This window comes from Anguilla rostrata, chromosome 8 (assembly GCF_018555375.3).
Source record: "Anguilla rostrata isolate EN2019 chromosome 8, ASM1855537v3, whole genome shotgun sequence".
NCBI lineage: Eukaryota > Metazoa > Chordata > Actinopteri > Anguilliformes > Anguillidae > Anguilla > Anguilla rostrata.
Window position 1 is genome coordinate 36,291,235 of NC_057940.1, and position 142,984 is coordinate 36,434,218.

Here is a 142,984-nt window from a genome sequence, read left to right on the forward strand (position 1 = left end):
TACGAACTGCTCATGTGCGGTGGAGATTGCGATTCAAAAGGGAACAACACAGACCAACAGCAACCCTGTGGTCACAGATAATTACGCATGTGCATGCAAGCACATGCGCGCTTACCAGCATGCATGTGCACAAAGCGTGTGAGAAGATGGAGAAAGCTCTGAATTATTATCCATATTATTTAACAATTCTTTAAACTTAAATAGACTTAAATTGCGAAATATGTTCCTATTAATAGGTGTGACTCAACAGAGCCTTTGTACAGTAGCAGAGACAGAGTCCATGCTAAGACAGGGCCAATAGAATGTATTCTTATGGCACGTGCACTGACTGACCAGGCCAGACCCCACAGTAAATACATGGCGTACAAAGGAAGTTATATGGAACCCAGCATGCCAAAATAAAGTGAGGACTATGGCAACATACTGAAAGGCATACTGGGGAACCCAGGGGGAAGTCTGTTTCAGTCGCTGTCCTTGCTGTTGTTGGACTTCCTTTTAGCATTATTTTTTTCTGCATCATTGAGAGTTTTGCAGGCTTATTATTGCCGTTCTTAAAGTAAATTTACACAGCAATTAAAATCCCTCACAAGGAGGTACTGGGGGTCACTGCTGAACAGAGGACAGCGAGGGGAGCTATAGTCATCTAATTTTTTTTACTAGGTTTCTCATTTGCTTAGCTGCTCATAATAAGTTATACTTGAAAAGGCTAACGTTGGCAGCAGTCATCATTTGCAGAGGTCCACTGAACACAAACAACAAATCATTCATAAGGTTGCTAGCTGTTATAATCAGTAGATATGAGCAGTTTGGCTCTGTATATATATATTTTTTTAAATGACATGATTGTTTATGAATGCCATCACTGCACAGTACACAATATCTGTCTGTGTCTTACCTGTAAATATACTGTTCTAAACTGCATTCTTTGGTGGTTGAGTTGAATTATATGAACAGCAGCATATGTTTCTATTTAACTCTTCTGCCGAATGTAGTACAGTGCTTATATAAAATAAACCAATGTCGTCCATAGTGCATCTCTTTTACATCATAACGCTGGTTCACACTAACATACTAAACACTGGCGATGTAGCTGTTATGGAGGCAATAAATAAAGCGGCAAAAACTGCTAGAGAAAGACATTTAGGCAGTAGTAATAAAAAGACGAAATGAGACAAAAGTTCATCGTGATGCTACGTCGAGGGGATGGGGGGATGGGGAAACAGACGCTCGCGCACTCACGTGCAGACGCACACAATCTCACCTTTCATATCGCAACAGTCTTTGCCTCGCTGATCACCTTTGATGGGGAGCTGCAGAAGGGACTTTAGGCTGGCCATGGAATTCAAATGCCCACCGCTCGGTGAACCATTCATCGAGTTGCCATTTCCGAATTGAGGGCTTGCTCCAGCAGGGAGGTCTGGGGTTAGAAGTTGTGAGAGTGGCCTGGACATCACTGGACGGCCGCTGATTCCTGGCGCGCTAGAGTTGGTTGATGAGGGATGGGGCAGCTGACCCAACGAATCCCCAGTTTATCGATCAGACAGCGGATACTTTGTATATTGGTTTACAACGTTAGTATATTACGGAAGACAACTCGACATTGACATCCATGTACGCATACCAATGTACAAAGTCTAATATTATTGTTTTACTTATGGTTACCACCCCCCTACCGCGACATTAGTTTGCCAAGTTGGTAGCGCAACTGGACGTATATTTATACGTATAGCTATATATTTTTCTATCTATGTTACATTAATTCAATATAGTACGTCTTCCGATGTGTGGACGTTGTGTTAATCGGTATTGCTATTTCTCAGGCTAATTGTCAATATAAAATATTGATATTTAAGTCTTCAAGTGTTCCGCAAGCAATTTGGTATTTAATTTCGTCTTCGTGTGTAGTATCCTCGCTCTGCATTAGACAGTTATCTTGAAAAAACGCAGCAGCTTGATTTTTGCGATACTGATCCAGTCCTTGAGTCACTTGCACTATTCGTTTATTTGTTGTTTCCAATCAAATTACGTTGATTTTCTTCCCGACTTGGATTTATATATCCCATTAAAAATAAAAATATCGGACAACGACGGATGTCCATGGAGAACCAACGAGGTGAGACAGCCTTCAACTGAGACAGAGAGACAGGCTTATTGTCGTCCTCGGATTTAATATTTTAATGTGAAAACTTGAAAGAAATGCAGGTTATTCTTTAGCGATGATAAAATTAAAATTGCATGAGTCCTTTCTGATAAAAGGTAAATAGATAAAATATTTTTCGTCCAAAAAATAAAATTGTGAGCCATGCAATCAACTGCAATGGTTTTTCTTCCGCTTCTCTCCCGCTCTCTGTCTCTGAAGACCAAGAAGCAGTTTGTGCTAGAGCCGAGGCGATAGTCAGCTGGAAAGAACACGGGTGACTCTCGTGACGTCACCTCTCACGGGGAATGGCGCTGGGGGAGGTGTTGATAAATATTCATTATACACACACCTCTCTATGCCACACCTACAAAGTAGTTCCACACACCACGCCTAAAACAATTTAGCCAATGACGGAAGGAGAAACTTACCACGCTGTGGCTTCACTCTGGCTTTGTAATTAACCAGTTGTGCGCCGAGTTATTTCAGATACTCCGCTTGTGTCCAAACACGTGGGTGAGTTGCACTGTCTGGCAAATGGGGGCAGTTCTATATAAGGGGAATAAATAATAATAAATAATTGAATCTGCAAAGAAAAGCATATTTTTAGTAAAGACTTTGTCTTCTCTCTCTCTCTCTCTCTCTCTCTCTCTCTCTCTCTCTCTATATATATATATATATATATATATATATATTCGATCCACATCCATTGTGATAAAATCCAATTTCTTGTCATTTCAACTGAATGAATAAATTCATTTGTAATCGATGAGTTCTGCTGAAGGGGTATGGTTAATATGGACACAGGGCAAGAAATCCATGTCATAACATCTCGTCAAAATCCACTATAAATAACAATAATCAAATAATATTGTAGAAGATATTTTGTATATCTATATTTTAGCACAAACCCACCTCCAAATACAAAGTGTATCCACAAAGAATCTCCAGCAGCAAAACACGATAATATATCAAATCCTGAACACTTTTTTAACAGTTTAATCAATCACTAACAATCCTGACTGATATCAATTGAAACAGTTGGATTGTCAGGGCTGAGATGAGAAACACTGTTTAATATCAAATGGATACGTACTGTATTTGCAATGTACTTGTATTATAACCCCCATACTTAGTGACTTAAAACCATTACCAATAAGAAGTGTTTGCACTGCACAACATGCTTTCATACCAGGCTGAATTCAAGCAATGTCATTAAAATGAAACTACATATCTTCATTGTTTGTTGCTATTATTATGAACCCAACTACGATTACCATATCATCATTCATTCACAGTTCCCCTTTAATCTGCCAGAAACGTGAGGGCTTGCTTCTTTTGGCCAACAGGAATGAGTTCGCCGTCGCTTTAACTTCAACTCCTGTTCCACAAAAGCGCACATGGCCCTGGCACGCGCAGGAGCTGCCCACCTGCAGGCTAGCCTCGCTGTGATTGGTTCAAAGTAGGTCAGTCGCTGCCCTTTGCAGAATTCTATTGGATAAAACTAGGTCAATCGCTCCGCCCATAGCTTTCCCCATGCAAAGCCCACGTGAGACACACGCGAAGCAAAACAGTCGAGGGAGGAGAGAAATTGTGGATTAGTATTTTGCTTGGCTAGATCCAGACATCAGCTGGCATTTGATTTTGCATGTTTAAAATTTGATTAAAGTATTTTTAGTTGAGAATCGTGTGATTGATCAAAACATTTGCTATTCCAATAAATACATTTATGTAAACATACTTATTGTATCGGACTTGTATTAACTTCCATTGTATGTTAGAAAAAAAAAAAAAAAAAAAAAAAAACCCGGGGCATACAAAATAAAAAGTGAGATTGTCTAAATGAGCATTATATATCTTTACAAGGTGAAAATAGTTGCTGCTGCTACTGCATCTGCTTGAAGAAGGAATTCAAAATAACTGCTTCTTATTTACTATATAAAACTCCATATTGCATTGATTTCAACACGTTTCAATACATAGGTATAGACTCTTGCCACACTCAGGCACATTGTGGAGATTTAAAATCCACAGACACATTTCACTTTAAAGTAAACAAAGAGTATGTCTGTGGCTACTCACATTTACAGTGGATGAGTACAGTGCATTTCAGAGCTGTTTCTGTTGCAATACTTCAAAATTACACGTGTAATGCTATTTTGTATATTTGAGACACATATTTACAAAAAAAGGAGTTATGTTTATATAAATGCTGAACTGAAACAAATGTTTCACTTCAGGCTGTTTCAGTGATACAATACAAAGTTATAACATCATTTGAATTAATATCTCAAATGTATGTGGACAATCGCAAGAATATTTGGAACAGTTTAAAATTGATTTCCTTTAAAATACTTAGAAGAGGGTACTCAAATCAAATTCATTATAAAAAAATATGTTTTATTTTATTGTTTGACCAGTCCTCAAATATGAGTACAATCATTTTGAGAACTCTGCTGATGACACGTGCGCAGTGTTCTCGAATGCACTGAGCCGCTAAGACGCAGTCACATCAAATAAGACTGCACAAGTGAACTCGAGTGTCTCTCACACACGGTACATCGTGAGTGAGTCTCACTCATGTGCTGCGCACGAGTCCGGCACAATCAGCTTGAGTGAGTTGTGAAGACTACATTTGGCCTCCTACTTCCACCTTGTGGCAATATGACAGTCCTGCAGGTAGATATTACTTGCGCACGGTACTAAATAGCAGCAACGACCATCGCAGCTAAAACAGACATGAACTCTGAAATGAATTCAAATCTATATGAACTCATGAAGCATATTGAACAACAAAATAAGAGTCAATAGATATGTTTAGAAGGGTTCCTTTTAGTGCATTTACTCTGGAGCAGACCAGTTATTTTGCCGTGGTGATGAGTGGAATAAAATTAGTACATGCTTATATTTTATGGATGATTTAACATGCAATGCTACACAGAATGAGTTGGGGGATTCAGTAGTACAGTTCCATTTAACAGGGCTCTGCTCTCAAAGTGTGGGATCATCACACTTTTATACAGGTCAAGTGTAAAAATAAACAACAGCACACCGTTAGGTTACACCAAGTGTAATTTAAGGAATCTTTAGTGCAATGAAAAAAGCAAATACATGAGTGAAATCAAAAGTTCTAATTTTATAACCATTTTGTGATGGGCTATTTTAGCTTTACAGTATGGTTGATTTTTTATTTATTTATTTATTTTTTTGCTTAAACTAAAAAGCAGACTTAAAAAAGCCCATACAAATATAAATTAGTGCTTTGTGATGTTCTTTTTTTGCTCCTCTCTAGTCATTTGTATCACTTTTAATTTCCCTAATTTACATAGCTTTACATTATCTTTCATTTGTCAGGTGGAAAAAAAGATGAAGGTAGAAGGGATCCCCTCAGAAGCCAGTACAATGAAAATACCCCTTATTGAGTTTTAATTACACATTGGAATTACAGATTCTATGCATAAATAAAATATAAGTAAAGGATAAAGTAAATAAACTATAAATGATGTTGAAACATGTTTCTGGTGGTTGTTTGTATTCAGTCTTGCCAAAAGTACAAACGAATGACCTGTTAGCATTTGACTTAAATTTGAATATCATTTTCAAATTAAGAGAAAGAGGCAATATCAATGCAAATGCAAAGATGCTCATGTTAGAGAACTATGCATTAATTAAGTTACATGGAGGGCATCACTTGCTTCTTGATGAAGGTGATCAATGTTGAAACAAAAAAATGACCAATTATCACAATTAAAAGGTCAATATATCATTTTTCATGCCTTCTTTGTATGTGACATCCTAAGGGACAGGGTTATGGCCATATAAAGATTAGTGATTACCCTGGGATTAGTCTAACTAATTTGATTCTTGGACACCCTGTTATGGATATGACAATGAAATTAACTGTGAATGGGCCAGTAGCCAGAATAACACATTTGGTGAGTACTGTTGCTACCGTATGATCTCTCCCCTCATTTACCTTGCATTATAACATTTAGCCTACATGTTGAAACAGTTGAAAAAATGTCTGTTGCAGCATCACATTATTTGTTGTAGGGTAATTAACTATTTCTAATCTACCAGCAGACAACACACATCTAGTAGTGCAACACTACATTTCCTCAACAGCATACAACAGTCAGCAGCCAATGTTTGCATCCTGAGAGGTTTATGAACATGGAGCTAAATGCGATTCATATGGGGGCCAGGTTTATGGCTAGGTCAGTTGGCCCTGTGCTAGCTATCAACATCAGCACACAGTTGCATGCACCTAATAAGACCAAAACAAGTCAGTCAAGAGTCTACATCAAAGTGAATCCAAAAATAGTGCATATGAAAAAAGCATTTTTGTTGAGGGAGAGGGTGAGGATCACGTCACAAGGAAAGACATGGTGCCGTACCAAACTTACCAGTGTGGCTCCTGGGGACACACGGACATAATTAAGTGAAAAAATGACTGGTAGAAAAATGATTAAACTGACCTCGGGATTTTAAAACTGCTGGCAAAAATCTCACTGAAATGGTGAAATGCCAAAATGGTCCATGACTGGTCCTACTGAGCAGCACATTAGGCTAGTGTTAAATTAAACTGTTCTCAGCACTCTGCTATCCTCTCACTGAGCACTCAACCACTCAACATATCCCGTGGAGGCAATGCTGCTGAAATTGCGAGTGACTCATGACCCAAGAGAAAGCTATTTATCAGCCCATTTTTTCACTTGACATCAGAACACAGCAGGGAGGGCGGTTCATGTCAAAGTACAGAAGTAAAAAAAATAGGTGAGCAGCAAAAAACCTTTTTGCATAAATTTATCTGACTTACTGTTTTGTGTTATATGTTATGGGCTATACATATAGGGTATATGCCATCCCTCTAATACAAGTGAATCTTAGTCTCATCTGTCCACAAGACCATTTAGCAGACACTCCTATACTTTTTACATTTATCAATTCATACAGCTGGATATGTACTGATGTAAGGTTAAGTACCTTGCTCAAGGGTACAATGGCAGCGTCCCACACAGGAATCGAACCAGTGACCTTATGGTTACAAGACCCATTATACTACACTGCCACCCAACAGCAGACTATATCCAGAGCTCTGGTACTTCTTAAGGGACAGTATCCAGGCCATCCTGTTTTAGCAGCTAGCTAGTGGTTTTCATCTTACAGTGTAGCCTCTGTGTTCTGTTTGTGAAGTCTTCTGCAGACAGTAGGCACTGGCACACCCAGGCCTCCTGAAGGGTGTTTCTGATCTGTTGGACCGTTGTTTGAGGGTTTTTAAAACACAAATAGCATGCCCCTCCAAACAGTGAGTCATGTGTCTGCCACTCAATACATAAAGCATGCAGACATGGTGAAGAGGTTTATTTGTTGTGCAACCAAACATTAGAATGGGTAATAGGCTATGTGTGATCTAAGTGACTTTGACCATGGTATGATTGTTGATGGCGGTTGCACAATCTCAGAAATAGCTGCCATCTTGGGGTTTTCACGTATTACAGTCTCTAGTTTACAGAGAATGGCGTGATAAAGACATTCAGTCAGTGGCAGTTCTCTGGGCAAGAACGCCATTTCAATGAGAGAAGTCAGATGAGAATGGGCAAACTCAGAGCTAACAGGCCACAAATGCTCAAATAACAGCTGCTTACGACCGGGGTGATGCAGAAAGACATCTTTGAAATCACAACCTTGAAGCGATTGAGCTACAGCAGCAGAAGACCACACCAGCTTCCACACCAGCAAAAAACAGGATGGTGAGTCAAGAGCGGTCACAAAACAGGATGACTGAAGATCGGAAAAATGGAACCCATCCTATCTTGTGTCAATAGTGCAGGTTAGCGAAGGTGGTGTAATGGTGTGAGCGATGTTTTCTTGGCACTCATTCAGCCTTTTAATACCAATTGACTACCATTTAAATGCCACAGCATGCCAAAGAATTGTTGCTGACCATGTGCATCCCTACATGGCCACAGTCAACCCCTTTTCAAATGGATACTTCCAGCAGAACAATGCATCATAGTCACAAAATCATAAAGTACTCCTCATATCAAGCTGGTTCCAAGAACATGACAGTGACTCCAGTTTCCTCCAATCCCCAGATCTCATTCCAAAAAAGCACCTTTTCAATGAGGAGGAACAACAGGTTTGCAGCATGAATATGTGGCCGAGAAATCTGCAGGAACAGCATGATTCCCTAAGGAATGTTTCCGGCACCTGGTTAAATCTGTTACAAAGAATTCAAGTGGTTCTGGAGGGGAAAGGGGCTCCTACCCATTATTACATAGGTGTACCTAAAAGTGGCTTTATACATTTAGTCAATCCAAAAGGATGTAATGTAGAAATCTTTGCCAATAGTGTTATTGCATCGGAAGCTCACCTTACAGGTAAAACCTTTATACTTTTAGTGACCGACTCTATAAGCCTCTTTTTCTATTTGACATCCCATCGATTTTATGTAATTAGCAGACACTCTAATGACCTACTTATTTTTCTTTTTAAAATAAAGAAAAGGCATATAGTTACATATTTACTGGAGCAATTTGAGTGTAAAAAGGTTTTAAGTAAAAATTCCATTTGTACACACAACCTGTATTAATCTAAAAACTGAATGCTAAAAAGAGCCTAATTTATACAGGATGTACATCGTTTGAATTTCAGAACCACTGGTTTCATTTCCCAATTTACGCTGGAATTTCTTGTATTTTACTACATTTTATTAATCGGCTTGTCACTGTGATCTTTTTTGAGGCAGTCAATCCAGTATGACACAAAAATAGAACAAATCAACACCCTGGTAATTTCACTATCACTCCTTAGAAAGGCATGAAGTTTCAGCAAGTCACACACCTTCTGTAAAATGCTCTATCACCATTTATCTTCCTATATAAATATATGGGTGTAGCATCAGTACCTCACCTGGCAATTAGCAAGACAAGAGAGAAGTTCAGTGCAATTTTAAGGACTTGCTGATGAAGTTGCAGAATGATTTACAAAAGTGTGCCCCTTATCAAACTCCCAAACGAAAAAAAATTGTTTACTGTGCTGATGTTATAAAGGTTGTGATAAAGACACCGTTTCCTTGGATCTTTGTGTATTTAAGGGGGAAAGTGCAATGGTTCGAGGAGACTCATCAATATGGTCTCCTGCGCATCATATGCATATAACCATTCAACTACGCACATATTTTGCCCCATTGTATATTGCCATTATAAAACATACTGTACAATACACAACATTCATTTTGTCCTGGCATTCCTCTTTGACTCTTACTGCTGCACACCTAGCAGTTCTGCATATCTGCACCCTGCAGTTACTCGCCTATACACTAGTGTCATATCAAGATACAAAATTGTATCTATGCAGGCTACACAAGCCAGAGGCACGTCCGTGTCTACCAAGAAAGATAGCGATCCATATACAGCCACACGACTGCCGGAAAGCAGTCTCCTCCATCTATGCAGAACTATTAGCACAGAGGAAAGGTTAAAACATTACTTTGAAATCAGATAACTGAAGTATCACTTAAATTAATCTTGTTCCAGTAGCACTGGGTAAGACTACGTGTGTTCCTTCACCACTCAAGATACTTCCACTGTTTGGTGTATCTGAGGGGTTTCTTACAAAGTGAACACCTGCATAAAAGCCCAAGTTTGCCATCTCAATGTCCATAATGTTAATATACCTCAGACTAACAAATTAATGTTAGCCCAATGAAGTGACTGGCATGAAATTGTGGGTAAAATGGCATCAAATGTCCTGCAGATTGCTTAAATCATACAGTATTGTGCAACAGTCAGAGACCCTTTTTCATTTACTTTCCAGTGAAAATGACCATTAAGTGAAAGTTACTTTTCAATAATGCAAAATTACACAAAACTCTTCACAATTATGTATAATATTAAATCTTTAGTATTTAGTGTGTCCAACCTTTGTCTTGTTACAGCTTCCATTCTTTTTGGGAGATTTGCATTGAGTTTTCAAAAGAAATCTGCAGGAATGTTTTTCCATGCTTCGTGCAAACAGCTTCAAAGTTCAGTCCCAGAATTTGTTTGCATTTTCTGCTTTTCTTAATCCAATTAATCCCAAACACATTCAGTGATGTTGAGGTCTGCACTCTGGGGTGGCCAGTCCATTGGCCTGTGCTTGGGGTCATTATCTTGCTGTAGAACTTGCTCCAAATCAAACATTGTTCCGAGGATATTGCACATACCAATGGATATGCTACAATTTGTTTGTATTCATTAGCATTCACGATGCCTTCACAATCAAAACCAAATCTCACAAACTTGCACTGATCCTCCACAATGCTTGACTGTGGGTTGTAGACATGGTTGCAAGTCTTTCATTGCATCAGGGCTTTCACACAGCCTTCTCTTACTTCCAAAAATCTCAAATTTTAACTCAGTGGCCCATAAAACCTTACTGCCCAGTTTCGGTGTACTAGTGCAAATATTATTTCCTTTTCTCAGTATCAGCTTTTTGATAGCTACCCATAGCATTGAGTTGTGTTCTCAAAGTGGAAGGATTGACAGAAACACCTGTGGATTTTTTTCAGATCTGAAGCAAGAGTGGAGCCTGATTTTTTCCCAATCTCTCAAAGATAAAATCTCAGTACTGTCTTTGTAATTGTGATAATGTTGATGGTCCACCAGTTCTAGCACTGCTGTTAGAAGTCTTATTTTCTCTGTATCTTTCAATAATCTTTTGAACTCGTTTTGAAAGTCCTGTTTTTTCACTTATTTTCCTTTGACTTTCACATTCCTTTTATTATCTTATATCTAGTTTAATCAGAAATATTTAGCCATTTTAGAGGCACACAAAAAATCTGCAAGGCAGCTAAAGTGTGTTTGGGCAGTTATGACATTAGTAACTTTTTTCGAATGTTAGTCACATTTGAAGGCAAAGTGTTCTAACTTAATGTCATTGTAACAACTTTTATTGGGAGGACACAGCTGTGACTTGTTTGCTGATAGGGAGGATTGAAGACTTAAAGTGGCAGTAGGGTGTACAAAAGAAAGCGTGGACAAATATTGATAGATCTGATCTGTAATGGTGGAGGATTTTCTTTAGTTGTCTGATAAATATGTTTCCTGCATTATTATCTGATACTGAAATAAATGACTAGCACTAAATGGCTGATTTGACTGGAAATTTAATCAAAGAAAGAATTGTCTCTGACTTTTGCACAGTACTGTTTTTTTTTTTTTAAGGATCCCCAGTTTGGCCTAGACTCCGACAAAGCTGAAGAGAGCAGGTCCGAGGTGGAGGCCACAAACATAGTCACAATTACGCCAAGAGACTAATAGCAGTGTGGGACACAACACTTTACCCATGTCTGTGCTTTCTAGGGAGCTGATGAATAACTGCCAGGGATGTCCAAAACAAGTGGCAAAATTTATGATCAAAATTTAAGATCCAGGTAGCTGACTTTTGGAAATCTGCAATTAAGAGAGGTAGGTAACACACTGTTGTAGCTGAATAGACCTCACTGAATTGTGTTGATGCTTTATAAAGGGCAGTGTAATTCAGATTTTGGTGTAGAGATGCGCACCCTCATGAAAGTTGTGCCTCATTTTGACAGATGGGAAGCACTGACACAATCTCTTGCAAGCTATAGTTCACGTACGAACACAAAAGACTTCTGTCATGTGACAGTTGTGTCATGGCTTTGAATTCCCGAACCTCACCTTGGGTAGCCCCAGCCAGATCCATGTATTTGATGTGCTCCAGCTCAAGCACACCTGATGCAACTATTCAAGGGCTTGATCAGTTGCATCAGGTGCACTTCAGGTGGAACACATCAAATACACGGATCTGGCTGGGGGTTCCCAAGCAGTGGTTTGGGAAGCACTGGCCTAGATTAGGCAGAGCCATAAAATCTTGATAGCGGAAGCATTTTGCCCAGGCACTGAACTACAGTGGTGACTGGAACATGCTGGAAGAAGCAATGGTGTCTATTAAGGCTCAAAAGAAAAAGGTTTGAAAACACACTGGAATACATAACCCCTGAACCATAAATACAAAGGGATTTACCTCTGTAGTGCTTTTACTACCATCATTTTAATGGGGATTTCTACCATTGGACATGTGAAAGATTTTTACTGATTTGCAACTTGTTTTTAACATGTTTTCAGTCATTGCATCATAATGATTGACAAAACATTTACACACTTAACATACTGGAAACAAAAAGGATACAATTACATTAGATGGTCTAATTATTACTATAATGCAACATTTTCATCACTAAATTCCACCATACACTCTTTAAGCATTTTTAACAATCCCTTTGGTAGGACACATTTTAAAAGGTTAAAACCGTAAGGATTATAAAGTCTGGAGAAACATTATTTCATTATTTCGACAGAGGCTCTTAATTTCCCAATGAAAAAACTCCTTAAGCCTCCTCACTCCTAGTTTCAAGCCACACCACTGCATTTGAACCATTGTAGTGGGCTAGGCCCATTTTAGTTTTTGTTTCAATTTCCTTAAAGGAAAATCCCAAGGTCCAAAGAGAAATCTGGCAGATGCTGGCATTTTAGGTATATATGAAAGGCTACAATACTGCAAATGTACCACTCAAAGCGTTTTCATTCAGTTTAGAATACCACCTGATACTGTTTACACGTTTCTGTACACGCGAGTGGAAAACAAAACTGACGTACGTGAGGCAGAAATCAATGCATCAGGTGTAAAACACCTGACACTCAGTATTTGATGTTGTTCAATGAGCGTTACGTTTAGTAAATACACAAGATATTTGCCTGTGTAAGATCGAAACAAAAAAGCCATGTGAAACAAAATTTGACAGCTAATTGGATCATTTACTGTAGGTAATTGCATTTTCTTTTTATATAACTTTAATTTTCTATTATAACAAGTGGGATAGTATTTTGTAACCTTAAAAAGAAATGCCGGCATTTGTCAAGAACATTTGTAAGATAAGCAATGTACAGAAGTCCCTTTTATACTAAAAGTTCCTTTTTATGTACAAATAAAATGATGCATAGTAAAATTATGTTGTGTTTTTTTATTGAAAGAAAAAGATTGGGAAATGAATATGAACAGGTTGGTAGCAGAGTAAAGGTCAGGATGGGTATTTTAAGAAGATAATGGGCCTACATTTTGTGTCGGACAGAAGATAACCACATTAATTACATTTTTCATTCACCACCACTTCGTTCCCATTTTCCTCCCACCCACCATATAGTGATAACAATGAACAGAAATACTTAGAATATAAATCAAAATAGAAAAACAAAATATAATACGAATTGTACAGTACAGTTCATTTGTTCCCATCTGTCTTCAAATATCAGTTGCTCTTTACGAACATTGATCTGTCTATGAAATCAAGTTCCACTGTTACATGATTTGCTTTGCTTTATGTGTAAAGTGTACAGAAAAACCACACCATAGTGACCAAACTGTTTTTTTTTTTTTACTGTCACTCAGTACAATTTGACTTGTGTTTTGGAATTTTGTTTTGTACTAAAAATTAATTACTCTGCTCTTCCAGTTGGATTTATGAATTATAGTTAGGTTCACCATGAGTGACTAATTTACTGTAATGCACTGTGAACACATCTAATAGGTACTGACAAACTGACTCTGTCCAAGCTACGTTCAGGTCCAGGCAAAACACCTGTACAAATAAAAACTGCCCAGCACAACTCCACAGGGAACATCAACTACATATAGTATACATAACAGAGACAGACTTAACTGTGAAACTGTTGAATTAAGGGATAAAAAATAAACTGGCATAAAACAACAGTATAATTAGGGTTACTCTAATGATATTTGTGTGCATCTATTATCCTGGCACAGTGTCAGTCAACATAAAATGAGTATATTTAAAGGATTATGGTGCTGTTAAAAAGTCACAAGTTTTAAAATCTTCATACCCCTTCTTGTGAAGCCATGTATGAAATTCATGTCTAAAGAGGCATTTCTTTGGGGGTTAGTTTTGATCATATAAAGTGTATGTATTTATTACACACACAAACATGACCCTCCTTAAAAAGCAAGCTCCCTTTTGCCATACAGCTGAGAGCACAGATGGAGAGGGAAACAGTTGGGGTTGTAACACATTTCAGCTCTAAATGTCCTCTCCCCCAACATTAAAAAAAAATCTCATCCTCCATTTTTGAACTTTCAATTCTCTTTCATTCTCAATCTTAGAAAAATACCTAGATCTTAGTGTTACCACTGTTGTCCTCTTCATGCATCTCTTTCTTTACTTCAGTGTCCTCTTAGCTGCAGTTTTCGATTTGACTCCCCAGTCACCACTATGTCCTCGAACACCTTGGCAAACAGCCTTATGTCTCTCCAGGAGGGTTCCATTCCAGAAACGAGAGGGGCATCGTGTGCAAGAGAAAGACCCTTGAGCAAGATGGAAACCCCGATGCCTGAGGGCCGCTAGGAACTTCCGAAAACGTTTTCTGCAGAGGAAGCACTCCATACGGGATTGGCGGCAGCTGGATGTTTGACGGTGTCTAGCAGCACGGTGGACCAAGAACGCAGCCTTACGGGGAAAAGCTGTACAGGGACACAATGGACAAAGGAACTGTTTTTGCGAGACTTCCAAAGATGACAGGTGTCCAACTCTTAGCCCTCCATGACGTGTTCTTCCTCCTTTAACCCTCAGGAGCTCAGCTAGTCTTCTCTTCTTTTTAAACAACTGTAGGCGAATTCTTACTTTCCTCTTCTGCATTCTATTCTGTTCATTCTTTCCCTCTCTTGCCAACAATGGTTTTATTGAAGATTCTCCTCCGGTGTTCTGATATCCATAATTTTTCTTCTTGCGTTTCCTGTTGTTTCCCTGTGAGTGGAGGTCTTGTGGCGACCGCATCTCAACTGGCTGCTGCTGTTGAGAGTGGGGGTACTGTTGGGACAGTGGCTGATGCATAGCAGATGAAGCGAGATTGAGGACATTGCTCGGACCAGTTGGATATACAGGCGCCCCTTTTATTCCTGTAGGTTGCTGGTGATGAGATGGGGCAGTATGAGAGGAATGTGTTTGAAGGGCATGGGAGTGAGGAGGGGCACTGGAAGTTGATGAGTGGGTACTGCCAGGTTCTGGGAGGTAGAATAGAGGGGAATAACCAGATTGAGGTTGAGGATGCTGTGTTGGGGAGACATTGCTATGTTGCCCCCCCTGGGCGACACCAGGTGGTCCAAGCTGAAGAAGGGAATTTGTGGCTTGCTCACTCTCTGATCCAGTTACTCCAGGGCTTCCCCCAACTTGACCAGCACTGTCACCTCCTGGCTGGTGTGTTTGTCCTGTCCGAGACAGTCCATGTTGGGAAAGTCTGTGTCTTGTCAAGCTATTAGCATATGCGAAGGCCTTTCCACAAACCTCACAGCAGAAAAGTTTGTCCCCACCTTCATGGACAGCTTGCTGATGAGCCGTCAAGTGAAAGTGATGACGGAAAGACTTCCAGCAAATGGCACAAGTGTACAGTCTGGGAGGGGGCTGGGTGTTAGAACCTGGAGTCTTGTCCTGAGAATAATAGCAAGAATCAGAATTTCCTTGTTCACTGTCTTGGTTTGCACTCACTCCAGTGACTGCCCCAGAGCTACTACCAACTGCTGATGTTGTGCCTGCTTCACTAAATTCTCCTTTCTGGTGTAGTTTTCCATGTCTCTTCAGGCTCTGGGCATAACCAAACTCCTTCCCACATAATTCACATTTGTAGTTTTTCTCCCCAGAATGAACTGTGCGATGTTTTGTAAGGTGGAATGGTTCTCGGAAATCTTTTCCACAAACATCGCAATGGTATGGCTTCTCCCCAGTGTGAACGCGGTCATGTCTGCGAAGAGTCTCACGTCGACTGAAGCCACGACCACAAACACTACACAGAAACGGTCGTTCTCTACCTTCTCCACCAGTTCCTGCCCCACTTTGAGTATGCCGTCTACGTTTGACTTCTCCACTTGCTCCACCTCCAGTCTTGGGCTCTTTCTTTGGACGGGGCTTACGAGGCCGCTTGGGTTTCACATTTGGTGCCTGCTGGTTTTTCGGTTGTTGGTTTTCATTAGTTAGTGTCATTCCAGTGCCACCCATGCATTCCCCATTTCCGCCTTGTCCTTTGTAAGATTTATTCATACCAGATGTTGATGAAGGTCCTCCGGGGGAGGCCCCCGCTGATCCAAAGCCAAGCCCACCTAGCAACCCCCCAATAATGTCCCTTCTTTCCTCTCCTCGACTTCCGCCACTGTTAAGCTCTCCAGGCATACAGGAGGCAGCGGCAGCTGCTGCAATAGCAGACATGGCACTGCTAACAGAGCTGGTAACATCATCTTCAGAGTCTTCCAAAAGAGAAGAGAGGGGAAGATGAGGCTGCTGTTGTTGGTGTTGCTGCTGTTGTTGAGTTTGACTCTGAGGATGTGGATGCAGTGTAGGGGCTAAAGGTGCCTTCCTGAGTGCTGGGCCTGCCATTCCATTTCCACAGGGTGGATCACTAGGATAACAAGGGTTTGTTTGTGACCGGTGCTGCTTATAGTCCGTCCGGTAGTCATCACCTCGATATGGTGCTTGGTAACAATTCCTTGAAAAATCCTGTCCATACTTTCCTTCTGTTTTACCCCCACTGTTTGCATTCACTCCTCTTCCCTGCTGAAACAGACCCTGACAAGCTAATGAAGCCTTATCCTCCTCTTCTTCAGTTCCTCCCATTACACAGCCTACAACCCCTCCACCTTCAACTTTTCCATAAGTTACACCACCACCACCAAGGGGTGCCCCTTGGTACTCTCCAACACCACTTCCACCTGCTACCATTCCGGTTCCACCTACCACCCCAACCTTTTGACTTTTCTGTCCATCAGTTTCAGAGCTGTTACTACTATTGTTTCTCTTGGATCGTGATCTCCTTCCAGGTTTGCCACATGTTCCTGAGGCTGCATGGTTGAGCAAAGAGGTACTCTCCCGAAAACAGCGGCCACAAGCTGGACAGCGATAGGGCTTGTCTTCATGAATCTTCTCATGCCGAGTTAGCGATTCTCTGCGGTTGAAAGAGCGCTGGCAGACAGGGCAGGCGAAAGGACGCGCCCCTGAGTGAATGACTCCATGCTGGAGGAGATGCCCCCTTTTCTTAAATCCCTTTCCACATTCAGGGCAACAGTGGGTCTTCTCAGGGCTGGGGCAAGATGATGAAGTGGGGGCAGGATTTGACTGTTGTTGCTGGGTGCCTAAAGAGGGATCTTGCTGAGGTTGTGAGTGATGATGGTTGGACTGAGAAGCCAACTCTTGAGTGGAGTGGGGGAGGCTGGGGTTGTGATTAGGATTGAGATTGGTGGCATTGTTACTAACGCTTCCACCACCAGAAGACAAACCATGGCTGCGCAAGTGCCTTCGGAGGCTGGAGAGATGAGTGAAGGTTTTGCCACACTCTCCACAGTGGTAAAGAGGCTCTGGTTCAGGCTGAGTAGGAGTGGGTGCCAGTGAGCCTTGACTTTCAGTTTTAGAGTGCTGTGAGCAATTTGTGACAAGGACTGAGGCTGAGGTACAGGATGGAGCAGTAGAAGAGGAGGAAGATACTGTTGAGGAAGAGGAAGTTTGTGCTGTAGAAGAAAGGAGGGAAGATGGGTCTCCACCAAGACTTCCTATACCAACACGCCCACCTCCGCTAACAAGACTTGAACTTCCTTCAATGCTATGTCCTCCAGAGTTGCTGCTGGGGTTTGTATCTCCACTACTGTGGCAGTTGCTACTGCTACTGCTGATGTTGTCAGACTTCCTCTGTGGCAGGTAGCCAAGCATAGCTTTCTTTCTCCTTCCTCCTCCAGTTCCGGACACACCTCCACTTTCTTTCCCTTCATCCTTAGAAAGAGAGAGATGGAGTGGCAGAGGGAGGGGCAAACCAGTTTCTTGTTGCATCAAAGATGCTATCTGATTAGAAGAGAGAACTGGAATACCTTGAAAGTCAAAGCTGCCTAAGGGGGGTGGTTGAGGCGCTGAGTGAAGAGGATGGTGAGGGTGAGGGTGGGACAAAGCATGGGGTGGCAATTGTTGCTGTTGTTGTTGAGGAGTAAGATGTCCATGACTGTGAGAGGAATGGAGAGGAGGCGGTGCGATGCCTGCATTGGAATCTCCACCTTGACCCAAACTAAGATGGTTGTGGGTACCTTGCTGAACTAAAAACTGCTCCAAACTGGCATTCGGTGGCACTCCAGAGAGAAAATACTGATTGGCTGCCAGCATACAACTGAACTGCTGGTGTAGGCTCCGAGCATCTGACTGAGCACCGGCAAGTTGTTGTCCAAGGGAAGCCACAGTGCTGCTACTGATAGGGTTGTTGGAGGTGGAAGCTGAGGTTGAAGGAGAAGGTGAGGAAGATGGCTGTCCTGGAGAGGCTTGGGGGACTGAAAGACCTGGGTGTAGAGGAGGTGGTGGTGGTGGCGAAGTCACCACTCCACTACTGCTTCCCGATGAAAAGTGCTCAAAACGTCCTAACCCAGGGTGTAGCTGCTCCTGAGCTAAAGCTGCCTCTGCTGGGTGAAATGGGCGTAAGAACTGTGGGTACCCTGTTGCAGAACCTCCACTTCCACCTCCGCTACCACCACTTAAACTCATTTTGCTAGATTTACGTGAACTCTGCGAAGAGGACTGAGTTGGCTGTGGTACAGGTGCAGGCGGGGCACTCATTTTGGCAAATATGGAGGATGAATCAGCAAAAGCATTGCTTCTAGATCCTTGTAATGCTCCCAGGCCAAGCCCAGACAGAAGTGGTCCTGATGATTCACCTGGTGGCGGCTGCTGCTGCAGCTGTTGCTGGTGTTGAAGTTGAGCATGTTGCTGATGTTGCAGCTGCCTCTCCAATCCAAGACCCTTAAACTGGTGGGCTTGATGCCCGCTCAGCATCTCTAAAATGTCCATCGAGTATTTTCCAAACTGGAACATCTCCCACTCGCTGGCAGGAGGTGGTGCTGCCCCCCCTCCTCCAGCCCCAGAAGTGGAGACAATAATCCCCCCACCACTCACAGAGGAACTTCGGCTTGAGGCACCAGAGCTTGAATTTCCACTGCTCCGGGAACTGCTTGCTCCTCTGCTGCTGCTACTAGTACCACTGCTGCTTGTCCCAGTAGCTCTGCTACTGTCCCCCCCTCCTGCTGATGATCGGCCGCTGCCCCCACTCTCCATCCAAGAGGAGACACTGTGGAGAATTTTTAGGGAGGTGTCCTTTTTTCCCCAAGGATATGATTCCTTATCAAGTTTGTGTACTCTTATTTGGAAGACAGAAAATATGAACAATCGGTTATCTTACTGTTGAAGCTATTTCTCTTCTGAATTCAGGCAATAAAAACGATAGGATTTGTTTTGCGCTGTGTACAATGTCTTTTTTGTTTTGTAGTTCAATAATTTGATTTACTCAGTGGAAAATTTCTGTTTGACCTCATTATATATTCTGTGATTCTGACTTTGTTCTTCCATGCCTCCATTACAGTCTATCGATTGTCAGAAGCTGACTTAATGAGGTTACAAATGATGGTATTGCAGGTAAAGGTCCCTCAGCAAAAAGCTGCAGTTTTCATTTCTGTTCGGATGACTCCTAATTCCTTGTTGTATGCTTTTTTATGGTGTCCACAACTGAGACAACTGGCCTTACTCCATGTGACATATCCAACAGTGGTATTTGTAATCCCTCTGGAAACTTCCACCATAGACACTCTGAGATGGGAATGCTGCTTCGACAGAATCCGTTTTTACTGAATAAAGTTAATAAAGTTAAAGGGTTCTGTCCTCAGTTTTTCTAAGCACTAGAACTGTATATATCTCCTAATGCTTTATATCCTCCCACTTCTGGAAAAGGGAGAACTTTCAGTTCCTTTCTTTCCCCTGCCTCTTACCATGCTTCTTCCTCTTGAAGACACTGAGGGAAAATGGAGATAAGGGTCAATTTCCTTTTGGATGGACATAATTGTCTTAAGTGTCAGTTGTCTTACACTAAACATTACAGTAGTTCAGTAGAGCTCCTGAATAAAGTAACATAACGTTCATCAGTAAAATCACCACCAATGTACTAAATAAAAATAAAAATGTCCCTCAAACACTTAATGATTTGGTATTGATTATGGCATTAAAAATATTTGCAAAATAAATATTTTAAAATAAACTAACTGGTCTTCACCAGTTGGCTAAATCAGACAATATCTAGCACAATAGCCAGTATTCACACAAAAAATTGTTCATAAAAGGACATTTCAACAAACCTGTTGGAACACACTGCACATTATAGAAATCTATAAAAATGAATAAAGAAATGAGGCCTTCAGCACAATCATACAAGACAACCAAGACCGACCTGTGATCTGACAGAAGAAATGTTCGTATTAAATTCCTTGTCTGGTATCCTGTTGTCACTGGATGCTGTAATGGGGTAAACAAGAGGGTTACATCATCACCATACTGTCCAATTACCATAAATCTGAGTCAGTATTTTCAAGAGGAAAAAAAAATTTCACCAAACTGTTTTTTTTGGCGGGGGATGGTAACAATCTTTGTGAGAAGTAGGCCTGAATATTTTCCGCAACTTGGATGGGCAGAATCGCGTAACTTAATTCAATTCATATTGCAATAATTTGAATTCGTAATGTTTACACGTAATTATCGCATTTAAAAATGTAATTTGAATTGCAGAACTTGAACTTGTATTTCGCATAGGCCTACTGAAATTGAATGTAATGGTTTGAAATTAAATTTGGTCTTCCATGCATTCTATTTTCACTTTTAATTTCAAGCTTTAAAAAATTCTAATCTGAATGCTTTTAAATTTAGTTCTTACAATTCCATTTACATTTTTTCCCAACACACATCCAGGTACTTAGAAAAAGCATGTTTTTACCACCATGGAAATTACGGTACAACTTGATCATCCTGCACCGACGCTTGATTATCAATAATGAATGTTAAATCTTGATCATTCATTAATATTTGGACCAACGCTTTCTTATAAGTAACACTGCGGATGTCTTTTCTCTATCGAAACTTATCAATAACTGTTTTATCATTCATTAATTTTGTAGTGATGCTTGCTTACCAATAACTAACCTAAGCCTTACAGTTTGACAATTCATTAGTATTTGTACCTGCTAACGATTCAATCAGTTTGACAAATTTTCTCTCAAGTTTAAACAGCTTGGGCAATTTACTGAAGTAACATTAAAACAATAATGGTAGCCATCTAGCCAACTCATCTAGCCTACCTTCATTTATTGCTAGCAAGCTAAGTGATAAAGAGAACCAACTCACTAGGCTACATATTAGCTGACGGCATTATTACCGATATTATAACTAGTGTTTTATCCTTGGTTAAACAGCGTCTCGCCTCAAACTTCAAAATCCACAGGCAAAGGAGAAGTCCACCAGGATTTCCAAAATTTTACCTCTGCAATTTGTCGAAACTGCTCGGAAAGATGAAGCTCATCCATAATTTGGCGGCAGGGACTGGCAGATTTTCATATTCAATAAATGACTAGGCTACTTTTTTTACCAGCACTGTAGATTGGTGTTTGGACAATTTAATGCAAACAGTATTATCTCCTTAAAAAAGTGGTCATTTTTTTGGGCCACTGGAAATGTACTGGGGTAAGTAGAAGACTGACCTAGTGATTTGATTGGGCTAGTAGAAAAAATCCTTAACGTTGAGCCCTGCAATGCTTCACATTATCAACAAATGATAAAAATGCAGCTTTTCAATACCTTTTGAAAAATATCATAGTTTTTAACCAAACAATCAGATATTGTGTACCAAACAGGGATGTTAACAGTCAATTGATTAACCATTAATCGTTAATAAGACCTTTGATCGATTAGCCTAATTTTATTTATTAAACAGTTAAATTTCAATAAACTATTTCAATGAATAACCTAATGCTGGTGTTTAGATTTTAGATAGGCTAAGACCGACGTTTCTCTTGTCTTTAGACACAAATCCCCTCGACTGGTGGAAAGGTGAAACACTATTTGTCAATTCCTGGAACATCGATGCCATCTGAGCACGTATCCTCATCTGCCAGTCTCACCCTCAGCAGACTGCGTACCAGACTGACCCCAAAGCATGCAGACATGCTCATGTCCCTTAACAAATATTCCTTAACAAAAATGCTTAGGTATTAAGTTAGGTAATGGCATACTGGCTATGTTGTTCGTGTTTCAGCTATATGCTACAGACTTCAGGAATATAGCCTATTAGCAGTCTTTTGTTGGTGTTCTCACAGCACTGCATTCTATTTAATGCCTTTCCTAGTTAAGTTTGCTGCACATCAAGAGGTCAACTTTACAAAGCTGGAAACTTGCTATTATTTTGTCAAATGAACAGCCTACCATTTGTACTTTAGAACACGATTTACACTTTCAGACAGATTGATGTGCTCTTTTCATTATAATACTGCGTTAGCAGCTACCAGAGTTGTCAGAAAGACAAAAAAACTAAAGCGGTTCATTTGATTAGGCCTATAGCACAGTTAAACATTACTAAACAGAATAAGCAATATCTTTTGTCACCATCGCAGTAGCAGTTCAGCAATCCTATAGTAAAAATGTCAGCAGTCTCTCCTCCAGCACAGATTGTATAGTCTATGATACGTGTTTGTATAAGTTTGTTTCTTGCGTTATGGCCTTAATACATAATGTAAATCTTATTTTAATGATTATTAGAGCATGTCGAAAACGTCTCTGATACACATGACCCATTGAATGTTAGGCCTATTTTGTATAGGCCATATACTGTAGCAAATTTTTAGCTCATCAGTTCATCATTATTAATTGTTCAACGGATACGGATGGTCGATGAAAAGAAGTGCTTGAAATGTGCAACCCTAGTACCAAATGCAACAAGCAATGATGATGTTATCCATCCTTGGTAGGCCTGTCTTGGGACATACCAAAACAATTGTGCCCAAGGGTTTTTTTTCTCCCATAGTTGCAAGTTTTTGATAAGCTACTGTTGACAGACAGGATATCTCCATGGGATTAAGTGTGAAAAATTGTCACTGAAATTTTAATTTGCTTGGGTCAGAACAACAGATCACTACAGACACTCCTGCTGATGGCAATATGAAGGGTGAAGCATTACAGGGAACATACTTTTATGCTTTGTTCCTGCCTCGTTTGTTCCTGTCTCCCCTACAAATGGAGATAATGACATCATGGTCATGTCACAGGGATGCGGATCCAAAGATGCACCTGAGAGACGACGTACGCCATTGCTGAGACGATGCAGGCCATCGCTGAGCAACTGGTCTAAAAGATGCCTGTTGTGAGGACGCTGGGACCGTCACGGAGCAGCGTTCTTGGAAAGATGCCGAAACATATATTGATTATGTGCATCTTTTTATGTTAGCCTTAGTCTTGGGCTACAGCTCGGAATTGCCTACTGCCTACAGTCCACGTTGTCTGTTGTCTGCAATCTGCTCATCTTGACAACACCATCTTGGCTTACAAACTATTCTATAACATGTTAAGTCGCTAATAGTAGCTTTCTTGCAAGGAACTGAAGGACAGACTTTTAGACCAGAGGATCATATGCTTAGAACACCTTTTGGACAAATAGATCCAACTCCCTGCTTTACTGTATAATAAATGGCGTCTTGCCAGATTATTCCAGGTTATTTACTCTTTTGCGTGGATGCTTTGATAATTTGTTCCAGTCACAGAGGTTGACCCTGGTGGTTTCACTCCAAAATTCTGATTAGGTCAGATCAGATGGATGCCCTTTTCACATAGCTAGCTACTGCCAGTGGTAGCTGTGGAGAGTTATCTGGTTTGTATGTTCTTGACATTGCAACTCTTTCAAAGTCGGTGAGAGAACACCGTTGAATGGCAGAACATGGCCTAATGCAAGTCGAAGATTTTAGGGAAATAGACCATCGTTCTGATAGATGTCTGAACTGCGCATTATCACACACCACCCCTACGTTTGCTGACTTCCTACTCTCCCACTCGGGGCTTGATTGCTTGAAGAAATACAGAAATGAATATGGAAATAAATATAGAAATAAATTAATCAATAAATAAATAAATATGGAAATGAATATATACAGAAATAAATTAGTTAAAAAAAATGGATAAATACAAAAAAATACAAACAGAAATAAATGAATCAAGAAAAAATACCTAAATAAATATACAGAAATCAATGAAGAAATAAATAGGCCTATATAAATACCAATTTATGTCAGATTTTATCAACTAATTAATTTATCTCAGAACATTCACTTATTTATTTTTTTTTTTTACATTTTCTAGCATGGTATATTTATATTTGTTTATTTATTCATTTATCCATTTATTTATTTTTAATTTTGGCATTTGTAGTCCTCCATATACGACACCATCAATTAGAAACAATTGTGGTTGAGAGTGCTACAAAGTGCTACAAATATCAATCAAGGGTGTGAGGTGGCAGTTTAATCATGAACAGCCTATCGAGAACTTCAGAGAGCACAATACTAAGTATTTCAAAATACCAAATTTTTCATAACTTTCACAAGTGAATAAACCCTTGGACATACATCTACAGTTCGAGTGCTTTCAGAATGTTTTGGTTAAAAATAGCTACTACATGTGCCCATCTATGAAATGATAAAATGCCATCTTGAGCGCTAATAAAAATCTGTCCCGCCTGACTTCCTGGTCTACCTTGCCAAAGGCATTTATGATGTACCGTCTAGAAATGGGAGTCAGAACTAAATCGAATAAACAACTGGTACAAAGCATCCACAATGTAACTACTGTAGCTAATTCCTTTTAGCTACAGTTGATAACATACTGCTATTCTGATTTTTAAAAAGCCAATTTCTGTTTCTGACAAATTATTTAAAAGGTGTTTAACTACATGACATAACAAAACCCGAACGATACTCCAGAATCGTTTTTATGCAGGCCGGTTTGAGAGCTTTACACCCAGTAGTCCACGAGACTTATTGCAAATATAAGCTAAAATCGAACAACTAACTAACTTTACAGCTCTGGTAATGACAAAAAAAGTACTAGCACTAACGTTACTCAAATAACTTCTGGTTCTATAACTCGATTGCAGGCGATAGTAATGTAATCGTGCATCCCCCCCCCAACCCCCCAAAACAGAAGGCAAGAGAAGAATGCCATTTCCACTCCAGCTTATCTTTCAGCAAGAAGTTTCATAACATCAAATGCAGATCGTGGTTAGCTGTAGTTCGTCAACCTGACAATAAAATACTTCCACTGATGGATGGTGGATAGGATAGATAACAATCTAAATCGTCAATGTTGCTCTATATAGAGCCGCCTGGATTTGAAATCCTACAACGATTCATACCAAGTTGAACAGAGTAACAGTTGAAATTAACGAAATTAAATTCTACAAACTGACTCGTACAAAATCAGCCCATTGCGAAAATAGTAATACCGTATTAGCCACTATCTTACCTGTTGGTGTAGATGGGTGTCGGCAAACCAAAACCGATGTAATCGAACGTTACATATTTGAATGTCATCGAAGTAGTAAGGGAGCAAGGGAGAGGGGACGACACTGATTTCGCGTTATCACATCTCTCAATAACCAACATGCTCCCTAGTATTTCAGCGCTATACGAAAATCGGACAATATGAGGTCAGCGGCGTGGTATTCCGCATCAGTTTACTTACTGAAGCTTGCGAATAATGATAGCTTGTTAGCTATGGTTTTGTGCTACTCTGAAACAAAGGAGCGCTAACGTTGACACATCGAAAATTAGGTATCGTGCAAGCAAAAATAAATAGCAATCTATGTAGCCTCCCGGCTAGCTAGTTGCCTGCTAGTTATTTGTTGGTAGATATAGCTAGCTAGTTAGCTATACAATATAGCCAGTTACGGAGGCCATCGGTAAATGGTTTAGACAACTAGCTACCTACCACGCTCCCCACTTAGCAAAAGCCCGCTCTTGAGAATCGACGGGTGGGGAAATCCTAAAATTAAAAGTAAAACTACAAACTGGTAACTAACTAAATAACATTATATTTTTACCAAAAAGCGAAAAATAGCATCGATGGCCTCCCCATCCGCCCGTCTGTACTGTTTCCGAACCGTTAGCTAGCTACCTAGCATAACAAACAAAAATCCGCTGGATCGAGCTAATGTTAGATAGCACGCAAATGTGACCTATGCTTTTGCTGGCAAAATGTTGAGAGCTTTTTCTATCGATTTCGACGTGAATATAAGTTATCTAACTCTGTTAGTTAGTATTGGTGGTGTTTTTGTTTATTTTTTGGTTTCGTGTCGGCCCAATATTTGCCTCCCCCATGAAGATTTTAGGTGCCCCCGTCTTCGAATGTGTTCGCTTGACTTCAGTCATTTCCGGATTGTAAAATGGTTCCGGGTTATGCTAATTAACTATACTTTCCAGTGTTCATACAAAATTCCATGTCATGTAACTTTAAAAATGCACTAACTTAATCTAGTGTCAAAGAAATGTGTACCACGTGTTTTCTGATATTGAGGGAGCGGTTTATTCTGTCGAGGCCTACTTGGTCTTTTAATGTAGCCTATCTGTTAGGATACTCTTTTTTAATCAAATGCGGTGTTCAGGTTTTTATTTATTTATTTGTTGGGGAGAGGGCAGCGCACATACTAAAATATTCACTGTCCGACTTCAAATGGTGGCCTTGTTTTGAAATGTGTATCACCGAATTTATTAAATGCTCCTTTTAATTATTTAAGGATATATGACCTTACTAGTTGTGCGTGTGTGCGCTCGAGCTCTTAACTTTTGTTTCATTCAGCATTATTTTTTTATTTTACTCGGTATACTCTGGATATACACACATTTGTTTCGTCACATCGTCACAACTATCAGTTCTGCTACCGCATCTTTGTGAAAAGGTTGAATTATATTTTTGTTAAAATAGCCCGCACTGTAATTCCATTAATAAGTATAAAAAGTTTAATTCTGTCCAGATAAGCCAAAGGTTTATCCTAATGAATCCTATAATGTATAGGCCTATATTTTTGTCAATGCATTCAATTCAATTTGCATTACAGGCGCGAGCACAACATTTTGTATTGCCAAAGCATACACTTTTAAAGAAAACATAGGCCTACATCTAACACAGAACAATACATACATCAAAAACTAGAAACAAATGACAGTAACCATACAAGAAAAAAACCTTTCTCTGATTGACAATTTAAAAATAATACGAAATAAAGTAGGCTACATTTAAAAATAAGTTGTAGTGACTATAATAATGCCGATGATAATGACAAATAGGATATAATTATAATTATATACTGGATTGAATAAGTAAATATATGTGTGCGTGTATTCATCTATCAAAAAGTAATTCGCTTTGTTCGGCTATAGCATAACAGGAATTAGTTCAAAATTCCTTTTTATATATATACTATAAATAAGTATGACCAAATTTAACAATATAAAGGACTGTTGATTATGCGATTTAAAGTTCAAATGCTGTTGTTACAATTGTGGGTAAAAATAGGCAATTGTGACGAATACCCATTTTGAGGCCATTTTATTACATCTTAGCAGCTTCACAGCATTTCGCCAACCGTGCCCTTCAAAATGGCGGACACTGAGCGGCTTCACCAAAGGCATTCTCTACCCTCCAATCAATTCGTCTCCCGTTTCACTCGCGGTGGGACTTCTGGCGATAGAGAGAATACTTTCCCGAGGTTTCGACTGCAGATGATGTGCACGTAGCCTACTGTAAATAATGTGCTCTAATCGGAATGTAGATACAAATATAAACAATATTTCGTGTTTTACATGTAGCGTCTGTATAGATCCCGAGTATAAGCACAGGGAAATGTCATTTCACAGGATTGCCGCAAGCACAAGTTAATTGCAAAAATGTAGCTACTTCTCGTCCGCTATGAGGTAACGCTAGGCTATTAAGAAATGTCACATTTTGAAGCGTCCGACATTGTGAAGTGTTCTAATCAAATGACGCCTTAGCATTCAGCTGTGTACTGCATGCTTTACTATGTGATCCGTTTATTGTAGGACTGCGTCTAACAGTAGGCTACACTGCAAACAAACCGTCCTATTCATGAATAACCAAGAGTAGGCACAATTGTGAAAATGTTTAAAAAGGAAGATTTTATTTAATTATTTTTTGGCCACCTCGCACCCCTCTAAAAATCTTTTTTGGAAGGAAAACCGGTAACTAGCAACACACTGTTGAAAACAGAAAATATATCCGTAACTAGACATGGAGTTGTATTTAAAATGGCATGTTATATGTTTTTAATATTCTCTGTTTTCAGTTTTGAATAGTCGCATTGCGAGTGAGATCAAAGTAGGCCTATATGCTACTTCTGACAGCTATAACTATAGATATTTAAGCAAAATTGTTATTGTTTCTACTCTGTATGACATTAATCCAATTTCGAAAAGTAATGATAATTATATATCATATTTATTACATGCTTTTCGTTGTGTAGACAGTCTCAAAGTGTTGCATAAAAGCATTAAAAAGGATTTTTTTGAAATGATGATAAAGAGAATCAAAGGATAAAAACAATCAAAACAGTAAAATAAACTGGAACAAGTGGTTTGTTAAGTAGCCAGTTTTGTACGTCTTAATTTCTTATTATCTGCAATGTAAATAGCTGCTTTCGTTATTTAATTGCTTTATGTTCAGAAATACTACCTTTCAATGGTCTGTTAAGCCATATACATCAGCAGTACTTCAACAGGCCTTGGCAGAAAATTCACACTGAGTCTCTGAAAAAGTAGTGAGCTTAAAAATTAGGCTAAGTGGCACACACTTGTTACATTGGGCTGAATCCCTTGCATTTAGTCGCAAAGCTTGCTCTAGTGAGTTAAGACATCTTCAGATTTTTATGACTTATGCTTCTTCTCTTGTGTTGTACATAGCTACACTCTCAGGGGTGTGGAAGGCATTCAGGTGAGTGTCCAGGAAAGTGCTGGGCATGCCATTCAATTACCTTGTGAGACCTCCCTACAGTACAGGGCCCACTGCAGCAGCAGTCACCCATTTGAGAATTAGCTTGTCATGACACAATAACAGTTACAGGCATAGGGTTTATTGTGATTCCTAAATGGGAACATCCAGTAACCTACTGTTTATATTTTGTCACCTCAAACTCAATTGCACGTAAATACATGTGTGTTCCGAGGGTGCCAGAATAATTTTAGAACTGGGAAGTCCAAGCATGGAGGGGGGTGGGGTTGTTTGATGATACGATTTGTTCAGAAGTATGTCTTATTTAAAGCTAGCTAGCTAGGTACACAGCCTTGTTAGCTACCTTCATAGCTAATACAGCTACATGCAGGCTAACAAATGAAGTAATGTACCTGTAACTTTTACATAGACATGCACAAAACTATGTACTGACATTTAAATCATGTGATAGCATTTTATCCAATAAAGGTTCGAATGGAAACAGAAGGTAACCGGTTTTACAAGGGCAACAGATTTTGTACATATGTATTATTCATGTGATTAACTTAACCGTTGCCATTGCCGATGACCACCTGAACGCAAACACCTAAGGTGTGTTCCAACCGCTTATTTGTTACCCTTCTTGTTTCCTTTCCTTGCCTCCTTTCCTAGTATGGAAGGCCAAACAGTTCAAAAATATGTGAAGTTGACGTCTGGAATTACGTGTTGTCAATGTGGGTGCGTTCAATTTGCTTATTTTTTTACGTCCTTTGTCTCCAAGGTCCTTGACTGACCCGGATATCAATCAAGGTGCCCCATCTTTGAGGACATTCCAACCTGTTATATGCTCATTCAAGGAGCTAGGAGGCTCCCAAATAATTTTTGAGCATGGAAACAGAAGTGTATCCTTAGCGGAAGTTTTTTTTTGGAAAGCGTGACTTGTAATGACGCACCTCTCCCCGTCTGCCACGTCTGTAATTGATGTGGCTTCAAACTGACGCTTGAAAGAGCAAGAACGTTGTAATTGCCTTATACACATTTCCTTGATTTCTCCATCCTTGCATACTTTTCTTACTTCCTTTCCTTGCGCCCTCCAAAGGGTGGAGCTAGGAGCAAGGAAAGGAAGCAAGGAGATAAAATAAGCGAAAGGGAATGAGCCGATGTTGGCAACACACGATTGCAGACATCAATTTGATGTGTTTTTTTACTGGTTCGGCCTTCCATACTGAAAGACTGACAAGGAGAAAAAATGAGCAGTTGGAACGCACCCCCAGTATATATAACTTTTTGCATCTTGGGCAATTTGCCTTTAGCTTTCTGTAGTTCTTTTTTAACCTTAGCATGCACATTGCAATATTCAGCCTTATTACTCTCAGTGCTGTCGTTTTTATATATGCCTACCGTAAGGCCCTTTTCATGTTTCCCTATGATCTTAATCCAGATATCCTCACCAGGCACGAGCTGATCAGTTTCTGGAATTTCCTGCACATTAAAATTTTCTTTTACATAGAGGGCTGGATCTATCCTTCCTAATGAGTTTGTACTCCTCTATATTATATTCATCCCCATCCTTCTCCCCAAGCCATGTCTCTGTAATGTCAACTATGTTGTAGCCCCCACTATTTATAGCAGCCTCAAATTCCAAAAAATAATTTTTTATACTTCTTTTTGTGCAATCGGACTATGATGTCTACCCCCTAATAATTGAGTCCCCCAATATCACCAACTCCATTTTCCGGGTGCCCAGTGGCTCATCAGTCATCCCACTTTCAAGGCTTAAGGGCCAGGTCCAATTCCTGCAAGGGCTGGAATCGGTTGGACTCCACTCTGGAGATGCTGCCCCTTTGTGGTGTGCATGCTCTTTTTTGCGCTTGCTCCCTACTGTCACCCAACTTTCTCTCCCTACCTGCTCTGGAATCTGCCCTTTCCCAGCTGTGGCGTGTGGGGCGGCAGTGTAGTATAATGTGTAAGGAGCTGGTCTTGTAACCTAAAGTCATAGGTTCGTTTCCCAGGTTGGATACTGCCGTTGTACCCTTAAGCAAGGTACTTAACCTGCAGTGCTACAGTATATATCCAGCTGTGTAAATGGATGCTTCACTTCAAATCACTAATACACTGTTTTACCCCAGCCTAATTACAGTAGAGCCTGACCTCAGTTTAATCCTTCATTCCAGGAACTGGCTAGTTCTTAATCCGATGAACTTTAAGACTGTGGACATAACACGCATAACATAAATGGTCTTATAATAAATAAATTGTCTACTGAATTCAATTGCTAACTCTATTCTGAAATGAATACTGTAAAATACACTATTTGTCGATCATTCATAAACGATACACCCTAGATCCCTTTTTGTTTTGTTTTTTTTTTTAGCTGTAGACTTGTTTGTATGCCTACTTTATAATGAAACGTTTTAATCCATGCCATTATTTCAACATTTCTGAAATGATATCATTTTATCAGAAAAAAATTGGGGGAAAAAAATGGTGCTGCCCTTTAACATTTGAAAAATGCTTTCTGCATTCTACTCTGGCCCCACCCCAACTGTGATATCTGAGTACCTCTTTGGAGATACTACTGCATGTAGATGTCAATCAAGTTATCTTGTCGGAAAATTGTTGCCGCCCACAGATGTGATGGTTTACTTTTTAATATGATGGAACACTTTGGTGCAGTGGGTACCACTGCCTTACAGCAAAAAGGTCCTGGGCCTTTCCATGTGGAGTTTGCATGTTCTCCTCGTGTATACTTAGGTATCCTCCGGGTACTTCGGTTACCTCCCACAGTCCAAAGACATGTAGGCTAATTGGAGACTCTTAATTGCCCATAGGTATGATTGGGTCAGTAAATAGTGAGTGAATGGTGCGTGTGCCCTGCGATAGATTGGCGGCCTGTCCAGGGAGTAGTCCAGCCTCTCATTCAATGCATGCTGGGATAGGTTCCAGCACCCCCCTGCCCAGGATGAGTGGGTATAGATAATGGATGGATGGAACACTGCCAGCACCTGATTGGCTATTGGTGTGGGTCCAACGCTTTTCAAACTGCTGAAACATGGCAGCCTGTTCAAAAAACTCTTATATTCCACCTAAATGGTACACTAAAATATTCACTAAAAAACATTGGAGGTGTGAAATAATAATGTAATTGCTGAATCTTGGTTCATATATGATCTGCAACTATTTGTTTGTTCCGAGTTTCACAAGCCTACGCTGTACAAATAATGTGCATATAGAATACTTTATGTAAATCTGATGGACACACCTACTCCACCCACCCCAGCATGCATTTCTCAGAATTGTGTAGCAGGCAGTGCTGAGCTGAAACAGTTCAAATACTGAGTGCAATTACTCCTTAATTGCTAGGAATGTGCATCATTTGTAATGGCTCGATAGGTACATTGTATTTCATTATTCAAGTTGATTGTTGAATGGGTGTGGGATGTGAATATTTCCAGTGCGGGTCAGCAGCATGTGCAAATGAGTTACTTACAGGCACAATGTAGAAATTTCATTGCTTTCACCTTAAAACATGATGAGCTGAATCTGTTATCTGGACTGTACCTACAATGAAGCAGGTAACCACTTGGTGGAAAAGAACAATTCTCAATTGGCACTACCGGCACAGCATTTAGGCCAAAGGAGTCTCCATCTAAATAACTCTAAGCAAGGCAGATAAATGAATAATCAGAAATATGATCCTATGTAATGCCAGGCTTATGGAAATGTTGGAACCAAAATCTGTGTTAATAGAGTTATTTAGGATATTAGTTTCAATACTATGTGGACTCAGAGAAACAGGAGCCTTGATTGATTTTTTTATCAAGGCCGAGAACATTGAAACAAACGTGGGTGGCAGTGACCTGCAGGTAGAGCTAAAGATCAATGAAGCCTGAAAATTCAGAAAAATGCTTGCAGCCAGATAAATATATGTATGATATACAGGACAGCGTACAAGCCTTGAAGTGATCTAGGGTGTTTATATATGGCTGTTTTCTGTCCGATCTTTTGCAGATGTAGTCTATTTGTGCTTTGTAATTAATATGTAGTAGATTTAGATTTTCTCATGAGTGCTGCTATATATTTTTTTTAGGATGTGTGGAGGTTAGTGGCCCCCACTGGACTGATAGCTCTTATTGTGCAGCTGCATTAGGAGCTGCCATGGGTCTCAGTGCTGCAGCCGAAGACACAGCCTTCACCTGCAGAAGCTGCCGCTGGTGCTGAGGAGTTAAATCGATTTGGGTTTGTGTTCCCGGCAAAGTCAGACAGTGGGAATGGTTTGTCTACATTTCTCAGCTCACCCACACAATGTTGTGAGGGGTTTAGCACAAATCCGAAGCCTTATTCCTGCACCCTGTGTGGGAAGACTTTCACTCTTGTCATCATGCCTGAAAACACACCAGAGCCCACCGTGCAAAGCTTCTCACTCAATCGTCAAGCTCAAAAAAAATCTCATCAGAGTTCACACAGGTGGTGAGACGCATAGGTCACACAGGTGAGAAACTGTACACTTGCCCTCATTGGATGAATTTTGCTCAGTCAAGGAATCTTAAAACATCAGCAGATCCCCTCAGGGGAGAATCCATACTCATGTTCAGTGTGAGGTGAAATTCTCTGACTCAAGCAGCTTTCAAAGGCATCAGACATTTCACTGTGAGTTCACATGGCCTGTGAGTTGTTTTGACCCCATTGTGGAAGGAATTTAGGGTATTACAGTATTACCTCAATAGACGGGAAATTTGAGGCAAGATAGCTTTAACATGTACAACTTCACAAGTAAATGCAAGGAAAACTATTTTTTGTTGTTCTGAATTCATAAACACCTGAATGTTCGATTTGATTCAGAAAATGTAATAACTTGTATTTAGGTTTTATGTTCTTTGAAACCCTACAAACTCAATCTCAGATTCAAAACTCAGATTGATGTATACCAATGTGCAAGATTTAATGTTACTTGTAACAGTCGTTTATATGACATGTGCACAGACACATACACACCATGACATCACAAGTCAGCACTATGACATCACCACTGACTGTATTTTTGTTTAAATCCATACATTGTTTGCATCTTTTTTTTAAGAATACGAAGATTTTAATTAATAAGAAATTCAAATATTCAAAAACCAGGAAGTCTTAAAACCCACCAAGAATAAAATGAAAATAGGATAATAAAAAGACCAACAGTAATTAATAATACTCAACAGTAATTATACTCATGAGCACAAACATTGACATTGTATAATGTACAACCATTGTCTGTCTGAAAAATCAGTTCACATTTTATCAATCATTTACTTCTCATAGCTCAGGCAAGGGGAAAAGCCTGGAGATGTACTGTAGTCCCTTTCCCACCACGGGTTACATTCCTGTATTATCGCACAGTTGATGAGTCTGAATTTGGGGATGGCTTGAGTGTGGGAAAATGGGACTCAGTCCTAAATTCCTCTAATGTACACACAAAGGTTAAAAAAACACACCTTAAAAAAGTTACCTCAATTATACTAAAGTACAAAGACCACACAAGTATACCAAAGTACAAAACTAGCAATATTCTAAATGTAAAAATTCTCAACATGGCTGCAACGACTTTCTTTGCAAAAAAATAAGTGCCAGATGGTAGAAATACAATAAAACACTGGCACAACCTTTAACCTGAAAATACGCTAAATGAATATGAGGAGGTTCCAGCCAGTCGTTTACATGGTCACCACCTCCCATACATAGCATTCTGCAACCAGCCTCCTGCATAACTACAGAAGCACAAACACATTCTACAGCCTAATGAAATCATGGGTACAAACAGGAATTAGCTGGTCATTTCAATGGAACATAGGCTAGATAGCAACATTTCACTTTAAAGCCACTCATCACCTTCACAACAGCTTTCACGTTTACATTTGCATGATGGCGAATCGAAATGTCAGTTGTCAAACAGACAGCTGTTACTCTAACATGGTTATAGAAAGTAATAAAAAGGCAAGAAAATGAAGAATTTAATTCACAGAATAAAATGTCATATCCATATGGCTCTGTCATAAATATGTCTGGCTTTGTTTTGGTAGTAATACACATCGTGTTGTAATTTTAACACCCTTGACATCTAAGCAGCCTCAAGTTATTCTGGATTTGTGCACCAGAAATGTCTGTTCAACTTTATAGTATTGCATGTCAGTATCTGCCATAACATAAGCGTAGGCTTCAGAGAGAATTGAGGCTATAGACACTAACCCTATACATGGTATTCATAGTAGCCCTTTTGGTAATCATCAAAGATATTCCTCCCACCATATGGTGAGTATGTGAAGCAAACTATAGCTTGTAAGAGTAGGTTGACCGTCCAGCCAGACATCATTCTGTCACTTCTGTCGTTGCTAAATTACTTGACGAAATGGTTCATTGAAGTCATGAATAATGGTTGCCAGTTACTGAGCAACACGTTTGTGTCACTTGCAAGTTCATATGCATTGGCATATGCCAAATAAGGTGCCATTGCTCATTTCCACCATTTCCCCAGTAAACACTGATTGTCGGGGTGTGGTGTTCTCAATTGCTATGTTTAATGCCCAGTCGCAACTCCGAAGGTGGGACAGTCAAAAAAAAAAAAAATCTGTGCAATACATCATCCAGTGTGCTGAAACTATTTGAATACACCATTTTCCTTGTGTTTGGACTGATGTTTGTTAACTTATGCTCGACTGTATCCTCAATTATGTGCATCTGTTGGTGAGGATCACTTTTATGGCTATTAAATGAAGTTCATATTTAAGACTGCAGTGTCATTCACTGGTTACCATTATATTTTTAATGATTTACATGCAACAGTGCAGTCAGATAACCACAGCAATCCCAGAATAAAAAGCAATTATCCTGATAAATCAGTGACTGGAAAGCTTTTCTGTGACATTTCTGCGTCATGTATAGCTAGCAGGGCTAACCATGATTTGAGAATTTGGTTGTCCAAATCAAAAAATTCTTCTGTTCGATTAGACAATAAGAGAACACCAAGGCTGACATCTGTTGCCTTTAAACATGAGTGGGCCTAAAAGCAAAAAGCTTTCAATCCAGTGTAATCTCTTGTTCTTTTGAAGTGAGTGTCCAGCATGTTCCAAATGCTGCTTTCTGACCTGTTCAGTGCGGCTTTAATGGCTTTTTGATCAATAAAATTACCTCCAGTACAAATTAAAACACTATTTTGTCCTGTCATTACGCAACTGGGAACATCTGTTAGCTGGCACCTAAGTGGGACACTCCATGAATTTCCCTCCATGCCAGAACAAAGGTCCCAGATCTGGGTCAATCTGGGTCAAACGGATGGAGTGTTCATTAAGAAAAAACACCCTGCTCTCTTTTATTTATGTACTCTTCACCTCTCCTGTGCTCATTTTACTGAAACTTTCCCCATTGCTCTTTCTCTCCGTCCCTTTTTCCCCAATTGTTTTTTAGTTCTAGCACATTTATTGTTAACGCAAATAATAAAAATTAAATGAATAAAATCTTCATTTGACACGTAATTTTATCACTTCTGTCTATTGCTGTAGATGTGATTTACATCTGGTGTTCCTGTCCATCTCTTTCTCAGTCTCGGCTCCAAAATGCAAAATAAGTTGGCTTAATTTTCAAAATGAATACAAAAATAGCAGAATCATTTCAACTAGTTAATGATCATATTAGTATCTAACAGTTGCAGTCCATCAATTCCGAAATGGATGGATGGACACACAAACACACAAATCACTGTGCAACATTTTGCATAAATTAGCAGTTGCCATACAATGTATAAAGATATCACTACTACATTGTCAAGCTGTCTATTGAGGAGCAAATTTTAGTAGCAAATACACTGACCTAACCTTAAATACACCAAATGGCTGCCTTTGGGGCATATCTCTAGTTCCTGAATAAGTAGCTGACTAGCTCAGTAGTTTAGCTATACATTGTTTAACTGGTGACACTATTTATTTAAAAGAATTTTACCTAAAGGAGGGGATGGAGAAATTATCTGGGAAATGAATTTGTAGAGGTAGAAGCAATAATGTAATATCTAGCGAGCTAGCAAGTAAGACCGAGGAGGTAGTTACCATTACCTCAGATGAGGTCCTACCAGATTCCACTCATCCTGTTATTATGACAGCCTCAACTCAAGTCCACATCTCTTTCTTGATCTTGCCACCCTACATCTCCCCAACAGCTTTTTTCATCTATTTTTTCTCTTCCCCTTAAATACGCTTAGCACATTTTCCTCTCCCTCATCCTCCCTTTCATCCTGTCATTTATCCCTTGCCTCCCACCCTTTCACACTGACACTTCGTTCTTTCTAGCGGTCCTCAATGTTTGAGTCCCTCCCCCTGCTGCACTTCTTCCTCCACTTCCTCCATCCTTCCTTCCTCCACTTCCTCCATCCTTCCTTCCTCCCCCTCCAGCTCCACCAACACCAGGGATGAAATTTAACTGCTCAATATTGTTTTGCCTCTTGGTTGCAAAGGCTAACCTCTTGGCATTCGGAGCTGTTAGTGTTCCGGTTCCTCCCCCAGGTGAGTCCATCCAGCTTGGAGCTCCGCCTCCCTGGCTTGGCACAGCCATCTTCCTCTCTTGCTCTTTCCCAGAGGTTGGGTGAGAGTTCATCTTGATCATGTGGTGGCGATCGAGCGTGGAGGTGGCGCAGACATTTTGTTGAGACTGAGATTTTTTGTGCGGTGGAAGTCGAGGCAGGGTTTGCACCAGCCCTCTGTAATCCCCCACCCCAGCCCCACCTCCAGCCCTTTCTTCCAGCTGATCAGGGGACATAACAAGCCTTTCTTGCGACTTCCGGAGGTTCTGATTGTTTGACTTCTTAGCAGCTGCGATGGCTTTGTAATACTGTTGCTGCTGGTTTTTGGATAGCCGGGATAACGTGTTTCCATCTCCCAGTGTAAGCAGCTGGTCTTGGGACTTCACTCTTCTTGGGGGCTTGGACAGTGTGTCATACTTTGGATTATGTTGGGGATGGGGGGCTTTTAAGGGATATAGGTTCGGGGGCAGCGCGGATGCAGAGGACATATTCAGATGCGGTCGAGAGCCGTGTAGAGGGAGGGTCCCTTTGGTCAGGGTATAGTCCCCACCCCACTGAAGGTGGTGCTGGGAAGAATATATTGAAGGTGGGGCATTTTTGGGCTTTCGTTTGGACGTGCAGTAGCCCGAGTAGTCCCCTAGATGGGCCTTTTCTGTTTTTTGAAAAAAAGTTTTTAGGAGAAGTAGAAGAGAAAATGTGTGAGTTTAGAATGGCGACAGACACAGTCAGTGACGATCGCATATTCTGATGCCCTAAAACCATAAAATAATTAGCTTAACCACAAGTTCTAAGCATATTGCATGGACACTGCCCCATACTTCAACTTAATGCAGGAGGTCCACAACCGTGGTTTTGAAGAACCTCAGGGTCTGCTGGTTTATGTTTTTACTCACCACTTTATTGATCATTTAAAGCTGTTGATAACAGTTTCCTATGTATGAATTGGTCGATGATTTCAATGTGGAAACAAAAACCAGCTGACCCTACAGCTCTCCAGGAACAGGGGTTGGAGACTCAACTTTACCCAGTTACCAGAAAAGAGTAGAAAAGCCTAACCAGGGACAGGGGTCGCAAATTAGCCTTGGCTAGAAATCCTATATGCAACACATCTGTTTCATCTTATTGTAAGCTGTTAAAATGGTTTCTGCATTGTCCCTGACAAATAAACGAATAAATAAATAAAATCTCCAAATAAACAGACAACATGCATGCACCAAATCAAAAACATCTGCTACTCTAACCCCCCGCTTTGACTCTCATTCCACAGCCCTCATCTACCTGCCCCTCTCTTACCCAGCCTTTTCAGGGAGCTGTATCTGCTGATGTCCGAGTTAGTGGCGGCCTCGTAGGAAGGGGGCAGCTGCGCCAGGTTGTGGAAGGAGTGATAGAAGGAAGGCTGAGGGCCAACCATCTTGTGCTTGGTGGAGAGGAGCGTCCCAGAGGAAGCCAGCTGGGCATTATTCATGCGCTCTGAAAGGGTAGCGAACACGTTTAAACCCGCCCACGGCGCTGAAAGGTTTGACACGTTGTCAAGTGCATTATAACATGCCGCTTGACTGTGCAGGGACACACTAGAGCACTGGCTGGAGTCACAACAAACAAACTGCATGCAAATGAGTGGAGATGCGCAAGATAAAATGCAATGAGACGAAAAAGGCTGCAATGAGCACATTAGCGTGACCCGATGCACTCATATGCTCAGCTGTTGTTCAAACATTTTATATTCGGTGCATGAACAAGATACATGACTGACTAGTGAACCCCCAGTACCATAATTATTCCCTCACAGCGAGACCACAATGCTTCAGACGTGTTAAATATGAATATATTCACTAAAATGCTTTGAGTGCCAATTGAAAGTTTATTTCTGGCACTGGAATCAAACATGCTGAAAAAACAGGGGTGCAAATTGGCAACTGCAACCTGCTCATTGCATACAAATCTTTTCCTGTGACTGTGTAGCCACTCACTGCGATTGTCTTTGCTCTGACCGACGGGGGCGTAAAGGTTTTTCGGGTGCTGATCAGTGGTCCCTTCGGTTCCCCCAGTGGTAACGGCAGTGCTGTTGTTCCTTTCCTCTGGCTGAACTGGGCTGGACTGATGGCGTAAGATATCTACCAGAGCTCTAGACAGAATAAAGAGGAAAGTATCATTAATAACATGATACAGTATATAGGCATCCAGTGCTTGTCTTGAGCTCATTTAACATTAAAACTGGTATTTATGTACATACTTAAATATATGTGAATAAATTATATATAATTAATGGGTTTATTGAGACCAACTGAACACATACAGTAAATAATATTTTGTCAAAAACCCGTGAAAGGGAACAGTTGTGAAGAGCCTTGAATACCAGCAGAATCTGTGGTTCTCTAGGATTTGGGTTACGGAGCCCTGTTGACGGGGACAAAGACAGCATTGCCAGTGGTGGAGTGGGACAATCCAAAATAAATGAATGCTGACATTTCTCATGGACAAGCAGTACATCATACATAATAATTATAATCTATTTTTGAATCTATTTTAATTTATCGCATGAATCATAAGTCTTCCGGCACTAAATTAATGATGGAAATGATTGAATATGGCAGAATTCAAATATATAGTAAGCTCAATCATCTCTGGGACAAAGACTAGCTCTGAACTCAGAATTTTAGATTTGCAGTTAATGTGCAGATTCTCAGCTTTTATGATTTTGGTTTCACCATGTAGAAAATACCTTTCTTAATTTTTAATGATGTCCCAGTTGATTTTGGTAAGCCTAAACCTGATTTTGGCCTAGGTCTTTGACTGTTTTTAAATTTATTCTCAGCTTCATAATTGATTCCTTGACATTCATTGGCACAACTCTGGTCCTTATGTTGACAAACGCCAATAACAGACTCAAGAATCAAGGCAATCAAGAATCAAGACTAGAAACTGAAAGCTCTCTTATACTTGCACTAAAGAAGCAATTGAACCCACTTAACTAATCAGAAACACCTGTGTGTCCCAAACATTATGGAGCCCTGAAATGTATAAAAAAGTGCTGTTATTTCTACATGCCGAAACCAAAATATATTAAAATACCCTTTAATTAAAGCTCAGACTCTGCACTTTAACTACATATGAATAGTTTGATTACAAATCTAAAATGACCAAGTACAGAGCCAAATCAAGATGAAATACATGTCCTATTTCCCATCCTTTTTATTTTTACTTTGGTACAAATATCATATTCTGTATATGCCTGATATCCCTTTCCATCCTTGAAAAGCATCTCTTGTACTCCCTTAGGGGGCTTCACATAGAGAACCCCCTGGGCACTTTCCATGTACCCAGCATTTTGGCATCTTTTTAAAAGACACCGAGGGGGGCCTCAGTGGGGAACATGTGTTGTTTTGCACAGGAGTTACACTACATGGCCAAAAGTATGTGGACACCTGACATCCAACATCTCATCCAAAATTATGGGCAATATGGAGTTGGTTCACCCTTTGCTGCTATAACAACCTCAACTTTTCTGGGAGGGCTTTATACTAAATGTTGGAGCATTGCTGTAGTGATTTGCTTTCATTCAGCCAGGAAAGGTAAGGTTGGGCACTGATTGGGCGATTAGGCCTGGCTCACAGTTGGCTTTCCAAATGATCCAAAAGTCAGGGCTCTGTGCAGGCCAGTCAAGTTCTTTCTCACCACTCTTTGCAAAACCATTCCGAAATGAACCTCGTTGTGTGCCCAGGGGCATTGTCATTCTGAATAAGGGAAGGGCCTTACCCAAACTGTTGGGGAAGCACAGAATCATCTAGAATGTGATTGCATGCTGTAGCATTAGGATTTGCCTTTACTGGAACTAAGGGGCCTAGCTCAAACCATGAAAAACAGCCCCAGATCAAGGGGAGTCCAGATACTTTTGGCCATGTAGTGTAGTATAGATGCAGAAGTACTCATCAGCATTGAGCATCAGAAGCAAATTGGCCAACAATACTTTTGAAAGCCCAACATTGTGTAATGTTCCTAGAACATTAACTTCTAAGGTATCTGCAAAAGCAATAGTACTGCATCTCTTAAGATATTTTGCCCAGTGTGTGAAAGCAGTACATACAACTATGTTGTTCATGAATGACATGAATCAAATGAACATGGAAGTCACCTGTCCTCTGCGTCTCTGGGGCGACGTGAAAACTTGTGGAAGGCCACCTTCATGCCCACCGCCACCATTATGGTGAAGGAGATGACTCCACCGATCACGAACGCCGTGTTGCTGCGATGTCCTTTGAGAGGGTCAAAGTCTGGGTGCGAGGCATGGCCTGTTGGAAGAGTCCCTGGAGGCTGGGTGTTGGCCCAGTGCGGGGAGTCGTAGTTGTTGCAGGAGTCCTGGTCCAAACGGTTGCTTCTGTGCTGGCAGCAGAAGCGGTAGTGGCAGGTCCCGCAGCAGTATATGAAAGTGCCTTTTGTGCAGTTGAAGGTGAGGTCATAGTGTCCCATCACGTCATAGTAGCCCCTGCAGACATCCACGTCCACAATGTGTTTTGGCGCCGGCTCCACCTGGGCGGCGCCAAGCGGGGGCTTGAGGGCATTGCTGGTCACGTTTCTGGGAAGCATGATCTGTGACAAGGGTTTTGGAAGGGTTTCAGCTCTCTTTATTGCCTTTTTTGGCCTGGGCAAGGTCGGTGGTGTTTGCTTGCTGCCTTGGCCAGTCAGTATGTGCAAGCTACTGCTTCCCAGGCTTCCATTGGCCAGGCGGTGCTCGGCTGAGATTGCCAGGGCGGCAGAACAGGAGGGAAACATGAGGAAGGGGACAAGGAAGAGTGACAGTGCTCTGTGAAAGATGGCGGGCTTCATTTCTGTAGAGAGCAGGTCCTGACTGTTTCCAGTTCAGTGAAGTGCACTTCTGTCCTGTCAGCTCAGTTATTTTGTCCGTGAAAATGTCTGAAATACAGGGACTGAGCAGCAGCAGGCAGCTGTACAAAATCTCACCAGTCCCTTTCAGAAGAATCAAGAGAAGTGAAAAATGTATCCGAAGAAGAAGAATGCTCAAAAATACAGCTGTGATTTTATTTATTTTTTAAACGTGAAAACTTAGTTTAGTGTTTGTTTGGTTTTTTACCGTTGGTTGTTCCGTTTCATCAATATTTTGTCTAGGTCTAATGTTAAGTGTATCACTTGTTCAGTGTAATTTTTAGTTTGCCAAAACAATAAACGCTTCATATAAAAATGTCTAATGGTCTACTGTAGACTTTTTTACTGTAGACTTTTTTTTGTTTGAATTTGAAATGCTTTGTGCAAGTCTGTAAACATGGACTGTAAATTAAAATAATTTGTCAAATTTTGATGTATTGCAATATAAACTGGCAGCTATGCAAGTAAAAAGTTGTTTTAAAGTTTTCACATAGACATTACACAAAGGAAAATGGGAATATAAACATCTTGTGAAAATAATTACAATATGAATTCAACACTAAATTTTTGCTGTTACTATTTTATAATCACAACAAATAAATAAACCCCCTCTAGAACACCTATATTTTACTTGTGCAGTGCTTTGTTAACTAAAACGGTTTGAAAATTGTAATTATATATGCCTTTCCAGTAAAACAAAGTAACCAAATTGCCCTTTTTATAGCTCTTCAATGCTTTGAAAAATGAAATCATTCAAGACCAGTGTTTTAAAAGGGATGTGGTTTGGAAATGTCTGTGTTCAATGCAAGTATTAGTGTTTTCATCTCTGTCAGCAAAAACTACCTATATTTTAATTGCTTGACACTGTTCATTTAAGACTTTAATTTTTAGCAAAAAACAGATACACAAAATTGTACGTGTCTTTGCATATCTTAACTCTTATGATTTAGCAATAACTGATCATAGCAATAACTGCTTTTGTCTCATTGGGGTGGTTTTGGCAGTTGTTATTGATACCATGCAGAATATTTACCATCACATATGTATTTGTAGCTTAGAGCATAAATTACTGTGTTGTGGTGATTGCTTGTCATTTACTTTATTTGTAGAGAAAAGATCCATTAAGCTACCATCAATACATTAAGGTCTGCGGTCGGTCTATACTTGAACACACATTCAAACGAGGTTAAACAAACAATAGCAATTCTAAATGAAACTAGAGACGTCTCACACAATACAGGGCACGAGAATCAGTCAAAACAAGCAAATAAATAAAATTACATGGCTGAATACATTTGGAACAGACAACACCATACCTGTTCATACAACATGCCTAAAACAGCTATTACAGATTAGGCAAAACAGACAGTTGGGTAAGACCAATGCAGGCAGACACAGACACAGCAAGAGAACAAGAGAAAAACAAATTCTATTTCCAAAATGTGGGCAGAAATAGGATCAAAAGAAGGGTAAACACAATTGGGGGGAAATGAAAGCAAAAGAGCGGGACAATTGGGCTGAAGAGATTAAGTGATTTGTGTCTGTTTGAATCCCCCGAGGTAGCGCATCTACTCTGGGTTCAACTCGGTGCAACAGAATAGAACAAAGGCGGAATTAGTTCCAGTTATTGCAGAACGGGGATCCTCTGTCCAGTGAACAGGCATGAAAAGATGTCGATTAATTTGTTACCATAGAAAATATGAAAGAATAGATTTAGTCTTGTTTCTATACAGATAAATAATACCACCCTAAATCCATACAGTGTACTGTACAGCTCAGGTCCCTATCTGCAATTTCAAATGAGACTGAGAAAGGAATTGAAGACAACAACTTGATGGGACTTATTTTCCTCAAAACAATATTACTTCAAAAAATATGGACCATTGCTTTTTGTTTGTAGGACTGAAAAGTTGACAGACTTATAAATAACCAGAAATATGTTGTAGAAGTATGAAAAATCCTGTGGGAAAACTACATGTATTGTTGAAAAATGGTTAAAATGTTATTCTTATTAAATTTATTGCTTTCAATTTTCATTGACAGTATAGAGTTTGGGTTAGAAAACCAGAGAGCAGAGTAGCAAGTTTATTTTTGTAAAGGTATAAAAAGTGATGCGAGTGATTTAGATTTTCGATATCATGCAGCATAAGGGCATTGCACGTCTGGGGATTGTTGATAAGACAAAGCTATAAGCACATGAACAAGAAAAACGGAGATCAGATCAACACAAAATGCACTGTTGCTTGGATCATTAGTCAGAGGACTTGAGCTGTGTTTAGAAATAATATTGTTTCAGATGCAATGCACAAGTTATGGCAGCCAATATTTTTATAATTTGCAGTAAAATAAATGCAAGCAATCACAAGTGGATGGCTGCTTGTACCAAATACCAATCTTACGATTATACTAAACTGAAAGTAGAAAATGTTTCATTGAAAAGTTACAAAAATGAACCCGCTATTGGCATTTTGCAACAAAAAACTTTAATGACTCTTTCCACTGACTTGCCAGACAAAAGGCCCCATAAGTAGAGATAACTATAGTATTGCCAAAGTTGCTTAAAATGGAGTTAACTAATTTATATGGTTATTTTCTTTTTAGGAATATGATATTTGGCTGTTTTTGCCCCCTGCTTCTCTTTATTAGAAATAAACGCTTATTAAATGCTCCTAAAAGCATTTAATAAAAAAATTTGGTTTGATTGTCAAGACAGAAAAATTGCTGTGCGAATTCTACTGCGAGTAAAAACAGTCTGTGGAAAAAAGCAGAATCAATCTGAATTGGGTTGTATCTTCATTACAAAATGTGTTGTATCCCGACAGTGACTCCCCACAGTTACTGTTGCCTGAGGTTCCTGGCAGAGTATCTCTCTTTTCAGCAATTCCTATTGATTTCCTTCTTTGTAATCTTCTCAATCGACTCTAGAACCTCATTGGAGCAAAAGAGTTCTTGATCCTGGGGAATAAAATTAGATGAACCATTCAACAATTGACATAGCCTATTGAAAACATTCAGAGTACAGAAATACCGCAACAAAGAAAAAACTGTCATTTTAAATGTAAAAGGTTGAAAACTATTCAAGTATATTTCAGGACTCAATTCATGTTAAGAAGATAAATGTGACATAAAACATTACAGGTTTAAAAATAATAATGATTGATCATGAATCAATGGCTATTTGTTGTGCAAAATAAATAAAAAAAAGCATTTTAAAGTATTTCCAACAGATTGACAGATGCATTTATTAACTCATAGTGTAAGAAGAACAGATATCCAAATACAAATACAGATTACTTTGTGGGTAGAACAGACACAGGTAGCATTGTCTGTGCACACCTCTAACATCTAGAGCACATTGAGGAACCTGACTGATGTACTGAATACCACTCTGAGCCGTGCTGTTGTGTGAAAATAACCACTGCTACATGTTCGTGTGATGTTGTGTGAAAATAACCACTGCTACATGTTCGCGTGATGTTGCCTGAAGCATGGCTATGGGATCCTGTATCACCACAAAGTAGTTTAGCCCAGCTTACCCTAGGCTAAAGACGCCTTCTTTTTCAACATCTTTCCCTGTTTTTTTCTTTTCTTAAGTTTGGAATGGTTGCATTTGTAGTTTCACTCCATCTCTGCAGTACCCTCACCTCCCATTCTGCAACCTGTCACTGAAGCTGCACAAACTCTACACTGGAGCACTGCAAAGATGACGCAACCAAACTGGAGGAACTCTATTGACCACAGTAGTCTAGTCTCTTGAGCGTGACAAGGCTGGATGAAACTGCCAATTGAAACCCTTCCATGGCGGTACAGCCAATTATGAAACACTTCATGCAAGACAGCGTGTAACAGTCTGCACCAGCGCTGTCATGCTTCTCTCGCAAAATGTCATCATCACTGCTCTTGTGCTTTAGCAGGATGCACCACTAGACAGCCCTGAGAAGACACTTTCCGAAGCATGAGTCCTGATCATATTTTATGATTTGCATATGCTGGATGATCTGGAAATATTTATTTCCATGTTAGCGAAGTAGCAAATTCAAACGCAGCAACACAACAAGCCAGTGTTTAATGATACATTTTACACTTTTAATCTTTTAACCTATAAAAACCAAAAACACCCAGTGGCTCTTGTGTGTTATCTAGCATCACTGTAGCACTGCAGTAGCTAAGCAATGTGGCAAGCGTATCCAGTGAGAAGCTGATGTCTGAGAATGAAAATGTTGTATATTTATCAGTCACAGCCGGCTTCAGAAACTCCTGAATTTTCCACACAAGACTGCGGCTGCCACATCTGTGTTCATGCATTGATTTCAAATTGTTTTCAGGGCATTCTTTCTGGACTCATCTTCTTCCAACTGTGCATTAACATTTTCCAGCTGTGCCGTTATTGGACATTAGTTTAGAAAAAAAAGCTTCCTCTACAAATCAGAATCCATTATTTTTCCAGTCCATAGTTTAAAGTCCATTAGCGGATTAATGGTAATCGGTTAACCCATAAGGAGTCACATGGCACAGCAAAAAGGAGGACATGCATCACAAAATATGGGCTGAACGTAAGAAAGGTGACGGGAAAGACTAGCAAAGCCAGAATGAAGATGATTCAACTGAAAGCAAAAAAAAAATTAATTAATTTGAAAGGAGAGAAATTTGGGAGATGGAAAGAGAAGCTCTGAATTGCAGGTAGAGGTATATGAAACTGAATCAGCACAATTGTGAAAAAAAGAGTGAAACTATGACAGGAAACTGTAGCAGAAAGGTATGAATCTACCATTTTAGACAAATGGTTGTTGGTACATTGTTATATAAACACTCTTCTGTAGACACAGTTTCAAATTTGGGCAATACATGCACAAAACATTGTATAACTACGTGTGCATCCGCATATGCCTGGGGAATTCTTGTGCACAGGGGCTTAAAAAGAGTGTCCAATCATTCAGTCATTGTTTGCACAACACACAGCCCATTTTCCTTCCGTCTTACTCTCACTCACTCTTTCTCTCTCTCTCTCTCTCTCTCTCTCTCTCTCTCTCTCTCTCACTCTCGCTCTGTGTCAGTGCGTGGGTTGAAGCACCTCTCTCAGAATAGCACTGCAGTATGGAGAAAGCCACATTCTCCACATCTCTCCCCATCTTTCCTTTTTTACCTCCAACACTTTGTCAGATCTCTTCTGGTCTGTGTAAATGTTGCACATTTTTGTCTGATCTCACCTCACCTCCTGCTCTTTATGGCACTTGCCATCAAACACAGAAAGAAAAAAAAGAAAAGGCATTTTTCTCTCTGCAGCTTCTCTGTGTGCAATACTATCTCCTTCCTTCATTCCACTCTCTCATCTATCTCCACTTATTATGAGTTATCTCCACACAGTTCAAGAACAGTGACAACAGTGCAGGCAAGGGATATGTATAAGCATACTAATGATGCTATGGCAACAAAATCAGCAAAATCGATTAAGTGCACTGTGGTGCCTTGCTACAATAAAAGCACCCCCCCCCCCCCCCCCCCCCCCCCCAAGGAAACAATAGCAAGGAGATGGACAGAAAGACAGAAAAAGAGGGGCGAGAGGGGGGCTTCTGTGATCCAAAACTGTATCAGTCTGTCACATCCCCTATTATTCAGAGTGCTAGTATACCACAGTAGGAATTTGAGTCAGTTTAAACATACAACTGTCAGTGTGAATCAACGTCTGTAAAGCGCTGTATTACCTCTGTGAAATATGTGTTTAACAGAGACCTGCAGTGAGTAATTGTATACCGTTGTAGTAATAAGCTTATCAAGTAGCATATCAAGTGAACAAATTATCTTGTTTCCACACAGAATTAAATTGTGGCTTCTGAATCTCAAGAATTTGTGCAATACATGTCAATATACGACGATGGCAATAGATATACCATATGAAAATAACGAAAATGAGAGAATTAGCCATGAGAGGTTGTGAGCGGTGCACTACATGTTTGATAAACGTACAATTTATTATTATTATTATTATTATTATTATTATTATTATGAAATGCGTGTTTGTAACTGTCACTGTGCACGCACTTGAATTGAGTGCATACTCGTGCAGTTCTGTCATCATTATGTCAGGTATGTTTAGATAAGAATATGTACGACTGCTCACACGCTGTGTCCATGTTAACGAAACTCATTTGAGTGAGTCTTTAGTAGTTAATTCAGCCACTTCAATTTTCCTTTGTAAGGTGTCAACATTAGACGAGAAAAACAGAACATATAGCACACTGACAAAAATAAACATGTTCATACGTCTGCTACACGACTAAAGCGAATGATATAAAATGAAGGTCTTACCTACAGGTTCACTTTGGTATTCCCAAGAAGAGAAGTTTACTTCCTGACGAGGGTCAGTGTGTCTTTCAGTAGCAAGCTATTATTCACGTTCGCTGAAATCGTATGTAGCTTAGTGAAAAAATGACAATGTCCAGGATCGCAAAGAACGTTTTAGTTCAGGGTCCAGGCGCGGTTTCTGTATGGTTTTGGCAAAGATAATATAGATATTATGTGCCGAAGAATGGTAGAGCAAAAGCGCATCTTATTTATGTTTTTCCTTCATCTATTAACTACGGGTGTTTAGCTTTCATCTCAGTCCAATATCTAGACCTGTGAAAATACAGCTAACTGACTATTACAAAAAGTAGAAATAAAATGCCCATTTCCCATTTGAAAATAAAACAACTACAAGCCTTCAACTAAAATGTTAAATGCTAGACATTTAACTGGACGCTTCTATACTCTTATTCGATACTACAATGTCTCATTATCATAATAAATGAAATTAATTACGTCTACCTTTATAATGAATTTAATAAATTATCGATTCAATAGTTTAGTAATATTCCAGGAACATCAATTTCATGATATTGCACATTTCATAATTATTTCGTAAAACATTACATTCTGTAAGAATTAAAATAATCTGTGTTTTATCTCGCAACCTCGCTAGTTGCTCAATATCGCAATGTGCTCGCTTATCTACAAATCAATGCTGCATACTCAGTCTGCTCCACGTACTATTCGTCCATTGATTGGCCTGTACTGCTCCCTGCGCGTGCTTCCATTAGTCTATTGGACTGGCCAACCGGTGAGATATTTTGTTTGTTCGATTCAAAGTTTCTGTTGTGTCATTGGTTTGAGGAACAAATTACCGCTGAGCGATTGGTCCACACACCATACATAAAGATACACTCACGGACTCCCACACGCTTTCACTCAGACTCAGTCGTTTCACATGTGGTCTTGAATCGAAAGCCTCTCAATTGTCACTCGCATTTCCATTTACTAAAAACAGATTCTAAATTTAAGTAGCTGTAACTGAACCAGATAATTTAATTGAAGGTTGTTATACGAACCAATTCATTCCATGGGGTGTTCCAAACCAGCCCACATTTTCACTGAGAATATTTCATATAAAATGATGCATAGCCTGCTTGATGATACAATTATTATACAATACAATGGGAACTAAGTAATGAAGGAATTAAGTTAAAAGTATTTGTATGGTACAGCATCCTCATACACTCAATACCTGTTGATGACCTTTGTGAGGCTAAGCTTTGGGTACCCCATTTTAAAAAGGGCTGATGTGGGTGAAGGTTTTTGTTTTAGCCCAGCACTATGACACCTCTACCCCTAACCATGGCCTTCAAAGGAGACCATGATTATAGAATCTGATATCTTAGTGATGGGCTTAAACAAAAAACCTGCACCCACACCTGCACTTTCCTGGTCAAAGCAGACTTCTGTTGATGTACACAATTATGGCTTGTTCTAGCAAACACTTCTGAGGACATTATTAATAACCTACATTGTCTGAACTCAAAGATAATTTAGTAAAAATTAATTAATTAAAAGTCCAGTTAATAAATCCTGAACACAGAAATATTAGCTCTGCCACAACAAAACCTTTATTACTGTGGCAAAATGTCACAATATTACAAGAATATTTCTACCTGAAAACAATTTAAACAATCCTTTTTCACATAATATATAACATATGCAAACACAAGCCATGCGCAATATAGTGGTTTGACACTTTAAACCCACCAGCAACTCTTGAAGATAAATAGTTATGATGCATGTGCATTTAGACAACAGCCATAATCACCATGTACCCTGCTGCTGCTAAGCAGGTATGGACTCGGATGGGGTACTTCCCGGGATGAGGATGTTAAACCAAGGTCCCAACTTACTCTTTACATTAAAGATACAACAACACTTACAGCAAAGAGTCGGGGGATTCCCTGGTGTTCTGGCTGAATTTCCAACCTGCCACCTAATTATCCATCAGTTTAATTGTCTGAAAATTGTTCTCACCCCCTCCACCTCTGCTGATGTGGGCAGATGCTATGCGTTGGTGGTGGCTGAGGTGAGTTTCTCTCTCATCATTGTAATGTTTCAAAGAGTGTGATGAAAGTGCTATGTAAATGCAAAGCATTATTATTATTATTATTCTCCAAACACTAGATTTCCACCACACCATACCATAAGACAGCACATTGCACTTCACATATCAAAGGACTGATATTATGGTTTTTATCATTTCTTTCCTATGGGGAAGGGTCTTCAGACTGTCAGGTCTTGCACTCAAGTACCTTTTAGGCAAGTTCCTTTGCTTATTTCTGCTTTCATGAAGCCTTTGGGTTTTGCTCACAGCAAGCAGTTTGGGGCTTATGTGCTGGCTTTCCACAACTGAGAGCAACATTTGGACCATCTCTACACCTCCTGTTGAGTTCTAGATGGTTTGCAAACCTTGTCCTGGAGAGCCACAGGGGATGCTTTTTTGTTACTTGCACTTAAATCTTCAAAGCGGTTTAGTCAATGCGCCCCGCTCGATTCCTTGAGTCTGAATGAACTTCAACTGTTAACGTTTTCAGATTTTAAAACCAGAAAACCTTGCAGCTCTACCTGACCAGCACTGCAGACCCCTGTTCTTGACTTCCTCATACGTTTGGTTACATTCTCTCGACTGGACAGTGTGGGTTTCCTCCCACACTGTATACAATCACTGTTTTCTTTTAGTATACAACTGATATAGTCTCCCATCTTAGAATTTTGTGAAACAACATGACCATCAAACTGCCATTACAGTATGCAGTAGATTGAAAGCACTGAATGGCGATGCTGGGTACTGGCACTGTGCAGATGCGTGGGGGTGTAAATCTAATCATCTGTGTCCATTATCAGAGAATATAAGCACAGAATTCCTGTCACGACACAAAATTAGATTTCCTTCGCAGGATTAGAAAGCTACAGCAGGAGCGTTTTTTTGAAACACTGATACGCAGGGAAACCGCAGAGATTCAGCCGCATTCAAGTCCAATCGGATGCCCTCGTCCAAAGACAACTGTTGGATATAGGCATTTGAATCCGTCATTTGGCTTCCATTTCCCCTGTGTTCTGCCATTGCCAGGGGGACAGGAATACAGTCTCCTGGCAGCAATTGTTGAGTTCCCTTCTGCCAGGCCACATCTAATACACACTTTTCTGGTATAGGCAATCTGTGGCTTGGAAACGGTTTCATCCAGAATTGTCACACACTGGTACATATTTTTTGCATTAACCTTGGTTATTCAAAGGACATTTTTTTTGACGATGAATATTGTTTTTATAAATTTTCTTTTATCAGTCTGTGGAGGGAACACAACGCTTATTTCTCAAACTGTAAAAGGAATTTATATGTGCCCAGAATTAGCTGTACAAATTCACAATTTAAACCAGCACTCACTAATTGGTGATTTGCACAAGGAATCAGCCTACACATTTCTGAAAAGTAATTGTTTTATTAATATTTTACAATCCTTTATTTCACTGTTATGTCTTATTTGCTTTACTCCACTTTTACGTGTTATTTACCATGCTGTCCAGATGACAACAAAAAAATAAAGGATGAAAAAGTCTATACAACAGTTTTTTTGGGAGAAATTCACATTTCTGCTTTCAATGACCCTTCACTTCCCTTCTATAGCCCAAAGTAAACATGTCAAACATTAAAACAGGACTCAATATAAATGGTGCTTTGTGGTCTTCCAAATAGCCCCCCCGCTCCCCCAAAATTAATTAAAAATTGTATTTAACTGCTCAATTTCTTGGAAATGCTTTCAAAATGGATAAATTCACTTGCATGGAAAACAAAATCATTCATAGTTGCACTCCAAAACCGAAAGATGTTTAAAAATAATTATGAAATGGAAAGACGGCAATGGAAATCGAGGGGAATAAAAGCACTTTGAAAGGCATGATGTGCTTTTTCATTTGAGTCAGTTCTATTTCTGCACTACAAAGCTGGGGAGGAAGAGAAGCTCATTTCTTCCTAATTTATGATGCTGTACAAATTCCAAATCACACATTTTTTGACACACTGGCCTTCCATCCCGCCCACAAAATATAGATATATACAAGTTAATCTAAAAGATTTATTTCGTCTTCTCCCAAGCTTGGAAGTGCAATTGTGAATGATTTATGAGTTTATATTAATTTATCAAATTGATAAAAAGCCTTGCTTTGTTGGTGTAACTCATCAGGTTGTCTCACATTTGGCTTGCCTTTTTCTCTTGTAAACACGTACTACACACACAATGTTTGGGTGTCCGAGATGGTGGTCTTATTTGTCATTGCCCACAGCCAACAGACTGATGATTTCATGGAGGATGGAGAGAGGACCCTCGCTGCACAGCAGTTTGATCCAGGCCAGGTTTGGCAAAGGAAGAAGCGGCTCCTGGTGCAGGGGCTGGGTGTGCGGGCCTACGACTGCGTGAGGAGGGTGGGGCTTGAACGCGTGGGGCTGCACTTTGGAAAACAGGCAGCGGCAGCAGCACAAACTGCTGTGAAATGGTGAAACGTTCTGGCCCTTGACTTTCACCCCCACCCCCCCACCCAACCCAGGTATCGTCTGAATTTCCCTCTCGCTCATCTCGCCTGACCCCATACCTTAAGGGTTATTGGGGGTCTCGCTTATTTTCTTTGGTTCTCGAGTGAGTCGTGATTTAAAATGTTGAAAGGAAAAAAAAAAAAAAACCCTGAAATCAAAGCAACATTCGGCCAAACACTTTCAGTTCAGCATGGTGATTTAAAAGCATCAGTCAAATGATGTGGGGGGAGGGGGGTAGTGGGGGATGTGTGTGCGGGGGGAGGGGGTGTTTTCTCCAGGGCAAGGAAGGTGACCCAAATGCATTTGCACAAACAGACATGAAGAGTCGTCTTTGCATCCGTCTCGTCCCACTGTGTTGAAATTCAATCCAGGAATGTCAACAGTAGTAGACCCTGCTTTTTCTCCACCTCTCCATCGCGCCTCCCGACGGTCAGTCACTGGAGGTCTCGGTCTTCGAGGTACCTGTACTCAAATGTGAATCCTTCCTTCTTCCTCTGGCCCCACTTCTCATAGTCAAAGTAAATGTACGTCCCCTGCAAGAGAACGTGCTCGTCAGACACCTCCATCGGAACAGCGGTGACAGGCCATTCAAATACATGCATCACCTTCCACCAGAGCCTTCAACAGTGCCTTTGCTATACATCTGAAATGAAGGGTATTACCCCTTACCTGTAAAAAGGCATAGGAACTTCAATTTAAAAATGCTAAGATGAAAGGCTGCATTAACTCTCAAACTGCTGCTTTCACAGGGAAACTTCATCCTCAATTCCTTGAGGAAACATCCTTCATGACTCTCGACTTCCATTAACTTCAGACGAATGAGCTGGTTTACCTTCGGCAACTGAACACCGGCGGTAATCCGAAAGGTGAATTACCGTAATTATTTCATGGTGGCTCTACAGGGGGACGGGGCGTACCTGTTCAAACTCATCCGTGATGGTTTTGGGCTCCTCGTGTCTCTGAAACCACATCATGTACTTGGTGTGGAATCGCCATGATTGCTTCTTCAGTGCCTTGGCTGCTAGGTATTGTGCCTTGGTGCCCTGCAGAGGAAACGGGAGGGGGGTGGGTTTCCTCAGACCGGACTGACCCTCAGGCCTCATGCGAGTCCTGTCCTACGCGCACTGGGCAGATGGGCTTACCTCCAGATAGTAGAATATGAAGAAGAGCGTCTCGGTGGACAGCCGCTGGTAGAACTCCACTGAGTCAGAGTGAGGAGGGGGCACCTGGTGGTGGAAAGGCAAGGTGGGGCACGGGTTCCTCATCAAGTACTGCCTGTAGGGGGCGACGAGAGGAGAGAGCACAGAGCAGATTAGAATGCATATATTCACTGTATAATACTTTTATTCATTGTCAGCATCGAAACATTTCACCTGAAGCAGTGAAAAGAAGCAGGATGCTGACAAAAAAAAAAAAAAAAAAAAAAAAAAAAAAAAAAAACTGTGGCTTATATAAAGGAGAATAAAATTACTGCTATATATTTTAGACAATATATGAAGTGCTGGGTCTTAATGGTGCTTCATCTCGAGTTGGTTCTAAATCATTTTATTAGGATTCTACAGAATCATGACATTACCTTAAGTCCCAAATGGGTAAGAACAGTGACAGAAAAGGAAGGGGCTCACATGAATACAGGCAGCCCAGAACAGCCAATGCAAAAGCAGCAGTGGACACGAGTCACAGCTCAGACACGCCCACGGGCCCGCCCCACTCTACCTGATCCTCTCCGAGTCGGAGGGGTGGGGCATGTGCGTCCAGGCCGACTCCTGCATGGCCTGCTGGTACATCTGGTCTTTGGAGAGCGGGACGGGCCCGAGGGGGCACACCCCCAGCGACGGGGGGATGCTGACTCGACAGGCTGGCGCTGAGGAGGCGGGGGAGGAGATGGGGGGGGCAGCTCGAGTGAGCGTGGCCTCGACCCACGAAGGGATGTCTGGGGGGGGGGAATGGAGCAAGAGCATGCATTTAGGCACCTGCCAGAGTATCTTGTGACCATCTCATTTACTTACACTCACCAATACCACTCAGCACAGTATGGAAGGATCCATTTCACAGTGTCAGGTTCTCAGACACGTGACATGGCCGAACGCTCACAGCTAGGCTCGGCGCAGAGCGGGGGGAGCGCTCGCGCGCACGCTCACCTCTGTCGGCCAGGTGCAGGGCGGGTAGGTCTCCTCCCTCCAGTCCCGAGCCCAGCGCCGCCCTCTCTGCCATGGACTTGAGAGAGCTGAGGGGCTCTGGAGCCTGCAGAAGGGGGGGGGGGAGAAGCACAGGGGAGGTCACATGACAGGCCGCCGCGGGGGTCGGCGCTAGCGCGCGCGTCTGTTCGTTCGCTAGCGCGCTCGGCTCCGGCAGGGAAGAAGCCTCCCCGCTCTCTTCCCTGCCTGCTGAACCGCGGCGCCTTTCCCCGCTCGCCTCGGCCTCTCCAGCGAGTCATCGGCGCTAAGAGGCGGGATAATTATTCTGCGTGGGAGGCTCTTTATGCCGTAACCTTCAGAGAGCGCGTCTGAGGAGGCCGGGGCTGGCGCGGCGCAGGTGATAATTACGGGCCTTCGAGAAGCGCAGAGCCGCCGCGGGCGGGCGAGCGAGCGGGCGAGCAGGGCGGGCGGGCGAGCGGGCGGGCGCTCTCACCTTGATGCCCTCCGAGGCCTGGCTGTAGGAGTGCGGCCCGTTGAGCAGGCTCCCGCCGCCCGGCTTGCTCTCGCTGTAGGACGGCGAGGGCGAGCTGGGGGCCAGGGTCATGGAGCTCAGGAGGCTGCAGCTGCTCTCCTTGCTGTCGGGGGGTGGAGACAAGAGAGAAAAAGCCTCAACACTCGACTCCATATCCATATCATCACTGACTGGCTATATAAGACAGAACCATTATTTTCCTATGCTTACGGACACCATTTTAGGGAACAGATGATTCAGGTGGCTTGCTTGTGAGCTCTTAGACGGTACTGTTTGTGTTAGTTATACAGCTATAGAACAGATAATGCACAGCCAGAACAACTCACCTATTGTTCTGCGCTTTCACTTTGATTTCAGCTAAAGCAACTTTTTACATTTAAAAAATCCTTCCTTTTCACTGACATAATAGCCTTGAAAGCACCAGGGCGCTTCGTGTCATGATGGTTTGATGCACAGTGCATCGACACATCCAGGAAGTGTAAAAAGGTTCTCGGCTCGAAAAGGTTCTAAAAAGGTTCAATGATCGATAGAAACGAATGAGTCAAGCAACATATTGTTCACATGGAGGTAAAAATCAGCATGGGGCAGTGAATTTAAAAGGGCATTTATAACACTGCCTGAATGTAACGGTAATGTGTAATGTGTTCTGACTGCACATATACTCCAGTATAAATACAATTTATCACCAGTTGAGCCGTTTCAAATTACTGCAAGTTTTCCACCTCTCTTACGGATTGTAACCCGCTGACAGCTTTGGCTCCTCGACCTGATCAAAGATCTCTGTTACGTCCCCTGCCTCTGCTTGCCTGGGTAGTGCAGGTGGAGGTAGTTGCGTAATTACTTAATTGCCTGATTGCTTCCACCTGCCTGTGGCCCAATATAAAGCCCAGTAGTATGAGGCAGGGGAGAGGTTTTTATTTTGGGGTTTGTGATTTGTGTGGAGAGCTTTTGTTTTGTGAACTTTGTGTGTTTTTGTTTGTTATTTAGATTAATAAATGTCTGGGTTTGTTTTTAGATCAGTTTCTGTCGTGTTTTTGACCCATCTGGACTTTGTTTGTTGCGGCCAGTCGAGCCAGCCGTAACAAAATGGGGGCTCGTCCGGGATCTGCCATCACACTTCCCTGCGGCGGCAAGGAGGCCGTGCGCAGACACACAGTACCCTGCGGCGTCGAGGACGACGCGCGCAGACACACAGTTCCCTGCGGCGTCGAGGACGACGCGCGCAGACACACAGTTCCCTGCGGCGGCAAGGAGGCCGCGCGCAGACACACAGTTCCCTGCGGCGTCGAGGACGGCGCGCGCAGACACACAGTTCCCTGCGGCGTCGAGGACGGCGCGCGCAGACACACAGTTCCCTGCGGCGTCGAGGACGACGCGTGCAGACACACAGTTCCCTGCGGCGTCGAGGACGACGCGCGCAGACACACAGTTCCCTGCGGCGTCGAGGACGACGCGCGCAGACACACACTTCCCTGCGGCGTCGAGGACGACGCGCGCAGACACACACTTCCCTGCGGCAGCGAAGAGGCTGCGCGCAGACACACAGGTCCCTGCGGCGTCGAGGACGACGCGCGCAGACACACAGGTCCCTGCGGCGTCGAGGACGACGCGCGCAGACACACAGGTCCCTGCGGCATCGAGGACGACGCGCGCAGACACACACTTCCCTGCGGCGTCGAGGACGACGCGCGCAGACACACAGTACCCTGCGGCGGCGAGGAGGCTGCGCGCAGACACACACTTCCCTACAGTGGCAGATTTCTCTGGACAATTTGTGGACATTTGGTATTTATTTTTTGTTTTGTATAGTAATTTGAAGAAGAAAAAAAAAGACCTTTAGTTTTTGTCTTTTTTTTTTTTGTCTTAAGGGTGGGGGTGTTACGTCCCCTGCCTCTGCTTGCCTGGGTAGTGCAGGTGGAGGTAGTTGCGTAATTACTTAATTGCCTGATTGCTTCCACCTGCCTGTGGCCCAATATAAAGCCCAGTAGTATGAGGCAGGGGAGAGGTTTTTATTTTGGGGTTTGTGATTTGTGTGGAGAGCTTTTGTTTTGTGAACTTTGTGTGTTTTTGTTTGTTATTTAGATTAATAAATGTCTGGGTTTGTTTTTAGATCAGTTTCTGTCGTGTTTTTGACCCATCTGGACTTTGTTTGTTGCGGCCAGTCGAGCCAGCCGTAACAATCTCCTACTTCAGTCCCATTTATAAGCATTTTTTGAACCCAACTCACAGCCCATCTGCTGATGGGCTTTTTCTTCCTGGAATTTGCATACACCGCAAAATATTGTTTACAATTTTACATAAATACTATTATAAAGAATGTCTTTAAAACTATGGAAATAATTTGAATGTTTGTCCAGATATTGTAAAAAAACATATTTGCGTTTTATTTCAATACATTTTCTGTATATATAACTTTTCCATTTGGGAGAGAGGTGTGACTCATATTACTGAGTATTTGCCAATACAGACCAAACAGCATGGCATGCATACAGGAGTTAATTGCTGTTGTGCCAGACACTTACATCTTCTGGATTTACAGGTCTAGGTGCTCGTGTTCTACTTCTAGTCCCTTTAAAAGTCCCCGTTTCTGATGATTTTATCAGTATATGCAACGTCAGCAGGACGGCGGTCCAACTGACAGCACTTCTGGTGGTTACAAAAGGCTCGAGTCTCACGACTCATTTTCCAGTCACTGACTGCATTAGTGGTAAATTCAAGACGACAGCACTTTCTCTCAAAAAAAAAAAACAGGCCAATAGAGCTCATTGTCAGAAATACCATACCACACCAACCGTTTATTTCAAAAGAACAAATGCGTGATAGTTAGAGTTCAAAGTAAGGTTGCTTACGACTGAAAAGCATTTTAGTCTGTATCCACTCAAAAAAAAAAAGAAAAAAGGGGGGGGGGGGGCCTCCAGTGGCGTAGCCCATAGAGGGCTTTCCACATGCTCATTGCGAGCCGTGACGTCCGCGGTTCGAGTTCGACTGCCAACCTTTGTGGCATGTCTCTCCCTCTCTTTCCTCCTAGTTCTTCCTGTCTTTCTACACTATCCTGCCTAATAAAGCTGAAAAAAGCCCAAAAAAATATTTAAAAAAAAAAGGGGGGGGGACTTCCACTTCACCGTGTTTGAGCATCTGTTACTTTGCTTCAGTAATATTTAGAGTACTTCTGACTCATGGAAAGCAAACTCCCAAGGGTTACCTTTCAGAAGAGACCAGGATTATACCTGTAGTCATGAGGGTTCAAGAATACCATTTTATTTTGGGTTTGTCAATTTCAGGCTTGTGTCAAAAAGGGGGTGCTACAAAATGAGTCACCCTAAGAATTGTACATATTAATGACAGCTCTACATGATGGAGCACCTGCTTAAAAATAAAATAAAAATCCTTTCATGCTACCAGTACAAATCCATTACTTATGCAGCCACAAACATAAAAGAAATAACTCACGGTGGATTGGATGTAGGTCCCAAGGAAGAGGGTTGGCCACTTTGTGATTGGCTGGCACTACTGAGGGCGGAGTCTGGCGCGCTGTCTGCAACTACTGCACTGTAACCTGTGGGTCAATGTGAGGAAAGGATTTAAATAGAACACATAAACAATATAAGGTCAGGGGTAAAGTACAGTCAAGAACCACACTGAAGTACTCCAACTAACAAGCCTACATATAGGCTGTCTGTATGTAACCACAGCTGCAGTACCTACATTAACACAGACAGACAAAAATAGATTGCATTTATGTCTGGGTTGTAGTTTGCATGTCAATCTGACCAAAATAGACTGGTGCGGATTACATACAGTAAGCACACTAAACACTGGCAAACACACAGGGGTAGTCACGTAAAAGACATTCTGTACTCACTGGTACTGCCGTTCTGCTTCTGGCCACTGGGGGGCCTGGCGAGCGCCCCGCTGCCTCCTCCTGCACCAACTCCCCCGCTCCCAACTGCCCCCGAACTGCCTCCGTTACCCCCTATGACTCCCACGGAGTTCCCAGGAGCCAGGCCGCCAACGGGGCTCGGGGACATCTGAGGGGGGCCCTGGACGGCCGTCTGCCCGGAGCCCAGGCCCAGGATCCCGCCGCCGACCCCGCCCACTCCGCCGCCGGAGCCCAGCAAGCCGGACGACACCCCGCTCCCGTTGCTGCCGTTCCCGGTGACCGCCCCGCCGGAGCTGCCGCTGCTGCTGCCGGCTCCGCCCCCGATGGACCCGCCCAGCCCGCTGCCCACCGCCCCCGAGGCGGCAGCCTGGGCGTACGGGGCGGGCGTGGAGCTGGACAGAAGCCCGGCCATGGTGTTGAGGGACGCCGGCATCCCCGACAGGCCCAGGCCCGACATCTGGCTGGTGCTGCCGGCCCCCGTCACGCCGCCTTTGCCCAGGCCCAGCCCCAGCCCCAGCCCCAAGGCCGAAGTGGAGGTGGGCCCCGAGGTGCCCTGAGGTTGGGAGTTTGTGGCGAGGGGGCCGGGCGTGCTGGTGCTGGGAGGCGAGGAGGCCGCGGAGGTGGGGAGGAGGAGGAGGTTGGAGGGGCTGGGGTTGGTGTTGGAGGGAGAGTTTTTGGCCGGGGGCGGGTGCTGCTGCTGGTTCTGCTGCTGCGACTGCTGCGGCTGCTGGGTCGCTGTGCTGTAGCTGCCCGAGTTGGAGAGGAGGCCCCCCATGCTACCTAGGAGACTGTTGCCCCCCGTGATGGCTCCGCTGCCCCCCGTAATGGTTGCCATGGAGACCAGAGAGGACGAGGAGGCTCCAGAAGAGGACGAGGAAGAGGAGGAGGACGAGGAGGAGGAGGATGACAGTGACGAAGAGGGGTTTCCATTCTTTACTGGTGACTGAAAGAATGAGAAGGCGTTACTGCTCCCATGCAAGTAGATAGCATCGGCATAGTAGAATATGGCAGTACATCTTCTGCTAATAAATGCAAGCAAACAATAGCATTTATTGGCCAAGGCAATTCAACAAAGCTTAATAACAAAATAGTTATTCACCAACATGGCAAGTCAATATGGTGTTCAAAAAAGTTGTGAAAACAGCAAACTCGTACAGATGCAGTGAGCTCTTTTTCAAAGAAAATATTGTGATAAAATTCCCTGAAACACATGAGCCTGCCACTCATAGCCATGGTTATCACTATCAGGTGTGAACGCCCAACAAAAATGGTTTTGAATGATTACCAGTCCAATTACAGGACAGGAGCTCGACTCACCTGACTGACTTCACTGTCTGTAGAGCGTCCCCTCTTCTTGTCGTCTTCCGAGTTCTCCTGGAAAAAAACATGAGCATGAACCGACAAAAGCATGAAGAAGAGTTATGACGATACATACATTTTCATCTCCTCCAACTCATATTCATTCCTCCATAGAAACACAGCTGAAACATTCAATGATGGGGGAGGGGGGCGGGTGGCCTAGACGCTTACCGTAGTGCAAGTAGCAGGTGAGGGAGGTATTGGGGAAGAGGAGGTGGTGGAGGTGGGTGTACTGCTGGAGTGGAGGAAGAGGTCATCCTCCATGTGAGAGTGACCAGGCGGAGACGTTGCCACCAGGGCTTGAGCTGGAGGTACGGGGATGAGAATTACAGAATTACACGCTGGAGAGCACAACCAGCTGAACAACTTGCCTCACTGTCAACATGCAGCTCAAATTGGAAATGAGTACATATTTAGGTTTGAACAGTCTGTATAAAATTGCATTAATGCAATACAATTTCAGTGCTCAAATACATTAGCATTGTATGCTCGCCTATGTCTCTTCTTAATTTTAGTGACAGCAACACACGTGTTCAGATGCACCAAGACTGTAAAATCTAGCAAGCCATCGGCTGCTGGACCATTGGTACTCACGAATATCTTCAAGGTCCAGGTCATCGTACAGGAACTCGTTCTCCTCAAAGTCCGGGTCCTGTGAAGAGTCGAGGTAGTACTCCACGTCGTCCTTGATCTTCCGGATCGAGTCCACTTGCACCGAGTCGTTGTCCAGCATGCGCAGGATGGTCTCTAGCATGCGGATGTGGTACCTGTGCTTTTCAATGAAGCGCTTAAGCTCCTCTATCCGGTCCTGTTTCTGCAGAAAGGGAGGAAGAGACCATAAGCATTCTGGGTATCGCGGTACAGTAAGTTTAAGTGTTGAGGAGCTTATCAAGAGTCTGGTCCTGCTAAAACAACTGTGTGGCACTTGGTCTGGTCTTGGTCTGTGGCAGATTGGGGGCTGAGATCAGGAGCACACTCCAAGTGAGCGAGTCCGTTTCGGAGTCCGTTTGTCGGTGCGCAGAAGACAAAGCGAAAGACAACGGCTTCTGAAAAGCGAAGCTGGAAACTGAGAAGCTGGTCAGCCGAGACCAGGGGCAAGACGAAAAGCTGCATTTTGCTTTCGCTTCATTGTTTGATTTCGTTGTGTTAGTTTACTGTGGTTGCCTGGAACCCGTGAGGTGGAAGAGTGAAGGTGCTCGTTTGTTTCTGTGTTGGGGCGGGTGCGCTCTCTTTGTCCGTGAGGTAAATTACGGTGCAAACACCGCATCTCCCGTCCAGGGGTGTCACACCGCATGTGACAAATTTCTTTCGGTGTACATGACCAGCGGGGTTTAGTGTCGAATCAAGTGTCTCAGTGCCCAGTTGAGCGCCTCCTTGCTCAAGACCGGTTTGCCTGACTGATTATGGGCCTGCAGTATGGCTTTACGTGGAGCGTACGCCTCAAAGCAGTGGGCTGTGGAGTGACAAGCAGCAGCTGGAAGCATTCGCTACGGAGGAGTGTGTACGCTTTTCTGCACTGACGGAGGTCATTGTGGGGGAGAAAATATGACAGGAATGAGACCACGACTGGGCTCGGAGAAATAAAGAAAAAAAACGGAATAAACTTTCATACGAACAAGTGACAGCATTAGCTCTCAGCCGAGGTGAATATCAGAAATAGAGGGGAAACTGACCTCTTTGTCACCTTTCTTCTTTCGAGTTTGGACAGACAGAGACTCCACTTCACTTTCAAACTGGTCCACCTGCATGTTCAGAGTGTCTATCGTATTCTGTGGGAGGCAGAGAGAGACAGAGAGGAAACTGGCGGCTCAGAATCGATGCATCACACAATGCGTCACAACGCTGTCTGTAAATTACCTCGAGTTCAAATCCGTTCAAACAGAAATCTGCTCCAAATAACACTGGCAAGCATGCGAAGCAGGGCTCGGTGGCAACAGGCCAGCAATGACTTCTCAGTCTTATCTGTTTTTTTTCCTGTCAGCAACATCCACATTAAAGTCAGACACAGTGGCCAATATTATTCGAGGACAGGGTAGGGTCAGCATGAAAACCAAGTGGATAGACAGCTTAACACGCGGCAGCAGCTCGGACGCCAAATGAATTCATGCAAATAGCCCGAGGCAACCTGTGAGTGTTACTGGCAGCGTCACAGAACGATGTGACACACGGGCTGCTTCGAGCTCGATAGCAACCTGGGATAAAATTCGTACAGGGCATGACGAACGCCTTTGAAAGTTAATGTCATCTGCTAGCAAAATATGGAAACGCCGCGCTTAATAAATAAATAAAGTGGTCTCAAGTAAACATTTAATTTTCATCAGGAAGTCTGAGTGAGAACCTTTTTAATACTCGACACAAAATACTTAGTCATAACGGGAATTAGTCATTACAGCGAGACTCTTGGCAAATGACTTGAACTTTTTTTTTTTTTTTTTAAATGTAACATTAAAGCAAATAAGTGCACGTGGGCGTGCTGAAGAAATCGCACGGCGCCAACAGCTCCGCTCGTACTGTATGTTCACGCCTGGCGAGGAGGCGCCGCGTCCAGGGCACTCACCGTCAGCCACTGGCCCACCTCCTCCTTCTCCCGCTGGGCCGGGTCCACCTTCTGCGCCAGGCCCAGCCCCTCCTTCGAGTAGGCCTTGGTCTTGGTCTCCCGCTCCACTATCTTGAACCGCTCCATTTGCTGCGGAGAGAGAGCGCGGTCGAATTTTCGACGCGAGAATCAGTCCATCGGCACGCTGGTATTCCAAAAACCGCCGATGCACAGAACGTATACATCAGTTCGGTGCGGGGGCTCTTCAACTCTGCCCAGGACCTCCCCCCCCTGCGTATGCTGGTTTTTGTTGCAACCACAACTGCAGCCCCTGAAATGTAACGAGCTGCTTATTGTTCTTAATTAGACATTTTTAACAGCGATTGAGGGATAATTTACTCTCTTATGACCCCATTATGTCAGAGCTAACTACATAATGTGAAGAGAAAAATGCACCATATTCACATTCTAGAACTTTTAAAAACTAGAACAATGAATGCTCTTATTTTCAGTAATTGCCAAACAATCCTTTAAAATAATTTTGAAATTGATCAAATTGCAGAATGACAAGTGCAATCAATGGGGTGCTAACTGCTGAAATAGTCGACACCTGGTTACTGAAACAATTAGAAGAAAATGTTAAAAGAGCCAATCATGCGGGAGTGTCCAATCAATACGGGGGTGTCCAACCTTATCCAAAAAAGGCCGGTATGGGTGCAGGTTCTTGTTTTAACCCAGAACTAAGACACCTGATTCTACTTATCTAGGTCTTGATTGAGGAGCTTGATTAGTTCATTAGTAGAATCAGGTGTTGTAGTGTTGGGCTGAAACAAAAACCTTCACCCATACTGGCGCTTTTCAGATTAGACTGCCTAACCCTGCTGACATGTGTCGAAATTTCACAACAAAATGACACAAACACATTTTCAAGAACCTTAACTGATCAGGAGATCTGCTCTAACACTTCTTTTTTTTTTTTTTTTGGCTGTAACAAGACAGCACACACTCCAGAACTGACTTTTAGAACCCCTCATTTCATGAACCCTGACATTGTGTTTAGTAACAAGCCAATTTATCAAAATAATGTGAATCTGTGAATAAGAATGTTGGACAAATCTCTTTAAAATTTCATATGCAGATTTCACTTCTTTCTTTTCAAAATTGTTGGGTAATTGGGATTAGAATAGGAAAATCATCAACATTTATTTAAAAAAAAGAAGACATTTTGGTAAGAAATGGCTTATTTGTAGTTAATGCACCATACTTAACAAAACAGTTAGCAAAAAATTAATAGATTCATTTTTAACGTTATATCATGTTAATATAATCTGCTAAAATACTGGTTGGCTAGAAAGCTTGTGTTTTTCGTGTCAAAAAAGTTGAAATGGGTTATGAATTTATTGCATTCCTCCTACCGTTTCAATGAGTTTGCGGTTGTCAACTAGCTGCCTTTTGTCTTTGATCTCGTTTGAGGCCACCCATGTCTTTATCTGGTCTCGAAGACGCTGCGAGGAGAGGTTGAAAAATGTTCAAAGTTGCACCATTCCACTACAGACAAGCTAAATCAGGCACTGAAAGAGCTTAATTGTTGAACAGTCTGAGATTAATGAACCTACAAAGTTGACCAGGAAAATGTTCCAACGTTCATGTTTTCCCACCTGTAATTTTTTTATTTCTTTCTTGAGGTCTGCCTCATACTTTTCCTTCTGGTTTGCATTGGCGGCATTATGCAGCTGGGTAACACACAAAACCATTATACCGACAAAAAAAAAAAAAGATTAGTGTAATATCAGTTTTGAGCATACCATGCAATCAAAACATCAGCAAGTTTTCCTCCGTAATCCATTCAGAATGACCTACGCTTCAGCATCCTCTGATATTAACATGTGCTGAATAAACACAAAGCGTCCAGAATAGGGATTTCCTTGGAGATAATTCTCACCTTTTGCCAAATGTCTTCAAACTGTTCTACGCCCTCTGCTACTTTTTTCAAACATCGATCTATTTCACCTGTGGAGGGGAGGAAGGGGTGTTCGTCATCAATGATGTGGAACGGTAGCAAGAACAACGGGACGTACAAGTTCTAATTTGCCAGTCTCAGACAAAAGCGCCACCATGTATCATTTAAAAAAAAAAAAAACATTTTAAAAAGCATATATTTTGAAGGCTTGTACCCTGTACCCTGCAGCCAAAGCCTTGCATTACACACACTTTGTACCACGTGTCTGGGCCTGGCAAATGATGCTACAAAATGACTGAATACCATAAAACTGCAACAATACCGTAAAGGTAAGGTAATGCAGAAAGGCAAAGGGCAGTGGACTCACTGGACTCCTTCCTGCCATAAATGCTTTCATTTGATAATTGGTTTGCAATTCCACCTTTCCAGGAGTGAACATCAAACCAAAACTATTCAATTTGACACACTTTTACATGAACCCCAGGACCAACCTCTTGCACTCAAACGGATGAGCACTGGAAGATGAGTGTTTGTGAGCATTTGGCCTTTTCACTTTCACAAACAGTCCTTAAAACTGAGTTTAAAAAAAAAAATACCATTCAATTTCAGATGGCTATTATATTCTTGTTATCTTGAAACCGTATTTCCTTTATTTCAAACATCTAAGTCAATGACATAGTCTTTGCATGTGCTGCATATTAGAAAGTGAAAATTTGAAAAGGAGAGGGGGAACCCACCTTGTAGTTTTCTTTTATCAGCCATGGCTTGACTAGGATGCTTTCTTCATACCGTCTTTCACTGTAAGGAAATGAGGACAGATTCCTGAACTGCACTCTGACAGGCAAACAAATTGTATATTAGATCAGAGAAAGACACGGGAAATGCTTCTGTTAGCGGAATGCTTGCTGACTAGGTAACACCATTTTTCACATTTTACTTGGAGAGAGATGAGGATATGCATAACTAATAGGATAATCACGTTAAACGAAACCTTCTTAATCTTAAGGGAAATTTGCAGAAATTATTTCACTGAGATATGACGAGAATTTTAAATACCCATGATGAAAGCACTGTAATAATTTTTAAATGCGGTAACTGAGGATTGAATGTTTCACTTAGAGAGAAATCTGAGGACGATGGACCGTAGTTACAGAAAAAAAACAATGCAGATAAAACATGCTTTTAATGACTAGTTACAGGATGCATGTAATCGCAAAGAGTCTACCTGGAGTGTGTGAGGTGATGCTACGGCAAAACAAGAGATTGCAGTATTCATATAATATGTAGGCTAAATTCACTATGGACAAGGAGCAATAAACACACAGGTGGCAATATTTTAATGCATCGAGCTTATCCTACAGACAAGCTGCAAGAGCAGACAGAAAGGAACCCACAGACACACCACTACTGATTTTTAAGATTAAGCTTCCCCAGGAATGTGCAAGAACACTTGTTTCACTGATTTAGCCCCTCTTAGGAAGCCCACTGCAAATGTGTATCTGTGAGTTAAAGCAGAGGTAATTGAAATGGCTTTGCTAGAAGGATGATGCTGGATTTACATAAATGTGGGCAGAATCCAGCCTAGTTATTGGCAGCGAAAAGCTTGTGATATCCATCTCTTAATGTATGGGTACACGTGACATTATGGGCCATCCGTAACGGAGGAGTGCTGTCCTCATCGGTGAAGACTAACGTCTCATTCGGGGTTCATATTCATATCGTATCCGATCAGTAACTTTGAATCTCCGATCACTGCAATGTGTGCGAACAGCACCAACATCAGATTTAACACGACAGCTCACTTCATGGGGCTTATCTGAATGGCCCAAAAAGTTATTTTTTGAGGAAGGATGTTTCAGATATTTACATAATTTTCTGACAACCTGTTGACTTTACAATGACCGATGTGGGGGTATTCAGGGATTGCAGTATAAAGCAAGAAAATGAGTTCCAAGGAACTCCAAAGCAGCTTATGTCACCACTCCAGAGGTTGTGTGCGTGTACGCAGCCCCACAACGCATCAAAAAGTAGTCTTATTTTTGGTTGGAACTATTTCCCATAGGGCATGCAACCTGGGATCAGTGCACTCAAGTAAACTGGCATGGCTTATTAGATCAACACGGAGTGAACAGCTTGTGCCATTTGAGTACTGAGACGATAAGAAGAGCCAGTACAATATACAACTTCCATTTGTAGTTAAAATACTAATATGTACTATAAAATACTATAAAAATAAATACTATAAAATTAATATACTTGTATGTACAACCTCTGGAAGCATAACATCCACAAACTGCTTTACAAAGTGTTTAATGTATTCTCTTTCTTTAAACCACAATGAATGCACCCGAATGTATCAACTAGGTGCATACACTTCAACTGAAATTTAAATTAAAAAAATAATAAAGAAAAAACAGAAAGAGAACTAAGCCTCACTCAAAGAGATTACTGAACTTGTCAATCTTGCTAACTTAATGGAGACACACAGTTTAGTAAAGAGTAATACAACTCAATTTCAAACAAAGTAGTACTCCTAAATAAAACGGTTGCACATTTAGAAAGATCTTAAATTACAATGTCAACACTTATACATTTTAAACAGCTTTTCGGATCATAATTGGTATAACAAAGACTGCCAACAGAACTACAGCATGAAGGCAGTGTGCCTGGATATTATAAAACTTTAGTGAAGAACTTCTGCCTTTATTTACGATAGTAATAGCTACAAAGCGAACTACAGCTGCCCTCTTAAATCCCCGGTGTGAACTAGGCAACGCTTTTCGCAATTTGTAACACAGCGAAACTCATATTTCCTTGAAGATGTATTTTCGACAGAGATGCACCTTTTCCCCCAAAACGTCAAGATCATGTATCCCGAAGAGATATGCTCAACTAGTAACTGCTTTCACATGGAAAGACATCAACGGGGCATTGCAACCTTGCATTTAATTGCAATAAAATAAACTGTATTGACGAGAGAAAAAATGACAATGACCATGTCTGCATCGTGTTCAATTCACTGGCAGTGAGAAATGTTAGCTAGGTATCCTGACCATAAGAATGACAAGATAGTATTATTCACTCCACAATTCCAAAAAAAAGAACCAAAACAGAAAACTTTGGATACGTATACAAATGGCAACATTCGTGAAGTGTCTGCAACATTGTTACAGTGTGGCTGTAGACACAGCCAGCTTGCTACAACTCCAAATGAGGCCCGTTACTTCCACGCGACGTGAAAGCGTGCCGATAGGTAGCGTGCACATTGCAACAGCAGTCCACCGAAGATGTGAAATGACCATTTGTTACTAGCTTACCCGAACACTCAGACTGAACTTTCTTAATTAGCAAAATCAGAAAGACAAATCCTACGATTAGCCGAGTTAGCTGGGTACTCTAACCAGCTACAGCAACTAGCTCGCTAACTAGATAACGAGCTAGTAACTTTCCCTGTTCGTTTCCATAAGAATATGTTATCACAAGCTTTGAAGTCGTGTTTACGGCGCAATGTTGCAGTTACATTCGATGGTGTAACATGCATTGCTTACATAAGTTAGCAAACGTTAGATAACAAAATATCGACAGTCTAGCTAGATAAATGCAACACAAAAGCACATATCGTAAGCTAGCTAATGTTAGCTAGCTGCTGGCTTAGCGAATGTCAAAACTACCCAGAGCTTACCTAGCTAACAAGCTAGTACAAACATGATGCGTGTTTTATGAGATGTTTAGATAGCAAATCTCTTTTTAAATTAACGTTGCCCATCTCACAACAACCGGTTCAGCAACGTTAGCTAATTACTTAGCTTACTAGGCTGGCAAATGTTTTCATATTGTATTTGCTGGCTGGCTAGCTAGCTAAAATGGGAAAGGATAGCTATGACAACCTACACAATTCAATGTTGTTCTCCAGAAGTAAAATATGATTAGCTACCTGATTTTCCTTGATATCCCTTCGCCTCTTTACCCTTTTATATTGTACCTTAATATTCTAAGCCTTCAAGCTTTATTTTTATTTTTTATTATTTCTTTATGCCAAACAATCACTCAGTGAATCCAAGATGGCCACCAGGAACACCACCTCCCCTGTTACGCGGATGGCCTACCTCCCCGCCTCGGCAGCAAGCCATTGGACCTTTAATCATATATTACAGCTACTGTTGGTCAGGATTTTCTGTCGTTCAGGGTGCAGTATATTACTACTTCCGCTCACCATTCCATGCGATTGGCTCAAAATGGAAAGCAAATGATTGCGGCGATTTGTCAGTTTTACGAGCGTTCATGACGTCACCAGAACGCCGGACACGTACCATTAATTTAGCATCCGAATGATTCGGAGAGATTATGGATATAAAGAAAAAAATTCTACCCACATGACAGGATCTTTACACACTTTGCACATTGCATTACAACATGATTCGATAATCAATGAATACTTTATTCCATAAATAAAATCACTGTGAAAAAAACATGTGATGAAAGCCATCAGATTAGTTTTAAATTGGTTTACAGGGCCAATATGCCCTGTTTATCAAGAATGCATGACAGAGGTAAATAAAAATAGTAAAATGAAGGGAAACCATCCAAATTATCCCAACCATTAGTTTCTTACCTGGAAAGACATTACTAGTCACTCCGCCAATAGTGGGCAGTGATCTCTCACAACAGCTGGGAATGCAGAGAAAAAGAAACAATTCCACACTCAAGCATGCAGTTAGAAAGAACATTTAATATCCAGCTGCAATTATGTTCAAGGTTCAGTCACACTTTAACAGTGTGCACACATCCACAGATTGAGATAGAAAGTTGGGGTGCATTTCAATGGCTTATTGTAGCGCTCTATATATGTACACACACACACACATCTCAAGATCTGTGTGCAATATGAGGATGTACTGATGAGTATATTGCCACAATGCAATGAACCTGCAGGAAAGGCAAGCCCCAGAAATCAACATACAGTAGTGATGGTGTAATGAGGCTTCCTGACAACTGGGTGGAGCTACAATAGAAGGTTTTCTGCTTACTATGCACATCACTTAGAGTAACTTGTGAACCACAGTTGAAAACAATACAATCTCGGCAGTATGAATCATCCCAATTGACTGTTAGGTGTCTCTCCCCTGTCTCACTCCTGCTCTTTGGTGACCAGAACTCAAAGAACCTCAAAAAAACCATGTTTTAATGGATTGTGCATACAAGCATGTTAAGTGTACAGTGTACAGACAATTTGTATTGACAGCTTACTGTATTGGCATCTATAGAGAAAACACCCAGTGTTAAAAGACATTAGAGAAAAGACATTGTAATTGGGAGGAAAAATACATACAATAAGATCAAAAAGGACAAAGGAACATGAACGAAAATATACATCAAATCTGTTTTAATGAGAGTACTTGGACTTTAAAAAAAAAAGAAAAAAGTACAACATGGGGAGAAAGGAGAAAAGTCCTTTCCTGTTTTTTGAAGACTAAACGCACAATATCAAGAACTGATAAAGGACAAACTGATTCAGTCACCAATTAAGCTCAAGATACACATTTTTCAACAATCAAGCTACAGTTACTTTTCCTTTGACAAGTGTAACGCAATGTCCATTCCATTAAGTCAGCATATATATTCACCCTTTCTGTGTCAGAATTCAGTAAATGTGTATGTGCAGGAACATTAAAATCAGATGTTCATCAATACCACTTTCTCCAACTTCAAAAAAAAAAAAAATCTATATTTAAGTTACTTTTCATCTCTTTTTATTTACTAGCTTAATGTGTTCCAAAAACCTTTTTGATTTGTATTCAACAAAGCAACATAATTTAAAAAGAAAAAGTTTAAAACTGGTGGAAGGAGGGAAAACAAAATACAAAAAAGGTTATTTGACTTGAATGTACTTGGGTCTTTGTACATCAAAGAAAGAAATCTCATAAGAAAATACAACCTCACATTAACAATTTGTGGTCCTTGGAGTAAAGAAAAATATAACAGGTGCATAAGATAGCGATGAGTGTTTGTTACAGCGCTCCTTGCACCCGTATTCCATACAGAACGGTCCAAAACCCAAACTACGGTCAGATTTTTATGATTTATATTATTTTTTATTAGATCACGCATTTTTCACAAAAACTTACTTTACCAAGCAATTACAGATAAATTATCGTTGTACACAAAGGAACAACAAACCAAAAAAAGCCGATTCGGCACAATTTGATAGTCGGACAAGACCCTTCAGGTCAAGCCTGCCCAACTCTGTTCCTGGAGATCTGTACCCTAACAAAGCTCACTTTATTCAATGGCTAGAGATGTTTTCAGCTGCTAATTAGCAGAATCAGTTGTGCCAAATTAGGGTTGAAATGAAAACCTACAGGACCTATGGCAGATCCCCAGGAACAGGGTTGGGTAGCCCTGCTTCAGATATTCAAATACCTGAATCAATTTCATAACGAAGACAGAAGACTGAACTGTAAACTATCACATTTTGCAGGTAAGTAGTTTGTTAGTGGTTTTACCAAAAAATGACCAGATTCTATGAAAAAAGGTGAGGTGATAAATTTAGATCTGAGTGAGATCTGAGTGCCCTTCTTCCTTCTCAAAGGAAGAAGGGCAAGCAAAAGAAATATGTGGCAAATACACCCTTCAGGCATCAGTTAATTTGGAGCGTGGGGATGAACAGACCTTTAAAATACTAATAAGAGATGTGCAAATAGCTACAGACCTAGAAACCTTTGCTGTTAGTCAAATGACTTTTCCTCCATCTCACAGAAACGATGGCATTGACATACACCGAAGCAAACCTTTGCCTCAAATAAAATTTTCAGTTTTCAGTAGAGGAAGATGGATGGAATTCACTGATGAAAATGACGGAAGTTTAAGATGTTTTGTGCAGCCACAGAACAAAACTGGCCACCACCAGGAGAGGCAGTTACACAGAAACGTGCCGTAACTGCCACCAGCAAATGTTTTGCTATTTAAATGAGCCTGTAAGATTCAGAGAGATATGCACACAGAAACCATGGGCGGCACTACAATAAGTCCATTAAGCAATGCTTTGCAAAAACAGCAACCAACAAAAGTCCAAGACAAAATTAAGGCTACTGTATTTGAACAAGGACCTTATTTAATGAGTGTGAGTACTTGAGTATAATCAATTGGGAGAGGGAAAGACTGAGAGAATGATTTGTTAAGGCAAGGCTTTGGAAGAAGGATAGACGGAATACAGGGAGATGTAAACAGCTACAAAATAACTCCCCCAGGCAGTTACGTGGCCAAATATTCCATTTATGCTTTTGACAGTCCACCGATCATTTGCACTCCTCTCTCATGGACAAACTGGTGAGATTTGCCGTCAATCCCCTACTCAGGGTCCTTTACATAATTTAATGTATTCCAATTACATTTTTCGTTTTTCCGTTAACAGTTCTATCAGTGTCTATGCCTAACTTGTGGCCTACATACATCTACACATGAATCCCTGTTCCTCATACCTTTCCAAGTACAAAAACACTCCCTTCCTTGCCAGGCTTTAGATGACACCTCCCCCCACACACACCACACCTTAACTTAACAAAGTACAGAAATCTCCCCCTCTCTCTCTCTGAACTCAAATGGCCTCCATCTTAGTATAAGAAATCTTCCTTCTCCACCGCTCCTCCACATCTATTTTTACAAATACAAAAAACTACCCTTCAAGCTCTTTCTCCTGTCTCTCTCCCCTCCACCTCTTTCCAGAGACCATCTCCACAAGTTCTCTTCTCTTGCGTTCCTGCCCGTCAGCTCAAACCCCACCCTCCTCCCTCCGCTCTGAATCTACCAGAAGTCCCGGCGGTGGTACGCGTCGGGGTCGCAGTACTTGGTGACCACGACCCTGTTGGCAAACTTCCTGCCTGTCAGCCCCTGCATGGCCTTCTGGGAGTCAAACACCGACATGAACTCCACAAAGATCTGCGGGAAGGAGAGAGAGCGAACAGGGGTCATTTGTAGCCAAAAAATGTATATAACAGAACCCCTGAGTCCAATTAATATAGCCAGTAGACTAAAGATGTCATGGTCATGTTTATGCATTTGTAAATGAAGAGTGAAGAGGTTCTCACACTAGAAAAGCTGGCTGCTTGTTCCATACTGAGACACAGAAAGATAAATCCACTCTGGATCCTTCAATGACACTTCCTTGAGGCTGAAGGGGACTGTAAGGGGACTGCCTGTATTGACAGCAGAAGAAGCAGCAGCACACAGAGCCCATCTTGTGAGTCTCACCTTGCCGGTGCCGGGGACCTCCAGGCCGTCGACGGGACGGGGGATCTCGATGCTCTTCACCTGTCCGTACTTGCTGCACTCCTCCCGCACGTCCTCCACGATCTCCTCGTACTCCTCGTCGTCCAGCAGCTCCTCGGGTGCCACCATGTTCATGAGGCAGAGCACCTCGGTGGGCAGGCCGCCCATCTGCACCACAGAGCTGTTCATCAGCCCCGGCACCTGCAGCGTCACCGGCGTCTGGTTTATACTGGTCTGAATGGGTAGAAGTGATGGAGGGAGAGAGGAGATGGGTATTGAAGAGAGGTTACAGGCTTTAACCCTGTAATCCTGAAGAGTAGGTTTTTTTTGGGAATGTTGTTCTAGAACTCCATTGCTTTCAATTACCAGTAGTGACTGTTACATCAGCATTAGAACATTTAGTTCTAATCACATATTTGTGATCGCACAAAGGCCTAAAAAGGGTTAAAGAGTTAAAATCCATTTCAGTGGCTGTGAACTACAATGCCCATGGTGCACATTTGTAGTCACCAGGGCCTGATTTATACCTGTCTGTACAGGGGGGTGTGGGCAAAGTGTGCCATAAAGGTTTTAAAACAGTTAGACTAAGGAACTACAATATCCATGGGGTATCTTCAACTTCAGTGTATAATATGTTGCTGATACACTTGTGGAGGAAAGGTTATAACACCAGAAATAGATATTAGCCTTACAGAAATGGAGACATTTTGTGGTCATGTTTATGTATTTGTGAGAACCAAGCAACTATTGGCTATGTAAGACCTCGCAATAATCCACCAGAAGAAAAATAAGACTAGAAATACCGCCTCGTAGTTGTATGCCTCTGCCTTTGACAACCAAAATCTAATCAGTTCATCCTTGAGTCCAATTGGACATTTGTGCCAAATTTGAAGAAATTCCCTCAAGGCGTTCCTGAGATATCGCGTTCATGAGAGAATGGGACGGACGTGAGGTCACAGTGACCTTGACCTTTGACCACCAAAATCTAATCAGTTCATCCTTGAGTCCAAGTGGACGTGTGTGCCAAATGTGAAGAAATTCCCTCAAGGCAAAAACGTGTTTTGTGAGGTCACAGTGACCTTGACCTTTGACCACCAAAACCTAATCGGTTCATCCTTGAGTCCAATTGGACATTTGTGCCAAATTTGAAGGAATTCCCTCAAGGCGTTCCTGAGATATCGCCTTCACGAGAATCGGGACAGATGGACGGACGGACAACCCGAAAACATAATGCCTCCGGCCACGGCTGTGCCGTCGCGGAGGCATAAAAACTTAAAAATGATTAGTTGAAAAAATAAGCATGTATTGTATATTTAGAGGAGGAGAAAACTATATTGAAAAAATTACTCAGTAAAATTGAGGAGTTGCATAACTATGAGCTCCCCTCATGGCAGTCTGGCAGACACGTGGGCAGACACATCAGATGCCTCTCTTTACTAGAGCCATTGTTGCCTCTCTTGTCCCCCTCCCCCTTACAGAGCAGTTTTCCTGGCCTCCAACCAGCCCCCTCCCTCCACCCTCACCAGGTCACCACTCCTGGCCCCTTCAATCACCACAGCCATTCCTGGCACTGTGCAGCATTCCTGACTCCCCCCCCCTTTTACCAGAGCAGCGTTCTTCGCTCCCACGCTGGCCCTCTGCACCAGGAGCTTCTTGTCACCCAGCTGCATTCCGTTGAGCCCGGCAATGGCCTGTGGCACGAAACATATCAGAAACATGTCACAGCTGGCACTGACTGGCACGGTCATGTGTGTGCTCTTTTCAATGCCAGCTTGCTGTTGAAATGCTCGCCTCTTTTCCAAGAATGTTAACATTCAAAGCGTCAAATGGAAGCATATATTTCTTAATACAGGAACAGTATGCCTCAGTCATGTTCTCCCGTATTGCAGATAGTGCGTCTATACGTACAAGCAATCCTCAAACTCACAAAATGGCCAGCTGTCGTTTCTGCTGGGGCAGATGAAACACTAGGGAGTAATAAAGGCACAGAGTGCAGGATATAATGGGACAACTGGGTACAATATCAATGCATTAATTACCTGATCGTTCAAATTGACGTCGACATATTCACAGAAGGCGTAGCCTTTCGAGAGCCCTGTGGCGCTGTCTTTCACAAGGTTAAATGCTTTCAGAGGACCAAAGGATGTGAGCAGCTCTTTTACCTGGAAGAAGAAGCACATGAAGGATTGAGGAGAAAGACAATATCAACATGATGTTGTGTACTAACAGGAATGTGGATTATATAACATAATCACATCACTTTTTTTTAAAAGGTAAAGTTATAGGAGTGCTTACCTTTAATGTCAAATGCTGCAGCGACATTTATGGACATAAATCTGTCAGGGTTGGGGTCAACTCCAGTGACTCAATTCCAATTTAATTCCTTATCCCTATCCTACCAATTCAGTTCATTTTCCAAAACAATGCGCTTAATTCCTTTTCAAGTCCAAATTCAGATCAATTCGACAAACTCAATTCCAGTTCAATATTCCTCCCACGCAAAATCCTTCAAAACAATCATCTCCTTAAATCAAATCAAATCAAATTGCCTTAATTCAATATACACCAGAGTCTGGGTGAATTCTATTTGATCATTTCAGGAAATGAACTGAAATTCAAGTTGTTCATTGGAAAATACTCATAGCACACAGTGGCTATTTTAAATTCATTACACACAATTCAATTTATTACCTAAACTCAGTCAACCCTGATTCGCAGTTTCTTAACTTACCTCCTGAAATTGTTCCCTTTCTGAGGGATACCTACATCCATGCACTTATTTAATTCTAGAGAAAAACTTTTTAAAATCCATTGTATTTCCAGTGATATAGTAGATAGTTTGTTTTACATCACACATTTTCATGTCTGATATCTGGTTGATATCTGGTCTAAGCAAATGCATGTAGACACCAATAAAATTTACACAAAGTACCCGCATAACACTAAAAGAACAACAGATCAAAAAGTCTAATACAAAGAGCTTTCTATGAACTGAAACATTTTGTAAAATTTAAGAGATACTGACAATTCTAAACTAAAATTAAAGTTCAAAATGCTAAATTCCAAGTCAATTCCAATTCCACAGCAAAGCATTTACAACTCCAGTTCCAATTCAAAGAATATTAATTCAAATTCATGAATTGGAATTATAAGAATCCTAAAGCATTCAAATTTGAATTGATCAAACTGGTTAAGATCTGAATTGTCCCCCGACTTCAATTTAAACTGAACTGACCCCAACACTGAAATGCATATTAACCGGCCACGTGCCCATGCATATTGTTGCTAGTGACTCTTGGCGCATAGGGAAGCCAGCAGACTGAAATACATCTTTACTTTTTTGTTATGTTCTGTTTGCCTATACATGTGCAGGTCAGAAGGGTCCAGTTACTTCGGGCACCTTTGCCTCCAGCCTCATTACTGAAGTTCGTCCAGCTACACACACCCGCAGTCGTCCCTGCCGTCTTTGTCTTACAGAGAGCTACACTGTAAACCCATTGAAACAATCACAAAATTAAGAAAGGCACTGTATTTCTTTTGACACACTAATCAAATTAAATGATTTTGAGAATATAGGCCTACAGACTAAACTCTGAAGCGATTCGGCCAATTATGGCATTGAGCCAGCAACCAGGTTACAGTTCATTAAATGGATATTTCACTTTGGTAAAACAGAAGTAATTTTGTGGAGCTTACCCCATAGTACTTGTACAGAGTGAATACTAGTAACATCAGCTGTTCCTGATGACCGTTAACGGCCATTCCTCCCGGTTGTCTGGATCCCAATTCACTCCCATTCATTTTTAGGACCTCGACAAAATAAACAGTTTTAATGCACACACTAACTACGGAGGAAAAAGTGTACTAACATCATACATTTTCTCTTCTCTTTTTTTTTATACAACTGATCTATTATCAACATATTGCCTTATCAAATAAAAAGAATATCCGGAAAAAGTTTTGTTATGTTAACTAAGCAATGTATCTTTGCGCACTATCACATCAGTCACATGTGTGCGTGCATTAATACCATTCGTGCAAGCCCCCTAGTGGCCAGGACGCCGGCGTCCAGAGATTGCTCAACTCAGACATTCAGTGTTCCTGCAACCAAACTATGAATGGAGACAACAACCCCTGTATTCTAGCTTTATTGGTAGATGATACACAACAACAAGTGCCACCATTGTCATGTAGTTCGTCCACTTAAAAAGCACCCCCTCCCTGCAGTCTCATCTGCAACTACAGTATACCCCCCAGATATGTCACACTGGACAATAACATCTATCTGGGAGTTCATAAAAATATTTTTTCACCACCAAAATTCATACTCCATCAGAAGAACAAGATAAAGCCAACAATAGCTCGACGGTATGCCAATACAGCGGTTAGCGGTAGCGAAATAAACAACAGGAAGTCTTGTGTGATATCACACCATTCTACTATCAATATCTCCACCTAAATATGGCATAAATATACAATCTTACCATTGGTTTTACACATCAAGAAGCAGTGGTTCTTTATTGTCTTGAACTATTTGTCTGAGAAATAAACACGCAAAGAAAGCGGGGATAGGCATTTACATCGGCTGTGTGTAAAACCCAACTTACCTTTTATGCCGCTGTAACTCAGTATAAGCTTTCCACTGGTGTATGACATGTTTCATAGGAAGTTTATAACAATTGAGAGCCCAGCACAAACAGCAAGAATGGTAGGTCCAGCACAAAGTTGCAGTCAACCGTAACGTTACGTAGTACTATACAAGGACTTGTTGAGGCGTAATCTTCTTTGGTTTTTGGACGATTTTACTAATTTTGCCAACTCATCAGCATGACTAAAGCAAATTCTTGCCATGCTGACATGGAGTAGGAGTAGGTCAGAGGAGGAGGAAGCATGAAGTCTAGCGAGGACACATATGTACATAGCAAAGATGTACATATTACTGCTAGCAGAATTTCTATTATTTACATTGTGGCATATTTGATATTGTCATATTCATTGGTCATAAGAGACAACTGCTAGTCTTTTCTAATAATGCCAAGCACATTTGAATTTGGGGCTAATAGGCCTAGCTGTTAGTATAAGGGCAGTGTTAGCACAGTGGCTCGTAGTGGAACTTTGTGTTGTTCAAGAGGTTTGCACCATTCTCTAATGCGAGCAAGTGTAAGCGTTCATAGGTGGCTCAGTCCTGAGTTATGTTTGATGCACCAGTTTACCGCGAAGCTAGAACATTGTCAACATTTTGATGGAGGAATATAATTAGTATTAGATCGCACATGAAAGTAATCAGGTGAGCTGGAAAAATGATCTGCCCATCAAGTAAGTTAGCTGGCATACTTATCAGTCTATATTGAGGGAAACATATCTGGAGTAATTTCATAACTGCACCATGCAGTGAGGAAAAAGTGAATTAAACGTGGACAATTAAAACAGATTAACTTGTAATTTCACTGCTTTATAGGAGTCAAACATTAGACCATCACACAGAGTAAAATATTTTTTATGCCTGAGTTTTTTTTTGTCACCAGCAGGAGTCGCAAAATAAGCTATAAAATGAGCTCAGTGTCCCAGAAATTCTACAGAATTCACCAACTACAGATTATTTAGAGAGTACGCACCTTATCATGCCTTTTTTTCATAAATACCGATCTCTGCATAGGAAATTGCCCAGCATCCTTTTTATGAGTATGCACCCTTCATAGGTGCGCCACCTGCTATTACACTTAGTTTTGCGTATTTTCTTTTATTCATACAATAAAGCTACTCGGCATAAATACAACGAGCTATATCACAAAATTATTCAATGAAAACGAATACAGAAGGGCGGGGGGCAGGGAATCTAAAAAAAAAAAGTTTTTTTTTGTTTTTTAATCATTTATTTCCTGTGGTACAATTTACAAAAGCTCCACATGCCACCAGTCTTGCTAAAATGTAAAAATGGGTTGTTTCAGAAGATTTTAGCAAACATACTATATTTACGTCCTGACGGGACATGCGGAGGACCGAGTTCAGACAAGCTCTAATGCAGTATGAGAGCTTCTAAATACTTTTAATCAGTATGATTTATTCCTTTTATCATAATCTTTTTATTTTTAACATAGGCTAACTTAAATTTCATGGCACCCCTGGAGCGATCTCTCAGCACTCCAGGGTGCCGTGACACCCACTTTGAAAAACGCTGCTGTAGAGTACAAGAAAAAAAATGAGTACATATTTAGGTATGTGTAACGCGGTGTGCCCCAATGTTTTTGCATTATTTTCCAATGTGACATCAATATTTCATTTTAAACCATAAGAGGCAAATTAATATATTTTATAATGGACATCAAGCATTTTATTCATTTCTGGATGGGTTTTTGAACCCCTAGATATCTTAGACTCCTATACTGAAGAAAAGATAGTAAATTCCACTTGAAAATCGTGCAAAAGTGAGTGAAAGTGGGTAGCGAAATATATGGTTATGTTATGATTTACAGCAATGCAGAATTTAGACATTTTGGATAGATTTGGAAACACAGAGGGACACCAGGGTGCACAGCTTACTTTTGGCTTTATAGATCTTTAGTACTTCTGCATACCACCCTCAGATTTTTGCACACTTGTGGGCAAGGAGTTTATGATCCATGACATGTTTACTATTTTGCCTGTTTTATATATGTGATCTCTCAGTATTTAAACTAAAAGAGTACAACTACATTTTTGTATTTTTACCAAGATAATTGCATTTATGGCACATTATTGCTACCTAAATTAGGAATATAAACAAATAAGTATACTAAAATATAATATATATTATATATAAACTAATAAAATAATAAGTTTGTACTGTAAATGACACTGGAGTTACTTAAATAAAACACCCCTAAAATGTACCAGAATTGGCCAGATTTGGAATCTGCATAAAGGGGTTAAAATAATCAACTTATGGTTTGTTGCATTTCTATGCAGTAGCCAATTTGAAAATAGTTATTCGATGTATAGCTAAACATGAAAACAGCTTATCAGCTCAAAAAAACAGGAACCATTTGACGTGAGTACTCTCTTTTATCAAATTATTATCTTCCATTGTGAGCTGGACAACCGGGAGAAACGGGGATGCCGTTAACATTCAGCAGGGACAGCTGATGTTGCTAGTATTCAGTCTTTGCAAATACAATAGGGTAAAGCTCCACAAAAGTACTTGTGTTATACCAAAGTGAAATAACCCTTTAAGCTCAGCAGGGCTGTGTCGTTTTATGGTCTGACCACAGGTTAAGCTGACCATCTGAGGTTAAGATGACCACAGTGATGATGGCCAATAAAAAGCAGAAAGACAACTAAAAATGAAATGGACGCCCCTTTTCACATTGCGTTTGCCATACAGAATCAGAGCCTGGGACTGACCTGGTCATCGTTAAGATAATTAGGTAGGCCACCGATGAAGAGCTTGTGAGCCGAGTCTGGCACCACTGTGGACACCACACCTACACAAAGGGAGTGAGAGGGGTAATGCAGCACACACGAGCAAACTAAACTAAATGGCGGAACAGAGTGTTACAGTGATAACGTCTTTTTGTAGGCCAACCTGGAAGTTTCTTCCGCGAAGGGTTCCCTCTGCAGATTTCCAATGCTTTTTTCCCATAGGGATTTTGGATTCTGTGGTGAACGTATGCCTAAAACGTTTTGTTCTAAGAGATAAATTACACCCATTGACATCTCAACCGTGAATTCGAAGCAGTTATGTGCTTTAAAAAAGTAAGCTGTGAACAAGTTGCTATATTGAAACTACAACAGGTGTTGCATGCAGGAGGGCTAGTATGGCAACTAGAGTGGCGGTTGCCATAATATGACCATTGTTGTAGTTTCAATATAGCAACTTGTTAGCAACTTACATTTTAAAAGCACAAACCACTTCAAAATCCACAGTTGAGATATTAATGGGTGTAATTTTTCTTGTAGAACAAAACGCAAAACTCTCTAAGGTCTACGTTCACCACAGACCTTATTTATGGCAGAAAACAAAATCTCTATAGGGAAAAAAATATTGTCTGACGAGGGAATCCATGACTAAAAAATGCAATCTTACTTCCAGGTTTTAGGACTACAAACTGTAACACTCTATACTATGGCACTGCAACTAGATCCATTCAAGCAACTTTACTTTAAGAATGATCCACTCAAATTTGATAAAAATAGGATATGGAGTATAAAAATTCAATTATAATGCTGAGCTAAATACTGAGGGAACATTTCACATTTGGATTACCACAACTACAGAACTGCTCAGCTAACACCAACATCCAGGGCAAATTACAGGGCCTTCACAAGATCATTTTAACAGCTGAAAAATTAGAGAAGCAATTCAGGCCATGTACTTTGCTTTGGAGTATAAAAGCAGTTCCTCATCGGGGATTTGGTCACAGAATTTTCTAGTTCCCCAACCAGACCATGTTTCCTTATATATATTTTTTTGTCTCATCTCAAATTCAAATGTGCAGTTTTTAAATCAAATAGAACATCTTGTCAAGTAAGACATAATACAGTGCAGTTTTGTAATTCAAGCGGTCCCTTGTCCATTGCACAGAATGATCTCTCCCACACTCTCAAAATACCAATAAACCCTTTCTAAACCAATTAAGCAGTGAGTGGGTGCCTAAAACCAAGGAATATAAAACAGCATTCATTAACTAGCGAAGTCACATTTTAAAAATATTAATGCAGTCACAAAATGGTGAATTAGTATTATTTTTTTCTGACTCACACAAGCTGTCAAAATGTTAATAAAATGGCTGTACAATTGCACATCTTTACAAAACTCATACACAAACCTTTCTCGAGAGCTGTGTGGAAACATGGAGGAAACAAGGGGGAGAATTGTGTCACAGACGGTAGATGCAAAATGCAGGTAGATTTGTAGCATACTTTACAACACCAACGTACATACCTGGTACATAGACGCTGGGGTTCTCGCTCATGCCGGGCAGGGGCTGGTAGTCGTGCGGACGGCGGATCTTCAGGCTCTGTCCCTGGAAGATGATCCCATCGAAGGCCATCGCCTGGGTGGTCTCATCGACCGAGCGAAACTGAGGGAGGGAGACAGAGTAAATCCAACAGCACTGTAAGAGAGTTCCTCTCGCAAGCAAAACATTGCGACGCTGGCTCAATTCCATACATTAAAGGCTTTAAAACTTTCAACGACTGTCTACAACTACGGATTTGCACACAGATTTGTAAACCGTGCCCTCGAATTACGAATCCTAGTTCGAGGGCACGGTTTACAAATCTGTGTGCATGGATTCGTAATTTGAGGGCACGGTTTACAAATCCGTGGGCATGGATTCGTAATTTGAGGGCAGGGATTATGAATCCGTTTATAAACCGTGCCCACAGATTTCTAAACCGAGAGTACAGATTTACACATGGGTCTTTTAAGTTTTTCTCAGCTGACCCCAGGGGGGCTCTGTATACAACTGACCCTTATATTTTGCCCTTTTCTCTTCCAAGCTAATACAGCTGTACTTGTATAAAGTGAGCTCTGTCTGACTGTCGTGGTGTTATGGTTCTTTCCCTAGTCTGGCCGTGTGGTTGAAAAGGATTGAAAAGGCTTATTAAAGGGTAAGCATAAGATATTATTAAAAAATTAAAATACACCAGTGATCAATTTGTCAAATTTGAAGCCATACTAACAACAATTTCAGCTTAATTTAACAAAAAAACCTCTAGACTAAAATGAACTGACCTAATGTCTTCGGGGGATGCCATTATGTGGTGCTTACCCTTTAAACCAGGCCATTGGATGGACAAAATAAACACACACAGAGGCAAACCTCAAGAAAGGCAAAGTTTTTGTCCTGGTTGATCTGCACTGCAAGGACGGGGTTTCCAGGGGCCTGCGTGAGACCTCCCAGGCGCATCTGCGCATTGAAGAAGTCCATCATGGATTCCTGAGGATACGGACATGGACACATACACAGCATTATGGCAGGCTTTGTTATACCAACCATCAATCACAAAATCAGCTAATAGCCACCCCCCGAATCTATGCACTTTAGTGCATAGTGCTCAGTTTACATGTGAAAGATTCAGTGTACAATTACATGTGCAAGTGATAACAACATCAGCACACACAGTGGGGAAAAGGATTCCTCACATCAGTCAGTATCATTAGAAAAGCCTTTTTCTCACCATCCTGTTTTCATACCCGTTTGCTTTTGTTAGCTCAGGTAGCCCTAGTTCCACCCTGCACCCACCTCAGTGATGCCAAAGGGGATGTTGCCAACGTAGAGCCTTCGAGCCTGCCGGGTCATCTGGCTGCCCACCACGGGCACTGGAGTAGGCGTGGCCGCCAAACCATCGGGGGTCATCGTTGGCAGTAGCGCAGTAGCCGGTATCTGCCCAGCGGCTGTTTACGGGACGGAGAGACTGTCAGTCGGGTCGACACGCAGTCAGAAAAACGAGACGGCAGGCAGGCGAGATGCTCGGGGGGCTCACCCTGCATGGCCTTGTACTGCATGGGCGTGATGTGCTCAAAGCCAGGGGGCGGTACATCCCAGTACTTCCTCACCTTCTTCTTCTTCTCACGGTGTGGGGAGTGACTACTGAAATAGGCCGGAGTGGGCCAATGAGAAACGAGTTTGCACAAGTGAAAGAAAGAATCTGCAGTGAATATTAGAAATGGCTCTGTAACAGCATTTCCGGCAGATTGATTTTGATTTCCATTTTGAAGTACATACACAAAGATATTTTTTTCCTTTTTATCCAAAAATCACCATCAAGGCCCCATTCGTATGCTTCGTTCCCTTAAGTCGGCTTCTGGTAGTTGGTGCTGGTGTTGATGGTTAAATAAACATGAGCCCTGCAGAACAGGGTAGAAATAAACTGCCTGGTGCAGTGTGAAAGTTACCAACACCTCTAATTGGAGAAGAAATTAGGCCCAGTCAGACCCTTGTGTGAATGTTGGCCAGAGGCAAAAGCTACCGTATCACAGGGATATTTGGTGTAAAGGGGGCTTATGCATGTGGCATGACTAGCAATGCACGCCTTGTCTGCAGAGCAGATGCATTACCTGCGTCTCTGCCTGTGGTCCTTACTGTCGCTGCGTCGATCTCGGCTCCTCCTCTCTCTGCTCCTCCTCTTCCTCTCACGGCTGCGACTGCGGGACGGGGTGCGGCGGCGATGGTGGCGGTTCTCCTTGTCCCGCTCTGGGGGGCATGACAGGGAATTAGAGGGGTGCACAACTTGAGGAATAACTGCTCTTTGTTAGCTGTAAGAGTTTCGGATTTTGACATGACATTACACTACCGGTCAAAAGTTTTAGTACTACCACAATTTTACAGATAAAAAATAAACACCTTTAATTGTACAAAAATACCATTTAAATCATAATCAAAATAGCCATGTTTTGCAGTAATACCTACTGACCATATTAATGCCATATGATTTGGAAAGTCAACACCAATAGTGCTGTAGAAGTTTCCACAGATCTGCTGCACTTGTGGGTTGCTTCTCCTTGACCTTTCTGTCCAATTCATCCCAAACTAGCTTGATTTACCTCACATGTTGGAAAATGGAAAGAATTTGTTTGCTCACCTGCTTATTTAGACAAATACAACTCTAAAACTGCAAAATTTAAGTCACTACCCTGTGAAGTAAAAAACTATTTTTAACTTCTGACTATTCACTTCTTACCTTGCACCATTTGAGGTCATTTATAACAACTAAACCGCTTAAACTGAACTAAAAACAGAGTACTAAAACTTCTGACCAACTGTGTACATACAAATCTCAACAAAAACATTTTCAACGTACAAAAATTCTCACACATGCAAAGCACGATCTATTAATTAATTAATTAATTAATTAATTAATTAATTAATTAAACCTAACTAAAAAGAACTCTTGTTAAAAATATTGATATGAAAAATCAGGCCAAGTTACAACAAACAATATTAGTTATTTTAGCTCACACAAATTAAACAAGCTCTATTCCAAAGCAATGCTACCCAATGTTTCCTAAATTATTTAATGTAACTTGGCCCTGTATTTTTTCATCTTCCCATCTGAAGAGAATGTGGTCACTCAAACTTTGTGTCTCAAATGAAGTTCATTTCTTTTTGTATAGTGCTTATTATAAGTAACGTATAATGATAATTCATATAAATATTTGAACTATATGATAATTCTTGAGGGATATGCATACACATGCATAATGCGAACACACATACATTCTAGCTGAAACACATAGGCGTGGATTCAGTCATTTTACTTGGCGGGACGGCATACCTGCCATCCCAATTCTAGACAGAACAAAACCCAACCAAGCCAATTTGCGATTAACATTGATTAGACCATCGATGCCACACCGTATGGTACATGGTCACTTTCTTCAGAAATAAAAGATAAATATTAACTTCGAATCTGTCATACCCCAGACATAAAAGATAAATATTAACTTCCAATCTGTTTTTTAAAAGAAGAAGAATAGCATGCAGTGTGCGTCTCCAGGCATTGCTGCGATTTAAGACGGTGGTAGGTAGCCTACTGCACGGAAGAAACATTCGTTGCTGCCCATCTGAACCCGGGCCCTGGGCACCGCGAAGTATTGATTCAATAATGTCATTCTACTTCTCATCGCAAGTTCAGCCCCATGAAGCAGGTAACGTTATTCATGTGAGCACTGTAAACATACATAACCACCACAAATAAAAAGAAACATGACGTTTCCTTCAATTGAGCCACGAAATGAAAATAACGACAACTAGACTTCAATTTACTCGTTTCAGCACCAGCCATTCTAACGTTACATTAGCATTGCTAGAATGCTTTGGCCGTTGCTATGGCCCTTCTGCTAGCTAGCTAAGCAACGCCGCAAGCCAATTAGTTAATATCACGAAAATACATGGACGGCGTTAACCAGACAGCATTTTGCCGGTTAGCCGATGTTTTTGTAACAAACTCCGATTTATATAGTTAAAGACAAGTTAATACGCTGTATCAGCCAACTAACTAACGCTATGTCTGCCCATTTTCAATGCAGTCTAGACTATGGGAACTTCAAATAGACGGTACAATATTTTAAAGCTATCTAACTAGCTATTCAGCCGGTAGTCAATTTATCCAGCTTGATAAGAAACTATTTAGCTACTCTCACAATAGCAAAACGTAAATAGATGTTCGCTATTGCCTATCAACCGTTATGTTGCATCGAAATTAGTTATCGTTAGACTAGCTAGCTAGCTGTCATCTAGCCAGTCACAAAAGTAGCCAGTTGGGAAAACACTTGCTTCATGAGATTCTGAAAGCTAGCTTCATAGCAAACCTTAGCTTGAATGCATGGTTAGTAAAATAGTTAGTGATAAACTCAGTTGTTAAATGCAATCACCTATGTTACCTTGCTTGTTCTCGGTCAACTGCCTCTCGAATTCGTCAAAATCCGACATTTTGGATTCGTGGTTGAATGGACGGTCGGCGTGGGGTAGTGCTGCTACCAAGCAGGCAGTTTATAAGAATGTTTTAATACGAATAAATGTATGCAGGTAGCCAGCCAGCTAGCTAGCTAGTTAGCAAGCTAACCAGCCAGCAAACACCACACACCCACCAACAGAAATAATAACAAAGCCAGATAATTTATTAAGAAAACCTTATCTAGACAAAGAATTTATGATTTGAGAACTGTCGCAAGCTTTCTGGAAAGCCAGCTAATGCTAGTTGGGAATTCACTGGAATTTATGTTCCGATTATTTTGTGCAGTTAATGAGATAACCTAGGCGAATTTAAATATGTGAGTAGTCTTGGTTTCGAGTTGGGCGAGATTTTTTTAACCAAGAATGAAGTGCACACAGTGGTTTGTCGCTAGTCTTCTTTCTCGTCTGGAGTCTGATGTACAGTAGGCCCCCACGATCCTGACCTGATGTAGCAGACGCTGAAATTTGACGGAAGTTCACACAAGCTCCTTACACGGGAGTGAATAACACTGCCATCTATTGCCAGGGAAGATTGGAAGAGCTACACTTTCCTCCCAAGCGGCAGAGAGGTGGAAAGTTTGTTCAAAGTTGGGTTCTCTCATTTCAACGAGGGTACATAGTCTCACTCTGTTATGTAAACAGATACCTTGACATGAAAAGATCTAGAAAGTTCCCAAATTCTTAGACAGAATTTCCAATAATCTTGTTGTGCTCTCCTTGTTGTTCTTTCAGGCTTTATGTTCTGGAGCTATGGAGAATAAATGTACACTTCTCCCTATCAATCTCCCTTACTATTTTGCATTAGTGGGTATTGGGTGGATGCTGCAGCAATTGTTGGCTACCCCTTGCCACTATTCTATTGTAGTACCTTCATTTTTGTTCTGGGGTGTATCATACAAAATAATGGATGATAGCTTTCGAGAAAAGACAATAATGCATGCTCACTAGCAATTTATATATGACAATACCAACTCAGCAATTATGCAGACTCAACAAAAATACATTTGAAACGTTTCACCAGGAGATGATTTTTCATAACATTCGCTTGAAGAAATTGCACACTCACGCACACATTCGTATTGGTCACAAGAAAATATAAAGACAAACACGTACATAATGGCTTGGCCACCCTAGTCACCCTATCATGGAAAAAATAGTATCTGAATAAATTTGCATTATCAGGGTACAAATCCTAATACATTTGCTGCAGTTAAAAATATGTCAAAGACTTCTACTGATGATGTTATGGGTGTGCTACATCAGTACAGTAATTTTTCAGGATATAAAATTAATTTGGGTAAATCTCAGGTGCTGCATCTGAACCCTTCCCCTAGTCCTACCCCAAGGTCCCTTTTCCAATAAGCCAATGCAGGGTTTTGATATTTGGATGTTTTTATCATGCCTACATCTGGGACCTATTCAGAGCAAATTATCCTCCTTTGATTAAAAAAATAAACAAAACCTATCCGACTGGTCCAATCTTCCAACTTTATTTATTTTTTTGAGGAATCAATGTTGTGAATTATGGCTGAATTATCTTTTTCAAAGTCTTCCATGCTATATGATAGCACTTTTTTCAAAAGCTGAATTCATCTACATTTGGGGGAATAAAAAACAAAACAACTCAAATGTTCTGTATTGGTAAAGCTGAGGGAGCTGGGTGGGGCATCCATTCCCAACATGCAACTGTATTACTGGTCTGCCAAAATTAAACATTTGTTTAACTGGTTCCTTGATAGACATGGATCTGGTAGGTTGGTATTGCTATCCAAGATTGCTATGTTCTTTACCATGTATCCATAATATACAAAGGACACAATCTTTAACCGATATCTTTGGGGTATTTAACATCATTTTGCCATGTATAGATGTCAGGAAATATTTCAGTATCCCAGTAAGTTTAACACTCAGGTCTCCCACTGCTGTCAAGCCTGGCTTTGCTTTTCCAATGAATTGCATTGGGCTTCATACATCAAACTTATTTATAGGTGACACAAATACATCTTTTCAGTTCCTTAGAAACAAATTTAACTTGCACCACAGTGACTTTTACAAGTTCGTTCAATTACTGTACGGCACGTTCTCGAGTCTCAAAGTAGGGCAGGTAAAAAAATATGCTCTGACCTCACATTAATTGAGAACCAGTTTGTATCTCCAGACATGTCTAATGTTGTGAATTCATCTTATAGCTCATTGAGCGTATCTCTTTTATGGGAAAGAGATACTGCTTTATCTTTCAGTGATCAAGACTGGCTTTTTGTTTGCAGTTTTTTTTTTTGTTTGCAGTTTGCATGTTTGTGGCATTGTGATAAGATCGAGGCCTACTGGAGAGAACTTCATGGGGTTATGATAATTGATAATTGACAAGAAATTCACAATGTCTCTAGTAGTATCTTCTGAACTGTAAAACTGGTTTGGGATTAGATTGTGATACAGAATGTGTATTGAACTGCCTTATTTACCTGGTAGAAAATGTATATTACTATTATGATCAACCCAACAGATACCTTCTGTCAAAATGCGGTTCACACTTGCCGTTATGTGAGTCTCCTTGGAAAAGTTTACATGAAGACCCACATAGAAAAGTCTGATGAATTCTGGTGTTTTTGGGCTCCCTTGTAGAATTTTCTTGAAAGTGCTGCATGACAGTTATGCCTTATGTACCTCTGTATTACAATTGACCCCCCCCCCCTCAATTTCCACCACTCCCCACACATCTTGTTACCATCGCCCCCTCCTCTCCCTTTATTCTGAGGTTACTGTAGCATTGACAGGCTCATCCTCCCTACCATCTTCAGGTTCTTTTTTTATTTATTGAACAGCTATACACAATGTCATGTGATCCTGATATATACTTGAAAAACGCAATAAAAATTATAAATAGGACAAAAAAAAATATGTCAAAAAGGAAATTGATGTTGGTAAAGATACCCTTGTTACTGAAGGATAACATGGAAATTTAAAACAAATATGATGTTAATGAAGCTAAAGAAAATGTGGCTCAACATAAATAATAAAAGAGTATACAATATGATTTCAAAATATAAATAAATACATAAAAACAAGATAAATGTTATATGCAGCAAGTACCCAGAAGCTGTTGTAAGAGCAGTGTATCTAAGTTTCAGATGCAAGGTGAGGAACAATGAAGGTATCATATGGCAGCACACGGTAATTGCCTGCCTGAATTATTGTCATGTGAATAAATACATTAAGAAAACCAAGCACTTTTCTTTTGCTGCAAATGAACAGCATGCCGTTTCAGAAGGGAGCTGTGGGGCTGCGTGCAGCGATATACAGTATGCCCATCTCATTCACTATTACCTTGTTTTTAATATGCACAGCCTTTGTGCAGGAACATTCTTTAAAATATAAAATGTCCTCATCAGGACACTTTGAACATCTATTTTGGGCCTGGATAGACAACAAATTCAGAAGGTACCTAATTATCTACCAATTACACTGCAAAGCACAGGCAGCTTGACAGCAAATCTGTTAGCACTATTGAATATTCATGAATGTGTAGATCTGACATTTTGAAACCAGCATTGTTCTCCTCAGCAGTTCCAGAAAATGGCACACATTACCGGGGTTTGAGTAGGAGGAAGCATTGTTCATGTTCTCTTAACAGTAAATATCAAGGCCGGGCCTTGTCCAAGAAGTGTCAGTATTTCCGAGGCCTTCCAGTCATGAACAGAAAGTGCTGAATGCCTATTCTTGGCTGCTACAGTATCAAAATTATCCACATTTATAAATGTTATTTAAAATGTTGATTAAATAAAAAAATGAATTATTACTGGTAGCGAAATATGGCAAAAACAAAAAAAACAAACGCAATATCGGAAATGTGAGCATAGTTTAACACCCACTGTTTCGGTCAGGATGACTGTAGTGTAACGTAATTTTGTTTTCGTACGCATGCATTACTGAGTTCTGTTAACATATGGCCAAATGATTTCCATCACCAGCTTAGGTTTACAGAAGGCTGCCCCTTATCAGACCCCCTGAAGAAAACAGACTGTGTTTACTGTGTTGACAGGGATTCAGCAGGGTGTGATAAAGAAACAAAGTTCAGTTGCAAAATATCCTATTGGATCAGTGTTATGTAAACATTAGGTTCTCCATAATATAATGTAATCATGTTTGGTATTACTGGAAAGCCAGTGTCATGGGGAACAAGTTGGTGTCTTTGGTAGTGGGGTGCTGACTAAAGATCTTGATACCTATGGGTCAGCGCCTAACCAGATATAAAGGTTGACCCAATGTGGTATTCTTGCAGAGATAGCGCAAGCAGGATAATTGATATACTGTTATGTTATGATGGTGTCTTTATTTCATGAGTTGCAGTTTTACTTTGATCTTTGGCAATATAAGGGGAAAAGTGCAATGGTTTGAGGAGACTTGTCAACATGTCTCCTGCGCATCTTATGTGTATAGCCATTCAACTACGCACACATTTTGCACAATTGCATATTGCCATTATTAACATACTGTACAATAAATTTCATTAATTTAACCAGGCATTCCGCTTTACTTCTTACCACACCTAGCAGTTTTAAGATCCTAACATACACACAGAACTCAGGATATCTGCACCCCGTTGTCATTTGCCTATGCACTAGTGTCGTAGCAAGATACACAGTTGTATCTATGCTGGCTACACAAGCTAGATAGTCTACCAAGATAGATAGTGATCCGTACAGAGCCACACTGATGGAAACCAGCCTCCTCCTATACATAACTGTTAGCACAGAGGAGAGGTTAAAACACCATGTTGGAGTCCGATAATCAAGTTAAATGAATCCCGTTCCAGTGGCATTGGGTAAGGCTAAACACGTTCCTTCGCCACTCAGATACTTCCACTGTTTGGTGTATCTGAGGGGATTCTTAAACCAGTATTATCGACAATATCACTGGCATCATTGAACCTCATTCACAAAACTTTTCTTCAGTTATCTTTTCCTTTTGTTCTTAAAAATGTTCCCATGAAAAAAACAATATGGGGTTCATGACACATGTGCAGACCTTTGTTTTTGTGCACATCCCAGGTGTATGAGATGATGAATGCTGACTGTAAATTTTATGTGCAATCTTGTTCATGTAATTAGCATAAGGAAACAGCCATCAACAAATATAGATAAGAAAAAAATGATGAATGCCGTGGAAATGTTATTACACACAGTTTACGATCAAATATGATTATACGCATGTTTTGTGAATCAGACCCATTGTCTCCTCCCATAAGAATAGGAATCAATTTCCGTTGTGGCCTACAGATGGAGACAAACACTCAGCTTGCACTGGGTACAGTATTCATGTGCAGGGGAAGGCACTGCCACCCTGGTCTTGGAGGGCCACATGATCAAAAAATGTGGACTTTTCTGATCCTGGAGGACTGGGGTTTAACAGTTACCCTTTAGTTAACTTAATACAGACCATATGCATTCCATTTAAAACCTTTTCAGTGTTTGGTATTAAACAAAGGCTTTCTTTCCAATTATTAAAGCAATGTAGGCTACAAATTAGACCTCCACAAGGACTCTTAAGCCCGACCCCTATTCCCTACCCACATGTAGGCTAGGAAAGACATGATCAATCAGCAAAGTTCACATTGCACAGAGGCTTACTCTGATTTTTCAGGAAATGAGGTGGGACAGAAAAGTGACCAGTGGAAAGGTAACAGAGACTCACTTGTCCAAATTTAGAGAGTGTTTATTGCTGCTAAAGTAGGCTACTTGCATAAGAGGGAGTTTCCAACATTAATCTGTAAGGAGATCATGGGGATATCCTCACGTGTGTCTGTGGGCTAGGCTCGGAAAACTTGTATGGATATAGACGCAAGCAATCTAGGAGCAAGAAAATGTCATCTCGGCGTTCCAACAGATTTGGACATTGGTTGGGGTAGAATACTGAACCGTTCAGAAGCTCAAGAAAATGTAGTCACTTCAAATCAATCGAGATTCTGCACTGTATATCTTTTATTTATTTGCATGCCTTGACCTGTAGTGAGACACAACAGATGCAATGTGAGTATCCAGAATTTACAGTGATCGTTAAGTGGACATCCTTGCACCAGCTTAACTTTTCCACATTTGGCCACCCCTGAGAGCAGTATTATATTCATCTATCTGATCATTTCAGGGTTTTATCTTAAGAAATTCTGGTGGCAGTCGATGAATAAAATGGCAGTTGGACCTTTTTTGTCTATGATCTATTTTTCCTTTGACGCATCCCCGATTCCCCTCTCCCCATGTTTTCATAATATTTGTGTAACATGTTCCCCTAAGCCTTTCCCACCTCATCCCCCAGTCACTATTTCTATCTTCTGTAGCGTCTTACGGTTTGCCCCTCCACTCCTGATCCCCCAAAGGTCAGCGGTTGGAGATAGTTTTGGAGTCAGGCCTGGAATTATTGGCTTGAAGGCTGGGGATGGGTGGGTAATCCTATAAACACAGACTATCTGTGCATATTTATAGACAAAGAAAAATCCTCTCCTCAAAATGTTAGAATGGGGGAGTGGAAAGGGGAAAACGCAAGAAGCAGGGAGGAGGAAGATGACTGAGGCTGGGAAGAGAAAAAGAGCAGATGAAAGCGTGCAAAGAGAATGAGGGATGAGTTGGTTAGACAGGTTTGCGAGCAGCTGACGACAGGAAGCCGAACAAAGGGGCCTACAGCCGAATCTGACAACTAAGCACGAGGCCTGTCCAAAATGGCAGATGGCAGGACATGGGGCCAATGAACAAATTAGACAGAAAAACAAGAGGAGATATTTTCTTCTCCAACATGCCTTCACACACTATAATATAGACAAATATACATTCAGTAAAAAAAGAAGAGAAAAACAACTGAATAACAGTTAAAAAAACATGGTATTTACAGACAAGGACCACATGCTGGAACATATAGCTATTCGCTTCACAGTTGACTAAATTGTAACATACCTTTCCTAGCAAAGTTGTTTTTTATTTTCACACAAGAAGGGGTTGTTATGTTGTGACCTGCTGTCCTGGCCCCTCATTTTTCCCTGCAGTGATCTGTCACTGTTGGGATCACAGTGCTGTGGTCATCTCTCACAGTTATACAATCCTCTCACAGTTGTGATATCCTCTCTGGCAATGACATGCTCCATGGTTTCTCACAGCGATGCATTTCATTTTCACAAAGATATTTCTCACAGTACTGTGTGCCTTTCATTGTAACACACAGTGACGCAGCTTTTCATAGTGATAAGCAGTCTCGCTGACAGTGATGTGTTTCCCTCTTACAATAATGCACCAGTAATTTTAGCAATAAAGGCCAAAAATGGCTTTTTAACGGCAAACTAGTTTACTATGAAATTAATTGTAGTTTACTATGAAATAATCAATTTTATTCATAAGTAGGTTGTAAACTTTCTTATCTGAACAACAAAAAGAATCCAGTTATATAGAACATTTTATTTGTCAATGGGATCTATTCTCTGATGTGTATAAACACTGCCAGGCATGATTCAAGCCCATTGTCACAGAATAAGATTCACTGAGGGAATGACATTCACTGAAAGAGAGAGGACCAAAACAGAGGCAGGGAAAAAAGAGGATTGTGGGTTGTATCATGCTCATATACGTACATATTGTCATCGCTAGCACAGTCACGACAAAAGATATGAAGCAATAGAAGGTTAATAATACCGGGACCAGCAGATGGTGACCTGTGGCTCACGGGTCACCATCACTTAAGCTTGTTTAAGACCCTATACACGCGAGGCAGAAGGAGGGCCCTTAAGATACCTTAACTCAATCCTTAACCCTGGGATTGCTGTGACTTTGTTTATGACTGGGGGGGCATAAGCTGTCACACCGCCTCACCTTTGGCTGTACATGTGCTAGAGAGCACAAACACATTCATTAACCTGTGTAACGGTGAAAGCATTTTAGCCATTTTTCAACAAAAAGAAATGTAACCAATTGTTTATGTGAAATTCCCTATCATGGGCCCATTCCATCATAGCAGTGGTCCCTGTAGATAAGACAGAGGGCAGAGAGGCACTCTAATGAAGTTTTGTGGGATGCAGCAGGGACAACCCAGCAAATTTATACCCACCCATCCCGGGTGATGCTACAGCCAGGTGTGTGAATTGTGCTTGCCATTCTGCCAAGCTGCTGGCCACAGTCAGCACAGGCACGGACATGATTCGATACCCGACCATGGGGCAAGACAGTTCACTGAAACATTTAGATTTTTATTGTGTCCTCTGGTCAGCCGGGCACTGGCATTCTGCCTGCACAAACTGCACGGAAAGCACTTGTGAGGTCAGATGCCTGCACAGCCCTTTCCATTGGAGTGCAGTGCAAGGAAATGGCCCCAGCACGTACTTCAGAGGAGCGCACACATTCGTCTCCCGCTGTCTCAAACTGGCACGTGTGAAGGTGCAGCGATGAGACCTCGTAGAAAAATCTTTTGGTATTGAGCTGGGATCCCCAGCCCTAGTCCTGGAGAACTGGAGGTTCTCCTGCTGGTTTACATCTGGTTTCTTGGATGTAAACTGTCGGCAGAATTTAAAGTGAAAAAAAACCAGCATTCCCAGTGGCCCTCCTGGAGGAGAATTGAGACCCCACAGAATCCCTGCCATACAGTATTGCTAGATTTTTCTCAGGATAATACAATGCCACGTTCATTTCCTATTCAGTTCCACCAGTAACCCAAAGGTCTTGTGGGTTGAAGAGGTACCCTTCTGTTTCACTCACCCTTGTGAACAAGACATTTGTGTTTTAGGTTATTGAAGAAATCAGGCAATACAGGATTATTGTATGATATGGTATCTTCAACAATGTGTGCATCCAGTTACATTTTCAATTCTATGAAAAATGAGGACCGAAAAGAAAAGTTCAATTTGCCTTTGTGACATTACATCAATTGCACAATTATTATTATTTTCCATTCTGTTATGTATTAACAACTGCAAGGCAACAACAGTCTTTATGATGCAAATGCATGAAGCTAAGTAGACCTGGGCCTAGATAATGCTCAGACAGGAGATCTCTCTGTCAACCAGCCATGGCCCAAGTGGTCAAAAGTCTGCATTGTTTTCTTCTCACCATCAAAGCACTTTTTGGAATGTTGCTGTAAGAACTGCATACTGCAAGTAAATAAAACTGGCACTGAAGTTGGTGTTGGTGAGCAGAGGAGGGAACACTAGGGTGGTGCTGTGGCTAAACCAGGAGCTCTCACGCACCCAGAGACGTAGCCAAGGGGGATGATACGCGTACAATGTGCACTGCGAAGTTGGTTCGAAAAAAAGAACCCTGAAATACAAATGCACATGGAAGAGGATTACAGGAAAACTGGAAAGGTAATCATGCAACTAGCTCCCCCCAAAGACAATCTCCTTATCCACCCCCACCCCCCCACCCACCACCCCACCCCGCTCGACAATCCATCTGCATCCCACTCCACCCTCCTCCTACTCCCACCCCCTAAAATGAATTCTTGGCTAGGCCTCTGAACTCACTGTGGCTATTACGAATTCCATGCCAATTAATGACACTGTAGACGTGTTTACCCTGGTGATCTGGCTACTTTCTCAGTCCTGTCACCTGATCCTCTCCATGAACACTTCAATGGCTACAGCACTTCAGTGGCTACAGCATCCCCAGTGTTCACAATCCTCTTTGTTTTGCTATGCAGTCAATCTAAATGTGGTGTGAGTTCTCAGTTGTCATTCCTAGTCATATAAAAGAAGTAACATATTCTAAATGATTATTTTCTACACTGCTCCCATACTTTAGCTTCTCTTACACAGTAAAATGTCCTGGGTTAAATGAACTCTAATTGTGTTAATTCAACTCTAACAGATACCATTGGGTCACACTCTGATCCAGAAGGGGAAAAAAATGTTAGAGTTGAATTAAGAGTGGACGTTTTACTGTGTGGCAACACCTCTTTGGGAACATTCTGTCAAGTCACATAAACTGTAGTGAAATAAGCAGGAGCCTCCAATTTTCTGCACTGAAATGTCTAAAATCACTGCTACCAAGAGGTCTTGGTGGAAAACAGGCAGCCATGAAATAAAATGTATGTCTGTACAAGTTACATTTTGTGGCTACTGTATGGTTTAATGATACTGGTAATCCTACATCCATGTGTGTGTGTGTATGTGTGAGTGTGTGTGTGTGTGTGTGTGTGGGCATGTTTTACTATCTTTGTGAGAACCAAATGTCCCCACAAGGATAGAAAGATGAGGAAAATTACGCAAAGTGGGGACCTTTTGCTGGTCCCCACAAGTTCAAGGGGCTGTTTTAGGGTTAGGACTTAGGGTTAGGGTTACAATTAGGTTATGGTTAGGGTTAAGGTTAAGCATGTAGTGGTTGGGGTTAGGGTTAGGGTTAGGGTTTGAGGTTACGGAATGAATGCAAGTCAATAGGAAGTCCTCACAAGTAGAGCAATACAAACGTGTGTGTGTGTGTGTGTGTGTGTGTGTGTGTGTGTGTGTGTGCGTGTGTGAGTGTATGCATGTATTTGAATGTATGATACAGGAAGAGGAGACAGTGGCCCAATTTAAAAAGACAGATATATAGATACAGATAACAGGGAAAATTGATAAAAGCATATATTACACATTATCACATGTAAATATAAATAGGAGAGCCATAGCAAAGAAATAGAAAGATGTGACAACATGTTTAGTTCAGTCCATCAAGGCTGAGCCACTCAAAATCCAGGATAATTGACTTAGAGCTGAATTCAAACGGAGAAATCCCCTCCTCTCCCCCTCTTGCACTGTATTGCCAATTCATTTGCCAGTTTGTCTCCTGGGACGCCATACAGGTAGGACCGACATGAGCTTTTTAATTTCCTTTTGCTGAAATTTCTCCTTTCTTGATCTCTCTTCTGTGTGTTCTGTCCCTATCGTCCTCTTAGCTAAACTTTGTCTCTAGATAAGTGAAGTCCTTTACTGTCTTTATGTGCTTGTTTTCTTTATCATTCTATGAAAGTAGATAAACGTTCAAGATCTCCCCCTAAGCTTCTGGAACTACTAGGACCACATATAGCTGTTTTTGCACTCATATTGACATAATATTTCAGCTGCTTATCTCTGAGAATTGTTTCATCTATACTGTATATATAAAAAACCTTAATCACAATCAGCAGTTGTAGATGCATTCTTAATGTTTCTGGGGATCTCTGCTAGCCCTCACCTAAGAGGTTAATGAGAAGTCTGAACGTCAACTGCAATGTATTGTATAGTCTTTAAAGCTGCAAAAATGGAAATGATATTCTTTTCCATTCTATATTCATTTGATTTAAGTTTAGCTCTGTTGATCCTGTTCATTTTATCTGTTTGTTTCTTTCTACTGAGTAAGTGTTTTTTTAAAGAAAGGAACTTTAAGCAACAGAGAAATTTTTTTTTCTGTGCCATGGACACAAAAAAAACCTGGGGAATTTAAGACTACTAAGAGTAAGCCTACTTTGCAGCTCCACCTATTTTGTGCTAATCCTGACAAAGAAATCGAAATAGATGTTATTTCTCTTCCACAAGTGAGATAGCCTTTCACAAATAATTCACTAGAGGGAGGTAGAGAATTAGAACATTGACTCACACATTGTAATATAACTAATAGCCAAACCTTTGCCTTTAATAATTATTTAAGAACTTCTTAGCACTTATTTTCAGTAGCATACTTATCCAGGGATATATACACACATATATTTTATTAAAAATAACTATCATATACAGTTAAATTAAAAAGAACAAAATGTTGAATTGTCTCAGTTTCTTAATGCAAAGGGGTTAATCCAGTTTGCCTGTAATATTGATGGGTTTGAATAATAACTAGTCAGTTTTGAGTAACTCATTTCTAAATTACATTTCAGTAATTCCTCAAATGATGTCCTCTAGATACAGTATGTATGTATGACGTGCCTGAAGTGATGGGGTGGTCTAGTGCAACTTCTTTTTACTAGACGCAAGGAAAAATAGACGTGGCTGGGATATAAAAATAAATACATCATTTTAAAAAAAAACTATCCACACATTGCAAAAAGAGGGGGGAATATAGAAGTTATTTCTAAATATAATAAAACGTACATGCTGTCCTCCTTTTCACACAAAGTGTGGCTGAAAGTAATACCTCATATAGCCTAGCCTAAATTAAGCCCAAATTATGGCAATATGGCAAGTCGTTAGTAAGCATACTGTCTGTGGGGGCTACATAATGTGTCATGTCATTCGTGCTATTTTTATTGTTGTGGGCCGATGTTTTCCACATTTCATACTTAAACAAAGAACATTGCTGAAGTGTGTTTTAGCAGTAACTCACACGATTACGTTAAAACGAGCTTATCCAGATCCATTTATATATTTTGCTGTTATTTTCAGGGTCTTTGGGGGGAAAGGCAGAAGAGAGAGGAAGCACACCTCAAATTTAAGGGCTTCAACCGACGCGGAGAAGCAAGTTGTTGAGGACAGAAGCTTTCATTCACTACGCTCTTCCCACCTGTCAGAGAAGATGGGGAACGCGAGGAGTGGCGCTGTCTCCAAAGAGATCTTGGATGAGCTGAAGCTCCACACGAAGTTCACAGAAAGTGAGCTCTCGCAGTGGTATGAGAACTTCCAACAACAATGCCCCTCGGGACGAATCACGTCTGAAGAGTTTGAGAAGATCTACGCGCGCTTCTTTCCCGACAGCGATGCCAAAACGTATGCTCAACACGTCTTTCGCTCCTTTGATACCAATGATGACGGCACACTGGACTTCAAGGAATATATCATCGCACTGCATATGACCTCCACTGGTAAAATGGCGCACAAACTGGAATGGGCTTTTTCGCTTTTTGACGTGGACAAGAATGGATACATCACAAAGTCGGAAGTGACCGAGATCTGTCAAGTGAGTCCTAAATGCACGAATGTAATAAAACGAGGGTAAAGGGAAAAACTGGGTCGTAAAGGAGGAAACTACAAAACAGAACATAGATGATCAGATAGCTCATAAGTACCTTTGGTTAGGCCTGCAATGTGCCTAAAATGGGATGTAGGCCTACACAAAAATAGTCAGCACTTCGGTTAAGGCGATAACAGTGGGACAAATATAGTATAGCCCTGCAAATTATAGAGTGAACCGAATATAGATACAATGGGATTAGAATGCCTTGCCCCTAAAATGTGCCTTGGCCTGCTGCATGGGATGTATGCCAATGTTGGTAAGACAGACACCATAACATGGGTCACTCCATCAATTATCTTATAAAAAGAGATGAAGAGAAGTAAGCCACCTGAAACTACGAGGTTTTGGGGGTAAACAATGGAATGCAAGATTTTGACTATAAGTTTAAACAATGGAATGCAAGATTTAGACTATAAGGTTTTGTTGGTGCGATATGCTTTAAAACTACGCAGAGGCTAGAAGAAAAATTATATCTCTGAATGTGTGATACTTAATTATTATGATGTTAATTGTTAGTATCTTAATGTCTACCACTGGTCATTTAGTTTTGAACGGACAGCTGCATTTATTATTAGCAATTACATGTAAATTTGCTAAATTATGAATTTTACAGAAAATAGCGACCATATCATTCATCAACATTTTTTTTCACTTGACTAAACCGTACTTTCACGTGATAGTGATAAGCCATTTTCTTCTGTCAGATTTGCAATTTTGGTATCAAATCAAATTTTCTGTATTTTACATTCCAAACCTCATGCACCGTGGAATCCAAACGTTTCAACTTTATATGATTAAAATGTTCAAACAGCAGCCCAATTTCCAGTGCAGCACCCATAACATGAAACATATTGACTGAAAATGGTCGTTCTCCTTCCAGGTGTATAGATATTTTAATGTTTATTCATGGTTCACAAATTATTGGTGGCAAAAATGATTTCAGCAGTTCACAAGAGGATTTGTAAAATTGGCTAAATATCATATATTGTTACATTTAAATGGCTTGTGGTAGCCATGTTGTTTGCAATATACCATTAGAACTGGAGGAAGATATATTTACTGCACAGAATATTGTTATATTTGTTATATTTGTTGCATTTGGCAAGTTCAGAACCATGCATGTTATGTGAAGTAATAAGTAAAGCTGTGATTTTATTGCAGATAGAGGGCAAAGGGTCAGACCAAAATTATATGAGACTAATTTTGTGTGAACTGGTGTGTTAGTCATGAGGATACATTGGTTTTTCATATAGTGCAGTACATACATTTTTGAACAGTGACACAATTTTGTTTTTGTTTTGCCTCTGTACTTCAGCACATTGGATTTGAAATGTGACAATGAACACGAGATTAAAGTGCATTTACATTGATATCAGGTGAACCGTGTTGGAATTACACCCTTTTTATACATAGCACCCCCCCCCCCCATTTAGGGGGACAAAAACATCAGACATAGCTAAAACATTGAGTATATGAAAATAAACTGTTTTATTTGTTGTTAGGAAGCAATAATGCACTGGTGAGCTCAGCAACAGCCTGGTAGACCACAGAAGACCACTGTAGTGGATGACTGAAGAATACTTTCAATTGTGAAGAAAATCTGTAGAACAGATCTCCAGGAAGGTTCTCCAGGATGTAGATATAGATGAGTCAATGATTACCATGAAAAGACTACGCCAGTATGTCCTCAGCACATTTACTACAAGATGCAAACCACTGGCAAGCCTCAGGAATAGAATGGCCAGGTTCGAGTTGGCAAAGTAATGGATAGAGGAATGTGTGGATATAGAAAGCAACTGCTCATGGTCCAAAACCTCCCCCCCCCCCTATCGGTGAAACATGGTGGAGGTAGTGTTATGGCTTGGCCATGTATGGCTGCTACTGAAACTGGCTCACTTGTCTTCATGATGGCGTGACTGCTGACAGCGGCAGCAGGACGAATTCTATAGTGTACAGAAACATCTTTTCTGCTTACATGAAACCAAATGCATTAAAACACAACTTTTTACATAGCATTTTACATTGTATCCATTTATACAGCTGGATATATACTGAAGCAATGCAGGTTAAGTACCTTGCTCAAGGGTACAACGGCAGAGTCTTATCCAGCAATGATGAATGCCAAGTGATGCCTATGGGTCACACACTTCAGGCAGTCATCAAATGACTTTGTCCAAAACAAATGGTCCCCAAAATGGGGGGGGGGGGGGGTCTATTGAAAGGGTGTAATTCCTACATGGATCACGTGATATATATAGGGCTTGGCTTCATTTGTGGTTTGGGTAAGATTAAGGGATTAGTTCAAGGCACCAGGACACAGGGCATGCAAGGGTTATTTAGATAACCATCATAATCACAAAACAACACTTTGTTTCACGTAATCATGTAATCATCATATTGTTACAGCAGTATAACTCCTTCTCAATATAAAGCCAGTGCCATATGCTGAAACTTACTGTCTATTGTATTCCCAAGAGTAATAGATGGAAAAGGAACATATTTAAGTGGCATCTCATTTAGTATGGATTCATTATTCATTATTCCAATCATTCATTCATAATTTCAGTTTCCATGTCATTTTGGTGGGTGTGGAGAGGAGTGGGGTATTTTTTCTGACAAGCACTGATCAAAAATGATTGTGCTGAGACACTGGGCAGGAGCCATTTATTCTGAGGAGGTTCACATCAATAGATTCTCTAGCGGTGGAACAGTGAGGCAGTGTGGGTAAAGCAGCAGCTTTTCAATTCGCCACTGCCACAGATGCATCTCCTTCCATCTGGCAGTTAGTTGCATAACCAGATGCTGGCATCATATGTTCTAGACTCCTCTGACCGTCCATCCAATTAAGACCTTTGAAGAACAACAGGAAAAAAATAGAATGCCCCAGATACTTTCGAGGTAGAATGGGCGGATTAAAAAAAAGAAAAAGATGTCCTCAAAACCAGTATTAAATCATTCAGTCAGGGGAGGAGGAAGAGGGTGTTTAATGTGGATACCAAAAGAAAACCATCCAGTGACTCATTCGCAGGGATGATTCTAATTGCACCATTCTTTGTTTCATCTGTTCTTGTATTTCCCTCTCTAGGCGATTTTTAAGTTGATCCCCAAGGAAAAACAGTTACAGCTACCGAGTGACGAGAACACTGCTGAGAAGAGGGCCAACAAACTGTGGAGCTACTTTGAAAAAAGGGACAACGGTAAGAGCTGAACACAAGCTCCCCCAGTGTTCATGTTTAGTACTGCACAATTTTGGTGCCTGAGCTCAGCTTATCTCTGGGAAAGGTGTCATAAAAGATGGTTATTACGGAACTCCATCAGAACAATGCATGTATGTATTGAACCAAACATGATGAATAGTGCAGTTGTAGCAGTGTGAAACATATTGCATGTGCCACGTTTCCTCAGATTTGTTGAATGATGCCAGTTAGCATGTCATTAACCACGCCCCCCCTTCTCCTGTGTCTCTTTCAGAACGATTGGCAGAAGGAGAGTTTATCAAAGGCGTTCTAGAGAATGAGAACGCCCTTCGTCTCATACAGTATTCTCCTGACAAGTGATGTCTTCTTTTTCTGCCCCCAAAGTCTGCATCAGTATTACACAGTAAACATATGCACAGTAGAAGGCTCGGTGTTAATTCATTTCTAACATGGTTTTTGAGTCTAAAATGGTACAGATACAGAATACAATGTTCTCTATCAGCATCAGTTTAACACTGACAGCTTAACTGTGTGTAATGCAGAAATTTCTAATAGGGAATTGGTTTCTATTTGGGGGATCTGTTTGAAAAGAAGGTGTCAGAAATCCAACTGAAAAGATATACAGAAAACAAAAGCAGAGAACAGTTAAATAATATTGAATTTTATTTTTTGCACCATTAATCTTTTAGGCTAGTTGTAAACATTCCGTTAACTTTATTCAAACTATTACATTTATATTAACAAAATGTTTTATACTGTTTGCAGAATTTTATAAACATATTTTCATTACACTGAACAGGGTCATGTTGAGGGGAATGCTGAGGGTTAATGTAATGTTCCCTTGAGCTTGGATGAGGCTTCATAAATATACAGACACAACGTTCCCCCTTGTCACCCTTGAGATATCATTGAACTTCTCATTCTAAAGTAGGGTTCCCCAGTCTTATCTGAAAAAGGCCGGTGTGGGTGCAGGTTTTTTACTTAACCCAGCTCTAAGAAACCGATTCTGCTTATCAAGGTTTTAACTGAAAACCACGATTAGGTAATTGGATGAATCGGCGGTCTTAGTGCTGGCATGAAACAAAACCTGCACCCACACCGGCCCCTTTCATATACGATTAGGAACCCCTGTTCTAAAGTCTAGAGTCCATATCCATTACATACATGTCATGGAAAAAGATAAATAAAAAATCATAAAAAATCAACAGTTTTTTGTGTTGATAATATAAAAATAAATGGTTCTTTTGCTGTTACTGAGAATTCCATTTTTTCTGACAATGATTGTACCCAGACTGGAGCATTATGAACAACCTTGGTTTGCTAAGTTATGCTTGTAGCCCTTGAAAACCAGCAAAAAAAGAAAGAAGGCATAACATATGTATGACAAAAATATGAACACATTTCCAGCTAGAAATTATAAACAATGTTTTGTCTGATAAGACTCCAGTTCCTACTCAGCTAACATACACCTGGGACAGTTACGCTACTCAACAGGGGCTGGGCTGGTTTAAATACCACTGTACTGGCCCGAATTCTGCCTAATTCTGTGCTAGTGGGCACAGAACACAAATGACAAGTTGAGAGAGCACAATATTAAACAAATGAGGGAAATTTTATTTCTGTAGTTTCTTAGTAAAATATGTGTATTAAATTTGCTTAGCTAGCTGAAAATTCTCTGAAGCTAGCTACCTAATAATAACTATTAAAAACAAAACCACTTGTATGCCTAAAATTGCATAGAATCAGAGTAGGTAGTTTGTGCTGTGAACAATGCATCACTTTAATATTATTATCTACATAATTTAGGGAACACTTAAGTGGATTAGAGATCACACTTTGAATAATACAATTTCAGCAACGGCTATTTTTGTGTATGCATTTATTTTTATGGTGAACTAGGAGAAATGTTTGCTCTTACTGATTTTGGATTAGCCCTTCACAACAGCACATCCTTTTCATTGTTAAGAGATCTGCGTATTAAAATGAATAAATAATATTGTTCATAAAACAAAGATCTTGAATTTAAACAACAGAATGCAGATCTAGATTGCATTGCACCAAAGCCACAGGGAATGTAACCGCCTATCATTGTACCCTGTAAGAACAGTTATGCAGCCCTGACCAATGCAAAGCTTTATATATACCACCCAAAAACCTTACAGAACCTTCCCTCTGATTCTGCCATTTTAATCTGGTTGACAGTCGTGTCCCAACACTGGTTTAGTAATAAGTACCTCATATCTCTGAAGGGCACAGCTCCATTTCAATTTTCTTAAATCTTCTTTCACTAATTCATTGTACTTAAAGCTTAACTATTTAAGTTAACAGAGTCTGGCTAATGAAATTGGACTACCTGGTTCATTAAAGTACATTCCAACAACAAAAACACGGTGGATCTCCTATTGAGGATTCAATTAAGTGGCTAAGAGAAATCTCCCTCCATTTCATATATGTCTATATATTAAATGAAGGGAAATATATTGGCATTGTGTAAGCATTATGCTATTGGTTCTTTGTGGTCGTCTTTGTTTGTGGTTGTTTTTTGCATTTTTTTTTTTTGACAAACAACAATTATACTGGAATAAAGATTCCTCCATGATTGATTTTTTTGTGTTATTGTTATTATTATGACGGAGTAAATAAATTTGTTTCAGGTTTTAAGTTTTTCCTTCTGCGTTCTTATAAGTATTGCTATAACTATGCTTGTATGCTTACAGGACATATGGCTGAGACATTGCTTATTCTTGATAATAGGTACACAGACTCTGGGATAATACCACACAGTCACAGTTAACAGTATTTACCTCTACAGTCACTACTGATGTACGGAGAGGTTCTATTTCTACAGTTAATGTGACATCCAAACTAACTGTCTCACTTCTCTTTTGTACCTTCTTTTGAATGTGTAATTCTTCTGCCTGAAATCCTCTCTCTCTCTCTCTCTCTCTCTCTCTCTTCTAATTTGGGATTACAGACATAATCTTCTGTACAACATATGAGAGCAGCTGTGAGTTGACCTCTCAAAATCTCTCTCTCAGTAATCTTTCCATCTCTGTGTGTTGATCCAAATGTGAATGTTTTCAGCAATTCACATATTAGTTCTCAATATTTAACTGCATAGGAAATTTATGCTAATGCAGGAATTTTAAAATACCATAGCAACAAAAGCAAAAGAGTAAATTCGTAAAACAAAACAGTGCACAATTAAAAGCCCAAAAAGACAGGGACATGTTTATTTATAATCTCACCAATTCAGTGATGATCACTGCAATAATTAGGACAATGACAGGTTTACCAGCGATAAAACAAAATTGAATGCAATGTAAAAATTTAAATAGGCCCATTCCTTCGACCTTCTTCATTTCCAATTTGCATGGTTTCTGAAAAGCTAGCACACTGGTCAACCTGATAGAAATGCATATACCAGTATTTAGTGATTGATAAGATTCTCCATTAGACATGGTAACACCTAAAAACATGCCCCAAATAGCATTTCCTTATATGTAATTATGAAAGAACACAGCAATAGCCTCATTGCTTGATAACCAATATCAGTGTTTCAAGCACGCTGCTCTCCTTTCTATGTCTCCTTTCTGTGTTCCTATAAGACAGATATATATTACCATCACCTGATTGGTCTGTAAATTGGCCAATGACGCATACTGGATTTCAGAAGGTAGACGTCAATCACTAACCATTTCAAGCACAGGGACACTGTAAACACAGCACCTGCTACACACAGCACAAAACAATGCATATCAAATCACAGACCTTTAGTGGGGGATTCTTCTAATAATAAAAGCAAATTGAGAGGAAGTTTATAGGGAAGAATACCTTTCATAGCACAACTTGATTACGTGTTACAAGAAAGATTTGGGCCATATGTCCTTTTTTCAGTCCAGGTCTTACTATATGTACCATACCACAGCCCACAGTGTAGTCTAAAGGCTCATAAAAGGTAATGGTAAAGTATAGATCCACTGGGTTTCTCAGGCAATGCACCTCAGAAATGAAGCAGTGTTGATGATATGTGGAAAATACTGAGACAGCACTTTCTCAGCATAATAGTGGTGATGATGATCATAGTAATAATGACACAAATATTAAGAATAAGCATAAAAACAAATAATAATAATCAAAAATATTTTTTGTGGGAAACACAACTGAGACAACGTTTCCTCTTTAAGCAATTAAGAAACCTGTTGCCCCTAACAGGGTGAGGAAGTATCTATTTCCCATCTCAGCTGAAAAAAATATTGTTAAAAGTAAATGTTGTCATTACTTATCAGTCTCTGATAAAACTGTCATGTTCAGCCCAATAATGAACTATGATCCTCTTTCCTTCATTGACACACCCCAAATTTATTCCCTCCATCTTAATCCCAGTCTTCTTTCTATTGTCTTCTTCCCCTTTAGTCAAAAAATCTGTTAGCAGAAGGCATCCATGTCCTCCTGGACTTCGTCCGCCCCACCGTCCTCCTCTCTGGACACAGAGAACCCCTCCTCCCTCTCTGTGTCCCTCTCCATGGTGTCCTCCATTTCCTCCAGCTCTCTCTCGCAGTCCACGCATCCCTCCGCCCCGCAGCCCCCGACCAGCATGAGGGTGGGCGCCTCTCCCACTCCATCCGCGGCCCACGCCTTGTCAATCAGGCCGGCCTGGCACTGCATCAGGCCGCTCACCGAGTAGACGCCGCCCCCTGGCACCACCTCATCATAGGAAGGGGCGTGGCTGGCGCGGGCCTCCTCCAATCGCAGCCTCTGCCTGTGCTTCATCTCGATGACGGTTTTAGTGTAGGAGTTGAGGGTGAAGACAGCGGCCGCCATGCAGCAGCTGAAGGAGATCCAAGCCAAACTGTGGCAGGGCAAAAGTGGTCACAATGGGTCACAGTGAAATGCCACCCAGTTAATCCCAAACAGAACTCTTAGATGCTCTTTGTCTCATCAAAGCCATTTGCACAATCAAGTTTTTACCAACTTCAACATAACTTCAGTTCTATATTACAGTTAATTAACATTCAAGAAGATTATAGACATTCATATCCATTGTCATGGTATCATCCTTGGCCATGGCCCTGAACGAATATTTATAACATGCATAGAATATGACTGATTCAGCTTCAGCAGTGACCCTAGTGTGTGTTATACTTAAGAATGCTTATTAACTGAACACCCACGCAAATGACCACCCGTAGTCCCAGGTTTGGGGCCTCCAGTCTTTGGGCCCTACGCTCACGGTCATCTGGAACACTGTGGTGTACATCATGTGCGCTACCATTCCCATCATTCCTGCAACAGAATGAGAAGAATGTTAGGATAGTATTAGCATCACTGAACCAGCCAGCTGCTCATTTAAAAATGGTGGATATCACTGGTGTTCATCATAACAGAAAGAAAATAGGCCTGCATGAAGTACCTCACGAAAATGCAAGATGGATGCAACGTGGATGCACGTTGTTATAAAAAGTAAAATTAAAGCCATACTGGATATGAAAAGTGTTGACTGCAGTATCAGCATGTCACAACGCTGAAAAATGACACTGCCTCTTCACCAAAATGTACATTTTACATTTACGAAGGGATGAGAAGCAAGCAAGCTCACCAGACAGGACAGTGCAGATGGCAGCGAAGGCATTGATTTTGAGGGCGTACATCTCCTTGTGGGCGCATGCACACAACACCTCCACCCACATCAGCAGAAAGCCCATCGCAAGAAGGCTAATGTACATGAACTCAGACACCACAGACAGCCACAGCACCCCTGAGAGAGACAGACAGTGGAACTGAGTACTGACGTAACGTGTTAGCCTCAAGAGTACCACATTACCACAAACATCAATATGAAGGCTGACAGTGAAAATAAGTTTTAGTGCATCACACAGTAAATATATGGATATAGTGATTGACAACATAAGCTGTGGTAAGATCCATAGATCTCCAGTGGAGACCTCCGGGTCAAAGATTACCAGCATGATTTATTGCTTGTGATCCCAAGAGAATTAGTGGAGGATCCGGGATGGCTGTTCTCCTTTGGGTACTGTGAGTACTTCCTGATGTCTCCTAAAAGCAGGGAGGCCTCCAGGACCATGGACAGCACCATGTACACCAGTAGGCAGGTACAGCTGATGCGGACTACTCATTAGCCCAGGTGTTGCTTGCTTGTATTACTGTTACCTATATATAAATCCACAGCCTGTCTTGAAGAACGTTTCCACTGCATGGTCTTAAACCTCATCCAAAAGCAGCCCTCCAGCATTAGAGGAAGGAACTCCTCTTTAGGCCACCCATTCCTAACAGACACTTACAGTTTGTTGGTGTTTTCCTATCAAATTCCCTGCCCTGAAAGGTAGCTTCACTTTGCACCATCTCACATTGCCAAATAATTTACCTTGAGTTTCTCCAGGGGTCAGCTCAATGAAGCTCCGACACTTCTCACCTAGGGAACAAGAACAGACGTTGAGAGAACTTCAATTCAGTTCAAAATTTGCCTAAATGGATTGGCCACTGACATCCTCTGTCATGAAAGGGTTCTTTTCAACCCTCTTCCCCAGTCTTTCTGCCATGACTTTCACCTTACTTTTTCCCTCACATCCCCCCTTCTTTTTCATTCCCTCTTCTTCCTCTCACCGTCATTATGTTTTTCACAAGACTGCCAGAACCCGGTGTGAAAGTATCGAAGCATGTATTTGTCTTCTCCGGTCTCCCAGATGTAATGCACTGCATTGGCCTGTTGCCTTTGACGAATCCTAGCCAGCTCCTCCCTTTTCTTTTGTGAGACTGTCCTGTTAGACACGGCAGGAGATGGGGAGGAGGACTCTTTCTTGGAGGGAGGAGTAGGACCTTCTGAAAAGAAAATGACAGACAGGACTTAGTCTTTCTTAGTCTTAGTCTAAGTCTGCACAGTTTCCTTTGTGAAATGGTTAAAATACTGTATGCTGTTGTTCGAAGCGCACACTATTTCAGTGTAAATCCAACATCATTGACATCATCTTTTCCAAATGATTTCCAAATGACCTTATCTGCCCTTTTCCTTGTTGATATTGAGGATCCATAATCCTTAATCAGAACGTCAAGAGCACTCTTAGGGAAAGACTATGAAGAGGCTTAGTCTGGAATAATCCATCCCTGCCTCCTACAAATATTAGATTACAATAGGGGGACATGATGACCCAAATTTAAAAAAACAAACAAAAAAACATAATGCCAAATCACATTTGGTGTCAAACAAAACAAATTATTCATCAATTAAAAGTGTTTTTGTGTAATATTTAGATGTTTTGTTCAAGGTCTTGTTTTATATAAATTAGAAAGTTTACATTAGTCTTAACATGTGACTGTAGAGCTGTACATATCTGACAGCAGAGATGTTAAGTGAGCAAAACATTGTTTGGGTATTCATGAATATTTTAAGAACAATTTACACTTAAAAGTAAAGCTCAAAAGTGATTGGCTGTTCACTATGTACCCTCTATGGCAGGGGTGCTCAATACGTCGATCGCGATCTACCAGTCGATCGCAAAGGTAGTATTGGTAGATCGCATGACATTAAAGGAGTACCATGGTGGTTGAACGTGACTCTTCCCAGTTGTCTTTAGGCAACAACAAAAGAAATGTGCGCAATTTTTTTATTCTTCAGTCATTTCAATGTACTTTAAAACATATTTTTCTAAGCCTAAATTTCCCACTATAAAAATTCACCCGAACCGTCTGGGCGTGGTAATGAGAACTGTCAGTTAGCTATGATTGACAGACCGTGCCCCGTTACCATAGCTACCCCCATGCTACGCGCTCTCTTTGGGAGACTGAATTTTCACAAGCTAGCTAGCTTAGTAGTATATCAAGTATCGATAGATAGCTAAGGTAAGGACGTTGACTTATATCCGAGTGCAGCAAAACTAACAAGCTAGTCAGCAAGTTACCTCCAATTTTTAGCCCTCGGGTTTTTCTCTTACACTTAAGAAAGCATATAAAAATGAGTGGGGGAGCTGGACCAAGTAAGAAGACAAAAACTTATCACTTTCATACAGAATGGGAGGAGGACTTTTTTTTCACGATGACATTTTCGAAGTGCGTTTGCCTCATCTGCCAGTCTACCATCGCAATACCAAAGAAGGGAAATGTGAAGCGGCATTTTCGGACTGTTCATGGAAAATACGACACCGACTTCCCACCGAAAAGCGAGCTGAGAAAGAGAAAGGTGAAGGAACTAAAATCCCAGTTGTCCGGACAGCAGTCATTTTTCGCACAACATACTTCAAAAGCGAAAGCCGCCACCGAAGCATCGTTCCGGGTGAGTCACATCATCGTTAATAACAAGAAGTCCTTCCAAGACGGAGAGATGGTAAAAGAGGCATTCGTTGAAGCAGCTGACTCATTGTTCCGGGACTTTAAAAATAAGGCAGAAATATTATCTTCGATCAAAGCTCTCCAGCTGTCAAGAAGTACAGTTACACGGCGCTGTGAAGCCATAGATGAGGATTTAACCCAGCAAATGTGGAAGGACATCGGAGATTGCGAGTGTTTCTCACTGCAGTTGGACGAATCTACGGACGTGAGTGACACGGCCCAGATGTGCATTTTCATTTGTATGGTGTTTAGTGATATCACTGCAAAAGAGGAGCTATTAACAGTACTGCCCATGAAAGAACAGACGCGAGGAGAGGACATATTTCAGTCGTTCAAAAACTTTATCGAGAAAACCCAGCTCCCGGTGTACAAATTGGTGTCTATCACTACGGATGGAGCACCCGCAATGGTTGGCCGCGTGAATGGATTCATTGCCAAGTGCAAGCAGGACGATGCTTTCCCAGACTTCCTGAATTACCATTGCATAATCCACCAACAAGCGTTATGCGCTAAAATGCTCAACATGAAAGAGATCATGGATGTGGCAACGAAGATCGCCTGTTCTATTCGAGCCAGATCTCTTCAAAGACGGTTATTTCGTGCACATCTGGAGAAGGCTGACTGCGACCATTCTGAGTTGTTGCTACACACTGACGTGAGATGGCTTAGTCGAGGGAAATTCCTGCAAAGATTTCGAGAGCTCTGTCCGGAGATTAAGGAGTTTTTCCGTGTAGCTGGACATGCAGAATACAAGCAACTAAATGACGGTCAGTGGCTGTTAGACTTGGCATTTTTAACCGATCTGACAAACATGTTGAATGACCTTAATCTAGAGCTGCAAGGAAAGACAAAACAGTGGTCAATATGATCAGCTCAGTTAATGCTTTCAAACGAAAGATGCAACATCTCTCCTCAAAGCTGCAGCGCCATGATTTGGCAAACTTCCAGAACCTGGTGTCAGAGCTGGAGATGCAAGGGAAGGCCTGTGTGCAACTTGACAGTGCACGCTACACAGAGCAGATTGACAATTGTCTGTCAGAGTTTGACAAACGCTTTCAAGACTTTTCTTTGCTCGAGCCAGTCGCTACATTCATGTGCTATCCTTTTCGGGAAGATGCTGATGTTGATTCACTGGCATCAAAAATTGCAACACTGTTTCACCTGAACTCTTCTGGAGTGGAAGATGAGATTTTGACACTACAAGCCGACATTGAGCTGAAGTCCAGAGCTCATGGACAGTTCTGGAACTTACTCACAGAGGTAAAGTACCCCAACATGAGGAAATGTGCTACCTCCTTGACTGCATTATTCGGCTCCACTTATTTATGTGAGTCAGCCTTTTCCCACATGAAGATCATTAAGTCCAAGTACCGTTCCACCATGACTGATGAACATTTGGAAGTGTGCTTGAGGCTGGCTGTCAGCAGCTACTGTCCGGACTATGTATCCCTGGCTGATTCAATTCAGTGCAAGTCATCAGAGTAAACTCAGGTAATGACAAAAAAATGTACATAGTTAATTATGTTGTGTTGTGTAATATTGGCTCATGCGGTTATGCAAGGTACATCAACATACATTGTACATATAAAGAATCCTCAATATATTTGTAAATAAATATATGTTTCGCATTTTTGTAGTGGGTAGATCATTTTGACTTGGTCATTTTATAAGTAGCTCGCATGCTGAAAAAGTGTGAGCACCCCTGCTCTATGGTATACCCACAAATTGAAACAATCCTGCTTTTAACACTGTCTATATTAACTTATAAAAAATAAATACTACTCCAAAATGAGGAGCTGAAACAATGTTTTTCATTGTAGGGAGTTCCATCCTCTAGTAGATAAAATGGTACAACCGGTAATTAAGATTAGTGTTCTGGGCTAGCAGTTTGAGTTAATGCCTGCAGTACTAAAGGCCTTGCACCAGTCTGTCTAACGCTATCTCATGTTATGGATGAATGGCTGTGAATAAAGGTGACGTTTTATCTGTTAATTTGAAATACACATTACACATGCTGATGCTAAATAGGAGAAAATTTACATTATTTGTTCAATCGCACAATGAATGTTTTATGTTAGTAAAGCGTTTACGATATATGGTTATACAAAATACAAAATCAATTCTTTCAGCTACTCCAACACTGTAGCATTTGTACTGCATTTCACAAAGACCAAAATACTATAATCTTCATATGACAAACAGTTTAAAAGAAATACACAATTCAGTCAACATAAGTGTTGGTATTTTTGCGACATATCATTTATATTCCCATGCTACATTTACATTATCTGTCATTGTTTAGAGGACCAAGACAAAATGTACCCCTTGAAAAAATGCACTCACTAGGTACACAGTATTAATTTGAGTGGTAACGAGTTAGTCTCAGTGAGTCTCACATAAGTAGGAGAACTCTTGCTGTTAGTCTAACAAACAGCGAGTCATAAACACAGGTGAGACCAATTAAAAAGCAGGAGTAATTAAGGAAGCAGCGCAGACACCTCACCTGCGGAGGACTGGCTGCTGCCGGAGCCGCACTTCTTCATCTTGACGGGGGAGAGGCAGAGCGGTTTGACCACCTTGTGGGTCCCCTCGCACCAGTAGGAGGTGCAGAAGGCCAGGACGGAGAGCGCCAGAGCCAGGGAGGTGAGGGACAGGGAGAGCAGGGAGCGCGAGCGCCGGGACATGTGCTCCAACATGGCCGACGGGGGGGAGAGAGAGAGCCGGTGCGACGGAGCGATAGCAAAAAGGGAGGGTCAGGGGCAGAGAGGGAGGTGGACGCACGGTTGAGAAGCCTGTGGGAGGCAGGGGGGAGAAACAGACAGGAACTGTAGAGTAAAGGCAATGAACTGGAGGTCGAAGGCCACAGGGATAAAAAAAGATGAATTTTGAGGATTTAAGGTAAAACTGGAACAGATGGAGCTCACTTCCCTGATTTCTGAGTACAGTATGTGCCTGCCCCCCGTCTGTCTCTCCGTTTTCCCATTTATGTAGGTCCACTTAGGTACCCTACCATTTAAATATGAGGCATTACTCTTATGGTGCCACTGATACCAAGGAATTGTCTTTTCTGTTTGCGCAAATATTGGGAAGCTCCATCACAAGAAATAATTATTTTCAAGATGAATTTAAAGCAATGGACACCAACTATATTGCATGATCACAGGAAGTATAACTATAAATGTGATATATATATATATATATATATATATATATATATATATATATATATATATATATATAAATGCCTTCATTCATGAAAATGTCGTCCATAGTTATGTGTCTACTTACACAGTTAACTAGCCTCTCTTCCAGATTTAAAATGAAATAAATTAAGGTCTTGCTCGACTCTTGAGACATTCTTTCTTGGATCCCTCTCCCTCCTGCCAGGAGTGATTATTTGTTTGATGGAATTATTAGATCATCTCTCAATCTACCTCTCTTTTTCCTCGTAATCTCTATTAATCCATTTTAATCTCTTTCTTAGGTGTGTCCATATATCCCCTTTGTTCAGCTTCTCTCTCGCTCTCTCTGCCTGTCCGCTAAACGGAGAATAAAAAACCACAAAGCGAAAACATTCATTTTGATTGATAGACGAGACAAATCGTAAGACTGCAGCACTACACACCGGAGTTAAATTGTAAATAAACAGACCACTCAATGTTTAACAATGTCATATACAGTATCTGACGGGTCAAATGGCTATCAATTTGATTTAATTTGACTTGATATTATTGAGCACAATTAAATCAATAGAGCTATCAATTGATTATCTATCAATAGAGCACCATTCATCACTAGATGATTCTTTTCATCAGATACAACATCGTAGCAGAGATTCCATAAAGCAGCAGAGGTTGCTGAACAAATCACGTTCAATGTTATTTGTACAGGAGAACCTTAGCAGCAGCAAAGGAGTGTGAGGTCACTGACACTCATTGATAAACGCTGCCAACACTTCATAAAGACTAGCTGTCCTTTCCATGTCCCCTGGCTATGTTCAGTTCACTGCCGGGTCAAGTGTCTTTCTTCCTTCTCACTATGCCAATTTTCTTACTGCGTTTATTAATATGATGCCTTCACAACTGTTTGGTCTAGTGGACTGAAGGCCAACTCCCAGTTATCACATCCAACCACAGCCCCTCTTCATAATGTTTTTTTTCACTCGTTCCCTCGTTCTCTTCCATCTTTACACAAGTTTGTCTCTATCAGTCTCTGTCCCTGCTTATGCAATATCACTTTCACATCATTCACATTAATTTCACTCAGTTTCTGGGGTATATTTCAGGAATGTCCAATAACACCCCTCCCCCCCCATTCCTATTTTCTTCAGCATCGTTCTGTTCCAGTCAGCCCAAAATTAAGCAGAAACTGCTATCAGTCATACTCACCGTCGATGGCTCGCTCTGTCTGGATGTCTGTCTCTCTCTCTGTCACTATCACTCTCTCACATCCCTCTCTCTTACATTTTCCTCTCCACGTCTCTCCTGTATCACTTCATCCACCTGTCTCTTTTGTCTCCCTCTTTTGCTGCTATTCCTCGCTTTCTTGGGAATTTCCATCCCTAGCCCACCCGGATTCCCCTTAATCCGTCTAAGTCCATCTGTTACTTTTGCTCTCTCCCTTTTGCTCCATATCTCCATCTCTCCCTCCCTCCCTCCCTCCCTCTCTTTCTCTCTCTGTCACTACAAACCAATCCATGACCCTGCTCTTGGCCCAGTGCAGTTTAATTAAAGTTTGCGTATTAACCCTCTCTGCTCTCCTCGCTCTGTGCATGGGCAGTGTTATGCCTCACACTTGTCATGCGCTATGCTGACCGTCTTCTCAGTGTCAGTATTGACATACTACTTGCAGAATGTGTGTCCGCCACTGCATCGATTTAGCTCCCTTCTCTTATCTCTATCTCTCACACTGCAAAAAGGAGAAACAGGAAGGGAAGGATGGAGGGACAGAGAGTTTTTATAACAGAAAAATCAGAGTAGAGATGTTTGAGAATGTTGCTACTATATGGCCTGGATTCAATCATTTATCCTTAACCTCGACTAACTAATGAATGCAAAAAGCACAGACGGCTTGGAAAGTTGACCAAATGACCAAAATTGTGTATGAGGAAAGAAAAACTCTTGTCAAAGTCCTTAATTCCAGATTTATAAATGAATAATGCTAAAACAGTGACAATTAACACAACAATAATAACATTATCATAACAACACACCAGCAAACTAGGCACACACATACCTGTCTGTGTGTTTCTGTTCTCTACTGCTTTGAGGTCCATTTTGGACTTGCAGTTAAACATTCTGTCTATGGGATGAGCAGTGTCTTCTGGTGGGAGAGGACACCTCATTCTCAGCCCAGGGATTTCCACTAATTAAGAATCAGCCTCCAATCATGACTGAAACAGGAGCAAAGGAGGAGGAGGAGGGGATAATACAGCACCTTCACACAGAGACAGGGGGAATGAACGAGACAGCGACCTCTAGTGGCTATTCATAAACACAGCATGGCAAGTTCAGCAATCACCCAAATGAACTCAATAAATTGCATTGATCAACGATATATACACTTGTCTTGCATTATTTTGGAAATGAAGGTTGAAGACATGATATTTTAATCCAGGCCTGTGGGCATGACTGTGCTTGTGTGGCTGGGACAAAATTGTGTTTGAATCATGAGGGCTGTCATAGATTGTATACAGGCTTCAGGGTACAGACCATTTTGTTTGAGTTGCACCACGTACAGTAGATTAAAAACTAACCAGATGGCCGAATTCTGAGTACCTTCTATCCTCCATTTTCTTGACTTAGTAACAGTTCTTTTCTTACCAACAGCAGACTGGTCAGTTGCCTGCATTTATGAACATCCACAGAAAGTTCCTTGTCCTTGATCGTGCATTTTCATAAGACTAAATTGGAATATTTCAAAGCTGAGGGAACTTTCTATATTAAGAACAGAGTTGTCAATCTGGTTAGTCTATAATGTCAAATTATGGTTGCATGCGTCTGAAACTTCTGCAGCATTTCAAAGGCAAATGATGGAAGTGACATAATGGGACTTATGTCACCGGTTGGCATACTGCTAAATGTAGTAGGACTTTCATTTGTCAAGTGTTCAAATTGGGCACAAGTGCAAATATTCTATTCCACCATCAATGGGAGTTCAGAATGGGAGCCATCCTGCCTTGGCTATTTTACTTCTTTAGAACTGGCACTAGCAAAACACACTTGATGGCAAATCACGGTTCAGGTTGTCAGTTGAGGCTTAGAATATCCATTAGGAATGCAACAGTCAGTTGGTCCAAATTCCCTGCCACTTGAACAACCTGTCATTATGAGCCTGATCTGACCTCATATCCCTTCCCAGTCATAACTGACAGTATGAATTTCAACATTAGATATGTCCACAAAGACAGAAGGTTACGCTAGGCTTTCCACGGTCTAATGAAGCTACCATAATTGGAAATCATATAGGTTTTCAGATACGATTTAGGTTTTAGAGATAATTTGAGAAGAGAAAGTCACACAGGAAGAGTAGCTACTGTTACAATACAGTAGCTAATTGGGATCTAAATAAACAAACAAACACAGGAAATGGCAGGACAAAGAATGCTATCACACACAGTGCACGCTATTACACAGTGCACCCCATTAAACACAGTGAACACTATTACACAGTGCACACTATTACACACAGTGCACCCCATTACACACTGTGCACACTATTACACAGAGTACACTATTACACACAATAAACGCTATAGCACAGTGAATACTATTACAGACAGTGCTTACTATTAGACATTGTGCATGCAGTTGCACACAGTGCACGCTAGTGCTAAGTGCCCAAGACACAAAAACACACAACTAGTGGACTCCTTTTTACTTTTCATTTTATTTCTCAAATGTGTATTTTCACAGTTAACACAGAAAGGTGATTCAACAAAATAAATAAATAGCCTCATTCTCTGTACAAAATAATTATCAAAACTATAATGGAAAAATAACAGCATGGATTTGTTCCAGTCCCCTAAAGTCTATTCTGATTGCTTTAGTTTCTTCTTGGATGTTCCTGCTTATGTCATTTTAAATAAATAAATAAATAAACAAACAGATAAACAAACAAACAAACAAACAAACAAACAAATAAATAAATAAATAAATAAATAAATAAATAAACAAACAAACAAATTCAAAGTGTGTTCCCATGGATATTTTATATCAAAAAGTAACAACCATAAATAAATATATTATGTTTTGCAATAATGTTTAAAAAAAAAAAAAAAAAACTTCCAATACATTTAACGGGGGGGGGGGATGTCCATATTCTGGTCAGTGCTCAATACCATAAAGACAATCAACCAATGCAGGAGGTGGCAGAGCACATGCACTTTGCATTCATTCAAACCTGGGTGTCATCCCTGCATAGCAACAGAACAGAGCAGCAATGCCCCACCTGGGATTTGAACCTGCATCACACACTACAAAACCACCCCCGTCAATCCCATTTTATGAATTTTGTTCAGAAGGAAGTCCAATAATTGCGAAAATTGCTTCGAGGCCCAAATTTCAGCTGGTTACCTCAGATAATCAATAGCAGAAAGGACAGGTCTAGGGCAATGCCTTCTGTATTTTATTTCTGGCGGGTGTTCCTCAACTTCCTCTATGACAGCAGGTGCTCTGCACACACACAAGCATGAACTGAAAGCCCTGCTTTGAACGTCCCCCAGTGGCTTTCCCTGGTAAAAGGCTAAAGAGATTAATGACAGTGAGTTTTCAGGGTAGCCACAACATTGGGGTTGCTGGAGAGCATGCGGCTGCCATTAGCACGTAGGTCATTAGTAGTGGCGAATCGTAAGCCACGCTCATCAGTGCAGCAGGACTAAGGGCAGAAACACTGTACAAGACACAAAGAATGAGACTGAAGAATGACAAGGAAAAAAAGGACAGATTTGAGTAAAAAAAAACAAAAACAAAACATGAATTCCAGGTCCTCCAGAGTTTTAAATCCCAGTGTCTACAGGCACTGTGGGACCCTAACATTAACCACACAACATAACGAAAGCAAATACACTTCCAACACACAGACAAAGTCACAGACGATCACCAAACGTCATTTTTAACAGAAGCTGAATCCATGCGAAAAGTTAATGATTAAACATGAAACTAATTTGTTTCCAGAAAGAAGTACAGAAAGAAGAAAATGCATGACATAAGATTAAAAGTCAGCTCATTTACATGATGACTGGACCAGATGCCGCTCGGAATCAATCATCCGATGTTGTATAATATGCATGAAACATAACCTTGACGCTTTTCCGTGACGGACCCCCTCTGCCAACTGCTGACCGTGCAACTGCCGCTGAAATTGTACATGGTCAGATACGCGGTCAGATTGCGGTCAGGCTGACTCTGACGTCCCCAGGGGGTTTTTAATGGATCTCAAACCATAGCAACCGTTAACCCGAGTTGTATGGTTATACCCATATGGGAGACGGGGATTTGAACGTGACCTTCATCGCCTTTACTCCAGCGATGACGACTCGCCCAGACCTTGTGGCTTAGCGCTATTTGGAGGCCTGTGCATCCTGAGTATCGAGTTAATGTTCAGTCATGCTTCTAAAGTTACAATGTCTACAGTCAACGTCTGATACCACAGACACTGCACAGGTTCTTCCAGGAAAACCTCTTAAAAATTGATATTATTTTACCCCTTCTACCTCAACCATTGCTTCGACACCAGACTGGGGTTTCACAGAATTGGACAGTAAACAGCTATGCTCAGTGATAACATTGGGTACGCAGAAAAACTTACAGCATTCAATGAACTCTGATTAAAGTACTTTAACTGGTACAGCACATATCGGACTGCATTACATAAACACTGTTAAAGTTAACTGAACACAAGGCGAATTCAGTCCCACCCTTTAGTACGTTTTCTGCCGAAGTCTCTCATTCAAATGAGTTATGCAGAACACTCGCTAAATTGCAGGTCTGAATTCGGCTGAACTTTCCAAACTGCTCAACTGGCTCACAAATACATGCGCTGACTTTTTACTCAGGGTTTAAGAACTTCGAGGTGCTACTTCCAGCCCATGGGGAGTGAGAGGGAAGTTTCCGGCAAAGTGACATATTTAAAACGGAATAATCAGCATTCACAAATTGCATGCCTACACAGAGAGACAAACTGAATCTACAACCCAGCTGGGTGATCTGAGCCAATTAGAGACTGATTTAGAGAGTAAACAATTCTGCTGGCCGCCTCCTGTGACTGTATCAACAGCTGAGTGTCGCCAGAGCTCCTATTATAAGCACTCAGTCAGGAAAGAGGTTTGGGACTGAACTGAAGTTTTCCCAGGAGCTTAAAGGCATTATTCAGAAATCGGACTTTTTATACAGTGTATCATACTGCTGATTTTGAGCTTACATGGGCTTCCGTGTGTGTGTTTTTTTAATGAATGCTGCTTAAATCCATCTTTCTGATCACTTTTCCTTTGTACGTGATAGCATACTTCGTTTTTGTGTGACAGCAGGATTTTAGGGAAATGTTTGTGCTTTTTGAGAAAATCTATTTTTTTTTGCGGTTCAACTTCCTAAATTCCTTCCCCCTACCAGCCCAGTAATAGCAGCATGCCATGTTCCTTACTTTTGTGTGTTTTCAGAAGGGCTAGCAGAACGCGCTAATGCTCTGTTGGCTACCCAGTATCCCACGCTGCAAAGAAACGCATTTCATGAAATGCTTTTCATTTAAATAAAGGAAAAAATTGGGTTCAATGTTGCTCAGTTACTGTTTTTTAAAAATACTGAGTTTAACGGATAAGGCTTCCAGACAAACGGTGATGATGGAGGAAGGCATGGGGAGGGAGGGGGGGGGGGTGATGGGCAGGGGTGAGGGAGTGAATTCAAATGAAAGGACCGGTGGTTACTGCTCTGTCTCGTACCACTCTGCCCGTCTCCACCCGAACGCCCCTGCCTCAAAAAAAACAGCCTGGCACAGCTCCACGACTCCTCCACCTGTGACAGGCGTATGGCCGAGGGGGAGGTCCCTCTGTGAGGAGAGCCAAAGCGGCCAGCCTGCTCCTCGCTTGAGGAGTCGTCTAAGCTCCCTTTTCAGGCGCAGTCCGGAACTTTCCAGAAGTGGAAGGGGACGCCTGGGCGACAGTGTGGAGGTGGCCTGGCCCAAAATAGGAGGCTAGTGGAGAGACTGAGGACAAGGGGGTTGAACCAAAAGGGCTGGATGTAAGGGGAGCAGCGGGGGACGCCCCTAGCCCGAAAATGGCACTGACTGAGGTAACAGCCATGGCTGGGGCAGGAGAGGAGCCTGAAAAATGAAAGAGAAAAATGAGCAGGCAAGGGGAGGGAGGGAAGGTGGGAGGGAAGGTAAGAGAATGAGAGCGGAGAGAGAATAGAGGATTAAGCACTAATAACTACGAGGCTGAGGGTAATATCGTTATAGATGGATTAAACACCAATTATCCACTACTATGGGAATTATAGTCCACGTCAAAACACTGAATCACTATCACGGTCTCGATAACGGAATTGAATTTTCTTTTTTTTTTAAAGCAAGTTTTCTCTCTCCCTCTCCCCGCTATCCTTCCTTACCCTGCGACTGCGTGAAAGGGCTGGGCTTGGTGACCATGGAGGCCATGGATGGGCCTGACTGCTTGGGTTTGGGTTTGGACGAGATCAGGGAGTCTAAATCCACCAGCGACGCGTTAGCGCCCAGGAAGGACTCGGGCGTTTTTTTGGCAGGGAGAGCAGCGCTTATGGAAGACAGGTCCAAGGACGCGGGGGCCCCTCCTCTGCCTCCACCCTCCTCTCCGCCTCCCCCTGCAGTGACATCACTCAGCTTTTGGTCTCCTGAAAAAAGAAACGGATGTGGGGTTAGTACTATATTCCCCTACTTTCCTGAGATTTGGGGGTTTTTTTTAGAAGACCATCATTTTTTGTCTTTTTCTAATTTACTGCCAGGGCCCAGTTTTGACAGTATATCACCAGCAGGTCCAGCTCACTCTCACTCTCATGCACAGAGAACAACAGGACAATATAGTGCATAGAGCAGTGGTTATATTAGTAAATGAACTAATTACAGGTTCAAATCCCAGTTGGGACACTGACATTATAGCCCCAGACAAGGTTCCTACATGTAATTAAGCATATTTAAAAAGTTAACTCAATATGGATGACAGGATCTGCTGAGCGAATAAATAATGATCAGAATAATAATAATAATAATAATAATAATAATAATACTGCCAATGAGAGTCAGTGGAATACAACCAAAGTGGACTCATGTGTAATAGAATGAATGTTGACCAAGGCAATCTCAAAATAAGTAAGAAACCAAATTTCTGCTCACTTTAGACTATAGTCACAACAAATAAAATCAGTTTATTCTCATCTGTAGTATTGACTTACAGCTGGCAGCAGCGAAATCAAATTGTCAGCCAGATCCCAGGAGGGGAGTGAAGCTTATGATCAACTTTGTTGAGCTGCTTCTCTGGCCAAAACGAGAAGGTCTCATCTACCAGAAATAGTAACTAAATTCCCAGTATAAACAAGTAACCTGAAGCCTCAACCCTGCCATTCACAACTCACTACAGGGACCTACTACACTGGACACTTTCATTTCATGTGCATTTAAAAGTCCTCTCCAAAACTGCATTCTGATTGGGTGAAAATTACTACACTGGACACTTAATTTCATGTGCATTTAAAATGGATTTACAAAACTGCATTCGGATTGGGTGAAAGTTACTATATTGGGCACTTCATTTCATGTGCATTTAAAAGTCCTCTCCAAAACTGCATTCTGATTGGGTGAAAATTACTACACTGGACACTTAATTTCATGTGCATTTAAAATGGATTTACAAAACTGCATTCGGATTGGGTGAAAGTTACTATATTGGGTACTTCATTTCATGTGCAATTAAGAAGTCCTCTCTAAAACTGCATTCTGATGGAGTGAAAATGACTACACTGGACATTTTATTTCATGTGTAGTCACAAGTGCTTTGCAATACTGTATTTTGAATGGGTGAAATTTGCTACACTGGACATTTCATTGCACGTGCATTTAAAGCGACAGTTTACCCTAAAAGGTATGTTTCAACAGCAACGTCTCTTTCCAGATATAATGCCACCTAATATAATGCAAAATATGCAAGATTAAGCTCTTTGGATATTCGGTTACTCATGAACAGCCACAGAGCTTAATTTTGCACAATTTCATCTTTCTTATACTTTCTCTACCAATGTACCCCCACACAGTCTGAACCATAGCATGTCTGTATAGAGGGTTACAGTGTGTAGACCTAAAACCTGGAAGTGAGTTCGCATTTTGGAGCCATGGGTTCCCTCAGCAGGTTTTCAATGTTTTTTCTTCTCTTAGGGTTTTCGATTTACGCAGAAACTAAGGTCTGTAGTTAGCATAACCCTAAGATAGTCTCACACTTTCTTCAACAACATAAATTGCACTCATCAATATCTCAACAGTGAATTTCAAGGCTGTTATGTGCTTTAAAAAAGTAAGTGGCTAACAAGTTGCTACACTGAAACTACAACAAACATCACATCACCACCACTCAAGTTTCATACTAGCCCGTTAGCAACTTACTTTTTTAAAGCACGTAACGGCTTCGAAATTCACGGTTGGTTTTAACGGGTGTAAATTCTGTTTTTGATTAAACCATGCAAAATTAAGCTCTGTGGATGTTTATGAATAACGGTGGCATTATATTTGGAAAGTGACATTGCTGTTGAGTTTCTCAAATGTAAATTTTGATGCAATGAGGCACAAAAAGCTTGGACCAGTTTAGGTCCGTTGCATCAGGATGTGCTGCAGTGGATATCTATAAAACTCACCAAATCTCAATAAAACCATTTGGACGGATAGACAATATTCTGGGTAAGCGTAGATGGACCTTAATTTCCTGTCTGGGTAAGTACACCCCTTTAAGAGCCCTCTCCAATACTGCATTCTAATTTGATGAACCTGTAAGGATCCTGAAGTTTTACACAACAAAATAACCACTATTTATAGTTTCATGGGTCTGTTAATGAATGAGCATTTGAATAGTATATTTAGCCTTGAGTTTCCATTGTGTACATCTACAACCGCACACATGTGCCCATGTGTAATATGAGACAAAAGCACACTTATTTAAAGCACAACCTGTCTTGCATTTGAAATTCTTGTCAGGAACATTGTGGAAATCTACACGTCACAAATGATAAAACCTGACAGATAATATTAGCAAGCACGGAACCGTCGAGACCCACAGCGCAACTCACTTCCGCAGTCACATTTTAGCCGGCACCACCTGCTCATGCGTCCCACAAAACGTCCCTCAAAGGTCGTCTGTGAGTGAGTGAGTGAGTGAGTGACCACAATTTGCCATGCATAGCCCACGGCAGCAGTTACTGCGCGCCGTGGGAAAAATGAATGTGAAAGATGGCGGTAGGGCAGTGACCGCTGCTGAATTAGAGCCACACACCAGGTGGTTGCCCTCGTGTCTGTCAGCATCTGCAGTGTAAACTGCGAGTAAAAGAGCCCTTGTGTAGCCACAAGAGGGGAAGGTGAGTTACCTGCGCCATTTGCGGGGCCTCCCCAGGGGTCAGAGGTCGTAGAGTCAGCAGCTGGGGCCCCTCCGCCCGTCCCCCAGGGATCGCCGGCCGCTGCAGTACCAGCTCCCCAGGGGTCCCCACCGGGCGGACTGACAGCTGAGTAAGAGAGACAATACACACGCTCGCCGTTAACATACTGTTTGTATGGACTGCAATACGCACAGACTGAGAAGGTGCTGGGTTTCATCTGAACTGGTCTCCACACAAATGGACACAATAAAACCACCATATTACCTGTTGTATTAACATAGACCCTCATACCCTCCCACATCTTACGATAGAGCTCCTCTGTAAAGGTGGCGTGTGAAAACTACGACTTTTTCACATGCAGAAGTGACACACAGCACGCCACAAGTTTACTGCAACAAGCTGCTTTCCTTCCCACATAGCATAAGCTTGATCAGCCATCCACCACCTTAAATGAGGTGATGAGAATTCGTACAATTTGTACAATATTCCTGGCAGAGGCAGTATCAAACCTCACTGCCTGTCTGAACATTTACACTTCGGACTGAGCAGACACTCATCCGTACACTGCTTATAATCTCTTACATACTATCCATTTATACCGCTGTGCATCTTAACTCAAGCAGTTTGGGTCAAGTTCCCTGCTCCAGGGTGCCACGGCAAAGCTCCACCTTGGATTCTAACTTACTGCCTAATATTGGGCATGCTCCTCTATATCTGAGTGTTCCCGGCCTTTGAGGACTGTCTGAGGCCTCCCGTATTCCTGTAGTCATGTGACTGATCTTCCCACTCACCCGCGGAGGAGCCCCATGGGTCGTTGCTCGCTTTGGACGAATCTCCCCACGGGTCAGAGGAGGTGTTCGCAGCGGTACCCCCGTCGCCCCAGGGGTCCGACTCCCCCGGGGGAGAAGAGGCGGATCTGCCCCAGGGGTCGGAGTTCGCGGGGGGCGAGGAGGTGGGCCCGCCCCAGGGGTCTGAGCCGGCGGGCGGGGCAGAGGAGTCGGCGGGAGCGGCCGGGGCTCCCCACAGATTGGAGGACCCCCCCTCAGTCTGCGGGGCCTTCCAGGACAGCGAGAGAGAGGGAGGGGTTAACGGTGTGTTTGTACACAAGCAGTGGAGACACACCACAGACCTTTAACACTGAATACGGTACAATGAACTTTTGTTATATTGAAACTACGACAAATGGTCACATTCCGCATACTAGCCCGTTAGCCAATTACTTTTTTAAAGCAGGTAACAGATTTCAAATTCACGATTGAGATATTAATGGCCATAATTTATGTTTTTGATAATATATTATATTGTATTGTATTTTTATTACACTGTATTTTTTTTTTTTTTTTAAAGCTCTTTGTTTGATTTTTGTTATAGCTTCTTTACATGCTCTTTGTAAATTTTGATTTGATTTGACACCTTGCACTAAGACTTAAGCTCTGGGGATGTTTATGAGTAATGGTGGCATTATATTTGGGAAGGGACGTTGCTGTTGAGTTTTTCTAATGTAAATTTCGAAGCATTGAGGCACCAAAAGCTTGGACCAGTTTAGGTCTGTTGCATCAGGGTGAGCTGCAGTGGATATCTAGAAAAATCACCAAATCTCAATTAAACCATCTGTATAGATAGATAGTACTCTGGGTAAGTTGAAATGTACCTTAATTTCCTGTCTGGGTAAACACACCCCTTTAAAAGTCCTCTCCAATACTGCATTCTAATTTGGTGAACCCGTAGGGATCCTGATGTCTTACCCAACAAAACAACCACTATTTATAGTTTTATGTAATGTATGTTAATGTATGAGACACACCACAGACCTTTGTATACATATTACACACTCCTATATACAGACCGAATACGGTACAGTGAACCGAGAGCATCACAGGCTCGGGCAAGAGGGGAGTGGGTGGGGGGGCACACACTGACGGATCAGGTGACCTGAGTGACAGGTGATGAGAACAGAAAGCTCTGGTGCCTTTTTAGGCTTCTCCCTCTGCCTCTCCTAAACTGCAACCGCTCCAAAGCAGTCTTAATGTCGCGACCCACGCGCCGGCATGCCGGCAGTCAATCACATGTGCTTTTTTTTGCAGGTGTCTCTATTTGAATTCTCACACACCATTAGTGTGACTGACTGGTAAACCAAATTATTGCCTCACCAATGCTAACTCCATCCTGAAAGGAAAACTAAGGATTCTAGGCTGTAAAAAGGGTTTAGTCAGTTCAAGACATGGACATGTTTTTTTTCCACTTTGTTGGCAGGAGGGTGTGAATTTCCCCTGCTTTCCACACAATGGAAAATTAGAGGGATAAACCCCAATGTGGTAGGTCCTTATGGTTTTACTAGACCGGAGCCGACCGCATCACCGTCGGAGTTGGATCCATATCCGAAGTCAAACTCCAGTAGTCATAGTTGATGTCATAGTTGGAAAAGGAAAAAAAACAGAACACAGACTGCTCTGTGTGGCTGACACTTCGGTGTGGTTTCGCTGTAAAATGGCACGCGAACATTGTTATAAAGACGCAACAGTGAATAGACGTAAATTACACATTTACTGCTTTGTGAGTGCTCAGCAGGGGAAGGGAAGAGTTCTACACAAAGCAGACAAACAATGAGCTGCTCCATTGCACCAATATGCAAGTAACCCAAAGCTACCCCCGCGTGCCATAGTCTTAACTACAAACATCCAAGCTAGACTAAATAAAAGATGCAAAAAAAAAACAAAAAAAAAAAAACAAAGCAATAAAATCAACAACATGTTTGCGAGCGTGCGTGCTTAGGCTATAGCATTTCACCGTGCTTCTAACAAAACAGGCTCAATAGCAGACTGAAGGCTGCAGCTATATATAAAGAAAGTTGCAGCTTGCTAATGTTACACAGCCACTGAGCTAACTGAAGGATATCCTCGCGTGTCGCAACCTAACTTTGCTGCAATAGAGGAAAGCAAATAAACACACAAGACGGCTAATAAATACCTAACCTAGTATCGGAATGCAAAGTGACTGCTAGCACTCCTACGAGCTCAGTATGAGACACAGGTGTCTGGCAAGAACCGGCAAGTCGCACGTTTGAAACGCGAGAAAGCGGTATTTATAGAGGGGACTCAGGGGACGGAGCTTGGTAGTGTCTAACATATCGTGTAGCAGTTTTATGATTACGTCTACAGCCTGCAAAAAAAAAAAAGTAACACGGTTCTCCTGCAACAGATATTGGTCCGTATTAGTCGAACGGCAGTCGTGTCCGGAAAAGCCACACCAGACAGTCAAAGAATCAGACCGTGCGGCTCACCGCTAGCTTTTACCTGGTCAGCTTCCTCCTTGCTCTTGGTCTCGTCCCCAGCCGCCTGTGACTCAGGCGCTTTGATCAGGGATGCAACTCCGCCCAGCTGGAGACCGCCCGGCCGGTTAGCCAAGCTCAGGGCTGGGGCCGGAGACGTGGAGGAGGCTAGGGGACGAATAAGGGAGCGGGGGAGGAAGGGAAGAATAACAGACAAACGTGTCTGGATACTGACAAACAATGTGTTTGTTTACAAGAGCCCTTCTCTTAGACTGTCCACTGTTGCCTTTCATTTTTCAACCACAATAAAATAGGAACAGCAGTTTCACTTCAACCTCTAGTTTAGCCACCCGCGTCTTCATATAGATACATTTCCCCCATTTTAATCCACACTCTTCTCTGCCCTTATGTCTGTTGGGGACATAGAAAAGAACTCAACGTTAGAAGTACTGTACCTCCTTACTCTCCCGTAATACTATTTTCTCATGCATCAAAATCAGTTTTTCCCTATACCTCCTCAACACAACTCAGTACATGTATGAAATACCAGAACTGAACAGCCACGTTTCATATACATTTTTATCTGTTTATGCTGCGATGTTCATGCGCTTCAAAGATCCAGTCAAATTCACATAGCTGAAGCCTTCTGGCAGGACTGAGAGGTTTATATTTACTCGAGGGAAGGATGAGGTACTCAAACGTTTGCGCGCAAGTCCGCTACTTGATTAGCTCATCAGAGTCGTGTCGCATATACACTTCTGGAAGTGCGCACCACACCGCCTGGCACCAGCTCCTCAAAATGTTGCAGGGTCTTAAGCTGGTTTAAAAAACAGGATCATTTATACATGAATGTATCCTGTTTAATCTTGCACCCCGCATAGCTACGTGCAGACTCGAATGTTGCAAGGGCTCCAGATCGCTCACACACACACACACACACAAGAAAACCCAGATTTTTTTCAGCACCTCTATAATTAGCCGTGCGGTTCATGAGAGCCTTCACTTTATCTCAGTGAATGAAGGCTGAGGAGGGGAAGGGGAACGCTCGCTCACCACTGGTGGTCTGTGCCATCTTCTCTTTGGTCTTCAGTGCCTGGGCTCTCTCTTCCTTTAGCTTCTCTTCATCTTTCAGCAGAGTGACTAGCTGCTTCGCCTTCTCCCTCACGTTCACACCCTGTTCAAAACAACGCTTAGTACTATGGAGCCATTTCTGCTGAATACTGCATACAGTATCTTGTCCCTGGTATTTATGGTAATTTATTTGGAGAGAGTGTGTGTGTGTGTGTGTGTGTGTGTGTGTGCGTGTGCGTGCGTGCATATACGTGTGTATGCACGCTCATGCTTGGGCATTTGTGTTTATATGCGTGTATATGCACATGCCAGCACATGCCTGCATGTGCATATGATGAGGTGAGGCACTGGGTACATACACATTAATGCTTGACAGCATGGCAGCAAGCTTGTGCACGTGTGCATATGTGTGACTGTGCACACGCTGCAGTACCTGGTCTTTGCCATCCCTGTCGATGAACTGGAATTCCCTCAGAGTCTGCAGAACGTAGATGTTCTCGTTGCACTGCTGGGCCACACGGTCAGAGCCCGTCTTTAGCAGGTAATCCAGCAGAGTCATGGCCTGGGGAACAACTCATATCATTAACACTGAGCCAATGGTGGCCACAGTACATTCAGGCACCAATTACAGTTTCATACAAACACTAAAATAAGGTATATTTCTTGGAAAATGAAAAAAAGTGACAATCTAATAATAGTGACCAATTCAACGATAGTTATCAGGGGAGGATATGAGAATAGAGACCAGAAGGTGGTGCTAGAAAACTATTTGCCAAAGTTTTAAAATCAAGACTTCCAGGGATGACAACACTACTCTATAAATGCTACGCCAAAAAAATTTACATTCACAAAAAAATGCTATTTCATGTGACAGCCATTTTATCTGTAAATTTCATTTTCTATGCATCTATGAATGAATGAATGAATCATTACATTTATATAGCACTTTTCTGAACACTCAAAGTCTATGAAACCTGAATGTATGAGACAACTGAGATGCTTTACATAGTGACAGTTTTTTAAACGAGTAAGATTTTCACATTTTTAAAATATTTTTAAATAAACATGAAATTTCTAGATGCGCATTTATATGCATTAGATTATCCTTTTTTATTGTCTTTCCCTTCTTTGACTTTCTTGCCCTCCCTCCCTCAAATTTGTTTAATAGTGTTGTGGTGCTGTCTGTCTAGCCCACGCATAGTTGACTAAAACCATCATCTGAAGAGATACAGGAACATAATACGCCTTTCTCATTTCTTCGGTTTTCTTTTCAATAGCACTGCAACAATGGGAAAATACAGAACTGCCATCAGTGCTGTTTTAAATGTGCCCAAAATCAGCCTTTCTCTGTAGTAGCGAAGGAGCAGGTCATGTGTTACAACACACTCGTGAGCGCATGCAACCCTCCCGTTTGCTTACCATGTTAATTACACCTTTCTGTTACTCTGGCTCAAAGCATTTGTCGCATGTCAAAACTGTAAAATGTATTTGAAAGATTTGAAAAAGTAGGCCACAGTCTCAGTCTCTTATGTTATAGCCTCCATGCTCTGCTTCTGACTCACCTTATAGACATGCCTCCAGTTCTTCCCACTGTCGTTGAGGCGTTTCCACACCATGGTCATGATTTCAGAGCAGGCCACAACATTGTAGGTCAGGTCGGAAATTTCAGCCATCAGAGAGCTGGATGGGCCCCAGGGGTCATTGGAGGTCGCTTCCCTTACCTGACAGAGAGATATAATTTTTGGGGCGGGAGGGATAGTGGACTACATTGATTTCGCAAAACAATGAAAGAAGAATGCAGAGGAGGAAAAAGAGAAACAGGTGTAAAACACAGGTGAGAAAAGGGACAGTAAGGTCTCACCTTGATCTCTGCCTCAGAGAAGTTCTGAACAATGTTCTTCAGCTGCCGGCGTAGCATTGAGGTCGACATGGTGACCGGGTGAACGTGTAGCACTAATGAGGTCTGCCCAAAAGAGAAGACAGTGGAAGAGCTTTAATGCCACCAGAGACACATTCCAGTCAAAAACTTGATTTTTTAATGATCAACATTATTGGTTTGCAAACTGTATAATCTAAGGACAACTGTCGTTTCTTTAACTGTTAACTGTTTACAGCACACTTAAAAAACAATAATAAAAAATTTATATTCCAACTTCACTTTAATTTCCAACTTTCTAAATAGTCTTCTTTGCAAAAAACCCATCCATACATTAGAAAGAAAGGCCTTTTGGTTATATGGTTTGGTTGCACACAAATCATATATAGGTTATCCATAAAAGCAATTCAAGTCACGTGCTTTCAATACTCAGGTCAGCTTGATGGTCATATTAACCGCCACCTAACAATATTACATATTAATAATCTTTTTGATTCAATATTAGGGACACTAGCAACACTTGAATAAAAACAATAAAGGTACTGAGGTACTTCAAATTGTTCTCAATACTATTGGAATAGCAAGGAATTGTTCATAGCAAGCAATGACACGGGTTATATTCAGGAAGTAAAACCAAAATTTTGAACAACGCATTATATGTATTATTTTTTCCATTTCCAAATAGCAAAACGCCCAATTCCAGCTGTCGTCTTGTCCAACGTTAAACAAACGAGCTGAAAGCAAATACATAAAATAAAATATGGGACATCAGGACAAAAAAAGTGAGAATGAGACAGCAGTTATTGATTCAGGATGTACGGAAAGGAACTGGAAATGAAATTCTCCACTGCAATTTGAGAGATGCAAAGTTATATGTGAATTGATTATTTGCCCTGTCCTGAACAGGGCAAGATTATGGATGGGAAAGGCATCCCGAGCAAAGTAAAACGGAGCAAACCTAGCAGCTCATTTAAGTCGCCTTGTTTTCTCTCCCCTCGGCCTCACCTGTTCAAGCTGGAATGTGGGGATGGTGGGAATGGCTTTCCTGGGCACCGCTCATTCACTGAGTGCTCTGGCTCATGCTCTGCGCCCCTCTCCAGGATGACATTGGGCCCAAGCCCCAAAAATCTGGGAAAGGAAACTGCACAAATTACAACAATAATAAAAACACAAAAGAACAACGCATTTAAAGAAAGATTTCATATGAGAAAACAATCCCTAGTAAAATGGTCGAAGGTGCAAATCACAAATAAATAAACGAAGGATAGGTCCAGCTCAACGCTTCACAGGGTAGCAATATTTGACTTTCTTAATTGAAACAAATAAATTAATAAATGCCTCAGTGAAATGTTCATTCAAAAAGATACAGTGCATACACAACTACATAATGAAGACAGCAGTAATCCAAAGCGTTCAGTTCACCATAGCTGCTAGGCTAGCTACTTTTTTAGCTTCAGTCAGCAATACAGCTTGGAAACTGCTTTTCCTAGGCGGGTATAATAACGCAAGCTATTGCAATCTTTCAGACATAAACGATTAAGTGGCGATGCAACCTCCACAATTAAGCATGGCTAACGTTATTGGAGTATTGAGACGCAAAATAACGCATGCAGCTATGCCAATGTTAGCAAATTAGCCGAATAAACATGCATCCAAAAGACCAGGTTTCGCGCACTGTCGACTTGTCTACCAGCAATCTAACCATGGCTAGCGAGCTATCTACCGACCACTTTCATTTCGTTAGTCAGCAAGCTAACAATAAACGTAAAAGAAGATTTAGCCAACTGTCTAGTTATCTACCCAGCCAGCTACTTACTGGTACCGTTCATTCACACCCCTTTCCTCCTCCTCTGCAAACCTTGACTGGGTGCAAATAAAATTCTGGGTGAGGATTTTGGACTACGGAAAGAATTCAGGCAAATAAACTATACGTGATATTATGTGATATTGAGCCAAATTTGGTAGGCGAATAGCAAGTTAGCTAGTCTCCACACAAGATAAACCAAGTCTGTGACAGCAGCTAGTTGCTAGCTAACTTCAGCCAAGTAGCTGAAAAATGCAGGGTCTGTTTAAGCAGAAAATGCGTTCAACTACATCTACCATATGGCATAAAAAATGTGACAGTTTCTTGAAATCTGACGTCTTACATTTTCTCGAAAACGGCTAAACAATAATTGCTGTAATCGTTCGACAGTTATTTTCTTTGGTACTAACCCCGCAGTAGAAGATGCTCCCTGGAATGAAGCTTACTACAGAGATCAGATCCAGAGATGGCGGAACTTCCGCTTCCCTTCATTACGCCCCTTGCACTGTAGGTGGTGAATATTCAGGAGCTTGGTGCATTTCATAGACATGTATATTTATGAAAAAGGTAATTCCACGCACACACACACACTACAAACTGAAGTATGTAGCTAACTAAATTTAGTTAGCTCATATTTTTTCCAGAGAAAGAAGGAATGTATTCAGCAAATTCATACACCATTTCTAAAATATGGAAAATATAAATATTGTGCAAAAGCATCTTTGTAGGCTCACAATTTTTTTCCACAGCAGTTTTCTCATCATTTAAATCATCACAGAATGGTGTTAGTACAGTCTTATGTGCGTATCACTATACCTTAAAGTTATCTACATTGATAAGCCAGTTAACTTAATGATTGACAGCAATGTTCTTATGTCAGGTGTTACATTTGGTGTGTTTATTAAAATAGTTATTATGTGCCAGTAGCTTGACTTTATGGTGTTGTACTATAAATAACATTTTTTGCAGGGCTGCTAGGTGGCTGATCCTGCTAATACAGTGGATTTCTGTTTGTGATGCATCGCATGGTTAAACCAAATCCTGATTTTGCCAGGGCCAACTGTGGCCAGCATTCCTGCTGGGCAGTATATAACTGAAAATAGTGTCACCCTAAGGAGGGATTACATTCGTTGAGATATCCATCTGGCCAGCTGGGTCCCTGCCAGCTGCCTGCACCAATTGTGCATGAAATGTTCTCCTTCAAACACAATGACTCTGCACCTAGTATTATCCAAATATTTATGCATTCTAAATTACAGTCGTAATGTGTTCGACTGAGTGGAACCCGAAATCCCCAAAGTATTCCCATTAAAATGGGAGTTTTAGTGGCTGCTGCTCTGCCAGAAGATTTTTCAAGTCAATCTAGTCTCGCTGCAGCCAATAAGCATAAATGTTACCCTTTGAAAGGTCACCAATGCTGGGCTCTTCGCTGCCCTCAGTGATTTATCTCCACCCTATTTCCATTGACTCCAGGCCCTGCAGCTGAGAAAGGGGGGTACCCCACGGCTACCCCGCTAACAAGCGACCCCTTTAGTGAGTCCATGCTGTGTGAGCTCCCTGAAGGTAATATTATCACCTAGAGTTTTTTTTATTAGCTTTGGAACTCACTATGGATACAATACCAAGTTACCTCCCCGTACAAAACTGCACAACATCTTCAACAATATATGCAGTTGGAATCTCAAATGCAACCAGTTTTTTAAAGTGGAAAACTGCTTTATTTATTTATTTGTTTATTTTGAGGGGATTAGAGGACACCAAGACAGCATTAATGTTTTTTTTTTCAGTCACATTGATGATTTGTTGAGATTATTTATCAACTAGATCAATGTTGCCAAGCATGCCTTGGGAATTTTATTGCTTTTTAATTTATGGTAAATACAGTAATTTTAATATGTGTTTATGAAAACCTTTTCCTGCCTCTCGCCCAATGCATGCTAGGATAGTCTCCAGCACCCCCCGTGACCCTGCCCAGTATAAGTGGGTATAGGTAATGGATGGATGAAAACTTTGGTTTTGGATTTGCATTTAATTGCCAAAACAGTGGGTGAGGTAGTCTCACTTGTATTTTACACACAAATGTGGCACATACTGGTTTACCAGTGGCTTTTTTGGCTTTAGAAAAATCAATGATTCTGGCACAACAACAATTGTTGCCTGAAGAAATAATCACACATTGCCATTGGTGTGTCAGATCGGCATCTGATCTGCTATAATTCTGAAGATTTAAGGCTCTGTGTGGCTGTGTATTGTAATGGAAAAATTTGGATAATAAAAAAGAAAAGGAATGAGAAAATAATTGAAGTTTTCTTTTTATCTTTTCCAGCATCCCTTTCTCTTTCCTCTTTCTGTTTAGCTAGAACTTGCTGTCCATATTAGTGATAATAATAGCTGCAAGTGTCATTGTAGCACGTAGTAACCATTTCAGGAACGGCAATTACAGGGAAATAAATCTAGAAAAACAAGGGGAGGGACTGTTGAGGGTCATAGAGAAGTTATTGGTGGAAGGGGGTGTAACTGGCACGGAAGAGGACTCGGTTGGCAAAAAAAAGCAAGAGGAGATTGCCACCATTTTGTGGATTAAGCTGTTTTGCAAAACAGCTTCTCAGCTGTTAGTTTTGTCAAACAGGGAGGCATGGCGAGTTGGGAAAGAGGGAGGGAGAGTAGAGGAGATAGAGAATGTAGACATATTGAATGTAAATATACAAGTAATTTGAGATGAATCAGTAGAGTATGGTTGGTATGTTTTCATTACTGCTGCTACAACTGCGCATAAAAGCATGTGCAATGCATTATGTATTTAGCACATGAACCCTAAACTTTTATTCGCTGAGAAGAGATGAAATGGACACTCAGAGTTAAATATAAACAAATTGAGCTACTGCTGCTGCTGCTTTTGTACATGGGCTCCCTGGAGTTGACTGTAGCACCGCTTATGGAAACACAGCTCTTTGCTGACACCTCGTTAGCAAGTTGACGCTGCGCAAGTCATGGATTCCTGTTGATTAACATGAAACTGCTTTTTGGAAGGACCTTTCTGAATGAGATGGAGAGATGGAAGGAATGCCGAAGATGGAGGATCATGAGGGCAGTAAGGGAGATGTGTGGAGAGATACAGTGATAGATCTGAATGATGGATACCCCTGGAGACAGATGGATACATACAGAGACTTTGATCTTTCCAGGGATGCCAACAGGAGAGTGGGGAGAGAGAGAGCGAGAGAATGGTCGAGAGAGAGGGGGTAAAGGAAGGGGCTGCAGTATTAATGGACAAACCGAAGGGGACAGACGCATCACTCAATCAAAAATACGGATACACACACATGAATCTGCAACGTATAAGCTATGTGTTGAATATACATTTGTACTAACAGAGAGAGTTATTGCAGGCATTCATTACACAGTTATAATAATACGGTCAAATGACAAGAAGCCAAGCAGAGAGAAGAGGAAAACATAGATGCTGACAGACTGAGAAAAATCAAGAGATATTTGGAAAAGCTCCACCATGACAGTAAGTGAACTGTCTCTCTGTTTAAGGAAGCATGCATTTGCGATGCAAAATGCAAATATTTCAAGTAATATTACATAGGAAAAGTTGATTTTTTTGTTGCTTTAGTCGAATGAGTCATAAAAACAGAGAATGAATCTATGCAAATATCACTTAGTGATGTTGTCTGAAATGTTTAAAACATTTACTTAACCATTCCTTCTCTTGTCAAGTCAAGCCATTTTACTATATTGTCTAAGTTGTGGCTTCCACAATGATCTTCTTCACTAACACCAAATTGCTGTGTTTACCTTAACACTTCTTAATCTTTCTGCTTATTCTTTAATATTCTGCTTATTTGCAGCCAGCTGCTTTCTATTCATTTTTACAAATTGTGATTTTGGTTGCAAAAAGATAATGTGAGCAATATATTTAATGTGAAGAAGTGAGATCAACCTTTTGAAAGATACTGAAAAATAATAAACAAATCATTTAAGAAACGTACTCCTAATATGTAAAAACATTTATATCATATAATAATATAGTTACATACTAATGCAATGTAGTACATATTATTTCTACTTTCAAGTTCTGTAAATTCCATATTGAGAAATTATTATGGAATTTGTTTACAAGATTGTTTGTGCCTTCAGGTTACAGCACATAATTACATATGGGAAACATTAATAATCAATTCACAATAATTATCATTGTAACAGCTTTTTAATTGAAAAGGGTATAATCTGTATTTTATATTCCACGTATACTTTTTTTCTTATCAGAAAAGTGTTGTGCTGCAAAGTAATCATTTAGGAATGTGATTGAACAAATTAATTTAATTGAAATACAGAATTTAAGCCAATAAGAGCATCCAAATTATCAGTCTGAACAATTGCTTTGATTAAACTACAGATTACCAACTGTATATATGAATTCAAGAATTGTTTGGACAAAAGCCACACAAGAATATCACATCCCTATAATACACAGAATCAAAACTAAGGTAGATGTGAAATTGTTTTCAGTTTTCATCTTCATTACCTTTCTGTTATTATTATAGGTATGTAACTGCTGTATTTTTTGCATCACTACATCAAATTACTTTCATTAAAGCATTCATTTTAACATTACATTATATTTATTTGGCTTTTATCTAAAGCAGCATACAAAAAGTGCATACTGAATTATGTAACAGTTATTTGTAGCCATGAAAACACATTAAGTCCAGTTCACACAGTAAGCATAGGCTAGGTCAGAGAGTAATGTTAAGTCAAACTAGGAGGAAAGACATCAAGTTACAACATCAAGATAACAATACAAGAACAGCATACGTGCTATATGGAGGTACATGTGTAACATGGAAGTGCTACAGGAACAAAGTAGAAGGATAGAATGGGGCGACATAGCTCAGGAGGTAAAAGCAGTTGTCTGGCAGTTGGAGGGTAGCTGGTTCGATCTCCGCCCTGGGCATGTCGAAGTGTCCCTGAGCAAGACACCTAACCCCTAACTGCTCTGGTGAATAGGAGGCATCAATTGTAAAGCGCTTTGGATAAAAGCTATATAAAAGCTATATAAATGCAGTCCATTTACCATTTATAGAAGTGATCAGAGTGATCTTATAGTGGGATTGCTCTGCAGTGTAGAGATAGTTAGTCCAGGTACAGTCTGAAGAGATGTGTCTTCAGACTACGGCGGAAGGTGGGCAATGACTGAGTGGTTCTTAGAGGAACATGGAGTTCATGCCACCACTGGTTTCACCACCGCTAGGGTGGAGAAACTCCGTAGTAGGGACGAGCGAGAACCAGTCACCCAGATGGGAGGGAGTACAAGTCGCCTTGCTGCAGCATTAGATATGTATCATATCATACAAGCATTTCCATCCATCCATTATCTATACCTGCTTATCCTGGTCAGGGTAGTGGGGGGTGTTTGAGCCTATCCCAGCATACAGCATATTGGGCGAGAGGCAGGAATACACCCTGGACAGGTCACCAATCTATCGCAGGGCACACACACCCTTCTTTTACCATTCTAAGAGCATTTCAATCACCACAATGTTGTAATTTATTATATATGTGTTGATGTAATACATTTAGTATTGCTGCTTTAATGTTCATTATTGAATTCAGAATGTAAAATGAACATGCTTTAATGCTTCTTCCAAGGCAGCTGCAAGACAGTTGGATGCGTTATGTCATCTAACAGCCCAGTCATTGCCATCACTTCAGACCGCAGATCATTTCAAGGTCGTCAAGCTTCTGGGAGAGGGATCATATGGCAAGGTCATGCTGGCCGTTCACAAGAAGACAGGTCAGTAAATCACTCTTTCTTCTTATCTGGATTGAAGTTGAGGTCATGTTGTGTCCGGAGTTTTAATTGCATCATAACTGCTGGTGTATGCCCTCCTGAACTGAGAGGATGTTGCAACGCTGGGTCAGGCTGACAATTGCAATTTGACTTTGCAACTTGGGAGAAGTAACATCAATGGAGGATAAAATGTTATCTAAAACAATTCACACAGCAAGCTACCTACCCGATGAGTATGTAATTAGCTGCAGTCTACAGAAAGGAAAGATGGAGCAGCAGTGTGGTAGCCCCGAATATGGACCAGAACACCTGAAGTGCTACTTGAGTTAACTGAGTTAACATACTATTGTTAACATGCTACGGAGATAAGGAATGAGTTCTTAATCTTTATAATTATTATTTTTTTAATGTACATTGAGCACCATAATGATTTGGCACTGAACTCCACAATTTTAAATTTGTAATCAAACAATTCACATGTGGCTAAAGTGCAGATTCTCACCTTTTATTCAAGAGTACTTTTATACATTATGAGGCTGAGAAATAAGAAAAAACAGAGACATAGGCAAATCTTGGGCTTACCAAAATCAACTGTTTGGAATATCACTAAGAAGAAAGAGAGTGCTGGTGAGCTCTGTAATCACCAAAAGCCTGGTAGGCTAAGGAAGACCATTATAGTCGATGACCGAAGAATTCTCATCATAATGAAGAAAAACCCTCAAACACCTGTCCAACAAATCAGACAGAGAAAACTTAAGGAACCTAACTTCTAAAACAAGCAGGAGCTGAATATGGCTGCCGCACAGGCCGTGCAGGCCCCTACTAGAGAACATGCTCTTTGGGTCACAGACTTCAAGCAGTCATTTCACAAAGTACTAAATAGGACTATTTTCTTTCATATAACATTAACATGTCCTTGTGCCCTGAAATGGGGGGGACTGTGTATAAAAAGTGCTGTAATGTCTACATGATGAAAGCAAAGTGTACCCTTAAATAAAAGCTGATAATATGCATTTAATTGCATGTGAATTGTTGATTGATTACACATCTAAAATTGTGGACTACAGAGCCAAATCAAGAAAAAATATGTATTTGTACCAATCATTACAGAGCTCACTACATGTTAATAAAATAATGCACAGAATATTAATTCCAAGGTAATACATGTGGACCCCCACCCTTATCTCCGTCTCTGTCACTCTGTTAAGGTTCTCCAATGGCCATGAAGTTCTTTCCCAGAGGGTCCACCTCTCTAATCTCATTCTTACGAGAGTACAACCTCTCTCTTGCTTTCTGCACCCACCCATCACTCACGAAGGCTTTGGGAATTGTCTACTCCACCCCCTTACACTACGTCTTCGCCCAGCAAGCTGGACTGCATGGAGACCTGTATGACGTCATCATCCCAGAGGTCTGTGGGTGTAAGCTAATTCTTATTGTTTCGAAACTGTGCACTATGTCAGGTTCTCAAATTATAGTCAAAGCATTCGTCTCATTTTCCTCAGTTTAGGCTGTAGTTATATATAGATATATTTGTATACAGTACATTATATACACATATATGTATATACATACATATAAATGGATATACCTATATATTTTTTCTCCTTTTTTTGTAAATCTGGAAATTTCACTAGCAATTTTCTCCAAGATTTGTTTGTTTGAAATTGGACATAACCCAAGGTACCATGGGAGAAAACACATCCACATACATGCACAAATTCTCTAATAGTCCAGGGTTAAATCGAATTGATAATCTCACTTAAGAACCATTGTTAGAAGAGGGGACAGAGGCTGTACCCACACTGTCTCTTTGTGTCTAGGTCGGCATGGCAGAGGAGAAGGTGCAAAGGGTGGTGTCACAGCTGAGCGGAGCGCTGTCTCATCTTCACTCCCTGGGATTCGTCCACAGGGACGTGAAACCTGAGAACATTTTCCTGTGTGACCAGACCTGCCAGTGGGTCAAACTGGGTGACTTTGGGATGGCCAAACCCAAGGGTGCGCGGATCACAGGGTTTTGGTATGATTCTCCGTACTGCGTACCGGAAGTGGAGATGGCGAAGGGCAGGAAGTCAAAAGGAAAGAGCACAACGGGCAAGGGAGCAAAAGGGATGGGGGTAGCGGCTGGTAAAAACACGGGGAGTAAGGGAGGAGTGGCAGAGAAGAACACATTTTGGGTGTCAGTAGATGTGGGTATAGACAGTTGGGCCCTAGGAATCCTGATCTACTCCATGCTGACCGGGTCTTATCCTTGGAGAGAAACCTCCTCAGATGATCCAGGATACAGAAAATACACAGAGTGGTTGGACAGTGAAAGAGACAGACAGGGAGAGAGGGGGGAGGAAATCAAGTGGAAAGGGCAGGATTTGGGGAAGTCGGGGTGGAGTAATGAAGGTGAGAGTCTAGAATGCGGTCCCGTACCTCCCCAGTTTGCAGTCTTCACCCCACTGGCCTGCAGCCTCTTCCAAGGGCTGCTCTGCCCACAGCCCAGCCTGAGGTCCATACCTGAGGATGTCCTCAAATACCTTGGAGGCACCTGGCTACTCATGAAAGGAGAGGTGGAAAAAAAATTGAGCGAGAAAGGAACAGAGATAGAGAAAGAAAAAGGAGGTAGAACATAGGGTTATGCTCATTGCATTACATAAAAATGACCTGAGGGAAGATGGGAAGAAACACAATATGAGGAAGGTAGGGGAGGGAGGGAGATGGATGTAGTCATGGCTGTATTAGCCAACATTTGTTGCTTTTTTGGTGTCCATCTATAGTACATAAATTCAGTTTCTGAAATAAGATTTTACTGTTAATTTCTTCTTCTTTTTTTTTGCTTTCATCCTTTAAGTAATCATTCCCATTTTGTCCCCTGACATTACAAGAACTATTTTACCACAGTTGTGGGTTAAATCTTTTATATATATTTTATGTCTGCACGTCTATGTTCAAATCCATTACAAGGATGATTTAGATGTATTATTATTATTGTATTATTGATTATTGTCAACATATTTATGGTTTCATATTATAATTCATGGTATGTTTGATTTACAGATTGTATTGATGACCTGATTAGCACATGTTTATAACATCATCCCTATGATGTTTTTATAATGGAAGGACCTTAGAACTAACATAAATCTCTAACAAAGAGCTGTCAAACATTAAATGTTGCCATCTGTAAATAAATGATACATTTGCCAGTTTTACAGTGTACAGGAAATTTCTTCTTTAATTTATTGTACCAAACCACCTGTTGATCCCTTCAGCCAGATGTGGAAAACATGGTCACTTTCAAGATTTTCCCCTGTAAATATAAAATATGATATGTACTTTTATCACAATGCACAAATGCTAAATTATTCAGACTCTATTTTTGAGGATTACTGTCATAAGCATTTTCCGTCAGAGAGCCTGCCTGTTCCTGCTCTGTGTGGCTCACCTCTCCCTTCCATTCTGATTTTTTTCTTTTGGGAAAAAATTGAGAATGACAAACAAAACAACAGCAAAATTATTTTGATGCTTATGCTGACAAACCAAAAACTTGAGCAGAAAATTTACAACTGAACTGGATTTGATACCCATGAAATAACCCTGGCAGAACATAAAAGGGTACGAATAGATAAATGGTAAATCAAACGCAAGTTCACCCTTCTCTCATATTTAATC

The 142,984-nt window shown here is 41.1% G+C and overlaps 9 protein-coding genes and 1 long non-coding RNA gene across 32 annotated transcripts in view; 3 read left to right on the forward strand and 7 right to left on the reverse strand.

The window, feature by feature from the left end:
• dbpa (D site albumin promoter binding protein a) overlaps positions 1-2,429 on the reverse strand; it is an 8,549-nt gene extending 6,120 nt beyond the window's left edge. Inside the window, exon 1 of the mRNA XM_064348021.1 lies at positions 1,262-2,429. Within this exon, the coding sequence (XP_064204091.1) occupies positions 1,262-1,451 (190 nt within the window). The 5' untranslated portion in view covers positions 1,452-2,429. The remainder of the gene's footprint in view (positions 1-1,261) is intronic.
• A 10,717-nt stretch (positions 2,430-13,146) lies between these two features.
• Positions 13,147-26,465, reverse strand: LOC135261569 (uncharacterized). 2 transcript variants are annotated; one of them, XM_064348022.1, is made up of 3 exons: positions 25,551-26,465; positions 20,446-20,510; positions 13,147-20,013 (listed from the first exon to the last, which is right to left on the reverse strand). In XM_064348022.1, the coding sequence occupies exon 3, from the start codon at positions 19,281-19,283 to the stop codon at positions 14,376-14,378; it is 4,908 nt and encodes a 1,635-aa protein (XP_064204092.1). In that variant the 5' UTR covers positions 19,284-20,013; positions 20,446-20,510; positions 25,551-26,465; the 3' UTR covers positions 13,147-14,375. The 2 variants fall into 2 exon arrangements, with proteins under 2 accessions (XP_064204092.1, XP_064204093.1); XM_064348023.1 differs by lacking the exon at positions 25,551-26,465 and adding an exon at positions 20,611-21,500.
• A 1,153-nt stretch (positions 26,466-27,618) lies between these two features.
• LOC135261572 (uncharacterized) lies at positions 27,619-35,608 on the forward strand. Its single transcript, XR_010331986.1, has 2 exons — positions 27,619-29,030; positions 29,809-35,608. It is a non-coding gene; the product is annotated as an uncharacterized LOC135261572 (long non-coding RNA).
• LOC135261570 (protein shisa-7-like) lies at positions 33,945-49,566 on the reverse strand. Of its 6 annotated transcripts, none has more exons than XM_064348027.1 (6): positions 49,483-49,566; positions 48,763-48,937; positions 41,708-45,411; positions 39,546-39,700; positions 38,869-39,045; positions 33,945-38,227 (listed from the first exon to the last, which is right to left on the reverse strand). In XM_064348027.1, exons 3-6 carry the CDS (start codon positions 42,397-42,399, stop codon positions 37,320-37,322), a joined length of 1,932 nt encoding a protein of 643 aa, XP_064204097.1. In that variant the 5' UTR covers positions 42,400-45,411; positions 48,763-48,937; positions 49,483-49,566; the 3' UTR covers positions 33,945-37,319. The 6 variants fall into 6 exon arrangements, with proteins under 6 accessions (XP_064204097.1, XP_064204096.1, XP_064204095.1 ...); XM_064348026.1 differs by having other exon boundaries at positions 49,465-49,525; XM_064348025.1 differs by lacking the exon at positions 49,483-49,566 and adding an exon at positions 49,261-49,455.
• A 2,664-nt stretch (positions 49,567-52,230) lies between these two features.
• Positions 52,231-69,843, reverse strand: LOC135261573 (CCR4-NOT transcription complex subunit 3-like). The gene is made up of 18 exons (XM_064348030.1): positions 69,678-69,843; positions 66,481-66,541; positions 65,726-65,793; positions 65,442-65,516; positions 65,199-65,288; positions 63,805-63,933; positions 62,921-63,016; positions 61,842-62,061; positions 61,419-61,552; positions 61,206-61,262; positions 59,871-60,831; positions 59,459-59,564; positions 55,970-56,111; positions 55,417-55,582; positions 55,055-55,202; positions 54,481-54,613; positions 54,256-54,381; positions 52,231-53,871 (listed from the first exon to the last, which is right to left on the reverse strand). The coding sequence occupies exons 2-18, from the start codon at positions 66,503-66,505 to the stop codon at positions 53,773-53,775; spliced, it is 2,775 nt and encodes a 924-aa protein (XP_064204100.1). The 5' UTR covers positions 66,506-66,541; positions 69,678-69,843; the 3' UTR covers positions 52,231-53,772.
• Positions 69,844-70,908: 1,065 nt separating this feature from the next.
• Positions 70,909-87,882, reverse strand: LOC135261574 (splicing factor U2AF 65 kDa subunit-like). 13 transcript variants are annotated; one of them, XM_064348033.1, is made up of 13 exons: positions 87,366-87,882; positions 85,050-85,185; positions 84,476-84,579; positions 84,235-84,386; positions 83,812-83,928; positions 82,929-83,067; positions 82,813-82,824; positions 81,389-81,468; positions 77,705-77,818; positions 76,048-76,170; positions 75,613-75,699; positions 73,991-74,242; positions 70,909-73,678 (listed from the first exon to the last, which is right to left on the reverse strand). In XM_064348033.1, the coding sequence occupies exons 1-13, from the start codon at positions 87,421-87,423 to the stop codon at positions 73,544-73,546; spliced, it is 1,509 nt and encodes a 502-aa protein (XP_064204103.1). In that variant the 5' UTR covers positions 87,424-87,882; the 3' UTR covers positions 70,909-73,543. The 13 variants fall into 13 exon arrangements, with proteins under 13 accessions (XP_064204103.1, XP_064204101.1, XP_064204104.1 ...); XM_064348031.1 differs by having other exon boundaries at positions 84,476-84,582; positions 87,366-87,880; XM_064348034.1 differs by having other exon boundaries at positions 84,476-84,582; positions 87,375-87,879.
• Positions 87,883-98,153: 10,271 nt separating this feature from the next.
• On the forward strand, positions 98,154-104,823 carry LOC135261577 (visinin-like). The gene is made up of 4 exons (XM_064348047.1): positions 98,154-98,253; positions 99,806-100,316; positions 103,459-103,570; positions 103,845-104,823. Exons 2-4 carry the CDS (start codon positions 99,936-99,938, stop codon positions 103,928-103,930), a joined length of 579 nt encoding a protein of 192 aa, XP_064204117.1. The 5' UTR covers positions 98,154-98,253; positions 99,806-99,935; the 3' UTR covers positions 103,931-104,823.
• A 2,265-nt stretch (positions 104,824-107,088) lies between these two features.
• LOC135261575 (germ cell-specific gene 1-like protein) lies at positions 107,089-116,502 on the reverse strand. Of its 3 annotated transcripts, none has more exons than XM_064348044.1 (7): positions 116,302-116,502; positions 114,417-114,705; positions 110,195-110,410; positions 109,956-110,003; positions 109,170-109,328; positions 108,745-108,856; positions 107,089-108,422 (listed from the first exon to the last, which is right to left on the reverse strand). In XM_064348044.1, the coding sequence occupies exons 2-7, from the start codon at positions 114,607-114,609 to the stop codon at positions 107,999-108,001; spliced, it is 1,152 nt and encodes a 383-aa protein (XP_064204114.1). In that variant the 5' UTR covers positions 114,610-114,705; positions 116,302-116,502; the 3' UTR covers positions 107,089-107,998. The 3 variants fall into 3 exon arrangements, with proteins under 3 accessions (XP_064204114.1, XP_064204116.1, XP_064204115.1); XM_064348046.1 differs by having other exon boundaries at positions 110,195-110,407; positions 116,302-116,501; XM_064348045.1 differs by lacking the exon at positions 116,302-116,502 and having other exon boundaries at positions 114,417-115,045.
• Positions 116,503-118,782: 2,280 nt separating this feature from the next.
• On the reverse strand, positions 118,783-134,018 carry LOC135261578 (epsin-1-like). Of its 3 annotated transcripts, none has more exons than XM_064348048.1 (11): positions 133,938-134,018; positions 132,729-132,851; positions 131,709-131,810; positions 131,410-131,568; positions 130,281-130,409; positions 129,830-129,950; positions 128,802-128,944; positions 126,300-126,564; positions 125,500-125,634; positions 122,512-122,769; positions 118,783-122,227 (listed from the first exon to the last, which is right to left on the reverse strand). In XM_064348048.1, the coding sequence occupies exons 3-11, from the start codon at positions 131,775-131,777 to the stop codon at positions 122,004-122,006; spliced, it is 1,503 nt and encodes a 500-aa protein (XP_064204118.1). In that variant the 5' UTR covers positions 131,778-131,810; positions 132,729-132,851; positions 133,938-134,018; the 3' UTR covers positions 118,783-122,003. The 3 variants fall into 3 exon arrangements, with proteins under 3 accessions (XP_064204118.1, XP_064204119.1, XP_064204120.1); XM_064348049.1 differs by having other exon boundaries at positions 132,729-132,864; XM_064348050.1 differs by lacking the exon at positions 133,938-134,018 and adding an exon at positions 133,540-133,614.
• A 2,077-nt stretch (positions 134,019-136,095) lies between these two features.
• Positions 136,096-142,536, forward strand: LOC135261579 (serine/threonine-protein kinase SBK1-like). The gene is made up of 4 exons (XM_064348052.1): positions 136,096-137,041; positions 139,183-139,327; positions 140,533-140,735; positions 141,148-142,536. The coding sequence occupies exons 1-4, from the start codon at positions 137,036-137,038 to the stop codon at positions 141,943-141,945; spliced, it is 1,152 nt and encodes a 383-aa protein (XP_064204122.1). The 5' UTR covers positions 136,096-137,035; the 3' UTR covers positions 141,946-142,536.
• Positions 142,537-142,984: the final 448 nt, after the last annotated feature.

What these genes read in the sequence shown, in the direction of transcription:
- LOC135261579 (XM_064348052.1), top strand. An exon ending in GGCCGTTCACAAGAAGACAG is followed by an intron (nt 139,328 to 140,532) that starts GTCAGTAAATCA and finishes CACTCTGTTAAG; the next exon opens with GTTCTCCAATGGCCATGAAG. An exon ending in ATGACGTCATCATCCCAGAG is followed by an intron (nt 140,736 to 141,147) that starts GTCTGTGGGTGT and finishes CTTTGTGTCTAG; the next exon opens with GTCGGCATGGCAGAGGAGAA.
- LOC135261573 (XM_064348030.1), bottom strand. Translation starts at nt 66,505, where the DNA reads ATGGCTGATAAAAGAAAACTACAAG. An exon ending in TTGAAGACATTTGGCAAAAG is followed by an intron (nt 65,517 to 65,725) that starts GTGAGAATTATC and finishes TGTGTTACCCAG; the next exon opens with CTGCATAATGCCGCCAATGC. An exon ending in AGGCCTCGGAGGGCATCAAG is followed by an intron (nt 55,583 to 55,969) that starts GTGAGAGCGCCC and finishes CCCCTTCTGCAG; the next exon opens with GCTCCAGAGCCCCTCAGCTC.
- LOC135261577 (XM_064348047.1), top strand. Translation starts at nt 99,936, where the DNA reads ATGGGGAACGCGAGGAGTGGCGCTGTCTCCAAAGAGATCTTGGATGAG. An exon ending in AAGTGACCGAGATCTGTCAA is followed by an intron (nt 100,317 to 103,458) that starts GTGAGTCCTAAA and finishes TTCCCTCTCTAG; the next exon opens with GCGATTTTTAAGTTGATCCC. An exon ending in CTTTGAAAAAAGGGACAACG is followed by an intron (nt 103,571 to 103,844) that starts GTAAGAGCTGAA and finishes TGTCTCTTTCAG; the next exon opens with AACGATTGGCAGAAGGAGAG.
- LOC135261570 (XM_064348027.1), bottom strand. Translation starts at nt 42,399, where the DNA reads ATGAAGCCCGCCATCTTTCACAGAGCACTGTCACTCTTCCTTGTCCCC. An exon ending in CCCAGAGACGCAGAGGACAG is followed by an intron (nt 39,701 to 41,707) that starts GTGACTTCCATG and finishes TATTCTGTCTAG; the next exon opens with AGCTCTGGTAGATATCTTAC. An exon ending in CAGCTCCCTGAAAAGGCTGG is followed by an intron (nt 38,228 to 38,868) that starts GTAAGAGAGGGG and finishes TTCAAAAAACAG; the next exon opens with AAAAGGCCCATCTAGGGGAC.
- LOC135261578 (XM_064348048.1), bottom strand. Translation starts at nt 131,777, where the DNA reads ATGTCGACCTCAATGCTACGCCGGCAGCTGAAGAACATTGTTCAGAAC. An exon ending in GCAAGGAGGAAGCTGACCAG is followed by an intron (nt 126,565 to 128,801) that starts GTAAAAGCTAGC and finishes CTGTCCTGGAAG; the next exon opens with GCCCCGCAGACTGAGGGGGG. An exon ending in CCCTTTCACGCAGTCGCAGG is followed by an intron (nt 122,228 to 122,511) that starts GTAAGGAAGGAT and finishes TTCATTTTTCAG; the next exon opens with GCTCCTCTCCTGCCCCAGCC.
- LOC135261575 (XM_064348044.1), bottom strand. Translation starts at nt 114,609, where the DNA reads ATGTTGGAGCACATGTCCCGGCGCTCGCGCTCCCTGCTCTCCCTGTCC. An exon ending in CAGCAGCCAGTCCTCCGCAG is followed by an intron (nt 110,411 to 114,416) that starts GTGAGGTGTCTG and finishes TTTTCTTTTCAG; the next exon opens with AAGGTCCTACTCCTCCCTCC. An exon ending in GACCCCTGGAGAAACTCAAG is followed by an intron (nt 109,329 to 109,955) that starts GTAAATTATTTG and finishes TGTCTCTCTCAG; the next exon opens with GGGTGCTGTGGCTGTCTGTG.
- LOC135261574 (XM_064348031.1), bottom strand. Translation starts at nt 87,423, where the DNA reads ATGTCGGATTTTGACGAATTCGAGAGGCAGTTGACCGAGAACAAGCAA. An exon ending in GAACAAGCAAGGTAACATAG is followed by an intron (nt 85,186 to 87,365) that starts GTGATTGCATTT and finishes CATGCCCCCCAG; the next exon opens with AGCGGGACAAGGAGAACCGC. An exon ending in GCAGTACAAGGCCATGCAGG is followed by an intron (nt 84,387 to 84,475) that starts GTGAGCCCCCCG and finishes TCCCGTAAACAG; the next exon opens with CCGCTGGGCAGATACCGGCT.
- LOC135261569 (XM_064348022.1), bottom strand. Translation starts at nt 19,283, where the DNA reads ATGGAGAGTGGGGGCAGCGGCCGATCATCAGCAGGAGGGGGGGACAGT.